This window comes from Brachypodium distachyon, chromosome 3 (assembly GCF_000005505.3).
Source record: "Brachypodium distachyon strain Bd21 chromosome 3, Brachypodium_distachyon_v3.0, whole genome shotgun sequence".
In the NCBI taxonomy this organism is placed as follows: domain Eukaryota; kingdom Viridiplantae; phylum Streptophyta; class Magnoliopsida; order Poales; family Poaceae; genus Brachypodium; species Brachypodium distachyon.
In genome coordinates, this window is record NC_016133.3 from 13,283,955 (window position 1) to 13,422,455 (window position 138,501).

Below are 138,501 nucleotides of genomic sequence, written 5' to 3' on the forward strand. Positions count from 1 at the left end.
GCTGGCCCATAAGTTTTGTTGGGCTTCTTTCCGGCCCAGCTTCAATTCCAGAGGCCTGACATCTTTGTTCACTTTTTTTTCACTTTTTTGGGGGTCTCAGGCTAAATTGTTTGTTGATACTGCTCAAAGCTTATTACTCTCTCCGGCCGGAATTACTTGTCGAAATATTACATGTATCTAAATGTATTTTACACATAAATATATCCGTATTTGGGCAAATTTGAGACAAGTAATACCGATCGGAGGAAGTATTATTTTTTTGCAAAGACTGAAAGCTTATTAGATTAGGTGTCAGGAATCGTCCCAGAATGTGAGTAGAAATGCAAAGCTTGACTAGCTATTTCTTTTCTTTTTTTTGCGACGACTACTAGCTATTTCTCGTGCAACTAGATCATAGAATACAAAAAATTATGCTTGGAATAGAGTTGCACTTGATATACAACTACGATGCTTATGATCGGAGGAATGTGTTCCCCCCTTAACAGTTGGTACACCAGTTCCCTTTTACATTATTTTTCAGAAAAGTGAGAGCTTTATTGATTAGTAATAATGCGTTTACAAAACAATCATCCTCGAGGATCTCAGAAACGCAAGCGGGGTTGACTAATCAAACGCCAGACGGCCGAATGGACGGTCCTGAGTTTGGTCATCGCCCACTTCAGTCGATGCTCAACACTATTTTTAGACAGTAAACAGTCCATGTAAACAAAATAGCCTTAGACATCTGTTTTAAATTTTACTAACCAGTAAACATTCAGAATACTTTCTGTCTCGGTAGTATAGTACTAAACATCAAATTAACTAAGGATTATTAATTTGGCAAGAAGCCTTGCAGTTTCTGAAAATATCATGCTTGTCTTCTTTCACATTATGGCAGAACCAAGAACCACTTTATTATCTTTCACAATAACAAGGATAGATCTACATTTATTCGACGTTACATTACTCCTGCAGCCCTGCTCCAACATGAACATCTCTCTTTGGCACTCACTTCCTGGCAATACTAGACACTTAGACAGAGCAAACTAGTAAAAGCTACTGTACCAAAACCGAAAACACTCTCGTTGAAGTTCAGCTGTGCTAGCTACTATCTGCTCTGCCCACACCAAAAATAGAGAGCAAGACCAACTAGCTAACAAACTCCACAGCTCCTATCCTTCGTCAACTGTCGAGCTAGGCTTTGATCTTCGGGCACCCGGCAACATTCTTGCTCGAGGCAAGGAATAGCGTGCACTTGTCGGCCTCCTTGCTGAAGCTTGCACCGTGAGCATGTGCCCTCGGCGATGGCAACTCCACGGCCTCCTTGTCTTCTTCCGCGATCGTGTCGAGCTTCCTCGGGAGCCTGGCGCGCCGAATGATCGACGCCAGCTTCGACGGCGTGACCTCCATCGTGATTCGGGCCACAGATTGTGCCATTGATAGCTGATGATGCTAGCAGCAGAGCTAAAACTATTCAAGCTAGCTAGATAGCTGAGATGGGCATAGACAAGGAGGAGGGGAGCGAGAGTAGAATGAGAAGAGAGGAAGCTCAAAGGGGTGCTTTATATAGACTGTGTTATCTGGTAACTTCTGTGTTCCTTCCTCTGGGAGTGTGTTTTGCACATGAGAGAATTTCAGGACTGGGCTGCGTCTGGAAAGTTTCTTTCGGAGGAATGAATGAGCTGAAAGTGAAGTAAACGGTGAGCATCAATCAGTCAGAGATCCAAGAGGGCAGGATATCCAACTGATGTGGTTATGCCACGTGTGACGTTTTGGCAGTACATACTGATATTATGCCGAATGAACTGTTGCAGCCGTACAAGTGTCCGATCCTAGAAAAAGATGGGGTTGATACTTTTTCAGGTACTTTTCGACATACATGGAATGGGAGAAGAATAATCGCAAAAATGCTTCTATATTTTTTTGTCAGAAACATAGCTACTTGAATTGTTGTGTAGAGTAATTAAATTCAGAGAAAGTAAATTTGAATTACATCTCTTTGGCTTATTTTTATTTTTATATAATAAGACCTGAAGAACATCTCACTGGTATAGTTGTATTCCTCTCAAAATATTTTGCTTGCATTATTAACAAAATAAAACATTTCCCTCTCTAAAAAGGAAGAGGAGATAACCAATAAAGAAAGAAAATATCCTCCAAAACAAATTCAAATTCAAAGTGCTTGATAACCATGTCATGTTTATTTACTCATAATAAGAAAACTTAATTTTCCTCGCAGAAAACTCGCTTTATAACCATGCCAAATTTATTGACCCATCTTAATTTGATCCTTTTTTTCAAATCACTACACTGTTTTAGAACTTCAGAAAGCATGTTGCATGCTTGCACCACCAATATTTACACAAGATATAATTTGACAGGTCGCTAATTTGTCCACAACACATATGAATATACGTCCCGTGAAAAATACCAACTGCACACACAACCGTTACATTATTATTGTTGTTTTTCACAATATTAATTTATTTCCAGGGGCTAGAGAATGTACTAGGAAGTGTACGGACGGTGCTGCCAAGGTATCCTGGCGGCGAGGGCAGCCGCACGGCGACACAAGAGGTTGTTATCTTCAGCTTTTGGTGATGAATGAGCAGACCAAGACAGATTTGCAAAAGGTGTTTTTTCGAACTTCCTATCCACCGGTGCCAGAGGTTGCCACGTCCATTCATATGGCCATCTGTGTGTTTGTTCTGGCTTTTGTGCATCACCAAGAGACTATATGTACATGATACATTTTTATGAAGAAGTTGTATGCATGATCAGAGTGGCTAGTGTTCAAAGCATTTCAGAGCTTTTTCTTGAGCAAATCCTGAGTTCATAAATCTAGGTCGAAAGTTGAAAGAAATATCTCGATAAAATAAGCGAAGGTTATATATAGCGGGTGACAGTCTTAGGGTGTTGCTTTGGCACTGTTTCTTGCTTTCTCGTGTTTTTTTTATAGCAGATCATAAAATGATTCAACAAGACATAACATGGTTCACCAACCGTAAGCATACATTCATGCAGTGGCGGATCCACCAATATGACTAGTGCCAAACCTAAACTTATACATTCTTCCAAAGTATATATGTGTATTTGTGTATGAATTAATCAAATTTTGAATACGGAGTATTACCCATTGGTTCTGCTGCCACACCTAATTTTCTAATTTTGTTTTACAGGTCTTCTACTGCATTCATGAAGGCTTGAACGAGAAAGAAGAAGATAGAAAACCATTTGACCTTGGGCACATGGTACAGTGACTGATCACCATTGGCAGCATTATGTGTATGTGCCACCATTGATGTGGCATTCCAACCCCTGCCGTTAAATAGGCAGATCAGCATCAATCATCTATCATCGATGGCTCAACGCACGTTCGACAGCGGGACAGCCCGGGCAAGCTACAGCGGCACAAAATAGCCACCAAATGCTTGACGATGGCCGTGCCCGACAATTGCTAAAGGAAAAGATAATACTACTTCCTTCCAAATATATAAGGTTAAAAAATATAAGGCTGATACAGAATCTTAATCAAATTTTGAGAAGCAATTATACCAGCTATATGAGGTCATTGGATCAGTAAAAAAAATTCTAATGATATTCTACAAATGTTTTGAATATTATTATTGGCGGCGTATCCGGTGAAAATCTTCATTCGGTGCAAACCGTGCAAACTTCATAAAAACCATGTTTAAAAGTTTCAAAAAAATTCTACAAAAATACCATATGTTGGGAGTGTGATGTTCTACAAACCTGCAAAATTTCAAGTTCAAAGTCAAAATCATTTGGAAGGGATTAAAAAGAAAAATTTACAATGAATAGTGTCAGACAAAAGATCACTATTCATGCAGAATTTGTTTTTTCGCTGCTACCAAATGCCATTGAGTTTGGACTTGAAAATTTTCACATATATAAAACATCACTTTTCTAACATATGTAATTTTGTCGAGAATTTTTTGAACCTTTTTCGATGTAGTTTTCACAGTTTGCACCGTAGAGTTGGTTTTCACCGGATATTTTGCCATTATTATTTATCAAAATTTGACATAAAATTTCATACCGGCCTTGTATATTTAGAAGGAGGGAATACAATCTGGTGGCACATCAGCCGCCACACAGATTCAACGGTTGCAATGAATTCACGCGTAAACAAAACAATTTACAAGTAGCAAAACTGTAAAGTCATACTATATGTTTTCAAAATCCAAACTAATTAGGCCAGGTTTGGTATTGAATTGGATTATTTCAACCAGCTTTTGCCCTCTCTTTGCTAACCAATTTTTTAATATTCATTTTTCCACAACAGATTATAAAATAATTTTAATAGATCACAGTTCAGTAACCACAAACAGAACTCAAGTGCTTAAGATGGAAAATGACTGATCATCAGTAACAAAAGGGGAAACGATATTTTGATATGAAAACAGTGATACTATGAAACGGTTCATGGCCCAAAAAGATTCGAAGAGGCAGCAATTAAGACAGGGCGCTGCAGCATGTTGTTGTCAAGCAGGATTAGCAGGATCTAGCACATGATTTAGCCGGTGATGTGAGCTTGACAGATCTTTGTTCTTCAGGGTGTCAGAAAATTTATTCAGGCTAAGCATTTATAAAGAAGCTGAAAGATTAGTTTTAAGATATACTATATGGCAGTGTATCAGAATAAGCATGGAATAATCATCCAAGGAGAATAAAACTTGGAAGATATTCCTTGTTCATGCACATGCTTCACCATAAAATTCTGAATTAACACATGCGTTCAGTTGCTGTGGCTAAAATTTATGATGAAGATGAACCAGAATACTTTGTTGATTTATCATGTTAACATATGTTGTTGATGAACCACATCAACATATTCTCATCTTAGCTGTTCATTTGAAATGGTCAAGCAAAATCTGGAGGCAGCTCCAGATTGGACGTCAGAAATTCCAGTAGAAGGATTTTTTAGGTCTGACATTTCCTTTTCACCGTGACTTTTAACAATTTGCCCTAGAGAGTAAGGAGAGAACAGTAACATCAAACAGTATATATCAATTTCATGAATATCTGTCGCAACAGTGTATCTCGATTTGAAGAACAGTATATCAGAATTCAGAGAAACACTAGAACGATCATATAAAATGTCAGCACCTAGACTTGTGGAATTAATAACAGTCATATCTTAATTTCAATGCAGATAATAAGCTAACTTGTGATATACCTATAATAATTATCATGAATAGTCAATGGCAGTATGTACTCAAGAGAAAAGGTATACTTGGACAAAATTCAATACTGGTTAAAAACTGTTATTGCTGGAGTTGCAACTCAAAGAGATAGAAGTTTCAGCATAGTCAAATAAAATCAGAATATCCATTACAACTCTTAAGTAAGAAAAGGGGTTAAAAAAAGTACTGATATGAAAGTCTGATTTTTTTTCCCTCTTTTGAATTTGATAATCGATAAGATATGATAGATATCTGCGAAACCTCATATTTGATAAACACAAATTGCTGTAATCCTCGCAGAGCATTTTAAATTGGTTGCACATGTGGTTAGTATTTGTCTGTACCAGATGCAGCTGCAATCAACCGAAGATATAAGCATAACTTACCCGACAAACCATCGGCAGTTATGTCACTGGAATCCACCATTGACTTTTGTTCTTAACTCATTTCCCACTTAACAGGCAAGGCTAGACAGAAACATCATTCAGGGGAGTTGTATTGGCATTTAGAGAATACTACAAGTCCTTTCGTATAGGAAACACCATCATAAGTTTTACTAGAAGAAAATATACACCAACAATCAGAAATGTCAAGTTGCAAAATTTAGTTCTCGCTTATCTTTAAAAGAAACAAAATTTAAATCTCCATCATCCTCTTCCTCGTAATCATCTTCATCTTCATCCTCCTCATCAAAATGACTGCTCCCAGCTCCATTGCTACCATTTAGATCATATGCTGTGCATGCACCATTCAATGAAACGTGATGCCCAGCATCAGTTCGTCCACCTTCATGCTCATCAGCACCATCCTTATCTAAACCAGAGGTCATTCCACTGGGTTTTACTTCAAGCTGAATTGCACCATTCCCCGTCAACTCATTAGCTTCTTGTTGTTCTTCAGGTGTTTTGGCAAGCGAAAGTAGGATGTTTTTTGCTTTCTTGTCTGGCGGGTATCCACGCGTTTCCATTTCATTGAACCAAATGACAGCATTTCCAAAATCGGAGTTCCTGCCATGTACATCCATGATGGTAGTAAAGATGGTTTGGTTGGGTTCAACACCCTGCATCCGCATTCTCTCGTACACTCGCATTACTTTCTCAACATTATCTAACTTCGAGTAGCCTTTCATCAGAGTTCCATAAACAACAACATTTGGCCTCAAACCATCCTCTTTAATCCGACGGAAAAATTTCTCAGCACCATCCATGTCAGAAGCATTTACATAAGCTAAGAGCATTGTTGTGTAAGAGCAGAGATCAGGTTCAACCCTGCAAAATCAAACATTGTGATCAGATAAGAAACCATCAGTTACACTTCTTTCTGAAATTTAAATTGAACAATAGAAGTTGTACCTGTGTCTTCTCATAGTCTTGAAAACTGTTTGAGCCTCTTCTACCAATCCAGATATCGCAAATGCATCAAGCAGAATATTATATGATTTGCGTGTTGGCCTGGAAAAATAGCACCGATGAAAATCGTCATAGCAAATATTAATATACCTCTTGTGAGAAAACATTGATCTCAAGACTTAGGACACCTCTTTAATGTGTTTACATTGCAAAGTACAAAATATATTTTCAGGGGTGTATCAAGTTCTCATGAACCAAGTTTTGTCAAAAGCGTGTTTAGGAAGCCCAACCGCTAAAGAACAAGATCTCTCTGGTATTTAGGGAAGGGTGTAACTTAGAAATATAGTTTAGTCAAACGAGATTGCTGGATGAGTAAATCATGTTAATTTTGTGAGAAGAGGAGAGGATTGAGCTTTGTTTTCGATTAATGTTGCTGGCTGAGGCAACTCATATTGCTTTTCCTTTACCATCACCCACTAGCGTGTCCCATATGTTGGGATGGTGGCTACATGGATTGGGGAGAGAGCTATTGCTATTTGTTAGATTATTTGGCTATGCTGTAAAAATGTAACTTTTGACAAGCAAGTCTTCTGTCCCCCAAATCAGGCGGTCTTCAGTTTACTGTGGTATGGGTGCCCTTGCAGAACTTGGAGTTCAAGAATGTATGGTCGAGGGGAATAAACAGTTGGAGGTCGTGGTGATGGTGCTGCTATCCTGCTAGTGCAGCAGATCTAGTGATTATAACAGCTCATGAGCTTAAACAGATAGGCTCATGGGTTTGACGAACGAAACTTGCCAAAAACTACAATCATTATTACACAAGTTCCGCAATGACCGGGTTTCAAGTCTAAACATATTGAAAGGAAAATGAACCTGATTCCAGCATCAAGCATCTCCTCAAACACTGCTGATGCTTCTTCTTCCCTCCTAGCTTTCCCATAAGCTTTGATGAGCAGGGAATAACTTACAACATCTGGTTTTAGTCCGGCTCTTTGCATCTATTATGGTTTTTGTTAGCGAAGACAACAAAATAAGAAACAAGTATATATCTTCAACTCTGTAGCAGGAAACCATGCACTGATTGTGCAGTTAAGCTGGGGAAGTACCTGGTCATAAATACTAGAAACTTCCTTGTAGTCTCCTTCAAACGACATCAAACTATTAAAAGTAACTGTAGACTGTGGGATTCCTCTCTCGGACATCTGTGCGAATAGCTTACGTGCCTGGGCATAGTCCCCAGATTTCTTGTACATATAAATCATCATGTGAAACATCTTCTGGTCTGGCTTAAAAAAGGTTCTTTTCTCACTAAGAAGGTCCTCAAATATAGCTTCGGCTTCCTTATATTTATCCCCCTGTCAGCAACCACCAATATATTTGTTATGGGCGAAGGTACAGTAGTTCAAGGAACTGCTATAATTATGAGAAATTATTGAAAGTGATGTTACTAAATTACAAAGAGTTGTACAAGAGATGGGATCATGGGAACTTTGTATAACAGGCTGTGCAGAGCTATGTAGCAGAATGGCCAAAGTATCAACAACTAAGGGGTAACAAAGAGAAGAGTTCAATAAGACTATATATGATTTGAAATCTTGTATAAGCAAGACCACTAATACACACAAATAAACAAATATCTACCAGACCTATAAATCTGGTCTTTGCTCGTTAGGGGATCAAGCTCCCACATTGATTAAAAAACATCAAGTCACAGGCATTTTTTCATGTCAACAATTGCAAGTTTGAAACCAACAAATCCCAAGCCCAACTTGCACCAGAATGTGTGTCATTCTCTCTAGCCCAAGGGTGTCAACAGGACTCTGATGATTGGTCCCAAACCCATTCAAACTAGGGTGTCACAGCTACTGCATTGCAACCTTGATCTTGCCTGTTTGGTCTTAGAAAATAGTAAAAGGGTTCCATGTGACAGCAAAAACCAGCTCGACATGCTTGATATGATGATATCTTTGTTAACAAAAAAGACTGTACTGAAGAGGCCATTGATGCCTGGAGGCACTTCGAAGACTTAAAGTGCAAAAATGCCAGGTGATGGCCACAGGTGACGTCAGCATCATATGCCATTTATGCTTGAGCTATTACAGCATGTTACAGACCAAACTAATTTAAATGATGTACAAGGGTTCCATTCAATTGGTAATCTTTTAGTTGGAAGCATCTTGTGACTCTCAACAGCATGTAATATTGAGAGAACAAGTACAACAGCACCAAGACCCATGGATTTTTTGCAAGGCAAAACAAGCATGTGCTCTGCGTAGGTAATGACAATGCCAACAATACTATCATACCATGTTAGAAACATAATTTTATTCTGCAAAGCCTTCTGCTGAAGGATTGACTTTTGAGCACTTATTTACATAAGTAGAATATTTTGGCTAATTATACAAAAATGGGTTCACAACAAAATATTCACAGAATCATGGTATATCAGAATACTAGATAAAAGTAGTAGAACAATTTGTGACCAGTAAATTTGAAAAAGGAGTAACCATTAAATATGGGGTTACTTCCTCATAGATTCAAGTAGCTGAAGCAAAAAAAATCCGAAAAAGAGGATAACCCCCGGCTTCAGTAGCCGGAGCATTGGACTATATAGAACTTATGAGGCCAATCAAATGCTCACCTCAACGAGAGATTTCAAAATGATTTGATATGTAATAGGTGATGGTTCAGGGCCTGATGTCTGCATCCTATGAAATACTGCCTCAGCCTTCCGGTACTGCTTGGCTCTTCCATAGGCTTCCATCAGAGCAGTCTGAGATATGACAGTCGGACGGTAACCTTTCTTGTTCATGTACTTTAGGACCCTTTCTGCCCTACTAAAATCTCCCAACTTACCGTAAGCCGTGACAAGCATCAAGAAGTCCATCTCACTAAAGTCCCACCAATGTTGTGTTCGAAGCCATTCGAGAATCTGAAGAAAAGAAAACATAGAAATTAATATTTTTTTTTGCCAAAATTTGTCAGAGCATGTTGCTCTATCGATTAAGGAGTCGCAGGTAGAGTTTCATATTCGGTAATATGCTGCAAGTGAACATACCTCGCTGACCAGATTCCATTTCTTAAGCTGTTTGAAGCGCACAAGAGTCCCAAGAACAGCATCCCTTGGCAGTGGCTCCTTCGTGCTTCGTTGAGTCTTCAGGATTGATACAGCTGATCCTGACTCCTCTATCTCGTTCATCATTCTCCTCCAATTCTTTTGTTTTGCCTCATCAGCAGCATCTGTGAAGACCTCTTCTTTCTTCTTCCGCACAAACTTTCTCGTTGCAAACATTCCTTGGCAAACAACCTCAAGCCTTCGATTGCTCTTGATCTTCACATTGTAAACAAGCGAACCACAGGATACTTTTGCATTGCTGACACCAAAAAACAGGTTCCACATAGATTAAAACAAGGAAACAACCACCAGGTCAGAAAAACAGAAAAGTGCAATATCGGTGCATCAGGTACAATGAGGTAGAAGCAGATTATTGTTCACCAAGAATCATATAGAAATAATACTTGTAAATATGACATGAGATTCTCTAATGCAGCTTGTACATATGCACCCTCTGGCTCTGCAGTTCACATGCCCGAAGGCTGCAGGTAGCAATGCATTTCCCATACTTTTTTTTCTTTCACGCAAAATGCAAATGACATCACCAGACGTTTGACTCAAGAATGGGCACTTTCCTACTTCCCCAAAACTTAGAAATAACTGCAACGTTCACTGCTGAAAGTTTCGCCTGAACCGGGCCTCTATTCCCAAAATTGGAGCATAAATTACATGTTGCTAGGAGAACAACGCTCCATAAAACCACCCGCAGAGCCAAAACCACAGATTAGGCACGCATTAGGAGCAGAATTAACAAGCCCGATTAACAACGGATTCGCAGACAAGCACAAGGAACCCCCTCTAAGCTAAACTAACCGCCAAATCCTTCAGAGACCACAGGCGGGAAGCCGCAGAGGGGAGCAAGCAAGCAACCAGCTCTCCGAGCACTCGACGGCAGACGCAGTTGTTGGTACTACACTACTACCGACCGGCGAGGCTTTTGGGGAGCAAATGATTATTAGCCGAGGAGGAAGAGGGAGCGCGGGCTAGTGGTAGTACGTACCAGAGGCCGGAGGAGAAGGAGAGCGGGGACTGCGAGCCGAGCGTACCCATGGCCGCCTCCATGGCCCGCGCGCGCGCGAGCTCGAAGCAGCGGGGGCGGGAGCCTTATCGGCAGAGGAGAACCTCTCCTTGCTGCTTAAACCCCTCTCCTCTCTCTGTCCATCTCTCTCACTCCCTCTGTCTCCGGATGAGGAGGAGGAAGAGATCTTTTTGAGGAGCGCATTCTTGGGCCCGTCTAGGTTCCGTCCGGCCCATTTGGATATTTACGACGCAGGCCAGGCCCACCGGACCGTGCGGCAGCCCATTTGGACGCTGTTTCTGATGGGTGACTGGTGACCCTCTGGGAGTCTGGGTGCAGCGTCGTCTGATTAATATTCTCAAAAAAGTGCCCTAAAAAAATATTCTCAAAAAAGAAAAGACAATGAAGAATGATCTTCATCTGACACCGTGGATATCGATACTTTTTGGTAGTATAATAAAGTTAATCAAACTGAGTAATATCCGGAACTGGAATAGGAGTGCTCAAGAGGATGATCGGTTCGACGAGATATGTTGATACAGACCGTGTGATACGCCTTGCCTTATTAAAGAAAACCGTGATTATGCCACTACAAAAATTAAATTAAATAAATGAGATTTTTACTGTGCCTCCGTACTCAATTATTTTTTTAAAAGAGATCGGAAGCCGCATATATTTCGGCGTTTTCCCGGAGGACACGTGCGTGCAGCACGAGATCCGCTCCGCTACCTACCACACCGCTGCCCCGTCTCTATAGTCTATCCTCACTCCCTTGGCGAAGCTGCTGGAAGTGGGAGAAGAAGCCTCCAGAGCGTGAGCGGCGTGGAAGCGGATCGAACCCGAATCGAATCAAGGAGTCGCGTCGCGGCCGGCGGCCGAGTTTCCGAGGTGAAGGTCTCCAAAACCCGTCCACCCCCCTCGTGATTTCACGCGCGGGGATTCATGGCCGCATAGCATGGTCTCTGATTTCTTCGGGGGGGGGGGGGGGGGGGGGGTTTGTGTGTGGCGAATTTCGGATTAATCTGTTCGTTGTTCATCCCCTTTGATCATCCTGTTCCTCGCTGGATGTATGGGAAGTAATTTGATTCGATCGATCTGTTCCAACTTCCAACTCGCTGTTTTGTGCCTTGACATGAGGCGCGCGAAAAAAAGTAAGAAAGTATAAACGCGGTTTACCGGGGAGGGGAACGAGCGCCGGAGAAGGGTGACTTCGGGAGATCGAGCGGTTCCCAAACCCTAGCGGGCCTGCCGGGGCCGGCGGCGGCGGTTGGAGGCAGGGCGAGTAGAGTAGTGCTCTCCCTCTCCCGTGCCGTGCATCTAGTCCCCTCCCAAACGTAGCACGGAGTGGTGTGTTACCGCCGGCGTGCTCGCGAGGCTGGTCGGTGCGGGATCTGGTGGCTCGCTCCGACGGCGAACGGCATGGCGCTCTTGGTGCCTGGGCTACAGAGCGAGGTGGTATGGAGAGCCCAGCCAGCAGTCAGTGTTTCTCCCGGCGTCCTTTTTGTTGGCAGTGAGGCTACCACGCCCTTGAGCCCTGCTGTTTACTCGTGAGGAAAACAGCGATTTGTTTTGTAGGAGTAATGTTTCTGATAAGCAGTGTCGGTGTTAGACTAAATTTTTGTTTTCGAAACAACAGAATTGACTCGCTGAATAGTCAACAGAGACATGCCTTCTTGACTGACATGCTTCTGAAGTATTCTGATTTTCTTTCTTTTTCTCATGATTAACCCTGTTACATGTTTCCTTGCTCTGATCATCAAACACACAACTTTGACGGCAGGGATGGCGACCGGTAGTGAAGCCGCAAAGTCGGCAGAGGCTGTGCTGGAGTGGCCTAAGCAGGACAAGAAGAGGATGTTGCATGCTGTTTACCGCGTCGGGGATTTGGAGAGCACCATTAAGTATGTTGTTGTGCTTTCGTGAACGGTCATACTTGCAGTATCGATACTTAGTATGTCTCTGCTGATGCGAACGAGATGATTCTTGCAGGTGTTACACGGAATGCTTTGGGATGAAATTGTTGAGGAAAAGAGATGTTCCTGAAGAGAAGTACACCAATGCATTTCTTGGGTTTGGACCTGAGGACACCAACTTTGCATTGGAACTGACATACAGTATGTACTACATTGTTCCACTTATATTTTGATTTTGACATATTCGGTTCAGTACTTGTAGTTGATGTATGTTTAACAGATTAACCTTGATAAGAAAATTGAGGGGAAGTTATATAAGCTACCCTTTACATACAAACCGATTAACTTTCTAGTAGGATTATATTGTCATTTTATTTTTACTTCTTGGCATGCTAATATGTGCATTATTGTTTAACGTAGATTATGGTGTTGACAAGTATGACATTGGAGAAGGCTTTGGGCATTTTGCCATAGCAAACGAGGATGTATGTATTAGTTATGAGCATTATCTTATTATTCATGTTGCATATTCGTGCCTATATGACATCATGGATGCAAATGTAGGTGTACAAGTTGGCTGAAACAATTAAGTCCAAGTCTTGTTGCACGATCACCCGTGAACCTGGTCCTGTGAAAGGAGGATCCACTGTGATTGCTTTTGCAAAGGACCCAGATGGTTACATGTTTGAGCTTATCCAGAGGGGTCCGACACCTGAGCCTCTCTGCCAAGTTATGCTTCGTGTTGGCGACCTTGATCGTTCTATCAAGTTTTATGAGAAGGTATTTTATCCAGTGGATGGCTTGAAGTTATCCCAGAAGTTAGAATTGCTCAAGTTTTTTATTGTCTGTATTCAATGGAATAGTAGTTTCCAATTTATTAATTTTTGGTGCAGGCCCTTGGGATGAAGCTCCTAAGGAAGAAAGATGTACCTGACTATAAGGTATGTACACTTGTTTGGAGCTAGACATAGTTTGTTAGATCGGAAGTGCCAAGACACATGGCCATCATTGCTTAGATGTTATTTGTTCTTTGAATTTCATAGACTAAACAGATTGTGACTCGTGCAGTATACCATTGCCATGCTGGGTTATGATGAGGAAGATAAGACAACTGTTATAGAGTTGACATACAATTATGGTGTAACAGAATATAACAAGGGCAATGCATACGCTCAGGTTTTGTCAAACTTACTTGTGGCAGTAGTTCTCTCTGTTACATTTAGCATTTCTAATGAGTGTGCTATCTAACTGCAGGTTGCTATTGGCACCGATGATGTGTACAAGAGTGCTGAGGCTGTTGAACTGGTAACCAAAGAACTAGGAGGAAAGATCCTGCGGCAGCCAGGTCCACTGCCAGGGCTCAACACGAAAATTACCTCTTTCCTTGACCCAGATGGCTGGAAAGTGGTATGTCTTCTTTCTACTTTGCCTGCATATATATATATATATATATTTAAGTATAATACTTCTTACGGATGCTGCTTGGTTGAATATTTTTTGTTCCTAACTAAATGACTTAATTAAAGAAAAAAAGGAGATGTAGTCAATTGACTTACATAGTCATAGAGGATGATGTCGATTAGTTGTTTCCTTTTTAGAAGCTACTCACTGCCAGTTACTACTCTTGATAGCATTAGCACCCATGAAGCCAGTTTGTAAGATAGATCGTCTTTAAATGCTTGTATTGGGAGTTTGAAACTATAGTTCTTCTACTTGTGTCCCTTTCCTCGTCATATATTGTTTAGATACTATGGACTATAAGCTTGTCCCTTTTGAGGCACCTCCTACTTAATTGCGAGAACACAATGAAAGAGAGTTGTCATCCTAGGTGTGAGTAAAGTAAAACTCACTCCGATCCATAGTAAGTGTTGGTGCATTGGATTTAGTACAAAGTTGTACTAACTTTGTACTAAATCCAAGACACTTATTATGGATCAGAGGGAGTAATAGATGGAACCCCAACTCAAACCTTGTGTGGGGCATCGATGTCATGCTGCGCATGATTGTGTAACGGTCGTATACCGCATTGCATGCATCATTACCAACTGATCCCATGTTGCTGGTGAGAATGAATTATCTTCCTTGGTAGCCAGCAAACGACGCCACAGCAGTATCAGCGTGCTACTGATGTTCTTCTTCTTGTGTTGTATAGGTTCTGGTTGATCATGCCGACTTCCTCAAGGAACTCCACTGAAGATCAGCAGTTTCGCCGGGGCTCTAATGTCACGAGGAGGCATGCCTTGTGTAGCAATACAGGTCTGCGTTGTAATAAACTTGGGTACACTAGTTTCCCCGGGTCGACGAACAAACAGGAAATAAACGCCGGTTACCGATACCGTGCTTCTCCCTAGTTAGGTTTAGGTCTGGCTGCTTGGAACTTGCTCTGTGTGCTATATATGGTCGTTGGATATGAGTGCTGAATGCTGAGATTGACCAGTTTACGCAGAGTTCCGTGTTCTTTCTGATCTGTTCTTCGTGTTGAGAAGCGTTGCCCCCTGATTTTGTTTTATTAGCATACACCTACGTCGTGAGCCGACTCATGGTGCTGATCGCTGCGGTAATTTATAGCCACCGTTGTGCTCAGGTGTAGACTACACAGTGTAGTAGTCTTGACTTTTTTTTTGACCAAATGTAGTACTAGTCTGACTTGTTTATACACGAACTTGTCCACTGGGCCATTGGAAGTACGACACGGTTCATGCTGACGGCGTAAAATTCAGATGCTGGCAAGCAGAAAACTGCTAGGGTGAGTGAAAACTAGAAAACCACCCCTTATCATGCTTGTTCTGTATACTTCTGTATTAGTGTGACAAGTTGAACTTTTGGATTTGCGCCCTCTATTCGCCCAGTTTTTATATACGGCTCGGTTACAGCAAAACACCAACACCAGTCACAACAATACAACACCAATCTGCACCCTCTTCATATATCTCCAAGAGGCCAAGGGGCTCGTCTGTCTGTGCGCTCATCAGAGGAAGTAGCCCGCTTCCAATTTTTTTTTCCCAAATATGAATGTATCTACGTAATAGAGTAATTTGCACACAGCTTTCAGTTACACAATCTGACTGACGAATCACACAATCCACAAGTAACTCGATCCACCGCTCGAGCAGCAGAAAAACATCAAAAGGATATGGTTTCGGATATTTCGAGCCCGAATTACTGATACACACGGGCCTTTCTCCGGGCTCCGGCGCCGCGCGGGCCTCACTCCTCGGCGTCGCCGTGCGCGCCCTCCGTCGGCGGACTCTTGTCCGTCCCTCCGCCGGAGCCGGCGCCGCCGCGGTGGTCCTTGGCGTTGTCCCTTAGGGCTCGCTGCTTCTCCTCCTCGGCGGCGCGCACCCGCTGCTGCTTCTTCACCTCGGCCGCCTCCCAGTTGACCTCGGCGGCTTCCCGGTGGCCCGACGTGTACGCCGCCGCCTTGTCCACCTGCCCCTGCACCGCCGCCCGCGCCTTCTCCACCCGCGCGCGCGCCGAAGCCCCCGCGTTCGCCGCCGCCTCCTTCCCCGACTCCATCTGATCTTCTCTTCAGACTTGATTTTTATTGGCTATCTGCCGGGACGATCCAGACCAAGTTTAATTGCTGCTGCTGCTGCCTTGTGGGCTTTGGATCAGGGAGCTTTTATAGAGAGCGGCGGCGCCATGGATCCATCCACTGGGCAGGGTTGCCTGCCTGTGGCCATGACGCGTGCGGATGCGGACGTGGGAGGGCGCCTAGAGGAGTAGAGGGTGGCCACGGACCACGGTGAGGTGTCCGGACACGTGCCCAATAGCTAGCAGTTGTCGCTATTCAATTACTGTATCTCTCAGGATCCGTGTCTTGACAGTAACGTGGATCCACAGCTGGTTAGTTGCGGCCGTGTCATCTTACATCATCTCGTTCGGTTATATATACATGCCTCAGGCATATATGTTGGTTAATTTGCACATTGACATATACAAAAAGTTGGTTTATATACTCCTTCCGTTTCATATCAAGTGTAGAAATATTACATGTACCTAGATGTATTATAAACGAATTTTAATATATAGATACGTCCAGTTTTGAGTCACTCGGCCGGTATGGAACCGAGGGAGTATTAGGCTCTCATTCTACTCTCTTAAGCCCATTCTTGCTCGCCCCTGCCGCGCTAGCCACCGACCATTGCCTCTTCTTTGCTGACCCTCGATATTGAACCAAGTACCAACTAATATAACTATGCACTTCTTGGAAAATTTTGAGTCACACTGTATGGGACGGAGGAGGGAGTATATGTAATGCATCGCGTTCTTAATTCTATGTCACACTAGCTAACCAAGGGACACCACATCAAACAGTATGCAATGATCGGACCTTGCATTATTTCACGTATAACAGTACAGCCTTGTACATATTCATGGCACACGCAGCTCCACATGCACATCAGGGCCTAATAGACATCCTTTGCTAGGGATTTCTATGCCCAAGCCCAAGCCAGGACTCCATATCCTCAAACCTGTGCTGTTTTATTTTGACGTAGTGGTACATAATTCGTGCAAGGCCCGATGCTTTAGTTTTAGTTAAACTGTGAAGCTGTAGCTTACGGGTCCTCCGCGGGCACCCATGTGAGAGTTATTTCGGCCCTACATGTGTCAAGAAAGAAAATGGTTAGCCAGTAATTATTTTCATACTAGTGAAAGAAAATAAAAAACAGGTTCAGCTTGTACGAATTATAAACTGAAAAAGGGAAGAGCAAGTCATAAAACCGTTACTAGTACCTTATACAATAATGTGTTCGGATTCAAACAAGTCCCAATATAGCTGCAGTGCAGTAACTGTACATTTGATCAAATATGTTCAAAAAGGCGATTCTCACATTCAAGGAATAAGCGGCCATCATGAAGAAGTTTTTTTTTTCTCCAGACGAATTCAGGGTACTCTAAGAATATTATTTGAAGTCTGAGATTGGGTGCAACCAAACCATTTTTGTTTTTACCAAATAAATGTTCCACATTACTTTTATAAAATAAATGTTCCGTAACAACCATACTATGATTGAGTACGTAGTTTGGAAATGCGAAAATTATACACCCTCCGCTGGATCTGAGGGAGTAGTAGTATGATTGTGGAGCAATACTTTCACACAATTAATTAAATTTTTATTAAGAAAATCTGATACTGAAATATATAGTGGCCGGTTATGCATATATATCGTTAATTTAAAATAAATAAATTGAAACATCACAAGACATATTGTTTGTTTTACAGGATAATTAACGGGAAAAAAGGTTTACTACTTTCATTTCACCTGCGGCACTTGTGGTCCGTTAACACGGTTTCCGCTGAAAAAAGAGCCACCGCCAAATCTTGCGCCGGTTATACCAGCGTTCGGAGTGTTGCCCACACCACCATGATTCTGTAATATTGGAATTAAGGCCAGATCTGTGAGCAAATCTCATAGAACAACCAACCAAATATATAGTTACCAGCTTTACCTGCGTGTTCATGACACCCTGCTGGTTCTTGCCTTGCATCATGTAACTCATCCGAGCACTGTTCCCGTTGGCAGCCATCTTGGTGTTATGTGTATGATCCTTGGGTTGAAGGCCTCTGGTTGTTGCCTGGTGCACTAGCTGGCTCTTGAGTTCATGGTGGCAGAATTGATGTGCTTTTATAGGGTGAAAATGAATCTACCTCCTGCGGGGTGGAGCATGCGATTCACCTTAGTGGCTTCTGCCTGAAAATGCACTGAGCATCCAAGATGCTTGTATACAGATCGACTTCTACCTATACTTTCAACTGCAGGCAAACATAGATCGTCTCGTCAGCAGGATAGAAAAAGGAGCCCTAGCCGCCACCCACCGCCGCTTCGATCAGATCGATCTCGTCTCCGGCCGGCTGGCCGGCCCGGCCGAGGAACGAGGTCCCTACTTTTTTTATGTTTAGTGTTTTAGTATGTCTTCAAAAATTAGGGTTTGGTTAATCGGCAGCCGAACTATGGTGGTGATGGCAGCACTGTGCGGGTCAATAATAAGGTTTTTCCGATTCCTCATCCACCTCGTCGACGGCGATCCTGCCGGTGGCGGTGAGGAGCGCGGGATGGTTGGTCGCTACTCTTCTGGAGTGGTGGATCTGGTTTTGTGTTTGTGCTTTGCAGGTCGTCTACGTGTATCGCTTTATTGGTTTTCTTTTTTTCGATCCATGAGACTCTGTCAGCTTCGACCTCACCGTGGAGTTAGTGCGTTCAGGTCTTCTTGGATCCGTCTGGCCGGATCTAGGATGGTCATCCAACCCTCTTTGTCTTCTTCTTCTCTGGGACGGTGGTCTGTTTCTCAGATCACTGTCGCCGGCGTCTTCTGGCTCCGACTGACGACTTCCCGGCTGCTACTTCAACAACAGTTTCCTGGCTCCGACATGGTTCGAAGGTCCAAAGGCAGCATCGAGTTTCGCTCACGGCGCGCCACTGTGTGTGAAGGGAGCCTACAGTTATTCTCAAGCCCTGATGTTTGCCCTTGATTGATCCTTAATACTTTTGGAAAACAACTTACTATTATCATTAGCTCAGTCAAATGAGGAATAAGCAAATAAGCTTCTTCTTTCCTGATTGCCGAAAAAAGAAGCTTACTCCTAGGACCATCAGATTCATTTGATTCTGATCACCAGCATTCGAAATTTAAGCATCCGCAAAATCTAGACTATACGTATGGGCCTTCTAATGGATGTCTCCTGTCTTCCCTCTTCGAGAGGTTCCCCGAACTCTATAAATTAAGGACACATCAGACTTGAATTTGCATATCACTTGGAGTAAATAAAAATGATATGTAAATTTATCCCAAAAATCTCAAATTTGACATGGAATCATATTATGGCTTACTATCATAAATTTTTTAATATGATTGCAGAAAATTCTAAGTACACAATGTTCACAAGTGGAGAGATATGTTGAGGAGTTTCATAACTCTCAATTTTGCACTCCATGGAAAGAAATATTTATTATTTTCGGTTGATTTTTTTTACTAAACCATCCTTTCATCTTTATATTCCAAATGCGAACTCACATAGCCAGTTGCTATTCAAAAATATATTTTTTGTTCTATTTATTATTGTCTGCATAAGGCAACCTTATGAAGTAGTATGCACAAAATTATCTTAATTACCCCGGTAACTTTGGCACATGCAGAATACTATAGTAAAAATATGTTAAAAAAATGGAATACTTCCTTACCTCATTTGGTATTACTTATATTTTAACTGTTTTTTTTCGCAAACTTCAAGCACTCTATAAGATACAGAACCTCATTCTTACATGATATGATAGGTTCCAGATTAATGCAGAAAAATAATTTCTAAGAGATCAACCTCAATCACATCAATAAGAATGAATATGACTGCGTGGTGACTACCACGTAGGATTCAATTAAGAGCAGGAACTAGTCACAGGACGTGTTGCAGATGGACGCATAGCCGGACAGTGCCAACGGCAGAGATGCAAACGGAATTCTACTTGTATTCTGCTTATAAGTCGTTCTCTATAAAATTCACAAATCAAATCTTAGCGTTATATTTGATTTGTGGATATGGAGATTAACTTAGAAGTGGGGATATATGGAGATTAACTTAGCGTTATTATTGTTATTTATTTGTATTTTCCATTTCATTTTCCTTTTAACAATTTTGTTTGATTTATCCATTCTGTTTAGTTTTTCTACTAATATATTATTTTAAATTTTACTTTAGCAAAAATGTGTAATATAAAGTCACTAGTAACATTTTTCCTTAATAGTATTTAGTTGTTTTGATTAAAAAAATATAAGACAGATGTTATCTCGAAACAAATGAATAATTTTCACCAAACACATGAATAATTTCCATCATTACTCTTTTATTTAATTCTACAAACATATGTAAGAACATTTAATCTTTATTCCAGTACAGATAGCCATCATGATTTGTGATTACATGAATGATAATTGTATTCACCATGTACTGATCGCTCAAAAGCACATTGCAGGCATCCTTTCAGCCCTTAATTCTTAAAGCAACAACACTCCGGGTACGGGTCGTGCTTGCAGTAGCTTATTGTTGGGTCGTAGCCTAGGCCGTTGGAGTAATCCTTGCAGTATTGCTGCTGCTTGGGTCTCACCGGCTTCATGCAGTCGCCCATCGGTGAGCAAAATCTCTCTGTGGACGCACAAGATTTCGAATTGTAAGCACAATGGCAAACAATTATCATCTATATGTTCCATGCCAAAGGAGCTAGTATATAGGAAGATATATATGATCTTACCGCGTTGCAGGACAAGAAAACGGTAGACATGACCAGAAGGGCTACCAACAAGTACGAGAACTGTGTGTTTTTCCTTGCTCCTGCCATGATGATTGAGTAGTTATTAGCTATTCTAGGGAGTGCTGTTGTCTTTATGGATCTATGGATAATGCTACTCTACGGTGTTCATATATATTTGATTGAGCATTTAGATCGCCATACCCAGACACTTATCCCAGTCAACGGCCGTGTAGAACAAGTATGAGTATGATAAGTTTTACCATTTTATCCTTTCATTGTATATTAATGCGCAAGTTTTGAAGAATCAGTTATTGTTGTCATTAATCATGGCCGTTCAAAGGCACGAGATGATAAGCCATGTGATTAATTCATGCCATTTTATCATCGGAGTAATGCTTGCTTTAGAGCCATTGGTTTTGCTTTCTATCAGGTTCACCCTCAGGGCAGCATAATAAACCGAGGACCGAAAAACCGATAATTGCGGTTATGGGGTATAATATTAATACTCCCTCCATTTTAAAATACATCTCATATAGATTTGTGAACTCGGACCAAGGCAGCTCTCGATTCTAGTGTCTTATTGAGTTAATAATAAATGGATGCGAGTACTTATTGGGGTGAAGGTATCAAGAGAAAAATGAGATACATTGTGAAATAAATAAGAAAAATCTATTCGCGTTGTATCATGGAACGAAGGAAGTACGACGTGTATGTAAATCGTTCAACGGAATGGCCAACATAACAGCAGTGGGGAAAACAACCCGCACAATAGGCTATCTGATCTGGTCTTGCTAAAACCTGCAACTCAAGGGCCAATATCTGGTCCGGTTTGAAGGAGACGTTTATTTCCTCCGTCTTAGAATTAAAAAAGTACGATCCGAGTTTTAACCCCTGCTTATAAGATACTCAGCGTTTGCTGGCTTGCACCCGGCAATCATCCACCAGACTAATAACATCAAAACGCAAACTTTTCTTTAATGGGGGCAGGAGAAAGACTTTAGTCTTTGATTCCAGTTTGTTAGAATAGCAAGTTCACAGATCAGATTAAACCATGCAAGTTTTACAGAAGGACCAGACAACTACTTAAACGTATCAAGCATCATATGCTTCTACTGTCGAACCGATTTTTGACATTAAAATGCAAGGACTTACGACGACTAGGTAGACCAGGTGTTATATACACAGGTTGTTTCTTCATCGGACACCTATTTACAGGAGGAGGCATTGTTGTTCAATGGTGTTATTGTTCTGCCCGCTTAGAACAGACCGAAGGTGTTCTCGCCACTGTATGTCATGTAGAGGAAGCCATCCTCATCCTTGTTCTCCTCATAGATTGCAGACATCAGAGCAGCTGCAGGACCAAAGTAACAAAGATGTTTAGGGAGAATATGCAAGGATTTTAAGATTCTGTGTTAAGGATTTTAAGATTAGTTTGTTCCATACCTGTTGGTGGGAGTGTGTTCTTCACAAAGATGAAGATTGCCTTCTCGGCACTGAGCTTGATCCGCTTCCGTACAACGTATACGAACTGTCCGACAGTGAGATCAGCAGGGACGAGGTATCTGTAGAGTTAAATATTAGAAACCACACAACCTAATGAGGACATACTGTGGACAGTACCATAGTATGCACACAGCTGGTGTTATATCATGCAATAGAAGACAAAAAAAAAAGGATACAGCACGACTACAACTATGATAGATAAACTTCATCCTCATTCTGCAAGATATTATTGGCAGGTACAAGCAAGAATAATATCAGGTGGAGTAAGTAATCAATTTCCAATGGCAACTTGCAGAAAATACAAATTCTTGATCAGGACATCTGAGACCATGGACCAATGGGAATAAACTTAAATGATTAGCAGAGGGATAATGCTCAAAGCAAGACCAACCACGTTGCTAGTCTGACAAACTCAACGGCGCTTTAAGCAAATGTGAGAGGCACAAAAGGCCAAATCTGAGAAACAACTAGTGAAACAATTAACTAAATGGCATTGAAAATATGAACAAAAGATCAGAACTGACTTCTTCTTGTCAATGTCTGGGATATCACTCCTCTCAGCCTTCTCAACAATGACCTGTTCACATGGAAGTTTCTTTGAATGAGGACATCATCAAAAGGAAGCAAACTATATGAACCCAATAATAATCTCTCTTTTAACAAAAACGAAAATAATCTTACAGGAATTCTATCAGGATACTTCTCTCTGATGCGGTTGGCCTCAGCCTGCCTCCTCTCTGCAACACAGCATAACATAAATGGAATGAGATTAAAATTATACTACACTGGCAGTTAATTCTGTCAAAAGAAACAGAACATGCTAAAACATTAAGCACAAAGAACAAACAGTATAATCTTAGAGGTTACGGGAACAAACAAACCACATAATCTGGTTATCAAACATGTCATGTCTATGCACAAATCAACCACAGAAGAAGGGTCACATAACTAGGATCAACATTCTGGACAACGAAAGTAAAACCAAAGTCTAATCTATTAAGTAAACTATATAGATCAACAGAACTGGAGAGTTAGAAACATAACGACCAACTGACAGTTCAAGTTCATAACAACATAATATATTAAGTAATACACAGCCTGCTGCTTTCTCTGTTGACAACAAGGTAAGTAGTCCCAACCAATCCATAATCCTTTTAACCACTTCAGCCATGAGGTCCCATCAACCAACTTAGTACTACATGCCAGCAACCAATGAAGTACATGGAGAGACTTGCAGTCTAGCAAAATTACCAATTCTCGTGTAATCATAGAGAAACAGCAAGCTCGGTGAAACTACATGACATGTTGAGGACATGAACTCTAATGTCATGCCCATGGCTACTATTTTGCACTAACATCATCAAGCTCGGTCAGCGCCTATGCATTTGATGACCAGAGATTCAGAGGGACAGCTACAGCCTACAGGATTAACTATAGCCAGTCAATCAATACCAGTAACGCAACTAGAAACTACGATCAAGTTGCTGGTTCAAAGTAAAGGGACGTCTAGTTAGTAGCTATGAACAGATTACCCCCAACAAATTGCACGACAATATCTAAACCTAAGCATCGATCAACAGAGATGCGCCGTGCATCCATCACCACCGAAACCCTCCTAAACACCGATCGGATCACAACTAGCACAACAACAAACACCACATCGAGACGGGGGAATAGTGGGGGGAGAGACAGAGACGAACCGAGCGGATGCTCCAGCTTGAACGAGCTCCTCGCCATCACGCGCCTCGAGACGGTCCTGCGAGCAAACACAACCAAATCAGCCCCAAAACCCACAGATCGGGAACCAAACCGGGCGAAACAACCACGGAAAACTCTGGGAAACGAATCCTCACGGACCGGATCAAAGAGCTGCTAGGGTTCCTGGTCGAAAAAACACCAACAAAAACGCACGAACATCGGCCAAAACCCCGCACGAACTGGGGAAAATCGGGGGAGGGATCGGCCGAGAGCAGGGCGGGCACTTACAGGGTCGGATTGGATTGGGGATTCGGCGTGTTCCGGTGAGAGACGATGAGCGCGGGCGGCGTTGTCGAGGGCAAGGAAGGTGAAGAGATAGGGACGAGGAGCAGGAGGAAGGGTGGGGATTGGGGGTTGGTTAAACTGCTAGGCGCACGAAACGTATTGCTCGGGGAGACTTAACTTGGGGAACCCGCCTTCTCCGTGTCGGTTGCGGCAAGGGAGACCTTAACTTAACTTGTCGTCTCCATCTCCTATTGGTTGGTTCATGATTAGTAGCTTGATTGATTGAATCTCTGACTGGCTTTTTCTTCTGGAAGAAAAAAAAAACACAGAGAGAGAGGGGGCAAATTACTAATTTGATAAGGTATAGTGTGCGCTATGTACAGATGCGTAAGATTGTATGCTTCACCCTTCAAGGTTTGACCAAGTATTAACGCAAGGCAATAAAAAATAAAAAATGATGGCTGCGTGTTGGAGGTGTCGAGGCTAGCGGATGGAGAAAACGTCTAGCTATGATAGGTTTTCAATTTGGCATTCTATTATCCATTATTATGTCAAAATTGAACGGATCGATATTTCATCCGTCTTGCATTAAGTGTCGCGATTTTGTTTAGATATGCATGCTACACATTAAAACACGTCGTAACTAAACGAAGTTGCGACATTTAATATGAGACAGAAAGACTGATACGGAGTACGAGATAAATGTCGTCGTAATCTAGACGTAGACATAAACTTTAGAATAGATACGGCCATAATTTACAAGTAAGTGATACAAAGTAGGGAGCAGAAAATTCACTCAGAAATACAAGGACGTTTCGACAGTTGGTTTCCCACGAGCTGCCTTTTTGGCACACTGAATTTGGTTCCTTTTACGGGGAAGGTGCGAGGATCGAACGAGCAGGGAAACCGAGCACACACACAAGACAAATTCTGCATCTTTTTCTTTCCCTTTTTCGTAGTGCGTCCAACAGTATCTTGTACTGTTGTAGCATTAGCCGAAAAAGAAAAGACAGCCAGGCCGAAACAACATGTCCACTTCGACCTTTAATTCTGACACGTCCGATTTATTAGAGATGCAGCATGTTGTTGTTCATTCATACTTGGCTCTTTCCAGAGCGCTAGCTGCTAGAGTTTTCGTTGGAAGAACGCTCGAAATATTTTCAAACTGTATTAAATTTTGATTTTCAATCCGTGCATTCAAAAATACGGTGCGGGGGCAACCATGGTCCATGGAGCATCTCTTATTTTACCAAACACACACACACACACACACACCGACGTGCATCTCAGGCAGCTAATTCTATACGGAGTAGTACTTATAGTATTATTTGAGGAGCTCGACGCGTACGCCGTCGACGACGACCATCTCGCCGGCGACGGGGACGAGCGTGACGTCCAGCGTCGCATCCCCGCCGCACCGTAGATCCTCTATCAGCTCCCTTAACGCGAATCTGTACGCCAGCTTCAGCCTCCCCATCCCGACCTTCATCCCACCATCGCCGCCGCCGTGCGGCAGGTTGACGAAGCTCCCGGCGAACTCGCTGTTCTGCGGGCTCACTTTCCCTTCCTGTCCTCTCGGCACGTTGACCAGCACGTCAAACTTGGCGTACTCACAGGGGTCAATATCCACGTCAATCACCAGCACCTCCGGCGCCTTCTTGCTTCCGCCGTTCTTCTCCGGCCTCTTCACCGTCAGGTACTCCTTCCGGCCGTTCTTCAGAGCCAGAGGGAAGGAAACGACGTCGCTGGGCTTTACCGTGGGCCGATCTATCCCGGTGGCCGGTTTGGGCCGCTTGTCGAGCCACTCGAGCCGCTCCCGGGCCTCGTACGCGTACCCGAGGTTGCCGGGCTCGAGCACGTCGCGGACCCTGATCCGCACGGGCCGCCGCTTCTCATCGTAGAACACGAAGCTTGTCTGAAGCCAGTCCTCGTCCCCGACGAAGTCGGCATGGCCGGGGTCAGTAGACCGCCAGAGGTGCCAGAGGCGGTCGACGTTGGAGTGGTGGGAGTAGAACACGGGGTCCCTGGCCGCGGTGCCCAGCACGCCCATGTCCTCGCCAGCATTCGCCGACAGCGGGTCCCCCGTCCAGATGTGGACGGCCGTGTGCGCCGCGTTCTCCAGCGATCCGGGGGCTTTGACCCCGGCGGCGCAGAAGCGGTCCCCGTGGAACTGCGCCGCCGTGTCCACCGCCATCTGCCGGTACACGGTACACAGGTTCGCCGCCTTCACGCAGGAATCGCCGTCCTCCGTGCTGCTGCAGAGCGGGAGGTCGTTCTGCTTCCCCGGGCCTAGGTTGAGATCGATGGTCGATTTCACGTTCTCCTGGTTGCGTTTCGCGTCGTAGAGCGGCGAGGCCGGGTTCGCGAAGATTGCCGGGAGCGACATCCCGTCCGGGGAATCCCAGTTCCAGTAGGGGAGAGCGAAGGCCGGGTCGTTGGTGAGCTCGCCGATGATGCGCTCGTAGAAGTAGATGTACATCCGGTGCCAGGGCGCGAACACCGAGGAGAAGTGCACGTCGAAGTCCACCGGCGGCGTCGTTGTGAGGAACTTGTAGTGGAAGTTGCAGTAGGCCTCGTGGATGGTCGCCTGGCTCTTGAAGCTGCGGGGGTCGTCGTCCGGCAGCGCCTTCATCATGCGGACCCCGGCCTCGTATTTCTTGACGTAGGCCGCGTCGAGGAGGTGGGCCGGCCGGCGCACGCGAAGTGGGCCGCCGGTTGGGGGTGGGCCGGGGAGGGAGGCCAAGTCGATGACGTCTTCCGGAAGGTACGCGACGGGGCATCGGAAGCCGTCGGATGAGGAGACGCACTTGATGAGCTTGTCCGTGATCGGCGCGGTTATACACGTGGCTGCAGGCTCGGTGTCGTCGCCGGCCAGCGCGGGCATGAGGCCGAGGTTAGCGGCGGCGGCTCCGGTGAGGCCGCCGACGAGCACTACTTCTCGGCGGTCCAGCCGCCGTGGCTGCATGTCTTCTTCTCCATCGCCGGTGGGGGTGCTGCTTCTGCTACTCGGCGTGGCGTTGCACGAAACACGGCGAGGCCGGCGCTTGTTGGTACAAGAGGTGGCTGAGGCAGAGGCGGCCAAGGGCTGCAATAAGAGGAAGCAGGGGCTCGCCATGTCGGCCAATTGAACGTGCTTGCTTTGGAAATGCGACCAACGATTCGATTTATACATCGATCGATCGATCGATCTCTTCTTCCTCCACCACACGCGTGAAAGAACCTCGTGCAGCCCATAAACGTGCCAAAGTGCAAGCAACAAGTAAGGTCGGTGTCAAATGCATGCATGAATGTACAAAAGTACAACTGCATATGCCACTAGCTAGCCTGAAGATGAGTCACGTGCTAGCTACAGCTCTGTATGCGGACACGATCTTTCCTTCCAACAAAGTAAGGCATGGTACTCCCTCCGGATGTTTAAAACTTGGACGTATCTAGACATGATTTTAGTATATAAATGCATTTAAATTTAGTTAAAGTTGAAACATTGTTTGTTGATGAAAAGAGTATTTCTTTTTCTCTGCAAATCAAGATTAATTATGTGTTTACTTCCCGCCGGTAAATCCAAGCACAAGAGTCAAATGGTATCCACGTACACATGTACAAGGGGCCACGTGTATGGCCCCATTTTTCTTGGGATGATCCACGTCTGTATGCAGAGGTGTTTGTATGTACAAGGGGCCACGTGTAATGCCCCATTCTTCTTCTGCTTCAGTTTTTGGTGCTTCTAGCAATCTCATCGAACTCTCGAAAGCTGAAGCAGAAACCCAAACAAACAGGACCGAGGACTACATACAGAGACGTTCGTGTAATGGGAGAAGGGTCAATAAACAACAATATTGTTCAGCTAATGTGGATGGCACGCTGTAGATTTTCTACGGAAACAGAGAGATGTCGAAAATTAAAGGTCGACCTAATTCCGGTTTAGCTGTGAGCTATAGAACAGTACAAAATATTGTTCAACACGCTATAGAAAAAGAAGGCATGCAAGAGAGTTTTCTCTGCTCGGCAAGGCCGTCGCCGTGCGATTTGTGCAGCCAAAACTCTGGACACGTCGACAACGGTCTAATTGTCCATCAGCTCTTGACTCTAGCTAGCATATATAGCCAAGACAAAACGGCGTTTGTGTGTGCTTGGTTTACTATACGGAGTATCTTTTTTTCTGTGTACGAGAGGCCTAAAGATTCTGCACCTGTCTGCAAAGAGCTAAGTTTGACTTTGCTAGCACATGCAAAGGGAGGCGGAACTACTAACCGGAACATTAATCCATAAGATTTTGTTTTTTTACACCTTAGCAAAATCCAAGTTTCCGAACAATTATGGGAAATTTCATGCATGTGGAGCATCAATATATAGATGCATGACCTTGTATTCGAGGATTTGGAGCTGAACCAAGCAAAACCACCTAAAATCCAAACACTGTCATGTTCAGTCTTTTTCTTCTATTCTGTTTTCAAGCAAAGAAAAAAAAAACAGAAACAGTTACAGAGACAACATATTTCTAAAGAAACATTACAGTAGAAGTTTTATTAGCCACTTATTGGACGGACCTGTCCGTAGCTTTCGAGAGTTCGATGAATTGCTTGCTTGATGAGGTGGGTTCCAGCAGAGACATCAGTCCAATGTAAGCCAAACTTGTGCTTCAATGCCCTTTTCGCAGCACTCCTGGATTCCGAGAAGTGCAAGAGACCTGCAGTAGCTTGATACCTGAAATACAGAGTTGAGGATAACACTGTCTGTGGCTTTGGTATCTATTTTTATCTGAAAATACCGGTACCAGGATATAGTAGTGCAATGCATACGGACCCCAGATATCACAGTTCTGTAAAAGGGGAGAAACAACAAGTAACGGACCCCTTGGAAATGGAGTACACAGCAGCTTTCAGTTAACTGAGTAGCAAAGGAAATGCTAACGCTACAGCAACATTGCAATACAAGCACATCACATCTAATAATCAAGCCAATGGTCACTGAACTATTACTCAGAATGTACAACACAAACATGAATTCACAGCAGCCAAATGAAATAAAGCAAGACGTGGGGAGATATATATTTAGGCACCATTGAATTGAACTCCATTCCTTACAACTTATCGGATTAACCAAAACTGTGGCAAAATCCATGCAGTGAAAAATCTCTACAAAGCACAATAGCGCATGGAGCGCTTGCATAACATAAACTGAAAAATAATAACGCGTCTTCAAGATTCATCCAAGTGTTAAGCAGTCCCCTCACGAAAAATGTACACCGGCTTTGTTGAACAGAGATAGCAAGTACAAGAAATCAACTTGGCTCAGCTTGGAAGATCTCTTCTCTGCAAAATCTCCCTGCTGCAATATCCCCATAATCTTTTCTTTGAAGCTAGCTCGGTCATCTCCTACCATGTCAGCATCATCCATTTCCATTTCATCATCTTCTTTCTCATCGCAGGTCTCCATGCTCAGGTCCTCAACCATATTAGCTAGCACCGCGACGTCACCCGGTGACATCTTTTCCTCACCCATTTCTGAATCTTGAGCAAGTTGGAGAGACTGCATTGTCTTGTAATTCTTCTCTAGCAACTCAAGAACACGCTTCTGCTTGAAAATGGCGCCCAGGGTTTTGTTTTTCCGGTTAAAACAAACCCTCACAAGTCCATCCCACTCTTTGAAGCTGACAGGAGGGAGGGGCTTCCTAGGCTCGATACGCACAACTGAAGAATCCACCTTGGGTGGAGGCCTGAAGTTGTTCCGCCCAACCTTCAGCAGATGTGACACACGTGATAGGAGCTGCACGTTCACTGACAGACGGCAGTAGAGAGTGTCTCCAGGCTGTGCTACAAGTCTCATGGCAAATTCACGTTGAAACATGATCACAGCACACCTAAAGATTGGACGGTGTGACAGAAGCTTGAATGTAAGGGGAGATGAAATCTGGTATGGGATGTTTGCCACACAGATATCAAAATATGGAAGGTCACATTTAAGAACATCTCCTTGGATGACCTGCATTATAACAAGAATACTCATTTTTATTAACATAATTTTGGTTCACATCAGAACTGTTGATACATGAAAGAGTGGACTGGATAAGCATAACGGTTTCTCTTTCCATCTCCTTTCTTCCCAAAAGTCTGGCGCTAACAAATCAATTCATCACTATGCACTGCAGTCCTACTTTGCTCATCTTAACCATTCTGCTTATCTCAAGACACAAATGCCACCCCATATTACTGTTAGTCTATTACATGATCAGCCATGCAGTATTTCACTACAATCACCCAGGACAATATGCAACAGCGCTTAGTAACGGCAAGAATCATCAATAAAAAAATCAGCTACTCCGTACTAAAATAGCCCTACCAAAACACCTTGTAGCATTTAATAGTTCTGCTCAATGAGCACAAACATCACACCATCCTGCATCCCCTATTTGCCACCAAAATAAAACCATTCTTCACTCTACTGAATTTACATACCAATTACAGTAAAGCCCACTTGAAATAATTTCCACTGCAGAATATCGAACGCCAAATCAGACTAGCTCTACTACCACAATCCAATAAAAAAAGGCAACCATTTTCCAGAGCAAGCACATTAGAAATTAGAGTACAGCAGCAGAACCTAGCACTCACTGAACTATTTGCTAAAAAAAAGCATTAGGGGCCAAGAAGGATAGCGCTTGTACCTTGAGGCGTGAGGAGAGGGGATGGCCCTGGAACCGGCGGCTGAGCTCGAGAACCATCCGCGGGTCGAGCTCGACGGCGACGACAGCCTTGACGCCGGCCTCGAGCAGGCGCTTGGTGAGGTTCCCCGTGCCCGGCCCGATCTCGAGGACGGTGTCGGTGGGCTTGAGGCCGGCCTTGGCGATGATGGAGTCCACCAGCGCCGGGTTTTTCAGGATATGCTGGCCCTTGGACTTCTCGAACGGGATACCGCCCTGCAGCCGCGCACCGCCGCCCCCACCTTGCCGCTTCTTCTGGATCTTCCCGCCCGCCATGGTATCGATCTCTGGTTCCGGCCGCCGCTGCCGGGGGAGGAGGATGTCGTGAGTAGGGAGAACAAAGAGAGAACAAACGGCTAGGGTTTTGCTTTTTTATTTATTTAGAAACGGCTCCTATTGGGCTATCGTGGGAAGCGAAAGCTTACTCCGCGTGGGCCAGCCCATCAGTGAAGTCCGAAAACTCTTAAATATTTGGGCCGCTCCAATCTGCGTCGCCATGGTGATTGCACTCTCAATTAATCGCCATTGCTAATTTAAAAACAAAAATCGTCATTGCTTTTCAGACATGTTTCAAGCAGATACACACATATTCAGACAAAATTGCGACGGTTATTTTGGATACGAGAGAGCAGTATACCTTTCAACTCCCATTCTCCTGATGTGAACAACTTTTTTTTTTATGTGAACAACTTAACTGTCACTTCCGCTCAAGATTCTTCCCGCTGAATAAAACACGTGCCTTGTACTGTTGTTAATTTAATTAACTGATCGAGATTGCGATGATCTACATATTCGGCATTGATTGAACTGCCGTACTAGGGTGCTTCAATTATATTTCCTAGGGATTGCAATGCAATTGCCCATGAACTCGCTACTTTGCTAGGTCTGCTAGACGCACAGAGCTCAGCTCATAGAGATGCTGGATGCCCTGTGCTTAGTTCCCTCTCAAACCTCAATATTTTCTAAGGGAATATAAACAGTCTGTTCTTTTAAAAAAGGTGCTAACTGGACGTCTGGACTTAAAAGCGTTCTTCTCGGGATGTTTTCCAATTGAGGCCATATGCGGTTTGGAGGATTTACAAAACATGGGAATAGGAAAAATGCAGAAATAAGATGCCCAGACCATTCAAATCCTTTGGAAAGCAAAACCTCATGATTTCTGAATAACTAGCATTCGGTTGCACCATTTTGTAACATAGGAAAGGTACAGGAATACACTAGCCGTTAGCGCACAATTAATTGACTCAACTAGCCGTTAGTTTTCAACTAGTACTAGTACGTGTATAAATAGCCTCACTGGTTCTCTTCAGTTCTTCCTTTTTCCAGCTGCTCCTCGCACGCTATGTTCTGTTTTATTCTCTTCAATCTCAGCTTTGCTCCTGGACAAGCCAACACAACAAGGCATAGCTGGCTGGAGAAATAAGGTCAGTACATGTCGAGCTTCTGCAAAAAAAAACTTATTTTCTCCCAAGCAAAAGTAATGATTTTCTTTACTCTCTTCCATTGATTTTTCAGCATCATCTGCACAACATCATTTCACAACATGTACTCAAGCTACCAGCGTAGACAGCAACTGATGATGAGTTCATTAATTTTGTTCTTCCTACTTTAGAAGAGTCATCACCATCAACTTCTAGTAGGAGACCAATGCACACATCAAAGCTTAGAGGTGCTTGTCGTGTTCATGAGATTCTGACTGGACATGAAAGCTTATGCAAAAGGAACTTTCGCATGGAGGTTCCCATTTTTCTTGCACTAGTCAATAAGTTGTGTGAGAAAAAATATCTAGCTGATACAACATATGTTTCAGTAGAAGAACAAGTTGCTATATTTTTGTATGCAGTAGCAAAAAATGCAACCAATGAAACACTTCAAGATTGGTTTCAACATAGCCCAGATACAATACATCGACATTTCAAAAGAGTTCTTGAAGCAATCACAAATCTCACACCTATCTACATACGTCCACCTTCTCTACACCCGCATTCAATATTGAGAAAACCAAAATTTTACCCCTTCTCGAAGGTACGACTACATCTTGAATTGTTTTGGTTTAACATTGGAATAAAATAATTTTAAATATCTAACTTTGACTTGTCTTGTGTGCAGAATTGTATTGGTGCCGTAGATGGTACTCATATCCCTATGAAACTTTCATTGGATCAACAAGAACCATATAGAAATAGGAAGCAAACAATCTCACAGAATGCGATGGTTGCTTCTGATTTTGATTTGAGGTTTGTACATATAAATCCTGGTTGGGAGGGATCAGCTTCGGATGCAAGAGTTCTACAAGATGCACTTAACCATGGTTTTGAAGTTCTTGATGGCAAATTTTATCTAGTAGATGCTGGTTATGCAAATACACCTCAATTTCTTGCTCCCTATCGTGGTACTAGGTATCACTTAAATGAACAAGGAAGAGCACGTCACAAGCCATAGAATCACAAGGAATATTCAATCTCCGACATGCTCAACCTCGGAATCATATTGAGAGAATTATTGGCATATGGAAAATGAGATTTCCTATACTGAAAGTTGCTTCGCATTTCCCAAAAGAAAAACAGATTGACATATCTGTGGCTTGTGCAGTTCTACATAACTTCATACGCATACACAATGGAGATATGACTTGGCCTAGTGATGCTACCATGGATATTGATCCTGACCAGATTGTTGATGTACCAAATGGAGACCATAGCTATCATGCTGACATCCATGCATTCAACAACTTCAGGCTTGCGGCACATCAAATGCGAGATACCATAGCACAACAAATGTGGAAGCAGTATGTATCACATAGAAATTCAAGATAAAGATAGTGAGAAGGCTCCTAAGTTGTATTACCACTGATGTAACTTGGAATATTAAAGTTCTAATCCATAATATAGTAGTCTTAATATATTTTTCCTTGTTCCTTACCATGGCTGCAACAGAGATAAGCTTATACAAAATATTACCATTGATGTTAGTTGGACCTCTCGGCCTACCAAAATATATTAACCACCAAATGGCCAAAATATATGCTAACCACCACATGACACCATGAGATATGCAGGTTCTACTACTGACCTCACGGCATACCAAAATATACTAACCACCAAATGACCAAACTATATGCTAATTACCACATGACACCATGAGATGCAGGTTCTAGCACTGATAATTTGTGTTGCTACGTGTAATCTCCCTTTTAATCCAAGCCAACCGTAGTTCATCACTAGAAAATGATAAGAAAACTTCCCTGTGATCTTTTGCTTGGAAGATATCTGACGCCAACAAAATGTCACTCACTTGTAGACCATCTAACCCTTCAAGAGTTATAATACACTTGTTAATGTTGTAGGGATCCTCTGCTTTCTTCTCCTCAATAGAAGCTTTCTTCTCCTCGATACCTGCAAATCGGTCTATTTCTTCCTGCTTCAGCTTTAGGTATCTCTCATGAAATCCCTCGGGAGGTTCAACAGTACTTCTCTTTTGTTTTTTTGCACGTCTGCTGCTAGACTTCTCAGTACGTGCTTGTGCAGAGCTTGGTGTGGATTTCATTTGTTGAAAAGGTGTTGATGAACACTGGGCAGCATCCGCAATGAAATCCTCGGTCTCTTCCTCAATAGAGAAATGCATACCATATTCTCTGGCACCTTGTAAAGTAGGTGATGGAGACTGATAAACATCAGGCTGTTCATCAACAGAAATCACCACATTATTTGCCCAGCTTGCATAATAGTCCATACCACGACGAGTCCTTCCTTCAGCATGACGGCCTACATATATGTTCAATAAAAATTAGATTGGCATCAAGAAAAACATGACTAAAGCATGCTGAAAAAACACAAAGCTATAAGGATATTTCGCTAACCGTCATAGAGTGGAACCAATTCATCATAGTATGGGAAAGACTTGTCTCGCCATTGGAGGGCATCCTTGCTGTTCTTGCGAGCAGCAAATGTGGCCCAAATATCTGCTGGTGCATCTACCATCATTCTCACGCTATCCCATCCAAAACCACTTTCAGCTAACAAGTCTTTTACACTTCGATAATCTTTTTTTAAATCCTGCTCTTTTTGCTTGACTTGGTTAACAGTGAATGACACAACAAACTTGGTATTCAATTGAGAAGTAATACTTGTCCATGCTTCCTTACTCCATGCATTTTGGTTTCGAAAACCAGGCACATCATGATCTTTTAAGAGTTGAATAATAAATAGCTTCATTTGGTGACTCCATTTAGCTCTAGGACAAGGCCTTACGGTACCTAAAGCAGGTAGAAACTTGCTCAATTTCAACTATATTAGTCCTTCTAAGGAAGTAGGAGAACACGCTAATCCAATTTATTTAAAACTGGAGCAATATCTATATATTAGGCGCTTCGTCTGCAGTACCAAATTACTAATGCAAGAAATTTAACCCTTCAAGAGTAATACCTATTTGTTGAGAAGACTGAGAAGTCACACGATCAGTTTCAAAATCGCTTAGTCCCTGCGATTGTGAACGATGGCCTTGTTGCTCATAGCTCCGGTGATTACCATTCTGTAATAAGACAACAGTATTATTGCAACCAAAATAATCACCACAACTGATTGCTAATATTCTTCATCTGCACCTAAGCATCACACATTGGTGCTGCAGATTAATTACTGCTACGTAGGAGTACGTTAGTACACTGGCTAGATTAATCTCATTCAGTCATTCAGAGATGACTAGGACACATAGTAGATGGAGATTGATTGGTTCCGGCTTGAGAAAGATTACTTGGTGTACTAGTTCTACCTTCGGAATTGTCATCTGGTTGTATTTAACATCTCCTAATTATTGTCCAAAGCCAACTAATCATCTGGTTGTATTTAACAAAAAAAAACTCTGCTATTAATCTCCTAAGGGGACTGAAACCACAAAATTGATGAATCAGATCGACTGATCTCTGAACACCTGACATACCTGCAAAGAGGAACAAATGGCCATGCTGTAGGGACGACTTGGAGCAGCCGGAGAAGACGAGATGGCCGAGCCTCGCCGTAGTGACGCAGGCGGAGAATACGAGATGAGCGAGGGGAGAAACCAGCAGACAGGATTTGGTGGCTATCGTCGGTCGCTGCTCCCCTTCTAGACGAGGCAGAGTGCCTCCTTTTTTCCCCCCTTTTTTTTGCCCTCGCGAAAGATCCAGATATATTACTTTTGCCGCGAGAGTTGGCGCGAGAGTAGCGCGCGCGGGGCACTTCGCGCAGTCGTTCCGCGCCAGGAATTTTTACATGCGGTCTGACTTCATGTTGAGATTCCGCTGGAAATAGGCTCAGGAATCGGTTTTCCTAAGGAACTCGGTATCACCGATCCTGTGAACCGAATGCCACATACAGGAAAATATCCTCTAGTTCAGAATCCCATAAGAATCCCACAGATTTCCTGCAAACCGAAGGAGGCCTGAACCCACAAACCACCGTATTTCCTGGGTATATTTTACTCAGTCCGTTTCTTATTACTCGTATATATGTAGTGTTTTTAAGATAAAATAAAATGGACAAAACAATTACTAAGCCATTCTATTCATATTCCAATGTAATTAATTAATTACACTACAATAGTGCTTTTTGTCCACTGGCCCATGAGATACCGGTAGAGTCGATGGCGTCCCGTTGTTGCCTTTCCCCTATCGGAGCCGACTCGACCTTGTTGATGACAGTTGGGAAATTCTCGTGCACGTGCTCCTGAAGACCAGCCTCTCCCAGCTGCAGTCGCCGTTGTTGAACCTCGCCACCCTGAGGGGACGTCAAGAATCTAAGCTGACGCTCCATCGATTCCGTCCAAACAGATGAAATCGAGGGAAATTAGAGCTCGGAAGACCATCTCAACGATGAAGCATCGTCATTTGCCATGCGGCGCCTCCACGAGGACCACACCATTTCCCACAAGCCTCCTGACATCGGAACAAGAGCGAAGTGAGGAGACCTTTTTTTTTCATTCCGGTCGTGCCATCATCGTTTTGCCGCCGCAGGTCATTGAGAAACGAAGACCTATCGACAACTAGATGGGAAGAACTACAGTTCCTACTTGTAGAGTCGGACCTTCTTACACACCCCCACCGGCCCCTGATCCTAGATAGACAAGCAGGGCGTAGCTAGGTATTCTTTCCATGTGCACATGCACCAGGTTCCAACTTTTTTTTACTAACAATTAGGATAAAAGTTTAAGATGTGCACCAGGTTAGATCAAGAAAAGTGCACTCCTGCCTGAAAATTTGTGTAAACTAACAACTTAACAATGCAACAAGACACAATTGTGCACCAGGACATTTTCTACTCTAGCTCCGCCCCTTTTCAAGCAAGGTCATTAGGGGAATACCCAATCAAGCCCCCCACTTGTTAGCATCGCCCAACTCCATGCACTCGCGTCATGTTCAAATGTTTGGCACATCCAGCACAGAAGCAGAGATCACTCGGGTCTAATGTAAGGATGGCTGCTCTTCCTTACAAACTGACCCTAGTCCCCTTCCACTTGCAAGGTGGAACTAAAGTGAGTGACAACGTCTAATATCCTATGACTTGTGCACCTATTAAATTTTCGAAATATATGATTGATAAACGAATCTTTCTCGACTCACACTTAAGTTTGGCAGATGGGATGCTACTATCTAGTCTACAGACATGCAAAAGGACAACCTTCATGCGCCACAACCGCCACCATCATCCTCCCTACTAATTGATTCAATTAATAAACAGAGTATGATAGGCTGAAAGTGACACTAAACGTCTAAACCTGAACATCGATGACAAGGACGACCCCTAATAAAATCAGAAAATCTTTCCCCATATATATATAGGCAAGTATACTTGCTATTTTTGGCAATCACCCGATCCAGCTTAGCAGATCATGGAGAACCTCACATACAGCTGCTACCTGTTGTTGCTAGCTCTTATTCCGCTTGTATACTTTGTTAGAATCGGTAGACCAAATTCCCTTAGAAACTCTACCGACAACCCTTGTCTGAGGCTCCCTCCTGGCCCATGGGAGCTTCCCGTCATTGGCAGCGTCCACCACCTTTTCAGTGCCCTCCCACACCGAACTCTACGTGACCTCTCACGCCGTCATGGCCCTCTCATGCTCCTCAAGCTCGGCAAGGCTCCTGTAATCGTCGTCTCCGGTGCCGATGCTGCCAAGGCGGTCATGAAGACCCATGACAATGTCTTCAGCACAAGGCCAATGAGCTCAGCTCTCAAAGTCGTCCTCAAGTATGGCAACGGGATATCGTTTTCCCCGTACGGTGAGGAATGGCGTCAACTTTGCAAGGCTTGCGTTGTCGAGCTGCTGAGCGCTGAGCGCATTCAGTCTTTTTGGCCCGTCTGTGAACGAGACCATGCGACTCATCAAGTCAGTCCTCTCATCATCATCATCATCATCATCATCATCGGAGCCGCTTGTGAATGTGAGTCTGATGATCAACCGGTACGTGTCCGATGCAACAGCGCATGCCTTCATGGGTTACCGGTTGAAGGACCAGGACACCTTCATCCATTATGTTGATGAGCTATCCGGTTTGGTAGCCGGATTCACCTTACATACTTGTTCCCATCATCGAGGCTAGCACGCGCTCTAAGCAGCACGCTGCGCAGGACTAAGGCCACCCGGGATACCGTTTTCACGTACCTGGACCATGTAGTAAGTGAGCATCACGATAGGCGGCAGTCTTCGTCTGAGAAAGACGATGGTCACCAAGACCTCATAGATGTCCTCCTGCAGATCAAAGCCGACAAAGGCGACAACCTTCAGGTCCCTCTGACCAAGGACATGATCAAAATAGTCACTTTTGTAAGTTTTGTGCTTCCCTGCTGCTGCGCGCATGCTATATATTTTGAACCACACTAGCTTGTACTTTTTTTCACCAACTGATCTAAAACAACTGAATGCAGGAACTTCTTACAGGCGGGATCGAGGGGCCATCAACGACGATGAACTGGGCCATGGCAGAGCTTATGCGGAACCCGAGTGCCATGTCCAGGGCACAAGCCGAGGTCAGGCGAGTCTTCATGGGGCAAAACAAGGTTATAACCCAGGAGGGCCTAGCCGAGCTGCCCTACCTCAATTGCGTCATCAAGGAGACCATGCGATTACACGCTCCTTCACCATTACTGCTGCCAAGGCAATGCCAGGAACAATGCAAGATACTCGGCTACGACGTGCCCAAGGGTGCTACGGTGCTGGTGAATGCTTGGGCCATCGCCAGAGACCCTGAATACTGGCCAGAACCAGAAGCGTTCATGCCGGAGAGGTTCCAAGGCAGTCTAATCGATCCCAAAGGTAACAACTTTGAGTATACGCCATTCGGTTCCGGGCGAAGGATGTGCCCCGGGATGCATTTCGGTCTCGCGCAAGTCCAGCTAGTTCTCGCAAGCCTTCTGCTTTACTTCGATTGGGCTCTCCCGGATGGCATTCTTCCCGGTGATTTAGACATGGCAGAAACCTTTGGAATCGTCGCTAAGAGGAAGGAGGATCTGCTGCTGCGTGCAACTCCCCGGGTACAGCTTCCCTGCTGATTTCCCAGATCGATCTACGCGTTATATATGTAGTTTTCTTGTCATGAATAAAGCCATCTCATTCTCATTGGCTAGCTCTTCAAGTTCAAGTTATTGCATCAACTTCTTCCATGTGTATTTGTTTCCAGTTGTGTGGCTCTTGTTTCAAACAATAAATTGCTTGTGTTCCGTTTGAATATGTAATTTGTGTTGATGTGCAAAAGCATGGATATATGGACTTGTTTTTTTTTTCAAGGGAAAAGCTTTTTTTTTAGCATATATGCATGTTCCATTGATATGAAGAAGATTAATTGTTGTTTTCAGTTAATATCGATCGCATGGACCTGTTCACTTGCTAAACATCTGTGCATGCGTACGGTCCATCCACCGGAACAATATGGTGCTTCGTGCAAGTGAGAGGACCACAAATAAATATAGCAAAAATCAATAATTAGTCGTACTCTTTTTTTTTTAGCCATTCTCAACTGAGCTTGCTTAGGACATATTCTCTCCGTCCCATAATTGTTGTCGCTATTTTAGTTCAAATTATGGAACAGAGGGAGTAGTATAGCCGTACATACTACTCCATATCAAACGACCCGGCAGGAAGTATCAATCAAAAGAGCTACACTCGAATTTGTATTAAAAAAACTTGGTATAAAAATGGTATTAAAAAATCTTAAATTTTGTTATATTTAGTTGGATTAAATGGCATTTTAATGAAGTTCATTTGGATTTTTTTTAATTTTTGGTCCAGATCTAAGCATCTAGTATTATTTTTTTTCATTTGCAACCTTAAATTTTGTTAAAATCAACCCGCAGTCCACCCCCGTTAGCAATACCAATCCAATTTACATGCCATTTTCTATTAGAAGAGCTGAAACCCAAAACAAAAGCCAAAAAACGAAGAATAAACAGCAGAGAGCTACTCCCATGCAAGGGAAAGCCAGGTAGTCCCCTTAGGGCCTTGACACTAGCAAGCATCCAAAGTTTAGCTTGTATCTCAGCGATGCATTTAAACATTTCCAGATGGGAGGGAAGAGGAAGAGAAATTGTAAATGTCGATCCATGTCTTCCCAAAGAACTTACAGAATATGTACATAAAGCAACCAAAACTAGGGAGCATAGAGAAATCCTTGAACCACTTTCATTCTGCAGCTATCCCAATTACATAACCTCTGCCGGCCACATGTGCAGACTGCACTGCGTTTTCTGTATTGCCCCAGCTAGCAGGAGGAGGCGGCACTGGATATTTAGGGCAAGGACCTGCACAGCAGTATCCAGAAACCTGGCAATGGTAAACCTGTATGACTCTATCCAATCCGACAACATGCTTGTCCTTGCGCTGGTTCTGCTGGGTATCAGAATTTGCGTGCGGAATGGTACAATTCGATGTAGTCCAACGCTGGCCGGTTCCATGACCAATCTTGCTCCATGACCCTCTTGCAAAGGGAGTGGAACCAGTCGCGGGCATCAAACCAAGCGGCGATTGCTCTGAAACGAGGTACCGAAGAGAAAGATGAATAAGAGAACATTACTGAATTCAGAGCTAAGTTTTATTTGATCGTCGAGGAGCAGCACTTGCCTGTTCAGGGCATAATCCACACCGTTGCTGTCAGCTCCGTTGAAACTGAATCCGTTTGGCTCGAGACCAAGAGATCGAGCCCGCTCTCTATCATTATCTACGTCAAAGACCGTATCATAGAGCCCTGCAATGAGAAAGGATATATCTCGTTTCATGTCCAGCTCAATAGATGCCAAAGCAGTGCGCCATAATGGCAACAAACAGTTTAGCAACTAAGTTGTATATATGCACACCTCCAGTTTTCCGAACTATGGGGACTGATCCATAACGCATAGCAACAAGTTGAGTTAAGCCACAGGGTTCAAAGATAGATGGAACAAGGATGAAGTCAGAGCCGGCATATATCTGTTGAAGGGAAAATGAATTTAAATTACTCCTATATGATAACTGCAAAAAAATATTTATATGATAAATCTTCAACTCCTTTAATTGAGGGCTGGATGGTGTAGGATGATGAGCTCACCAGACGCGAAAGAGGTTCATCATATGTTAGAGCAAGCTTCACCCGACCGTGGTAAACACCATGAAGAGAATCAGCCAATCTGCAAAAATCACCTTGTATTCGAGGATCTGGAGCTGAACCAAGCAAAACCACCTAAAAACACATCACTGTAAATCATTTTGATTTGTTTTGCAGATTAACAAAAAATAATTACAGATAAATCAACTTCCTACAGAAGCATTAGAGGTTTATTCTACACAAGGATGAACCTGTCCGTTGCTTTCGAGAGTCCGATGAATTGCATGTTTTATGAGGTGGATTCCCTTCTGGGGTGTCAGACGGGTGATGATTCCAACAATAGGGACATCAGTTTGTTGCAGTCCAAACTTCTGCTGCAATGCCCTTTTTGCAGCACTCTTGCCTTCAACAACGTTTTCAGAAGTATAAGAGACCTGAAGTAGTTTGAATAACGGAGTTAAGCAGGAAACTAGTTGTGATTTTGGTATCTATTTTCACTTTGAAAAATCAGTACCGGGAGAAAGTCATCAGTGTATGGATCCCAGATATCTTGATCAATTCCATTGAGGATGCCGTAGAATTTTTCACGATGAGGAGCGATGGCACCATGGCCTGTCACTTCCCTCGAATACGTATGAGAAACCTGCATGGATTGGAAAAAATAGCTGAATACATACAAAACACAAGAATAAGATTCAATAATCCCGTGAATAATACTCTGTGATACAAATTGTGCCAGACACAATGATTAGCAAGTACAAGACACTGAAGTACTCACAGTTGTGGCTTTATCACAGTATGCCATTGCTTTACTAATATATTGTGCTCCGAATTCAAGATTGTGTATGGTAAATACAACCCGGGCACTTGCCAATCTGGATTGCGCATAGTGTTCCTTATATATCCAGGCAACCGGAGCACTTGACCAATCATGGCAGTGTATTATATGCTGTCAGGAGGAGACATATCTATTTTAACTGAGGTGAAAGGGGAGAAACAAGCAAGGGAATTGTTCGGAGAACACGTGTTACAAGATTAAAAAAATAATATAAGCACTACTATTGTGAACAACACTTACCGGAGAAGACCCATTCTGGAGGAGAAACTCTAGAGCAGAATGACAGAAGAAGCCAAATCTGCGGTCATCGTTCCTTCCATATACACATCCGACCTCAAACATCCTAGAAAAGTAAATGTCAAAATGGTATATGTGTGAATCCCCTTGCATGCAAAATCGCCAGCAGAGTTCTTGAGAGGATTGGGGTACACTTATAGGAAGTGGACCAAATGATACAATTATCATTAAATCTTATAAATGCATTGATGAAAAGAGTACAGCGTGTTCTGGTCTCTTAATCATCCACATGTGTTCTATTGACCATTTGACACGCCTAAAATTCACACCAATTTGGGAGTGGAGTTGTCACCACATTTTCCTAGCATTAGTGCATTACCGTGTCGATTTAATTTGATCGACTACCGGCCTTTCATGTTTGTGCAAACAGTGCTGATTGCTTATGTCGTTCCAAGCCAAGATCTGACTGTCATACTAAATTTATTTATGCTTTTCTCTTAAATGGAATTAGGTAATCCACAGAAGGAAAACAAAGTTTGTACACACTTCCTGCAATTCGACTCTACGATCTAGAGAAGCTGAAATGCGCCAGTCAAATGCACTCTCGAGAGTAAATAAGTCAAAACTTCCAAATGGTGGGATTTACTGACAAAATTTCAGCAAACTCCTCTGGCCCAAAAGAGATCAAGGAGACACTAATTTCACATACTCCCTCCGGCCGAAATTACTTGTCTCAGATTTAGTACAAAGTTGTACTAAATTAAGAAAAAGTCATTCCGGCCGGAGGGAGTATCATATCACAACTAGTTCTTAATCAGTGCATTTACCTGCCAATGCAAAAAATTCTAGTTCGTAGCCTCTGTAATCTCTAAGAGAATAGTAGTCGTAGGAACTAAATAAGGTTAGTTGCATATAGTACACTGCTAACATATATGTGTTAAGAATCAATAGAAAGATCTAGGCTCTAGCACAATGAATTTTGAGAAAAAGGGAAATTATTATGGCCTATATCACAGGTGCTATACATAAGTTGCTGCATACCCATTTTGAGGTTCCAGGAAGTAAACCAAGAGGTCTTCGACTAGTCCAGTCCATACTTTTATTTCTGTACCACCCCAAGAAAAACTTGTATACAAATGTAGATTCTTCACCTGCATTGAAATATATGAAACTTGATTGCTAGAGTGTACTATAAAACAACAGAAATCTGCATCCCCTATACCGGAGCCGCTAACGGGTTTACCGGGATCTGTACCACCCCAAAGCCCCCCCATCGCAGTGAGAGGAATGTAAAAGTTTGGGGTGTTTTGAGTTCAAATTTTGGTGACGTTTGTGACTTGAAAGGTGATATTTATATACAACTTTGGAACCACAGCAGGAGCTCTGCAATTAACTTTAGTTCTAGTGACAAAGGTTGTGTTTGGTATTGCAGTGGTTCCCGTAATCCTGTTTGCCCCTCCTGCTTTTTACCTATTTTTATTGTTTGACCAACCAACTTTTCCTGCTTTTGTATATACCTCTTCAGGAAATATTTCTTCACAGCAGATTATAAAATAACTTCAGTGCAGCACAGTTAAGCAACCACCAACTAAGCCAAAGCCTCACAGAATCAAAAGGGAAATGCATTATAAAAGACAACGCAAGATGTGGGTACTTTAACTTACGCTGCTTTGCTTTAAACAGTCATACTTTGGAAGAATAACCTCAACAGTATGGCCTAAATCTTGAACAGCACGTGAAAGACTCGTAACAACATCACCCAGACCTCCAACCTATGAGAGCATTGGCCATGCCAAAGCATCGTATTATGTTATATAAGGAAGAAAAAAAAGGAAAAAGGTGATGACATCTTGCTTACAATCACATAAATTAGCTTTAGAAATATGGATTACCTTTGCAATGGGAGCCATCTCAACAGCAATGTGGACAATATGCATGTGATCTTCTGTTCCAATTGAATCAGAAACAGGAATATGATAGTCCATGCCATTCCTATTGTCATAGATCCCACCATCTTCCGATTCGGAGAAAACAAAGTCCAACATATAGGCATCCGGTGGAACGCTAACTGGACAAGGAACATGGAGAAAGACAATTAAGGAGCAAGGATGGAACTTCTTGGTGTTGTTCTGTATTACACTGTGTAATTAAGTAATAATAACAAGGGAAGTAGGATATATAATGCCCCACTGTAGGAATATTACAACCAAGATTCCAAAACCAAGCTAAACAGTAACTAATTTAACATGAATTTGGCCACTAAATTGCCACTTGAGTGACTGTCACAACATAAAGATATCAAAGGAAGTAGGCATATAGGAATTATACCAGCTAGATTCTCCTAGTCCCGCTCTCGAGAAAAAATAGTTACAAGCTTATATGGTAGTAGCATATCTATGATGGCATTAAACTTGCAAGCTTTTCACAATAATAGAACTATATCACCTTTTGATTCAGGTCTAACTGAAGTATATATCAGATACCATATGTACATCATTAGTAACACTTGACTGTGTTTATTGTGTAAATATGTACACCAATATCCCAGAAAGTTATCTACTAAGAATAATAATGTAAGAAATCTCAAACCTGTTGCCTTCAAGAGCGAGCCATCTTGCACTTTCACCATCTTCTGGGGTGGCAATGCACCACTTGGATGCATCCAAAGGTTAAAGGAGCCTCTAAACCAAACCTCCGGCTTCCCATTCAGCACCGTGTTAGACGGATTGTATATTATCTCCACTGTAGTTCCAGCACATATTTCAAGTGGTTCAGTATAAACGATGTGTTTCTGGGAAAGCAGAAACCTTCGCATAGTTTTTGCCTTCATCTCAGCTTTCATTTTTGCACTTCTCTCAGTCTGTGTAAACAAAAAGGACAGAAATTAACAGATATTTATTGTTCAAACATCAGATGTATCCACCACAAAGAACAGTTATTCTTGTCTTTAATAATATTAAGTGGTAACCAAAGTTCTGAAAAAATAGTGCCAACTGTGTGGTCATCATGAATTAGTTATCAAACCAGTCAGCCTCCGCCTCATTTAGGGGGTTATTTGTAATTTGACGTAAGAATGGTCTAAATGGCAAGTTATTTGTAATTTGGGGCATTATAAGTGTGGCCTCTAGCCAACTGGTCGATACCAGTTCAATGTTTGCCAGCACTCAGCTGGTTAACAGCAAAAAATGACACGTTATGGTCGAAGTTTCCATTGATGAAACTGGAACTTAATTTAAATATGGCATAGGTCTTTCAACTGGTTACCCGACGAAGTATCGCCGGACCCGATCCGAGTTTATCATGTGGGGATATTTGTATTCATGAAGAAGCAAACAGGGGCTAAGAAGATGCAGTAGCTGCTGTCGTCCCTAAGCCAGACCTAGCCGTGCCCAGAACCGACTTATATTTGGTTGGGACAGAGTTGGATACCAGAATGTAGATGGTTCAGTATTACAGATTCCAAGTCCAGGTGTTGCATACATAAGCATGGCCATTGCACTGTTCTTCCCTACCAAAGCTCTACTACAGCGCCAGCTAAATCCCACAAGGGAGCTGGTCCTTGCCCGTACAACTAACGACTGCGATCAATCACTCAAAGATTCTGTTGCAACTGACCTTTCTTTTGATAGCCTCCTCCCTTTCTCTCCTTTCTTGCAGAAGCCTTGTATAGATGTTATGTTCCTCTTGCACCCAATAGCCTTCCTCAGTCCAGACGTTTGGAAGAATAGCATGGAAATCTTGTCGACCATTGTTATCATAAGTCCTTGCATTCCCAGGTGGCCCATCAGCTAAAACCCAGTCTAACACAAGTGCCTTTTCAGGTAGAATAACTGCACACAAAGAAAAGGTAGGTGTTACATATCTTCTGAGTGCTTCATGGAGCAGAAAGCATTCAGTAACTTTTAAGATAGATATTCCATTCCCCTCGTCAGATATGTACTGTAAGAAAACCAAGATCAGAAGCTAAATGCTAATGTTACCTGGCCTTCAAGTTAATATACTTTTTTACTCATGCCATTAATAAAACAAGGAAATACATGCCATGTTTATAGGACTACGCCAGCATCAAATCTATGTTATGAATATATATAATACCTAGCTAGGCAAAGTGTGGAATATCGTACCATCTGCATGCCACCAATCACCATTTTTGTCATTGCACTTGACAAGCCTTTCAACAATAGAGAGTCCATCAGTCCAATTGTTGTAACCACCATGCATCCAAATCTCAGTACTATACATAAGTGGCCTCGAGTTTCTGTTATAATACAATCTGACAGTATCCCCTCTTGTATCTGTGCTAGTGTCTGTGTACCACAAATTGTCAACACATGTTCTGGCTAAACTCAACATATTGTGCAATTTATTCTTCTTTGTCTCTACCTCGGCCTTCACTTGTGCCCAAATAGCTTCATCTGCAGCCTTTTCTTCCTTCCTTCGCCGCTGTTCCTCAGTCTGTGTTCTCCTTTCAGCTTCTTCGATGGCAAGTCTCTCAAGTTCCCTTTGCTTTTCTTTAACCAAGAAATCCTCAAATATATCTTCATCCATAGTGCTTTCTATTTCTATGAAAAAATCATTATTGCCATTATTTTCATAGACTGACCGACCGTTAAAGAACACAAAGTCCAATCTGTAGGCCTCCTTGGGTATATACAGTTTACAGGACCACCAAACCCCTCCCAGATCACTCTTGTTTAACCTTTCAGTGAAAAGCCTCCATTTCCAACCATTAAATGCTCCTTTGATGACGACGTCGGGCTCACTGGCTAAAGCTGTTAGGTCACGATTTAAATAAAGATCAATTACTGAATCGGCTTTCACTACCTCTGGAAAAACGAAAAGTTTGTTTCCCATCGAGTAATTTTTGCCAGCGAGTTCTTGAAGCATCCTCTGTAATTCGTGTGGATCCACGACATCCTGTGGCAACTCCTGGATATCTGGCTCAACGGACACAGAGGTCTCATCTACCTCATACTGTCCATCATCCTCAATTAGTCCCACTTCGTCTTCTGCCTGGGAAAGCTCTTCTTCAGAAAGTAAATGTTCAACTTTATCACCTACCCCTGTTCCAACTTCATTCATAGAAAGCCCATCCTCAGTAACTATCATCTGCTCTTTAGCAGCACCTATCTGATCTTCAGTCATGGAAATATGTTCCTCGTTAACTTTCTTGCTGGTAGTCATTCCCACTGCTTCTTCGGTTCTTTCGGTCTGATGTTTCTGCAGCAAGTTGTCAACATCAAAATTTACATGAAGCGCATGTCCACCATCTTTTTGATATGTGTAATACTCATCCTTAGCTTCCACTCCCTTCATATGTAATGCATCATGCCTATCAATAACAGCCACTTGTTTTGTTTGTTCCTCTCCCGAGGTATCAATGATTGATACGTTTTGTTTTTGGAGACCAACAATTGAAAGATCTTGTTTACGGAATGCAACTATGGACTGCTTTTGCTTGGGAACACTAACAATTGCCTGGTCTTGTTTGCGGAAAGCAACAATTGATTGGCGTTGTTTAAAAGAACCAACAATGGAATGGATCTGTTCAGAGGCATCAGCAATTGATTTATCATGTTTATGCGAACCAATGATTGATTGGTGTTGTTCTGGTAAATCAAGAATTGATCGGTCTTGTCTATAGGAAGCAACGATGGATTTCTTTTGCTCAGAAAGGGCAGCAATAGATTGGTCTTGTTTAGGGAATTTGGCAGTTGGCAGGTTTTGTTTATCAAAAGCAATAATAGTTAGCTCTTGCTCACGGAAGGGAATCGCCAGTTGATTTTGTTCATAGAAAGTAACAGTTGATTCTTCTTGCTCATGAACACTTAAATTTGATTCGCCTTGTTCATGGACCCTGACAAGTGTCAGCTCAGGCTTCAAACATACAGGTGTTTTATCCATAGCATTGCCCCCCATGGGAATTGTAGACAGTGCTGGATATAATTGTTCGTAAGCCTCTTCTTCATCATTGCCTGAAACACTGCCTGACAAATCCATCTCCAATGTTCCTTCTGCTCTAGCATCATCCATCACATCTACTTCCTCATGTGCCACACTGATTGCAATATTTCCAGACAAATTCACTTTAAACTTGTCTTGATCAGCACCAGCTTCATCAACCGCATTCACTTGGCCGGTTGCTGCACTTCTTGAAACATTTCCTGACAAATCTGTCTCAAAAATGTCACGATCAACCCCAGCTTCATCAACCACGCCCACTTCTCCCGTTGCTGCAATAGATAAATATGTCCCAAAGGTGCCATGATCAGTCCCAGCTTCATCAACCGCTTCCACTTCCCCCATTGTTGCACTGCGTGAAACATTTCCTGACAAATCTATGTTAAATATGTCATAATCAGCCCCAACCTCATCAACTGCATTCAGTCCCATCATTAGTACACTGCTTGAACCCTTTCCTGACAAATATGTCTCAGCTGAGTCATGATCAGACCCAGCTTCATCAACCGCATCCATTTCTCCCATCATTGCACTGGTTGAAACATTCCCTGACACAGTCACCTCAAATGTGTCTTGTGCAGGCCCAGCTTCATCGACCACATCCACTTCCCCAATTGTTGGACTACTTGAAACATTTCCTGACAAAACCGCCTCAAATGATTCTTGTTCTTGTACTGCCCCATCTTCATCCATCATATCCAATCCCCCAATTATTGCACTGCTCAATGCAGTTGCTGACAAATCCACCTCAAATATGTCTTGTTCAACCCCAGCTTTGCCTGCTGCATCCACTCTCCCTGCTGTTACGCTGCTCGGTGTGTCCACCTCAAATATGTCTTGATCCACCACATCCCCTTCCCCCATTATTGATCCGGTTGAAGCATTTTGTGGTGTATCCGCTTCAGCAGTTCCTGCTTCTCTACTACCTGTCCATTCTGTTGCATCAGTACTGAATAGCCTATTGTATGTGCCAACAGTCTCTTCATCTTCTCTCTTCTTGGTGCTCAATTCAACAGTGAGTCTTGGAGTATATCCTCTAGAAGAAATGACTTCGACATGAGGAGATATAGTCCTCCTTGATTTCCTATTAGGAGAATCTGCATGACCCAATTTCGACAAACATAAACTTAACAGAAAAGATAATGTGCTTAAAAATATTCGGATAAATTATTCAACAAACCTGAACTTGTTGCCATGCATCGAACAATCCTGCTTCGAGTAAATCTGCTGGTCACTAATAAAGGCTGGAAAAATAACAAAGAGGAAACATCAAGCAAGTTTTGCAGCTAAAGGTGTTGTCTGTTGTTATATAAAACCAAAACGAATTTATTTCAGGGAAAAACAGAGAGTATCCCATTATATAAATGAATCTGTTAAGTAAAGTAATACTTCAACGAATCAAAACTGAATTTAGTACATCAGATGCTAATATCACATTTCAATAAATTATATCGAATTGCCTTCAGACCTCACTTCTCGTCAAGAATATATCTCTGGTGCAACAGAGAGGACATAATCCAGTTTACCCCATTTCCATCCACAAACACATTGACACAATTCGAACTATTAATTAACTCAGTTTGCTTGGAGATCTGGAATGTTCAGAAGAAGGCTCCTGTTTCTTTTAACCTTTTCCTTAATTTTGATCTCTTCTTTTTGTTTGGTCTTTTGTTAGAAGATGGTTCTCTTACGGATGGTTTTTGTGCACGCACATGGAAATGCAGTTGTCATATTGTGGGCCCAATGGGTCGCCTTCCTGCCTGTTCAACATGTCAAGGTAGTATATGGACAATGGTGAGGTTAATTAATTATTGTTGTTTTTGTTAATGGGGGGACAATGTGAACCAGTGCCTGATGGTGTTGATTGTGCAGCTCGATTTTTCTACAATTTTTGCCTCTGTAAATTGTACTGCTAGATATTGAAATTTTGGAAAGAAGCAAAACAATTTGCCTATCATGTTAAAATAAAACCAAGGCATGGAGATAGCACATCTCCGTATCTGGACACAGATTAGATAGGTGCTCAAAACATAGAACACACGGGACATGTGCAAGGTGTTTGGCCCCAGCGATTGGCAGTGAAACACTTTCTGCTTGATTCTGGCAAAGAGGATTGGTGGCATTGAGAACGGTTCTCAGAGAAACAGCCATTCTGCTCTTTTCCATATTATCCAAGCAAACACTCTACGATGAAGGCCCCCAAGGTGGAGATGACAATCCACCAATCAGCAAAGGTTGAGGCGACAATTGGAATGCCGACAGTTTGAGCATGACAAAGTGTGTCTGCCCGAGGCCCAAATTCTTTTGGAGGCTCTTGGTTATAAAGTTATTATTTGTCGGACTATCATCATATTTCAAAACCACCAAAGTACGCTAAAACTAGGAGTTTCGAAACATGGGACTTGAATCCAGTGAACTAATGTATTCGCGCCCAAATTATTCGCATTTACAGATATCAACCGTGATGCTAACTTGCATCTCATAACGTTTGGTCATTATGACACTTTGTAACAAGGTAGTCCACTTTCCTTATAATTTTCTTGTAAAATGCTTTCTAGCATGACAGAATTGCCATCAGGAGATCAGATGAGTTCTCCACTTCTTTTCCATCCTGTATATACTTAAATCATTGCCAATCTATTCAGGCCTCTCAGATGCTCTCTAAAAGCCTTCTGACCCTCACTACTCAGCAAGAATATATTTCTCTGATGCAATGCAACATAAATGATGTCATCCATTTGACCCCTTTCTACTTCCATGAACACATTTTTGCAATGTGAACTAGAAATTCACTCACTTTGCTGGCAGCCAAAGACCGATTCATACAAAATCAGCAATGCTCGCATCATATATAGAAATAACTGCAGGTACGAACAAATATAGAAGGTGCAGTTGTTGTGAAATTTTCACTTCAACTTAACCAGCATTATCACTAGCACCAAACCTTTGGATGATCATGAAGACCGAAACACAAGAACCGGGGAAAATCAACAAATAGAGCAGAATTCACGTCCTGAACTATTTGCAAACAAATCACCTTGCTTTGACCCACTGTGCATCCCAGACACACAGACTGTACCAATATTCTTGAAATGACGCAAATCGAAATCCTCCCTAGAACCATAAGAAAACCCTGGGAAGAACCCCCCGGCGCAAAAAAATCACCTCGATTCCCGTCCCCGGATAGAATATTCTCGAGATGAAACAAATCAAAACCACTTGAAATTCCCGAATCAGATAACATTCCTGTCAACCAGCCCAATCGCACACAAACAGCAGCAGGGATCGAGGACAGCGGAGAACGTAGCCGTACCTGCGGGAGGCCGGCGCCACCGGCCGGGCGGACGACGAGCGGCTGCTGCCGGCTCCGAGGACACAGAGGGCTCTGCGGCCGGAGAGCCATCGCCATTCCCCCCAAAACCTCCTAAACCCACCAAACAGCGGCGCCTTGCCGTCCCCTCGGCCCTTTTCCCCCCGTATCTAGCTTCTAGCCTCTTTCCCCCCTCACGAGGAAAGAACTAAAAATGGTACACAGCGCGGCGCCTCCTCGCTTGCTTGGGGATCCCGCGAAATGCCCAGCAGCATCAGCACATCAAAAAGGGTTCTTTTTCTCCTTCGACATTTTTCCCGAACCAATTTTGATCCCTAGTGTTCGTCTTGGTTTCTTGTTCGGAGGTGCTTCTCGACCGATGGCTTCTGTGTGCACACATCACACATGGAAATGCAAGTGCATACTGTGGGCCCACTGAGTTGCAAAATGTGAGAGTGGTGAGTTTATTTATTTATTTAAGTACTTCCGCGATTCTAAATTCTTATCGTGATTTTAGTACGAAATTTAGAATCGGAGTGTACTAAAATCACGACAAGAATTTAAAATCGGAGAGAGTACTTTTTTCATTGATGGAAGGATAATGGTGAACCAGTTTGTGTAATGTTTAGCTTTGATTTCCCCTCTAAAACCGAATTTTCTATTATTTCAATGAAATTGAGGCAATGAGAATATCTTGTATCCGAAGGCGGGTAAGATAGAGCCATGGAGATGGTCAAAGCTTAGAACACCCAGAAAAAAAAAATGAAAACCTAAATTGTAGCATGCGGAAGACGAGGTGTTTGATTGTGGTGAGGCAGCCACTTCTCTTTGTTTCCAACAGGATGATTGGCAGGATTGAGGGATCGTTCTAATACGGTCTAGCATTCTTCTCTTTTGTAGGTTATCCAAGCTTTTCCTTTATATAGAAAACCTTTTCAAGGCAGAGATGAAAATCTACCAATCAGCAGTTGAGGTTGTGGACACGATTCAGATACCGACATTTGAACACGAGAAAGTGGTTTGTTGATCCTAAAATCATCGGTCACAATTTATGTCCTCATTGGTGCCTTTTTAAACATTCCAATTGCATGTTGGTTGAGTTGTTTGTCCACAAGCTCTCTTGGTGTCGTATTATTTGGATCATGAACATAAAATCCTTCTTCAACAATTCTCCACAACTCCGTTGAAGTGCTCTTGAAATGAGTTCTCATTCTATGAAACCAATCAACATAGTTAGTGGAGGTTAGCATGGAGGGATCTCCTTGATTGAACATAGGAGGCATTTGACCATGGTGAAACTCTAGATCTCAATCTTCTTCTCCAAATCTCAAAGTATTGGTTTGGGGGATCAACTATGGAGGGAGATTGAGGGAAATGAAGTTCTTGTGTTCTTGAAGAGAGAGAGGGGTTGTTCTTGGCTAAAGCTCGGGCAAAAGACCCGTCGGGGACGAAGGGGTATTTATATGGGGTCCCCAAAATCGAACCGTTATGCTCTGCGCAGACACAGGCCGGAACTTCCGGTCAGGAGCCGGAACTTCCGGCTACCCAGAAGTTCTGCATATTCCCGGAAGTTCCGCATTTTCCTCCCGGAGGTTGGGGCGGAAGTTCCGGCCACTGCAGGCAAAACACAACGAGCTGAATTTTGTTCTTTCTCTCTCACTTTTTGGGATAGGCTTTTTAGTGGGTGCAATTTGTGTGGTTGTGTACGTAATAGTACGAATGTCCTACGACTCAAATCAAATCAAAAAGACGCTAATACCGCTATGCTTCTTAGCATCTTGAGGGTCCACTTCATTGTCTTGTGCCAATTCTTTATAAAATCTGAATACTTGACACACAATTAGACACACAACATGTTTTCATCTCCACCAAAATCACTTAGGAGAGAAATGCCCTTTCAACGACTTGTTAACTTCCTTTGACCGTGCCTCGTTGGCAGGTTGACCAATCATAGGAAATGTTGATTTAGTGTTTGCCGCGTAAAAATTATGGCTCGGCGGCCCATATAAGGGGGGTTTATACATTTTACTATAACACTGACCACTTGTCGGCGGGTTGACTTCTCATTTTTTGTTTTAGGATTTTTCAGTGTCTTCTTCAAAATGGTGATGCGGCGGCGACATCTTGTAGCCAGAACAAGGTCCTCCCTGCACTGTTCGTGCTCGGGAAGTGCGTCTGGAGATGTGTGTCCAGCAAATCCCTTGGGACGTGGCCAGCTTTTCGGGTTTCCGGCGAATCCCTTGGTTTTCGGTCGGCTTTCGTGTTTGTTCGTGTGGTTTTAGGTCTGGCTCTTCCGCTCTAGGGTTCTCATCTTCGGCGGTGGTTGCTGCTCCGATGCGCTGGTTCTTTAGGGTCTTAGCACGACAACTACCCCACCGTCTACTACCACAAGCCCTCCTTTTGCAAGTTGATGGCCTGTCTTTTGGCATGTTCTAGTGCTTGTTGCCGTCACTAGGTGGTCCAAGGACCTATTTGTAATTTTTATTATTTAGAGGGCTTTTTGTACTGTTGTTGACAATTATTAATAATCGGTCATCCTCCTCGTAAGAAAAAAAAAACTCTGTCGTAAGGATGCAACTAATCAAGCAAGTGTGCTACTCCGTTTGATCTATATTACTTAGTTACATGTGTATGTAGACAAAATTGCGACAAGTAATATTGATCTGAGGGAGAGTGCTATTTTGCTATGTCGGAAAAAAGAGCAAGATTTGGGATTAACACTTGTTTTTCCGTTGGTTAATTCCGAGTATATTAAAAAGGGTACGTCTGCGTGTTGTGGACCAGCTTTGGAAAAGAAGGAAAGCAAAAGATTGGATCAATTCTGACCGTCCATGGGCCGGTTTGCGTGCATGTCGATGAGGTGCATGCCGTGGGTAAGTTTCGTCTGCTGGCGAGTGAAGCGGCCAAGATGAATTAACCATCATTTCTGTTAAAACCAAGTTTGATGAGAGTGTGCTAATTTCTTCACGGAAGTGTGCACGCGTCCGCGGCGCGAGCTAGCTTCAGACGGAACGCTAGCTCTCCTGGAATAGAATACGTCTAGATTTCCTTTTTCCGGACGTCGTCGGATTGTCCCCTGCAACGTCGTCTGTCCGCCCCGTCCAACGCCGAAACCCATCTCCCGCAGGATCGCGCGCGCGCTGCCACCGATCCCTCCCCAAAATCTTCCTCGGCTCGATCTACTCCCTCATCACCGTGATTCTCTCCCCAAAATCTTCCTCGGCTGGCCCCGCTCCTCTCTTCCTTCCGGGTTGAAAGAAACTCTCTGCGATATATGGGGATCGAGCTACGTCTACCTGCTCGACCTTAATTTCGGATCAAAGAAGAAGCCTGCGCGCCCTCAAGGGCCAGCGGCAGCAACAAACCTCAATCCGGCGAGGAAGCCGCCACCAATGCCCACCGTGCCCAGAAAGAAGCCCGCCTCTCCAAGGGCCAGCTGCAGGTTACGAGTAGACGCGCTCGCTTCCATCTCCTCGGCTACAGCAGCTGCTGTTCCTGGAGCTGCCTCCCTGCTGGAAGCTGCTTAATTGCTCTGCAGTAATGGCAATACTGCAGAAATCTGCATAGAAATTCCATCAGTAGTAACCGATCGATCTATACGGTCGATCTCTTTGTATGGATGGGATTTCGATTTTGGGTCATGTAAAACGGCGGCTTGTTTTATCTCAGTAATGTATGTTTGAGATGTCGAGACTGAAGAAGCAGAAATTTAATGATATCTGATCCATGATTGTTAACCATGAAAATTTGCAGCTTCTTTCTGGTGCTATGATATCTCTGATCCATTAATTTGTTGCTGGTTCTGCAGCAAAATGGTGGCCACGAAATGTAGTGCTACTACTAGCTAGTACATCTTCGTAGTAAACTTATTTGGCATCAATGCATTTTTCTATAAACGGAAAAAAAGATTTTCCAGCCTCCAGCTAACGTGTGTCACGTGCATCGACAACGAGATCTAAGCTGCCAGCTGCACTTGTTTGGGACCGGATCGAATTATACGTACGCACATGTGTACAGGACAAACTTAATTCCCAACAGTCCAATTCGAAACGTACCATCATACCCCATACGTACAACCCAGAATTATGTACGTACGTGCATGTCCGTGTTCGGCATGCATGTTTCATTCATTCAATACAGCGTGTCTCTTGTGTATTGTTTTTAATTATATGCTCCCTCCGTCCTATATGACTCAAATTTGCCCAAATATAGATGTATCTATATATACAAAAAGTGTCTTCGTACATGTAATACAATGTCACTTAATATGTGATGGAGGGAGTACATCGGATATTTGGTTGCCACACTTTTGACACTCCATCGAATGTGAGGCGTACATTACGTTGTGTAGTATGGCCACATGTAACTTATAACCACGACAAGAATTTAGAATCGGAAGAAGTATCTATACTTGCTGAGAAATCAAATCAATATGAATCGATACAACTAACCTCCTAGCTTTCAGTGTCTTTCTCAAGATGGTGAGGTGGCAGTGATATGATATCTTGTCACCCGAACAATTAAGGTCCTCCCGTTCTGTTCTCGCTCCGGCAGTGCGCCTAGCGTCAGTGAAGGGCATGTGGAGCCGTGTGTCCGACGAATCCCTAGTATTCGGCCGCCTTTTCGGACGTGAATCCCTTGGGTTTCGGTCGGCTTTCGTGTTTGTTCGTGTGATTTGAGGTCTGGCTATTTCGATTTGTGATTCTCACCTTTGGCGATGGTTGTTACTCTGTTGCACTGGTCCTTTGGGGCCTTACCACGATGACTATCCCATCATCTATTACCACAAGCTCTGCTCGGTTCCGGTGAAAATGGGGACGAGGACGGTGACCCATCTTCGACTCGTTTCAGTGCTTCTTGCCGTAGCTAGGTGGTTCAAGAACATACCTGTTATTTTTATTACTTTTAACACTCTCTGTAATGTTGTTGATGATGTGGTTCTACTGGGAAAAAAAAACGCATCTACACATAGATATGCGCACGCTAAACACGACAATGTCTGCATCAATGGTAAAAGCTTGCATCTGGATGCTATAGGCTCGCACGTTAACGTAGATCATATATATATCGCGTGGTGATCGATCCAGACGCACGCGGCCTACCGTATCGATTGGGGATTGCGCGGTGTCTGCTGGGGGTGGTCACAACATGCATGGATAGACTCGATCACTACCGTCCATATATACAGCTAGCAGCTATCAGCTATGTGTCTGTTCTCTTCGTTTCTAAGAATTTCTAAGAATTTCATATATGGCGTACAGCCGGTACGTGGTGTCTGCCGTTCACACACGCGCACGTACTATAAAAATACCCGGCCGGGGTTCATATATCCATACACACAGACACACAGACACTCATTGGAATGTCGAGCTCCGTAGTAGGCACCATGACGATGGTGCCCTTTACGTCCTCCTCCGCTTCTGCATGCCTGCTTCCTCTGACAAGCAAGCCTTCCAAACACGGCCGCCGCCGGTTGTCGTGCAAAGCGATGGCCAGCTCCGGGGACGACGACGATAGCTACCGCATCGACCGCCGGGACGTGCTCCTGGGCCTCACCGCCGCCACCACAGGCAGCACCCTGGGCCGGGCCCGCGGGCTTCTGGCCGCCGAAGGCGTGAAGCAGCCGATGCCGATCACGTCTGAGGTCCTGAAATGCGTCTCGGCAGGCGACTTCGTCTGCCCCGCCGGGTCCACCGACTACGACGACGCCACGGTGGTCAACTTCAGCGACCTCCCCGCGCCGACCGGGCCCCCGCGGGTCCGCCGGCCGGCCCACCTGTTATCGGCCCAGGAGGTCGAGAAGCTGGAGCTAGCCCTCCAGAGGATGAAGGAGCTGCCGGACGACGACCCGCGGAGCTTCAAGAACCAGGCGGCCATCCACGAGGCCTACTGCGACGGCAAATACAACGTGGTGGCGCGCTCCCCGGGGGAGCCCGACGCCACCAAGTTCGACGTCCACTTCTCCTCCATCTTCGCGCCCTGGCACCGGATGTACATCTACTTCTTCGAGGGCATCCTCGGCGAGCTCGTCGGCGACCCGGCATTCGGCCTGCCCTACTGGAACTGGGACGCCCCCGCGGGGATGATGCTGCCCGCCGCGTTCACCAATCCGGACTCGCCGCTCTACGACGCCAACCGCAAGCCGGAGAACGAACGTGGCGCCTTCATCGACCTCAGCCTCTCGCCCAAGGTCAAGTCCGATCCTAACAAGTTCAAAGACGACCTTCTCGGCCTCATCGACAGCAACCTCTGCGCCATGTACCGTCAGGTACGTCCTTGCTCGCCGCTTATTTAGTTAACTCGCTTTAATTTGCTAACAACCGTCTATCCAGTCATTGAGATTCGTGCAAAATTCTTCTTCTTCTTCTTCTTCTTTCAGATGAACGTGAAAGAGCCGGTAGATTTCCACGGCGGCTATCCGTCGAGAACGACAAAGCCCCCCGTAGGATCGCTGGAGACGGGGGCGCACACGGCGGCGCACATCTGGGTGGGGGAGCACATGGGGAATCTCAAGACGGCGGCGCGCGACCCCGTCTTCTACTCCAACCACTCCAACGTGGACCGCATGTGGCACCTCTGGAGCACCAAGCTCGGGAACCATGAGGACCTGACCAACGACCAGTGGCTCAACACCAACTTCGTCTTCTACGACGAGACCAAGCGGCCCGTGCGCATCGCCGTCCGCGACGTCCTCGATGCCGAGAAGCAGCTCGGGTACACGTACGAGGAGAAGAAGAGCCTCGAGTGGATGGAGAGGCGAATCAAGCCGGCGGCCATCAAGATCGACGACAGGACCCGCGACGCCAAGGACAACTCCTCGTTACCCTTGGTGCTCAAGAAGGGCAGGATGGAGTACCTGCCGGTGGAGAGGCCAAAGAAGGACGGCACCAAGACGGACGAGGTGTTGGTGGTTGACGTCACGCTGGACCCGTGCGAGCAAGTCAAGTTCGACGTGCTCGTCAACGTGCCCAGAGGCGAGGAAGACAAGGTGGGCCCACAGAACAGCCAGTTCGCCGGATCCTTCTCCACGGTGCCGCACGGCGGCACCATGACCGGCTCCGCCACGACGAAGCCGGTCGTGTCGTGCCGCTTCAAGCTCCAGGAGCTCATCCAAGACCTCAACTGCAACAGGAGCAAGATGCTCAACATCACCCTCGTCCCGGTCGAAGGTGACAAGACCATCGTCGACAACCTGCGCGTCGAGCTTTGCTGATCTATCGGACTAATTAAGATACATTTATAAATGCGGCGTTCATATCCCCAACATATCCAGGGCACTCGGAAATTATGTGACGACTATTGCATGTACTAGTAGAAAAATAAAAGAGTCCAATTCTTATCCTTTTAGTTCATTCGGCCAAAATATATATCCTCAAGAGAACCAATAGAAACGGGCAAATTTTCTCAAGAACAGAAAAGAAAAGTAGGCTCGTTCAGTACAATCCTTTCCGGTTCTATTTGAAGGGAATGAAAGGGAGACGGGAAGTGCCGGATTGCAGTTCATGGCTTTCATCCCTTCAAGATGGACGAGAGGTGTGGTGGCGCAGGAAGTTATCCGCTTGGCCGATCCGACCTCAGATATGATCAGATTTCCAGGCCAAAAAATCTTATGAGGGGCGAGTTGAACGAACTCTTTATTCGACAAGCCAAACATCCATCTCACTCCCTCCGTCCCGAAATAATTGACTTGAATTTGTATAAATTCTTATTTAAATCCATTTCACTTATTTCTGGACGTAGGGAGTACATTATTTATTCAGATTACACCTAAGTTTTGCTTGGTGTAAAAGCATATATGAACGCTTCGCAACATTTCTCGAGTAATTTTAGTATTTTCTTCCAACGCGATTTATACGAATAAAGCAAGAAATGATAAGACAGACAATCGAAAGATACGAGAGGTTATCTGTAGCAACAGCTTTCATGAATTCAGTAGAGACAGACATACAGTGAATTCTTCCCTAAAAAGAAGACATACAGTGAATTCTGAGCCCTCTTCTTCTCCTTTTTTTTTTTGGAAGAATGTAGTATACTCCTTTGACACCGCAATTTTACTTTGGTCGGCTTGTCGCGTGACTGCCTGGCCCGTGGGCTTAGCGCACGCAGCCTGGGCCGTTCGGTGCGGAGCGGGCAGGTCTCAGGTCGAAAGTGCAGCCTGCTTGGGTTTTCCTCGAGGCCAGACTCCACATCCGGATTTATCCGTGGAGCCCCGAAACCGCAGACACCTGCTGCATCCCTCCCTGTCGAGGTAACGAAAAGCTTGGAAAAGATATCTGTTTGGTTGAAGAAATCGGCCTGAACAAACCAAAGTGGTGACCTGGCCGGGAAGAATCTCGCACATTCCCACGGCCAAAAAGCCCAAAGGTGCCACGAAACAACCAAAGTTGGGCATGCCAACTTGCCATCGCCTCCACGTCTCACGCTTTGCCCAGTCTCTGTATGTAACTTTTCGTTGGACGAACACGTCAGCACCACGTGGACTGACACCCCCCGCGTACGAGTCCGTTGAGGATAATAACCAACGGAGATGGAGTCCTTCCGGTCGGTTTTCCGACGTCCGGCGGCCAGTCTCGTACACTACGTAGAGAGAGTGATCCGCACGTACGTCCGGCCTGGCTCCGGCGTCGGGTCCTGCGCTGCGCGAACGAACGAACGGCCTGCGTCTAATCCCGTGACGTGACGGAACGGTGTGCTCGTCGGAGGCTTTTCCACCACGCTTGCTGTTGTTGTTATCATCTCCCGCGAGTAACTAAAAACCTACTGCTGTGAAGCTTGCTCTGCAACGGCCAGTTTTATTAGCCCCGGTGAATCCAAGCGTCGGTCGGAATTTCGAGTTGAACACTAAATGATGTGTAAACTTAATAATTCTAGACTTTATTCCTCACAATCCCTCTGTGGGGTGGTTAACTTTAAAGGAATTTCGCTGTATATGTACCTGTTCTTTGGCAGATCACCGTACCATCGAAGATACACATGTTTTGGTGCCTACTTAGTAATAACAAGCTGCTCACCAAAGACAACCTGAGGAAGAGGCAGGAATTAAAAAAATAGTACTTGTTTGTTTTGTACCAAACCTGAATCTATCACTCACTTATTCTTTGACTGTGTGGTAGTTAGATTACCTTTTCAAGAGCTTGCTGATATTATTCACACAACTGGCAACCTTCTAGTTATGCAATAAACGATAATGGGACACTTAACATGATCACATCTGCTGTTGTCTGGACTGTCTGAAATTTTCGTAATGACTTACTCTTTGCTCGACACATATGGACGAATATACATGTCTTGTGGAAGAACTTATTGTGCTTGTTAAAGCGCTGGCAACCGCTGTGTCTGAAAAAGAACATCCAAATCTAGAAGACACCCAGACTGCGATGAGCAAGAAGCGAGGAACACTTCTGACGGGCCCTGGGACTTCCATCTTGGCAGAAGCAAAAAGCCACCAAAGAGCAATGGAATTGGGACTGCCTGACAATCTATAGCTTTTATGTTGATAAACGACTTAGCTGCCAATTGTTTTAAACCTCGTGCTTGTAGAGATCGATGACATCAAACCCTGACTTGAAAATCCCTGAAGTTAGCACCCTCAACTCTTTATTCCCGGTCTATAGTTGCCAAAACAAGGTATCCAAACAGGGATTCGCTGACAATGCTCACATCACGAAATTGCCTTTGGGATGGTCCGCTTGCAAACTCTGCTATTGCCTTCGTAATTAACTAATCTGCTACCAGCTATTCTTTTTTTGAACTCGCAACGCTGGATCAAAGAACTTTATTCAAAAAGCAACACCCAACAAGTACAACGACGGTATTAGAACATGGAGCGTCGTGATTTTATTTGTGCTCATGGAGCCATGGATAACCCACCCGCCTATGTAAGATTAGAACAACTTCCGATGGATACACAGAAATACTAAACACAAAGAGATATACTAATCCCACGTGAGCTTGATCTAGATTGGACCAAGATGTATACTAATCCTACGAGCTGCTGCCGCGATGGTGAGGCCACTGCACCGGCTAGCAGTTCGGCCGTCGGCGGCCATGGCTAGCCTTCGGCCGTCAGCGCCATGGCAGCCTTCCCCTTCTTGCCGGTCTGATTTGCCCGGCGGTTCGCATGTCCAGAATTTCCATCTATGATCCGAAGGAAGAAGAAGATATCGGGCCCACGAATAAAATCAGAACGGTCGGGAAAGAGGGAGTACAGACGGAAGCATAGACGGGACCCATCCAGTCCATGTGGCTTGATTTAGTCCTATTTATATCCCTGTTTTAAAAACTAAAGACCGGGATTATAAAGTTGAGGGTGCCAACCTCAGTGATTTGTAGGTCAAGGTTTGATGTAGTGTACCTCTACAAGCATAAGGTTTAAAATGGACTTGAAATTCTACGTTGTTTTCGGTGCTGCTTAGCTCCTGCTCGTTTGAGTTGTGGGCGTTGGCCTGTAAGCCCTGTTCATGACTGTGTGTTTCGTTTCTCCTGAAATGAAACATGACGATAAGCCTTTCATGTAAAAAAAAACGACAGTGGATGGATCCAGGTTTTCTTCTTCCAGAATTTCGTACGCACTCATGTCTTAAACTAAGCTGCGCTGACGTTAGCATCAAGTGGCCAAAATCAGCTAATCTCCATCTCCCATTAATGTGTTCCCCCAATTACTCCTGCACACTTCTCTCATCCAAACTGCAAAACCGCAACTGGCCTTTCCGGCTCGTGGAGGTCGGACCCAGGCCCGTCGCATCCAACTAACTGTCGACCCCACCTGGCAGCCACCCATCCAGAATCGACCCCGTGGCCGCCACGCCCCGGCTCCCCGAACCCTCCGAACCCAAACCACGGTCAATCCCGAACCGGAACCCATGGTTACCACACGCTCCGTCCCTCCTCCAAGCCCCACATCACACCACAGCTGACAGCCCACATCGGCCATCTGCACGCCCGCCCACCAACCCCTCTGTTCCTCTGCCTCCGGCTCCATCCCCCGAGTCGCCCCTCGCCCTCCGTCCATGTATAAAGCCGCCTCCTCCGCCCGCCTCCTGCTCAGATCCCTTTCCTCCTCCGCGTCGTCCCCCTCCTCGTCTTGCTCCCCCGCGTCGCGCCTCGTCGCCTCCAGGTGCCTCGCGCTCTCGCGGCCGTGCGGCGCGTGGCCGGGCCGCGGTAGGGTGCTCCCAGCCTCCTCCTCCTCCTTCACCGGGGTCCGCGCGCAGATCGGGGCCGTCGCCGCGCCTGCCGCCGGGACCTCCTTCCACCGCCGCAGGATGGCCACCTCAGGTGCGTGGGTTCGTTCGTTCGTTCCTGCTGGGCGGGCAGGGGTGATCCCGGGTGCCGAGTCCTCTGCCTCGACCTCGTCGCTGTCGTGTCGTCTAGTGGGCATCATCTCCCTCTCAAGCACGCACCCACGCACGCGCCCTGCTCGTGTGCGTGCGTGGCAACTTTGGGAATATTCGAATTGGGAATCGCGGAGGTTCCAACTTATGAGCTGGAGATGCGGATGCGGTGTTCGTTTTGCGTTGATTTGGATTCGATTATCTAGTAGCTGGGAAGGATCGGCGATTTACATGCTTTTTTTTTAGGTTCAAAGCGGGTGATGCGATGGCCGCGATGCCATGCGGATTTGTTCCATTTCTAGTTAGCATCAGCCATTCAGCCAGCAGATTCTATCGGATTCAGGTTAGCTCGCGCGGTGCTCGATGTTAGATGAAAAGACGTGTAGGATTCGGATGTGCGGGAATAGATTCCTAGTAGCACGCACTTTTTTCGAGGCATATGCCTTCCGTATCTGCTCCAGTACACTCGACGGGCCTCCCTGTTCGTCGTCATCTTTCATTTCATTCATGTGCTGCCATCTAGAAACACAGCTCTGCTTAGATTTGATCGTTTGTGATTTGAAGTTGTGAATAGTCATGCCACTGCTCACTGTTGGTTATCTGCCATGGAAGATATATACTGATTAGGTGAGGACTTTGTAGTTTGGTGGTGTGTTTTGTAAGGTGCAGGTTCGAATTGATACTTTTTTTTGTATCTCTGTTACGAGGGCCAGTGTGAGTTCAGTGTAGTAGTTGAGATTAAGTTGAGCTGTCTAGGATTCTTATATTATATGCGTCCAACGAGTATGCATTACATCTCCATTTTCTACATGCTCACGTAAAACTAACTATAGTGTCCTGTTGTCCACCTTGGTCTTCTCGGGATATGTATGTTAAGAGTCTTAAAATGTGATTAATCTTTAACAACACTCCAACCTCACAGCTTATCCAGTTGACTTTGAAGCAGCTTCTGTTTAAACATTGGTCTCCTTAACTTCACTTTTTAAGTGTCTCCCGACATGGAAAATGATAATATACAACATGAACGGTTTAAGACATGCGTCAATTTATGAAAGAATCAAGATAACTGATCGAGTATTGTTTTTCATATTTATTAGCCTTTCTTCATGGCTTCCTGCTGGTTAGGGGCGCGCAGTCTGGTCACGGGCAGGGTTGATCCCCGGTGGCGAGTCCTCCGCCTCGACCTCGTCGCTGTCGTGTCGTCTAGTGTTCATCATCTCCCTCTCACGCACGCGCTCTGCTCGTGTGCGTGGCAACTTTCGGAATATTCGAATTGGGAAATTGTGGTGCGGCTCCTGTAGGGCGGAGATTCCAACTTCTAAGCTGGAGATGCCGGTGTTCGTTTTATGTCGATTTGGATTTCACGCTAGCTGGGATCGCGAATCACATGCTTTTTTAGGTTCAAAGCGCTGATGCGATGGCCGCGATGCCATGCGGATTCGTTCCATTTCCAGTTAGCATCGGCCATCAGATTCTGTCGGATTCAAGTTAGCTCGTGCGGTGCTCGATTTTTAGATGAAAAGACGTGTTGGATTCGATGGGAATAGATTCCTTGTTAGCACGCACTTTTTTCGAGACATCTGCCTTTCGTATATACTCAGTACACTCGATGCGCTCCATTTTGGGATCTAGAAACGCAGCTCTGCTCTAGATTTGATCGTTTGTGTTTTCAAGTTATGAATAGTCATACCACTGTTCACAATTGGTTATCTGCCATGGAAGATATATATACTGATTAGATGAGGGCTTTGGAGTTTGGTGGTGTGTTTTTAAGGTGCAGATTTGAATTGATACTTTTTTTTTGTATCTCTGTTAGGAGGGCCAGTGTGAGTTCAGTGTAGTAGTTGAGAGTAAGTTGAGCGGTCTAGGATTCTTATATTATATGCGTCCAACTTGTATGCATTACATCTCCATTTTCTACATTCTCACGTAAAACTAATTATAATGTCCTGTTGTCCTTGGTCTTGTTGGGATATGTTAAGAGTCTTAAAATGTGATTAATCTTTAACAACACTCCAACCTCACAGCTTATCCAGTTGACTTTGAAGCAGCTTCTGTTTAAACATTGGTCTGCTTAACTTCACTTTTTAAGTGTCTCCCGACATGGAAAATGATAATATACAACATGAACGGTTTAAGACATGCGTCAATTTATGAAAGAATCAAGATAACTGATGGACTATTGTTTTGCATATTTATTAGCCTTTCTTCATGGCATAATGCTAATTATGTTTCTGTTGATTTCCTCTGACTGCAGCTACTGAGCATGCCTTCAAGAATATTTTGACCAGCCTCCCTAAGCCTGGGGGTGGTGAATTTGGAAAGTTTTACAGCCTTCCTGCACTAAATGATCCAAGGATCGGTAATTTCTTATCTTTCTTTTGCCTTGTCTATTACAACCTATGCTCTTATTTGGGTTCTGTCTGTTTAGTCTGATTATTGCATCCTTTTTTTTTGTGTATTTGTAGAAGATGCAATCTAAGATCTGTACTAGTAACATTATGTGTGCATGTTAATCTGCTATTATTGTTATCTGACCGACACAGACTTTCTTCTCCACCCCATCAGATAAGCTGCCCTACTCTATCCGTATTCTTCTTGAGTCAGCTATCCGCAACTGTGATGACTTCCAAGTTACCAAGAATGATGTCGAGAAAATCATTGATTGGGAGAACACATCTCCAAAGCTGGCTGAGATACCTTTCAAGCCAGCACGAGTTCTTCTTCAGGTTTTCAACTGAAACATCACACAGATTACCCTGTTTCTCCATGCCTTTTGCTTACAAGACTTTATTCTCTAGGACTTCACTGGAGTCCCAGCAGTTGTAGATCTTGCAGCTATGCGTGATGCGATGGCCAAGTTGGGCAGTGATGCCAACAAAATCAATCCACTGGTACATCTTATCTCCTTGTTATGTGAAAAGTTCCATCAGTTTGTTCTGAACCATCTCTGGTTTTCACAGCAAAATTATTTCGAGTGGCCCATAATTTAGACCATATGTTGCTGATGACATCACTATGCGATCATCTTAACATATTTATCTAAGTTTATTTGGCTGATATACATATTTTCATATGGTTTGCAGGTTCCAGTAGATCTTGTTATCGACCACTCAGTACAGGTGGATGTAGCAAGGTCGCACAATGCATTACAATCAAACATGGAGCTGGAGTTTATCCGCAATAAAGAGAGATTTGGTTTCCTTAAATGGGGCTCAACTGCTTTCCAAAATATGCTGGTTGTCCCCCCTGGCTCTGGTATTGTTCACCAGGTAGATGCTCTGGATTGAAGGAAATTTTTCTGTTGGTCTTATATCTTCCACCTGACCAACGCCCTGTTTCCATTTTTGATTTCTATGCAAATTTCAGGTCAATCTTGAGTATCTTGGAAGAGTTGTATTCAACACAGATGGCATTATGTACCCTGATAGCGTAGTTGGCACTGATTCACACACCACTATGATTGATGGTTTGGGTGTTGCTGGTTGGGGAGTTGGTGGTATTGAAGCAGAGGCTACAATGCTTGGGCAGGTAATTCTGAAGTGGACCTCTACCTACTTGATTGATATTTCTTACGATCTTGTAGTGAGAGGACAAATGCACTAACAATGATCTCTTTGGAACAAAACATTGTTTTTAATATCCCTTTGCCATACCCCCAAAAGACAGTGGCATTCCTGTAAAAGCAGCCTACATTACTGTAATATGGTAATTTGTGGAACGTCTGTTGAAGCAACTTATTGGCTGTCCTTTTGGCATATTGAGCACACTAGTAAATTTATGGGCTGTGTGGTTTTAGGAACAGATGGTGTATGTGCAAAACAAACCTAATCCACTTGTTCTGTTTGAGCTTTCAAGAAACAAAATGGGTTGTGGTTCAGTGTCCCTCATCTCTCGTAAGCATACGCATAGTGGGAAGTGAAGGATTGAGGTACCCCACCAACCCACCAAAACACATGCGATTATCCCATGAGAGACCTATCCATCCTAGGATATGGTGGTCCCTTAAACCAAAAAGCTCAAGTTTAATTTCATAGTCTGATGAGTGTTCAGTATTGTTTAGCCCCTTTTGATGTACCTCCAGTTGACCAAAATGGTATTTCCTTGTACAGCCGATGAGCATGGTTTTGCCTGGTGTGGTTGGGTTCAAGCTGACTGGAAACTTACGGAGTGGTGTCACTGCTACTGACCTTGTTCTTACTGTTACCCAAATGCTAAGGAAGCACGGTGTTGTTGGCAAATTTGTTGAATTCTATGGTAAGTATTCATGTTATTATAATATCTGGTGCATGCTTTCTTGATATAAATTTATTCATATCTTGTTGATATTTTTTCTTTCTTTCGTTCTATTCAGGTGAGGGTATGGGTAAGCTGTCTTTGGCTGACAGGGCCACAATCGCGAACATGTCACCAGAGTATGGAGCTACCATGGGCTTCTTCCCTGTAGACCATGTGACATTGGATTATCTCAAATTGACAGGCCGAAGCGATGAAACAGTAGGTTTCATTATTGAGATTTTGTTACCCTTTCCGTCTCTTTGATATTTTAGCATTCTAATCCGCCGCCCCGCTTCCCCTGCCCGCAAATGGGGTCGAGGAATAACGGAATATTGTTAATGCTAGGGCTATTGAGGTGTGAGCATGCCGTAACTCCTCATCTTCCAAAACTTTCACAGTTCTGTTGCCATCCTTGCCATGTGGCTATTGAGTTGTGGGCATGCAGTAGCTCCTGACCTGAGTTTTCAAAACTGTCATATCCTTGCCATTGTTTTTCCCTGTTGCCATCCTGGATGCTGTTTCTTTCCTGGCCATGTGATATTTCTTGAACTGGATGCCATGTGATATTTCTTGAACTGGATAACATAATCTAATGAACATGATTACCTATTTTCATTTGATAATATAGTTTATGTGAGTTCTACCTGCATCATTATGTGAACTTAGGTAGTGTTTTGTTCTAGAGCGAGGTGGAATGGAACGGAACGGTTCTATTCTTATAGGAATGGAATGTAATGGAACGGTTCTACTTTTCTATATCCTAAGAACCAAACTCTTAGTACCGTCTTGCCTTTTGTTTTAGGTGTCGATGATCGAAGCATATCTACGAGCTAACAACATGTTTGTGGACTATAACGAGGTATGCCCTTTATTGGTGTTACAGTGCTTAAATTTAGTTATTTGTTGATCAGGATGTAGACATATTTACATTCTTGATTTGCAGCCTCAATTAGAAAGAGTTTACTCTTCATATCTTGCGCTGGACCTGGATGAGGTGGAACCTTGCATTTCGGGTCCTAAGAGGTAAGCCACTAAGTATATGAGTTCCATTGTATAAATTTATTCCAAGGGGGATGCCCATAATGGTTTTGTCACATGCCATTTGATTTTTCACTCTGTAGGCCTCATGATCGTGTCACTTTGAAGGAAATGAAATCAGATTGGCACTCTTGCCTGGACAACAAAGTTGGTTTCAAGGTAAACCTGTTGGTTATGTCCGTTGTGACTTCTGCATTTCCAAATTTACAATGTTTGTGTCTTAAATTAATCGCAAATGCACAAAACATTCCAGGGTTTTGCGGTACCGAAGGAACAACAGGATAAGGTTGTGAAATTTGACTTTCATGGACAACCTGCTGAACTCAAGCATGGCAGTGTTGTCATAGCAGCAATAACTAGTTGCACAAACACATCAAATCCTAGTGTTATGCTTGGTGCTGCCCTTGTCGCAAAGAAAGCCTGTGAATTGGGTCTTGAGGTTTGTTACTCCCTAATGTGCTCACATATTGTTATATTTTTCTGTTTTTCTCTGCCTTATGTTAACTGCGGAGCAATACTTTTCGTCAGGTGAAACCATGGGTGAAGACAAGTCTTGCCCCTGGATCTGGTGTTGTCACTAAATACTTGCTTAAGAGGTATCTTGTTGTCATTACTAGTTTTAATGGAACATGGAATTTCAGTGTGTTACATGCAATGGTATATTTGAACCTAATCTGGTGATTTCTTCATGCAGCGGCCTTCAAGAATACTTCAACAAGCAAGGATTCCATCTTGTTGGATACGGATGTACCACTTGCATTGGCAACTCTGGTGACCTTGATGAATCTGTATCAGCTGCCATTACAGAAAATGGTATGTATAGGTTGTATGCACATTGAATATTTTTAGCTGCAAGGAGTTTGTATTATTAATTAACATTTTTTCTTGCACAGATGTTGTTGCTGCTGCTGTGTTGTCAGGCAATCGTAACTTTGAGGGTCGTGTGCACCCATTGACTCGGGCTAATTACCTTGCTTCACCACCTCTGGTTGTTGCATACGCACTTGCTGGCACTGTAAGTCCATGCCATATTCTCACACTTTGATCCTCACATAACTTTGGCTGAAGGACTTTCATGGTTAAAATATTTGTGTTATATTTGTGCTCTTGTTGCACATTACGACTTGTATTTATCAGGTCGACATTGACTTCGAGAAAGAACCCATTGGAGTTGGAAAGGATGGCAAGGAAGTTTACTTCAGGGATATATGGCCCACAACTGAAGAAATCGCACAGGTAACTGTACTGTAACTTTAATACTCCGTACTTTTCATCTCTTTGTACTTGTTGCCATCATGCTGTTTCCTGTTGCATCACATTGGATGTTTCTATCCCAACTTAGTTCTTCTGTTAAACCAATCATAACTTAAATGATACTCTAACAGGTTGTCCAATCAAGCGTGTTGCCTGATATGTTCAAGAGCACGTATGAGGCTATAACAAAAGGCAACCCGATGTGGAATCAGCTTCCTGTTCCAGAAGCAACCCTCTACTCATGGGATCCAAACTCCACTTACATTCATGAGCCCCCGTACTTCAAGGACATGACCATGTCCCCACCTGGCCCACATCCTGTGAAGGATGCCTACTGCTTACTGAACTTTGGTGACAGCATCACGACAGATCATATTTCACCAGCAGGCAGCATACACAAAGACAGTCCTGCTGCCAAGTTTTTACTTGAGCGCGGTGTGGACCGGAAGGACTTCAATTCGTATGGTAGCCGGCGTGGTAATGATGAAATAATGGCAAGAGGAACATTTGCAAACATCAGGATTGTGAACAAATTTTTGGGTGGAGAGGTTGGGCCCAAGACCATTCATGTTCCTAGTGGGGAGAAGCTTTCTGTTTTCGATGCGGCCACGGTATGTTACTAGTTGTGTGAATATTGTGATATCCTGTCTTCTTGTTACTATTAATATTTGCATATTAATACCCTTGGTGTTGTCTGTTGCGGTGTTACTGCAATGCAGAGATATAAGTCCGAGGGTCATGATACTATCATTCTTGCCGGTGCTGAGTACGGGAGTGGCAGCTCTCGTGATTGGGCTGCCAAGGGACCGATGCTCCTCGTAAGTTACAGATTCAGTGCTTTATTTCAATCTTCGTATTTGGGAAACGATAGCATAAAGCATGTGCTGTTTTCAGGGTGTCAAAGCAGTGATATCGAAGAGCTTTGAGCGGATCCACCGAAGCAACTTGGTCGGGATGGGAATCATCCCACTCTGCTACAAAACTGGCGAGGACGCTGATTCACTCGGCCTTACTGGACATGAGAGGTTCACCATCAACCTTCCTACCGACGTCAGCAAGATCCGTCCTGGTCAGGATGTGACCATCACTACTGACAACGGGAAATCCTTCAGTTGCACTCTTCGCTTTGACACAGAGGTATATACATTTTAGGAACTCGCTGGAACGTACTGTCAGCCCTGGTAACTATAGTTAGGAAATGACATTCTTGGTTGTGCTTGCAGGTGGAGCTGGCATACTACAACCATGGAGGCATCCTCCCTTATGTCATCCGTAGCTTGGCAGGACAACAGAACTAGACAAAAGCACACATCCTTCCAACCACGACGACAGAACTGCGGGCTCTTCAGCAAGCCAGCAGCATCGACGTCGAGACTTTTCATCATATAAATAAACTGAAAAATAAAGCCGCAGGAGACAGGAACCACAATCACATATCCACACCTGGAGCTGGTGTGCGGCACAGATCGATGAACAGTTTTGTCTGCTGTTTGGTTGTGATGATGAAAACTGTGAGCGTGTTTGGAACGATATTTAATTGTGGATTAAATCGTTTGGTTGTAGTCTCTTGTAGACTGATAGCCGGGTGTACATTTCTTTCGTGCTATAGAACTGAATTGGTGTTTAGTAGTTTCCACAATGCCTGGCCTCACATTCTTGAGTTTGCCGTACGGAGTACCAGGAAAATTGACCTTGAATAGCTTCCTCGCACAAACCATATGGTTTCAGGAAATTTTACCTTGAACAACTGGTAAATTAGTACTTCTTCCGTTCCATAAAGATTGGCACTGTTTTAAACTAGGGCTTTGAACTAGTTCTAGTTCTAATCCGTGCCAATCTTTATGTAAAGGAGGGAGCAGTGTGCCATTTTAGATTAGTTTTCTCTTGTTCTCAGCGTGTCAAAGGATGAACCGATGATGAGAACATATATCGTGGCATGAACAAGAACGTAAAATATTTTGAACAAGATTACCTGAAACCAATAATGTGAACATGTATTATGGCGCTTGGAACTTGATACCGAGCTCCTGAGCCATAGGAGCATAACAAAAAGCTAACAGATTTTTAGTTTCAAAAAAAAACATAACAAATTCGAACAAAGTTAACCAAAAGTATTACCCGTACAACATTTCAAATCCAAATGCGGTCTACAATTAAGAACCAAAAAGGGGACAGATTTCCCGCTGGCATATCATCGTCATCATGTGATCAGTCGCCATTACGGTTTGGTTCTGTTTGGCCAACCAGCTTGATCTGTTTTACCGTTTGGTTAAATCAAATTCGTCAGACTCTTTGTTCTGCTCTCATGGCTAATTGGCTACAACGATAAATCACGGTCGAAACACAAGGGCGCCTGCTAATGACTGCGGGGGTGTACAGTTCGTGAATCTAAGTAATCCATCATCATTGCATTAGATCCCCTGTTCGAAGCTTCAACCCTCAAATCCAGAATTCTAAACTTCTCTAGATTGGAAAAATTCGAACTGAAGTTGAAAAGCGGAACCCGGCTCTACTCGCGGACGGAATTGTGCGACCGGACCGACCGGAGTCGGTTCCGGTTCTGGTTCCGGTTATGGTTCCAGTTCGGTCCGACGACCGACCCGACGCTTCCTTTTCTTCTTTCCCCTTTCTCTTCGAGGCTTTTCGAGGCTTCGAGCCCAGCCCCAAACAACAACCTAAACAAGGAAGAAATCATCGGCGGCGGCGGCGATGGTGTGCACAAAGTGTAAGAACCCCTCCTCCCTCTCCCCATGTGCCCCGATTTCTCCCGGATCAACGGATCCTTCCACTCGATTTCGTCTATTTCTCCCCTCCGCCCTGAGATGCTTCAGGGTATGCGAGGGCCTCGCCTTCTAATCCGTGCGCGGTCTCCGTTTTGCAGGCGAGAAGAAGCTGGGGAAGGTGATCGTGCCGGACAAGTGGAAGGAGGGCGCCAGCAACACCTTCGAGGGCGGCGGCCGCAAGATCAACGAGAACAAGCTCCTCTCCAAGAAGAACAGGTACCCGTTCACCCCCACTCAAACGCGTTCTTGTTCCTAGGTCCGTTCAGCCCAGTTAAACACGTTGTTCCTTTGACATCGAGGGCTCTAACTGGAGCGGCATCTTGCCGGTTTGTGGAGGAAGATGGTTCCTTCCCGGTCCGTGCCGGCGATCGGAATCTGGCTGGGTGGAGGATTTTGCGGAAATCGAATTTTTTTTTGAATCCCAGCGTGTGTAGATTAGGGTAATAGGTGACCTCAGCCGTTGTGACCGATCTCGCTTGCTGCATGTTCTTGGATGGCTGGATCCGTTTAACGCTAGTTCCTTAAGCTAAACTGCAACTTGTGGAAGTAAACTTAGTCTTCAGTCAAAGTTACGTGAGGATCATGTGGAAACGGGAGCAGTGCTTTTTAAAGGGCTAGAAGCACCAAAAGCTGAAGCAGAAGCCCAAACAAACAGGGCAATCAGGCTAACAATATTACCTCTGACAGTTAAACCGTCTCCCTTACCACCATTTGGGACCACAGAGTCTTCCGCAGCAGCCTTATGTACTAGGATGATGGAACTACAGTATCCTAATGTCCGCCAACAGCATGCAAGGACTTATTGGTGTGTTGAACTTTACCACAAGATTGGCTCGTTAAGTCACGGTAGTTACAAAAGGGGCTTTAGGCAGTGTTAGAGAAAAAATGGTTATGTCGATGTTCATACTATTATTTAGGTGAACAAATCAAATGGTAACGGAGAGGGTAGGGATAGGAAAAGAAGTGCTAATTTTGTGTGTCACAAGAAGAGGTAGGTTTTATATGGATATGGAGAAGGTACCGAGGATTTCAATGGTGTCATTGGTGCCTGAACTTAATATAGGAACACTGCTTTTCTCTTCATGTTGAAGCAAGACAATCTTGAATTTTTATCGTACTATCTGATATAAATACCTGTAAGGAAGCATGGTAAATGCCTACTTGCTGCTGGCCAAACCCAACCATCTTCCATGGTGAAGAATCGGTCTTTATTAAATGCATGGTAATAATGTTGACACAGAGTGAATAAAGGACAGGGTGCATCCGCTGTAAATGAGTTGTTAGTGGGTATGTCGCAGGAGATAACATGTACCCCTCTATTCCGATATGTAAGACGTGTTGGTAGTTCAAATTGAATACCAGGATGTCTTACATATCGGAACAGCTGTAGTACTTGGAGAATAGATGTGCCTTGGGGTACCAGTGTGAGATGAAACATCAGCTAAAACTTGATTGGCTTACTTTAGGATGGTAGGTGGTTATTTCCACATGTTTTGGTAGTCTGGGTGTGTAAAGTGAACAGTCTCGGAGTTGAAGTGTGTTCTCCAGACTGGGGCAAGGGGTTATTTACACACAATTTTCTCTCTTACCTCTGTAGTTTCTGCCTGTTATTTTTTTTTCTTGTAAGATAATTTGAGAGGGGTCTAACTCTATGCCCTACTTGTCACCATATCAGGTGGTCTCCATATGGAAACACTAAATGTGTAATTTGCAAGCAACAGATGCACCAGGACGGAAAATACTGCCACACCTGTGCTTACTCAAAAGGTAAATAAATGTCTCATGTAGAAACAGCTTCTGCAGCTGCGGCTAGTTTTTCCCACTGCTTATCAGTTTTTGGCATGTACAATTTGCTTGCTAACCAGACGCCATGCTGTGAGCTAATTTACATTCTTGGTTAAATGCACATAACCCTGTAACCTTGTTATGCTAAAATAAAATCATAGTATCTCGCTTGCTATTTCCTCATTAAGGAACAGCCTGTACCTGTCCTCAGAATCATTTGGTTGCTGAACTTGATGCAAGTGCATTCATGTACTGCAAGAAAATAGTATTCTTGACTGAGCTTACCTTAAGAACTTCCTGTATTACGGTCATAGCATTTTAAATCAATATTATTATTGAAGCTTCCTAAATCCTGATTGTGCTATTGGCTTGTTCCAGGGGTGTGTGCAATGTGCGGGAAGCAAGTGCTGGACACGAAGCTGTACAAGCAGAGCAACGTGTGATGCCATGCACGCTTATAAGCCATCAATGATCCCGCTCCTAAGCCATCAAGGATAATCTTGTAGCGACCTGTCTATGTTTAACTTGTAAGATCATGTGCTCGTGATATAGCTGTGGCTGAATAGTTCTGCGTTAAGGGAAAAAACATCTACTCGTTCTAACAATTCTGTAACATTTGTCGTTGCTCTGAAATTTCAACTCCAAGCAGTTATATGCCACAGCAATGGTATTAGTTGCAATTTCAGATTTAAGGGTTCCATTTCCCCAGGTTTTCTGTGCTTGAAACTGGGCGGCACGCCAAGGAAGGCTCCTCTTCCTTGCTCCTGCCAAATTCAGTTTCTTTTTACTTGAAACTTCATGAGTAGGCAGACAGCATTACTCGGGAAAAGCATGTGTGAGGTGATTTCATTTAGTCGGACTTTGAGCCAAAAATTTTAAATAAGAAAACAATTCGAATTTTGACTGGTTCCCAATGGAAAACGGTGAGATATCAGTGCGTGAGAGAAATTACGTACGAATCAATGATTCTTGTTGATGGTACAATTTTGAACGAACAAAGCTACTACATTACATCTCAAGATATAGTATTAACTACTACAGCCTGTGAAATGTACTACAACTTGAGACAGCATCAACTACGGCTAGATCAGCCTATGAGACTACGAAGGTTACGATACCCAGGTTAAATGGACTAATAAACCATGTGATTGCCTACTTGGGCTTATTTCTTGGCATAAATTTTCAAGAGTTAACAGTGCATCTCGATATCCGGTTCTTGCGCCTTTAGGTCCTCTGGTTGAGCACGTGACGGAGCTGGATCTTCTGGCTCTCCATCCGGGCTTCTAGAAGCTTCGCCTTGAGGCTCTGCCTTTGGACCAGCTCCATGCAGCCTCTGAATCCTCGGTTGAGCTGACTGTTCATCGAGTCTGGTGAGCTCCATCGCTCCATGCTCGGGGAGCTCAGTCCCTCGCCCAGCCCAGCGCCCTCGGTAGGATAATACATGCCGCCATTCGATAGCCTTGTGTCCGACGGTCGGGAGTTTATCGGCTCCACACCGTCCTCCTCGTGGATTTCACGGTTTTTCAGAGGGGAGGATCTCCAGAGCTTTGATATGGCTGACTGTTTCTTCTTGGGTAGCTGTTTCATGTCTGACAGGTATAAGTTGCTCAGGTCAATCTGCCCGTCCTCCGAATCGTTCCCACTCGTCCAGGAAATTCTGTCACAGATCTTGTTCACTGAAGGTTCGCTTCCGTTTCCGTTCCGCGAGAAGCTTGAACCCTGCAGATCTTCATGGCTTGTAGTCTCCCAGCTGCTGCCATCTTCTGTTTCGCTGTCATCGCAGTGACTTCTACTTGAGTACAGTTTAGTTGGGTTCTCTAGGAATATATCGGCCATTGGGTTAGCTCCTTGGATTTCTGATTCGTGTACTGAAGAGCTGTGCTGCTTAAAGCATGGTTCACTCTCCTTATTCTCAGGCTCTTCGCTCGGACGTAGCTCCTCGAATATGGCTAGTATGTCCTCTGATGCTGCTGGTGGCTCATACTTAAATTCAACCTCCTGTTCCCTGACCGATCCAATTTCCCGCAAAATGATCTCTGCCTCTCGTACTATAGTGCTGTCTCCATTGGCATGACCAAAAGAGGCAACAAAGGCCTCAACATCCTGTTGCAGTTTACTCAATTGATCAAATTTGGCTTCAAGAGTAAGTCTTGCATCAACAAGTTTCATCTGCACCCGCTCTTCACGCCACACCTCAGCCATCTGTAGCAATTTTCTGTCCTCATCCACTTCCTCCCGCAGTTTCACCGAGTCCCGCTTCATGGCTTCAATCTCGGATTTGTGTTCCTCAACCTCCCTCACAAGCTTGTTGCACACCTCTTCGGTGATTTCCCGTGTCTTCCTCTCATTGTCATACTCCTGCAACAGATTATTTGCTGCCATTTTGACCTCCTTCAACTCATCAACAAGCTTCATGTTAATTGTCTCTAGTTGCCTCCGGTTCTTCTTTTCATGGTCGAGGTCTGCCTTCATATCTTCAAGAATGGATTGAACCTTCTTGTGTTCTCTCTTCCTCCAAGCTGCTTTCTCCTCCCTCAGTTTGTCAAACAAGCGTTCGAGTTGCTTCTTAGCAGAAAGCCGCTGGGCTTCTAGCTCGCCCACCCTATCTTGTGCCCGCTGAAGCTCCATCTGGAGACTATCAGTATGACTTTCCACTTGCGGTTTATCCATGAGATTAAGTTGGCCAGCAATCACATAGGTACTATCCAATTCAAGCCCCTTTCCACTCTCAGACTCCCACTTTGTTGCATTCTCTATGCTCGTAATAGGCATCACAGCTGAGGCAAGCTGAAGCTGGACATACAAAATCAAATTAAATGTACTGAATTAATTTACAGCATAGCACACATAACACCAGTTTAGGTGCACGTATGTTCTAGCTTTACCTCGTGGAGTTCTCCACTGTTACGCTCCAAGACAGAATTGGGACTCGAAGTCTCAATCTTGAGACCATGTCGGCGACCAAGATGATCCTTCCTGAGAAGCTGGACTTGTAGATGTCTTGGTATGTGCTGTCATACAAGTCAATGCGCCAACAAGTGAGTACAGGGCAGATAAGTTGCCAACAAGCAGTGAATAACCATTGTTCATCCTCATCTGCTCACAGTATCTAAACAGAATTGCTACATAAGTAACTAAGACAATGCATCATGCCAATAAACCTTCCACTGTTTTGTGTCAGTCATATTATTCACCAAACCTGAGCAAGGGCAGTTTCATACAGCATCATAGGTCGAAATAAAATCAGCACCAGCCAACAAACTGATATCCAAAAGTCAAGACAGTTCAGAATCAAAACACGCATTTGTTGCTCACTGAATCGGTTGCAGCTACTGCATGGCTGGCGACTATAACCTCTGTAGAAATGTTCTCGGAATCCAATTATAACTAGTACTAGTTTTACAGTAAAGTCTAAACCACCTAGTTAGGTGATAGCAACTCCACTAAGCACCCAATAAAGCGACGAGGCTCCCAGTAAAACACGTGGAGACAAACGGATAACTCTCCTGCATGAAGAACCTTGCAAGGACAAACGTACACTGCGATTCAATGCCGAGCCCGGGCCCCACTAGTAGATGTAGGTGCGGAGGAGGAAAGGGGGGGAGGAGATCACATGAGCAAGATTAGCTCACAAGGAACGCGCCCATGGCCGAGCGGCCAATAAATGTCCTCAGATTAGCCCCCAACGATCGATCGCAACACCAATAAATGCGGGGATCTATGCTTCGATTTGGAAGCGCCAGGACGGCGCAACGGCCGGCTGCCAATTAACTGCTGCCCGCCCGCCACGGGCGAGAGCAACGGACGGACGGACGGTGGTACGTATACTACGGTGGTGCACGAGCTAGCCGCGCTTTAATGCTGGCATTGGCGATTTGCCCCAGATTCGCGCCTCAGATTAGCATTACCGCCCGGGGGCTAAGCGAAAATTTTAGCGGTAAACCAGGTAGATTAGCGCCTAGAGTTTCAAGCATTCTGGATGTGTCCGGGGAAGGATGGTGGTTTACCTCGAGGCCGACGGGGTTGCTGGAAGCTCCGCGCTCGGCGGCGGCGGGATCCTGCTCCGGCGGCCGCAGCCGCCACACCGCGGCCGCGAGCCGCCTCACAGACGCCGCCTTGTCTTCCTCGCTGTCCCGGACGGTCCACCGAAGCTTGGGAGTGCTGGGCCCGCCGCGGCGAGCGGAGGAAGGCGCGGCGGATGCAGGGGGCGCGATGGGGGTTTTGAGGAGGCGGCGGATGCGGCGGCGGGTGGTCGCGGGGGCGCGGAGCGAGGCGGAGAGCGGCATTGCGGGGGGAGGAGGCAGGCTAGGGTTGCGGCGGTGGCGCGGGCATGGGGATCCCGGAGAGCCGTTGGCGGCGGCGGCGGCGAGAGAGGGAGAGTGAAGCGACGGGAATGGGGGAAGGGAGGGAGAGGAATTATGGAGGACGGAGAGCAGAGGCACGGATTTTTTTGGGGACTTGTAAGGAAGGTGGAATTAATGACGACAAAGGGAGGTTTTATCGCTTTACAAAAAACAACCCCACAACAAAGAGGAGGGCTGTTTTTTCCTTTTGAAGGAAAGAGAGGGGCTGTTTTGTATTGCACGTGAAGGACGCTTTTCTTTTCTTTTCTTTTTGTTGCCTTCTGAGGAGTGTGGTAAAGGAAAAGGAGCACTAATAAAACACTGAAAACAGATTTGGTAAAGAAAAACGGGAAATATACAGCCCTAACGTTCGCTCGTTGGCTGTGTTGCGCGACGGTGCTGCGCGCGTGGGCTGTGCTGCCGGTGCCGTGAGACGAGTCTTGTGGCAGTGCGTGCATGCAAAATTTGCATGCGAATCTGCTTGCTTGCATGTCCATGCATTCTTTCTTTTTTTTAAACTTGCATGTGCATGCGTTCATTTTTAATGTACTGCTCCGTCTGTTCCGATATTCTTGTCATATTCTTGTCCCAACCATTTCACAAACACAATTTTATAAAAACAACCTCCGAATTAAAATAATTACAGGTCAATTAATACAAAGTTTGAAATTCAAATCTCTGCCTGCGCACTCCAGGTCGCCCTGCGCTCTCCCCAGGTCGCCTCCTCCTTCCCCTCTGCAGGTCGCCTGCTCCTTCCCCTCTCCAGTCCTGCGTCCAACTTCCTCCAACTTCCTCTACAGCGGAACTGCGCCATCCTCCAGTCCGCTTGTGTCCAGCCTCCAGGCCTCCGCTTGTCTCTAGTCTCCATGCCCATACCAAATCTTAACTCCAGTCCACCTGAAGATGATGCTGGAGCCAATTTGGAAGATGAGGAGCTAGGTGGAGCCAATTTGGAAGATCAGGTGGAGCCAGGTACAGAGCATGAGTAACTCCCGCGTCAGAACAAAGAAAATTATCATTTGCCCATATAGATTTTGAAATTGCTCCTACTACAGCGAGTACTCCATGTATAAACATAAAAGGAACACAGATTTAACATGTTGATCAGGTATTCTGAACACAGATTTGTACAGGTGGAGGAAGATGATCAAATCAACCATTTCTCAGCTTAAATTGTTCATCATGTTGAGAACACAGCACCTTTTAATTGTTTAGCATGTTCAGAGCACAGCTCTAAATGTTCAGAATATATTAGCTTTAGATTGGAGTAGTTGTAACCATTAGAGTTCTTGTTATGAATAGTTGTAACCATACACACATCATCTTTTAATTGTTCAGCATGTTCAGAACACAACTCTAATTGTTCAAATTGCTTCTATATACTCCCATAGATTTGTGTTCTTGGTCAGCAAATTATTCAGCAGGTAACAGTACTCCAAATACAGATTGTTCTTGTTCAGATTTGTTCAAATTATCCATGCACACACATATACACATACACACAGTTTCAGGTAACAGTATATCTACACCTACCGTAATAGGAGTACAGTATATTCTGAACATTACTCCTATATACTCCTACTGTAGGAGTATATCTATAGGATATGTACTCCTATATACTGAGAGAAGAGAGAAGAGATTGAGAGAGAAGAAAAGAGAGTATATATTCCTATAGTAATCAGAAGATAGATGTGCAACAAGCATATATATTCAGCAACCACACTACTTAGAAAGCTTCATTGCACTAAAAAGACGTCATTCTTACTCAAGTTCAGGTTTAAGCAATCTTAATTAACAAGTTCAGATTTGGTTCAGGTTTAAGCAATCTTAATTAAACATGCACAGAGGCATAGCTAAACATGTCATTTGAGAGAGAAGAGAAGTTAATTCAGAAGAGAGAAGAATACACCTACAGATTTGGTTCAGGTTTAAGCAATCTTAATTAAACATGCACAGAGGCATAGCTAAACATGTCATTTGAGAGAGAAGAGAAGTTAATTCAGAAGAGAGAAGAATACACCTACAGAATACTCCTAGCAGACAGCATGCATACATGTACACAGAGAAAGGCAAAGCATATGAGAACTTATCTTAGGAGTAGGAGTAGATCTTGTAGAGCAGTACCCAATGCTCCACCTGTAGATGGTGTTGAAAAAAAAAACTTCAAGTACTCCCAATCAGAAACTTTAAGCATATATCATGGACAGCTGAAAGTAAATGCACAATCAAAGGCAAATCAACTTCTGAAAAAAAAAAGGCAAATGCAACTCACTTCTGTAGCCTCTTCTGGATCCTCACACTCCTCTGAATAAATATTATGTTTTCAGCAAGAACAGATGGAGTCGTAGCAACAACAAATGGACTATTAGCAAAACCAGCAAATCAGTAGATGGACTACTAGCAAAATCTGCACCAGATCATGGTGTACATTAACAATAATTATAAAGATCACAGAGCATAGCAAAAATAGAAACAAAAACAAGAACATATTTTTTACAAATGCTACTACTAGCAAAATCTGCACCAGATCATGGAGTACTTAGAGAGCTTTCTGAATTGATTTGTGCACTTAAACAGTACTCCTAGCTAAGCTAGATGAGTATGCTAATCTGAATTTCTGAATGAATACTGCACTTCAACTAGAACAAGAACAGAGCAACGACATCTCAGAAAAAGAAAATAACAGGACCAAAGTACTCCTACCTAAGTGCACAGTACGTGTACATCATTTGAACAAGAACAGAGTACTCATGCTAAACAAGAATAGAGCCAACGCGCAACAAAAATGAACAAGAACAGAGTACCTTGAGCCGTTGTTCCTCGTCCTGCCGTGGCCTGGAGAAGCTGCTCCTCGTCATCGTGGCCGTCTTGAGGAGCTGCTCCTCGTGGTCGCCTCCTTGAGGAGCTGCTGCTCGTCCCGCCGCCGCCTTGAGGAGCTGCTCCTTGTCGCGCCGCCGCCTCCTCATCCAGCCGTCGCCTTGAGGAGCTGCTCCTTGTCCCCTTTTCTCGTCGAGCCGCCGCCAGCGGATCCGGGCTCCTACTCCTCCTCGGGCTGCAGCGACAGCGGCCACGGCTCCGCCTCCTCCCCTTTGAGCACCGTCACGACGACGACCGGATCCGGTCTCATAGCCAACGGATCCGTTGAGATTCAACTCGTTCTTGGTCCGAGCGAGCTTCTTCGCACGCGACGACGACGAGGAAAAATCGCTGAGGAGATGAGAGGGGAAGGTGGAGGGGAGCACGACGGAGAAGAGATGGACAAGTGGAGGGGAGCGTTGCGGAGGCGACCAGAGAGGAAATGGAGAGCGGCGGCGAGGGGGAAGTGGGGAGGAGATCGGGGGAGCTGGGCTTGGGCGGAATACCTAAGAGAGAGGAGCGCGGAGCAACGCTGTACAAAACGGAGGTTTTTTTTTGCAAAAGTGCCATCGCGACAAGAATATCGGAACGGAGAGAGTAGTTGATTTCCTATATATATTTAAAATGATGTGTAGTTTTAATATTTTGTCAGATTCATGATCCGTTTTTACCATTGGAATCGTATTGACGAGAGCTTCAAAACAAGATCCTAATATATTATGTTTCGAAAAAAATCTAACCATTTTATTATAACATAATAATGCACAAATTACCATCCTAGTGTGGAATAAGTTACCACGTGACAAGTTATTTAGCACGATGATAACTCACTTTTGTATATTATTGAATGGTAACTATATATATTATTTGATGACGACTTAACAAATACACGGTTTAAGAGTTAAAACATTTTGAATTTTGAAATATGGGATGTCTTGGCGTGCGATGGTGGCACCCATCTTAACATGCGTACCACTGCGTGGGCTAAGTGCATGCCTATGCATATCTACTTGTATGCATGTAGTTTTAATTTAAAAATGAAAATGCTTTAATTCTTAAATCGTATACTTGATTTACGCTTGGTCTTCAAATTTAGATCACATATTTAATTTTACAACATTTTTATTGCTTAAAAATTACCACCCAATAATCTATTATGTTGCCATCATATTTTGTATCAAATTGCCACGCCGACAACTTTATTATGGGCTAAAAGTTACCATCCTAGTTCGTATCAAGTTACCACATCGACAATTTTTTTATGGCTTAAAATTACCATTCAATAATATATGAAGTTGTCATCCTATTTTCTATCAAATTGCAACGTCGACAACTTTTTTATGGCTTAAAAATTACCATCCAAATAAATATATGAAGTTGCCATCCTATTTTCAAATTGCCACGTCGAAAACATTTTTTTGCCTTAAAAATTACCATCCAAATAAATATATGAAGTTGCCATCCTATTTTCTATCAAATTGCCACGTCGACAACTTTTTTATGGCTTAAAAATTACCATCCAAATAAATATATGAAGTTGCCGTCCTATTATCTATCAAGTTGCCATGTCCACAACTGTTTTATGGCTTAAAAATTACCATCCAAATAATATATGAAGTTGCCATCATATTTTGTACCAAGTTACCATGCCGACAACTTTTTTATGATTTAAAAATTACTATTCAAATAATATATGAAGTTGACATCCTATTTTGTATGAAGTTACCATGTCAACTACTTTTAATGGCTAAAAAATTACCATCCAGTATGAAGTTGCCATCCTATTCACCGTGTTAGTTTAAATTTACCATATGGTAAAGAAAATATAGGATAGTAACTTGTGTACTATCATTTGGTAATAGAAGAGTTCGAAAAAAGATCCGTCAAAGTGTCTGAGTGAGATATTATTTTGAAGTTCTATCGATACGAATCCAATGATATAAATGGACCATGAATTGGATGGACGATTTAAGCTACAAAACATTTTAAATGATCAAAAATCAACTTTTTGTGTTTCTCCTTCATGTGTGCTTATAGCACACTTTGAAAGTGCACGCATGCAAATCACAGCTGCTGCATCAAAAAACAGCCCGTGATGATTGAAGGCACCGACCGGCCGGCTATCGTGCAAAGAAGCAGCAGCATGCAGTACAGAGCTTTGTTCCTTTGGTTGCATGGAGCCGTACGCGCTAGCTCACTATCGCGCGTACGCCGCGCTGTAGTGCATCTCAAAGAAAAAAGCACAAAAGCAAATGTGGTAAGGGGGCTGTTATAACTATTTTACTAACGGGATAATTAATAAAGTCATTCGTGATGGTATTTCCTAAAAACGAAAAAAAAATTAAAATTTGATTTAGGACAAAATTAGAATATCGTATAATTTGAAAAGAAGAGAGCAGTCGATTTTTTTTTGCGGGAGAAGATCTATCAACCTCCTTGAGGTGCTTTGCGCCCTTTCAATCAAAAAGGCTGCATAGGCTCCTACTATTGATTCAATCCCTTCCACACCTGTCGGATGGAACGCAGTCCCTTGATCGGTCTTTACCAACTGGAACTGGAAACCGATTAACGTCTTCTTTGTTTTGTGGGATTTAAGAAAACATAAATTGTATTTTCTCTGATCCATAATAAATATCTCAGGTTTAGTACAACTTTATACTACTCCTTCCGTTCCATATTAGCTGGCGCTGATTTAGTACAAACTAAGGAAGTAACTTTGTACTAAATCTGAGACAATCGGAGGGAGTAAGAAATTAGTACGATGCCTGCCTCCACATTCAGTCTTGACGTAATCCTCTTTCGGTTTAGGTCATCCGTATCTCTCAATGCCTGCCTGCCTCAGCCCCTTCTTCTGTGCCCTTGTTGGCCTGCGCCGACCTGGATGGAGGTTGGTCGACGCTCCCACCGTAGCGATCAACTAGTTTCGCATAACATCAGGCAGCAGAGTAGCCTTTACCTGAGCCTGGAGCATCAACGAACCCTGAGCTGCCGCCACTTCGGTTTCCATAGCGCTAAAAAAATAAATTTAAATTTGATCAAGATTATAGGAAAAATGTGTTAATACCTACTCCATTCGTTCCTAAATATAAGATGTTCTACCTTTGTCGTAAGCCAAGTTTATACAATCTTCGTACTATATTGTTGACTTAATCAGTATATATCATCGTATTATACTATACTTATTTGTCACATGGAACATAAGTGTTTCCAGAAAATAAAACAAGCCATTTGAAGTTTTGATAAATACAAAGAAATGTGGGATATCATATTGTATGAGATGTGCATCATTAAATTTTGGTAAAACGAAAATACTTCCAATCTAGATTTCTAATTGTACACCACTCTTTTTTGTGCGGTACACATATGGACATAATTTTTTACTAGAATTTGTACGTTTACACATTGTCAAACAAAATACATTTATCATTTTCCAAATAAGTGCTTGTAGGTGGGCAACCTGCACATGCACCCTGTCCTGGTCCTAGGTGCACCAACACATTTTCCTTGGCTCCAACTGAAACTGCTGGAACAGCCAGGAAAGTGGCCCAGCTCCACTGCTCCCAAACATCCAGCATTTCAGCTCAATACATTTAACATGTACACTGCAAAGTTATGGCTGAATTGAATTCGTTTCTTTCCAGGTCATGCAATAGACAATCGGCAGTGCTTAATCCAACTGTAAACTGAACGTGGAATACTGGAATCTGGTGTAGTGTGGTGAGGGCATCCTCCATTCTTCTCAACATATGTATGGTTCTGAATAGAAATGCCTGGAGAAAGAACGGCCCAAGGGTCTGAAAATCCTATGCCGGTGAAAACCGAGGGCTGACAAGAGGATACCGGAGCAGTATGTGCATACGGCTCCTGGCTCTCATAGAAACCACTGGAGCATTTGGTTCCTGAAAGAAGGGGAGATGTTACCAACATGAGTTCAAAGTATGGCTTGTCAGCACCTAGGCGGATCTCTGTGCAACGTGTAGGTATGGTGCAGTAGAGAATTCGTGTTTCAGATTATAGAAAAAATGCTATGTGCCAGTGAAATTTGGACTGGGAACACACTGTAAGTGGAAGAAAATTGTGTCGAGTACTGAGTACCATTTTCAGTCCATCCGCTGGTTAGAAGCAACTAACTGCACACAAATATGTTGTTCACATTGGGAATTCAAAAGGAATTATGAAAACTGTCCACTCCAAAGAGGTAAAAATGAGGAGCTTTCATTCTCCTTTCCTTTTTCTCTCTTTTTTTTTCTTTAGGTAGCTTAGCTTTGTTTTTCTTCTTTCTTTGGTTTGTTCAGGCTGTAAGGTTCACGTCATCTTGATGCTTTCTTCTAATACAAAATGACACTCATATGTGTGTATGTTCGGAAAAAAAAGGGTACAATTTGGGGCGATAGATACCAACTTATTAAAAAAAGCTGAGCTCGAGTGGCAAATGCATGGTTTATAAGAAATAAAATAGTACTCCTAGTAGTTTTCGAGTAGTATTTCATCATGAGAAATTATATCTCTTAATCGTCAATATAACCATTGTGTCTCACAGTTTCTTGAATACAATAATTCATCAAATACCACAGAAGAGATCAGGAAATAGAATCATATTCGCACCTGAGATTGTAGTGACAGTCTCCAATAAGGTAGAGTTGTCCTGCATAAGAACTGTTATGGAAGCAAATCAAGTAGCTGCTGTCACAAAAAAGAGCAGCTTTTATGTCACAAATCCAGCTGAAGAATCAGCACCATAGTGAATAGATATTGACCCCACCTGAAGGAACAAGAAGATATTCTTTGTGAGTTAATAGAAAAAACATGGAACTGAAGGTGAATAGGAAATAATTAGAGAAGATTTATAATGATCATTACAAATTAATTCAAGAAAGTTGGAAGATAATTTCCATTTACCCCTTGACAAGAATCCAACTCTAACCTTCTGCATTTTTGTGTGTAGTGTCCGGTGTAGCTTCCCTGAACTTCATCCAAATTGGAGACATGCGAAACAGCTTCCAACTGAAAATCTTCAAGACCTCCGACTCAGTTACATATATATTTGTGTCATCCTTTTGATGTTTCTAACCTTGTTGCATTCTTCCTTTAACTCCTCACTGCAGTCCCAGACCCAGAAATCTCTCAGGGCAGGTGGCATGCCACACTCTGGCAGTGACTTAATGCTCGGACAGGACTTGATCTCTAACTTGCTAAGAGAGCTCAAACGATGCAGATCATCCGGGAGAGACTGGAGATTCTTGCAGGAACCGATCACCATCTCTTCCAGGGAAGGTGGCAGACGCTGCTCTTGCAGTGAAAGGATGCCTGTACAACACAAGATCTCTAACTTCCTGAAGGAGTGGAGACAATTCAGGCTTGCAGGTAGAGACTGCAGACTGCCACAATCACTGATGTGCAACTCTTCCAGGGAAGCTGGTAGGGCTACTTCTTCCAGTGACTCAATGCTTTCGCATGATTTGATTGCTAGCTTCTTGAGGGAAGGAAGGAGATGCAGTGTTGCTGGTAATGAGCGGAGTTTATTGTAGGAGTTGAACTCGAGCTCTGTGAGGGAGGTAAGGAGTAGGAAAACTTCATTTGGATCCTCCATTGTGGAGTTGCTGTCTTCATCATCTTCATAAAACAGAAAGCCTAGCCTCCCAAGGGACGTGAGAAATTTACAACTGCAGCTTGTCAGCAAGGAGAGATCATCTGTCCAGATCCTTTCCAGTTGTGGGAAGAAAAGGCCATGACCTACCCTCTCCAGCTCTTGCATTGCAGGACTCCAAGCACTCCAAAAGTCAGGACTGCTGTAAACTTGAACAGATCTCAAGTTGATGCATGTTTGCAAGCCTTGTACAGAAGACAACGCTCCGCAGCAGTGGATTCTTACCTCTTCCAGTGCCGTGCACGAGTGCAGATCAAGAGATTCTAGATCTGAGCTCTCGGTTATGCCCAGGTCCTTCAAACAGGTGAGGCTTGAGAGCGACAGCAACTTCTGAGTAACACCATCAAGCACCAGTTCTTGCAATGATGGTGGAAGGAGGATGTTTCTGCTCAAGCTTCCACCGTCTTCCTCCATCTCTTCAGGCATCAAAGACGACAGGAGCTTGGGGCAGTCTCCAATCCTTAACTTCTCAAGGGAGATGAGCCCTCCAAGTCCTTCAATGTTTCCACAATAGAGTTCTACGCAATTTGTGACATATAACTCCTTTAAAGATGTCAATGAACCAGGTGAAATCAGCACCATGCACTCATCATCTGCTGCCCCTGCACATTCACCCATCTCCAGGTAGGACAGAGATGGTAAAAGTGACAACACATGACCAAACCAATTCCCTCTGATGCAGCATGACTCGATTGTAAGCGTCTCAAGAGCTAGCAATGGACGATCTCTCATGTAGTCTTGCTCTTCTTGAGTAGCAGGCATTGAGAGGAGGTTGGGGCAATCGACAAAGTTCAATTTCTTCAAAGACTTGAGTTGCCAGAATGCCCCCGCCCATGAAAACCATGTGAGGTTTGAGCAGTTTATGAGAGTGAGTTCGTATAATGTTCCTAGATTATGCATGGCTAAGACTCCATTTGGAGTTCTCAATTGGTTACTACCATGCAGGATCAGTGTCTGATAATATGACAAACTCTTAAACTGATAATATGACAAACTCTCATATAATGCTGACCCAACATTTACGGTTGTCATTTTCAATACCTTGGGTCCAAGAGGAAGGGGAGGTAACGACATTAGCAGGGGACAATCATGAATGATCAAACTGTAGAGAACAGGAAACACATGAATAGCGACAGTTTGGGAGGCAGAGTAACATGACAGTGGAAGTTCTCTTAGTTTTGGGCAACCTTTAATTTCAAGAACATGTAGCTCAGAAGCTAGTAATGGGAGATCATCCCTAACGATCCACCTTTCTAGTTCTTCCACTTCCTCAATAATCAGTTCCTCTAAAGAATGGGTTGACATGTCCGTTGTACCGCAAATTCTTACCAGATGTAGTTTCTTCAGACACTTCAGGTGCACAAAAGGTGGTAGAGTCCTCAAAAACTGGCAATCTTCTAAATAGATCGATCGCAAACGGATAAGTGGTGAAGCCTCTCCTAACCATGTTGGAGGTGTAGCACTCCTGTACCCACTGATCTGAAGATGGTTTAGGTCCGGATGTGGTTGAAGTCCCTCAAGTACCTCCTTTATGGCATCAGGATTAGCAGACACCCTACTAGCATCCCAGCTCAAGCACAAGTTTCTTAAGTGTTTTCTATCCAGAAGCCTGGCATTGTTTGCCTCTTCCTTGCTTTCTAGGTTCTCGAGGCCAAAAATGCATAGTGAGCCAAGCTCTAACAGATTCCCCAACTGTGCTATCCAAAAACCAGCTTTCTTTCTGACCATGAACTGGCGCAGCTCTTGAAGAGAAGTTAATTTGCTAACATTTGATATCTCTGAATGGCTTTCCTCATGACAAATGAAATGGCGCAGGTTGACAAGATTAGAGAAGCTTTTTGTCAAGTTAGAAAGATGGCAGTCTACTCCTACAGTCAGAAATTGCAAGCGGTAAAGTGCGCACAGCTCTTTAGGAAATTGCCGATCAAATCTTTCAAACCAAGGATTGTGTTTGTCATTCTCTTGTTTGGTTGCTCGTAAATAGCGAAGATGAATGCAATGCCCAAAGCCAGATAGAATGTCCCCATCATCTTCAAATCCTGATAGCCGCAATGTACGCAAATTCTGTGTCACATCGGTCATAAAGTGAAAGTTCTTAACAAATGTGGAACCAAAACTGCCAAAGAGCATGAAGGACACGAGCTTGTTGGATTGCAGTGAAGTCAATTGAACCATATCTTTCTCAAAGTCTGAATACTGTGATGTAGCAATTATAGACAAATGTTGAATTGTTGGTGGCATTTGTTGGCACTGAGAACCATCCATAGTAAAGCATTCTTTTGATGAAACACCCTGAGCTAGGTCATGCATCAAGTCATGCATTAGGAAGTGGATATCAGTTCGGTCTTTATCTAGTTTCTCGAAGAAGCCCAGATTCACTAAATCATCAAGGTATTCAGACCCAATTTCTTCAAGCCTTCTATTATCACTTGCAGGATATACAAACCCTTGAGAAATCCAAAGATAGACCAAGTCCTCTGCATAAATCTGATAGCTTTTGGGAAACAATGAACAATATGAGAAGCATCGCCGCAGATGGAAGGGCAGATAGTCATAACTGAACTTCAGAATTGCTATTATACCTTCAGTATCTTGATGTGATATCCACTCTTTTCTCTCTAAAATTCTTGTCCATCGCTCAACACTGATATCTTTCCGCAGTAAGCCCCCTACACTTTTAGCTGCCAGCGGATAACCCTTTAGTCTATCAGCTATTTGCCTCCCAATACGGTGCAACTTCTTATGCCCCTTTTCTTTACCAAATGCATATGCTCTGAAACAGTCCCAGAAAGCTTCACTTTCAAGACCATCCAATGCAACAGAGTCCAATGCACCAACAGACTTCGCGACAGATTGGTTTCGAGTAGTCGCTAAGATCGCATTACCTTCCCCTTGCTGGTTAGACCTCAATGGAGCCACAAGCTGGCTCCACTCGTTGCTGTCCTTGATATCCCATATGTCATCTAAAACTAGCAAAACTCTGCTGCCCTTCAATGCATCTTTAAGTGCATCCTGAAGAATATTCAAATTTGCACCGCCTCCTTGGTCCATTCCAGTGATGCACTCTAACATCTGTCTGGTAAGCCTCACAGCATCAAAATTCAGGGAGACACATATCCAAATCTTCATATCAAAATAGGTTTCTATTCTGGGATCACTGAACACATACTGTGCCAACGCAGTCTTGCCAATACCACCATTACCAACAACAGGGAGAACCGTGAGGGTTTGGTTGCGATAGGCATCACTGGTCAACAACCTTATGATTTGATCCCTCTCATGGTCCCTCCCAAATATCTTCGTTACAGTGAGATACGGGGTCGTCAAGCGCTTTGTGCTTTCAGATCCATGCTTTGCGAGTGCAATGCCATCAAGCTCCTCCAGCTTGAGTGCATCACGTATGGCGCCAGTGAAATCCCCCAATGACCTACTGATTTCACAGATCTGAGGCAACAGCTCATCGCTGTTGAGCTCAGCTCTTGCCACAGCCCGCATGATGGAACGTTCATATGCAGGAACCAACGCACTGATAGTACCTTGGTTATCCACATCAGCAGGAGAAACAAGACTAGAACCACCACAAGCATCACTGTTTCCACCGCCACTACCTCTGTTGACTTCATCATCGTCACACAGAGAGTCATCAATTTCATCTAGCATCTCCTCATCAGTGTTGAATCCTGCTTGCACACGGAAGTAGTCGATCTCATCAAGAACCTCCTCGGCATCATAGATCAAACGCTGCAGCTGCGGCAAGGACTGCACCAGAGCCTCATTCCGGATTTCAATCTCCCGGGCAGCACCCAGCACCGCACCTGCGTTTCTCAGCTTCTCCTCGAGGGCAACAACACCGTCACCGAGGCCGACACGAGCTGCAAACACCTGCAGCGCGTTGTTGCCGGCTGCAACCGATGGTACAAGGGCCATGTTGTACAGACGGTTGCAAGAATGAGGGAGAACCGGAGAAGGAAGGAGAGATGGACAAAGAGGAATGGAAAAATATAGCGAGATGCACTATCAAAAAACAATACAACATTGTTTAGGCCAGGTCGTCTGAGGCGCTCTGCAACAAAAGAACAGTTTTCTCGGAGGAAAAAAGGCGAATAAACCAAAGTGTCCACTGGGACAAGTTGGCCAATTAACAACTCGGCAGAAAATGCTTGCATATGCATAGAGACAGGGTCCATGTCAACTCCCGAACCCATCGCCATTGGTAGTGGAGTAGTACTAATTAACAATCAGGACAAGCAGAAGAAAGAAAAATGCCAAGAAACTCTACCGCTGCCAATACAAAAAAAGAAAACACACACACCAGCCGCTGCTCGCTGCTAGATCCTGTGCGCGCAACTGTTTGTTAACGGTCCAGGGAGAAGACGCTTAAGAATTGCCGGGTCGAGAGAAAATCTAACAAGAATCCTCTGAGCGCATTACGTCGAGCACGTCGTGGGCACTGGGCAGAGCACGTAACCGTCCTCGCGGCCGCCGTGAAAACCGCGCGATGAGCTGGTGTAGATTTTCGAGAAGAGATTGAATGCATGCAATGAGGACGCACCTGTAGAGGAGCGAGTCGAAAGAGCTTTTGCTTGCGCGCTTCCGACGCCATGGCCGCCGCGAACGCGCCGGGAAGAAGACGATGTGAATTCGGGCCACAGGGGAAACAGAAAATGCTCGGGCTGGGCTAGATGGGCCTCATCATTTTATAGTTGGAACAAAATGGGCCTCAACCGAAGCACTCCTACACCCCGACTCATAAAAAGTTGGACTAATAAAAGCTGCTTGATTCCTGGAGTAGAAAACAAATTGGACCGGATTTAGTTGGGCCAACAAATGCGTAAGCCTAGTTACTCTAACCTCTCGACCCAAAGTGTTATTTTTGTCATTGTTGCTGGTTTTATACCTGGGCAAAGCTCGGCCCGGCCCGAAACCCCAAAAATATGCCATTTAAACATTAAAGTAATTATTTTCGAAATAAATAAATAATTTTTTATACCTATTTTTTCTAAAAAAATCCTCGTTTTTGATCATTTCGGGCTTTCGGGTCGGGCTTGGGACTGGAAACTGAGGCCCGAGCCCGGCCTGGGACGTCGGGCTTCGGGCCGGGCCGGCCGGGCCGGGCCACCCATACCCAGGTATAGCTGGTTTTATGTCCCAGCATGACACGCCGGCTTACACGTCACCGAATCCCGATTGCGGAACCTCATCTTTTGAGTACCTTGCCCATGACCTCGCAGGCCTAGTGTCCTCTCAACTAACCACCAATGACAAGCTTTGTCGTAATGTTGTTGTCCACTATGGACCTGTGGAGCACCGGGTGCACTCTTCGCCTCCGTAGGTGTCGTACGAGAGCCGGCAGAGGGAGACCTTCGGGCTGTCCATGATGTTGGGGCCAAAGCCACCCTCGTGTTGCAATTGGGATAGGTGGCGTGGAAACCAGTGGCGTGTCAGGAAAACCAACAACATGGACAAAAATACCGCCTCGGTCCGAGGCAGGGACGGAATGTGTTCGGTTTTGAAACTTGGAGGACGAAAAAATACGGAAAAAAAATTAGGGGATGAAGCATTAAATTCACGACAGGTCGAGAAACGAAAAAAATACTTTTCTCTAGAAACAATTATCAAGACTACATATCAAGGTGAGATTAACTCGATCAGTAAAACAAGAAAGTGACAATCATAACACTTCGTCAAAAATTAAAACAAAGACTACCCGTAGATTCTGCTATGAAAGATAAACAATTAACTACCTCCTCTTCAGGTGCGTTACAGTTAAGTATGTGCGAGGGATACTAAGTAGGAGTATGACTATTGGATCCAACACAAGACCTGGGTGATCCCCTGCAAGAAGGAATGTCCAAGTTGGGCTTAGCAGCCATATGATGGACCATTTGGAAGCTGCCTAGCCGAGTCATCGGCACCTCAATTTAAGAAAATCATTCAGTAAACTACAGTAAGTCAGTAACCATGTCAACTCCCAGTGGCAAATGACAATACATACGCACATGGATAACTGAAGTTACAAATGAAATGACTAATCAATAATTGTGGTTAAATACTGAAAAATGTCAGCAGATGCATGCACAGACTGGACAACTGGAATGACTTTGAACAACTGTTAATTGGTCGAGTCCTATATACTGTATACTCTATCAGTTCCCTAGCAAAAAAGGTTACATCGTTGGTTACAAAAGCGCAGAGGAATTAAACAAATGAACAACCAAGCAAGTTGATCGTTCGGATTATATCAATATAATGGCAGTGACTTTGATCCCATGTTTTTAATTAATCAGACTTCGATAGAGTGAATTACACAAAATCACCACGCGTAGAAGACATCGTATCACATAACCATGGGTTTTTGCTAATTTTATCGCAAAGCCACCAACATTCATGCAAGTTTTTTGAGTAAATTTCATAAAACCACAGTTTTTGTGATAGTGGTCTCACAAAACCACGGTTATTTGTCATAGTCTCACAAAGCCACAACTTTTGGGACATCCGGTCTGAGAAAACCCTAATCTGAGTAATTAAGGTGCATGATGGTGTTTCCGACAACTCAGGACCACCGATCAGATGCCACGTCGCCCGCCCCGACCCGTTTTCGACATCCCTTGATTTGAGATGGAATCCGCGAGAGCCAGCGAGGTGTTGAGAAGTTAGGGTTCATGGCATGGCCCGAGTTGTCGGAAAACCGTCATGCACCTTAATTACTTAGATAGGGTTTTCTGAAACCGACTGCCCCAAAAGTTGTGACTTTGTGAGACTATTACAAACAAACTTGGTTTTGTGAGACTGCTGGCACAAAAATTGTGGTTTTGTAAATTCCCTCAAGTTTTTTCAAAATTGCACTCATTTCGTCCTAAACTGTCTGAGGGAATTTCTGACCGACGAGGCCCGCTTGTAAGGTTGACACCGTTTACGGGGAATAAGATCCTGCTCATCTTCTTCCTTGTTGGCTAAGGTAGCCTGCATATGGGAAGGGCGACTCGACTCTGGCAATGACCACGACGATTCCACCGCCGGCCCTCAACCTCACCGCCTCTTTCTCCCATCCATGCATGCATCTTCCACCGCTTCGGCTGCAGCAGCCGCTTCCTCCTCTGCCTTTGGTAATTAAGCCCACAATTTCAATCAAATTCAGGAGGGGCCGCCATCGACCGCTTCAAGGCCAAATGTAGCTTCCGCGTCTCCACTTTTACGCCCTCTTCTGGATCCGCCACTTCGTCGTCCGCGTTGTTCCCATTCTATCTAGCTTCACCTGCTTGCTTCCCCATCGCCATGGAATCGATTTTGATTCAAACCGTGAGAGAGACCGGCGTGGAAGAGATGCGGGAGATGGGCAAGGCAAGGGAGGAGCTGGCGTGGGAGCTCCACAGGGCGCCGATGTTTTTTTTTACAGCACGGAACGACTTTGTTAGTTTGACTTTTGGGCGATTAGCACGGTCGTGCTGTCAACTTAACCGTTCCATGGCACTTGATAGGTGGGGCCCGCATGCAAAGAAACCCATCAAACGAGTTTAATCTCTGTTTTGGGCCATTTGAGACCGTTAGACTTAAAATGTTTGGTTTTTCGGACAACATAGCAAAAACTGTGGCTTTGTGAGAAGACTACTCCGAAAATCATGGCTCTGTGAAATATACTCATGTTTTTTTGATCGGTTTGGTTTTCTCATGGAGCCCAACCTAGTCCTATGTTAGGAGTAACGACAATTGTCGTGCCTCTACTAGTTCTCGTGTCGTCAGTGACTTTCTGAGTCAACCTCAAGACTCCACGACACTTTGCTGTCGATCCCGGACCGTACGCAACTTCCCAGGCATCGACCGACCCTAAGATTTCTCGAGTAGAACCCAAGAGGCTTCTTCCTTAGGTCTGTTCACCTTGAATTTATTTAAGCGAAGATGGATGAGAGTACATGACAAAGACCATGACTATTTTTGGTGGAAGGAAAAGGAAAGGCATAGAGATGAGTACCAATAACGAGACGCATGTGGTGACTTCATTGACCTCAAAGTTTGCCGGCTTGGATAGAAGTGGGCTGTCCGTATGTACGTGCTTTCATAGAGGCGAGCGTACGTGTGACCGTCCGTACCATGTTTCTCAAATAAGAATGTAACACACAAAGCTTTCCACTTGGAGAAAAACAAGTCTGCTTTTGTACATCAACACAAATACATTCAAACGGATCACAATTTGAAATAAACGGCACACGTGAAAGTATATAGTTGCTGCAGTGGGAAACAAGAAATAACTTGAACCGAAGAGCCAATGAGATGTGGGTATTCACGACAACAAAGCAGCAAGAAAACCATAAAACACATAGATCCGGAAGGGAACTACGATTCAGCATGGCGGCACGTTGTGTACTCGGAGCGTTGCACGCAACACCAGATCCTCCTTCCTCTTGGCGACAATTCCAAAGGCCTCTGTCATGTCTAAATCACCAGGAATGCCGCCATAGAAAGGATGAAATTGCCAAAGTGCCTCAAAAATGTGCAAAAGTTCACGGGATGCCTAGCATCGCTGAGTCGTTTCGTTAGTTGGCTAGGTGAAAAGGCTATGTCCTTATACTAGCTGATGAAGAAAACTGACAAATTTGTGTGGACGCCACAGGTAGATATAGCTTTTCAAGAGCTGAAGAAGATGATTGCTACGGCACCGATATTAGCCTCGCCAATGGAGAAGGAGACGATGTTATTATACATAGCAGCAACCAACCGAGTCGTTAGTGCCGTCATTGTAGTGGAAAGAGATGAAGATGGCAAATCGGTCCAGAGGCCGGTATATTACTTGAGCGAGGTGTTATCGTCGTCCAAGCAGAATTATCCTCATTATTAGAAAATGGCGTACGGCGTTTATGTGGCGGCAAAGAAGCTAAAGCATTACTTTGAGGCATATCAGATCCGAGGTATATGTGAGGCGCCCGTCTCGGAAATCATGAGTAACAAAGACGCGAGCAGCCGAGTCGCAAAATGGGCTGTCGAGTTGGCACCCTATGCGCTGCAGTACGACAGACGGGATGCCGTGAAATCTCAGGCTTTGGTGGATATCTTGGTGGATTGGGCCGAGATGGAGTATGAACCACCGGCCCTGGAAACTAACTACTGGAAATTACATTTTGACGGCTCTAAGATGAAAAGTGGGCTTGGTGCCAGCATAGTTCTGACCTCGCCAAAGCGCGACCAACTTAAGTACGTATTGCAAATTCACTTCGCAACATTTAACAATGTTGCCGAGTATGAGGCACTTGTGCACGGACTAAAAATGGCGAAAGAAATTGGAGTTTGCCGGATTCAGTGCTTTGGTGATTCCGACCTGGTCGTCCAACAAGCTTCTGGTAATTAGGATGTATTGGATGCCAACAGGGCGCTATACCAGTTTCATGTTCAGAAGATCGGTGGCCACTTCGAAGGGTGTGAATTTCACCATATACCTCGGGCGGAAAATGAAGCAGCCGATACATTGTCGAAACTCGGCTCGACACGACAGGCTATTCCAGCTGGGGTGGCATTAGAGCATTTACGCAAACTATCCATCAAGCCATCACCAGAGTCGGAGTCGATATTTGTCCCGGCAGGTTCAGAGGCCGATGTTACCCCGATGGGCATTGACAGCGGGAATGGTTCCACTAACCCGGGGACTGAGCGCCTTAATTCGGCAGAAGCAATGGCAGTTGAGCCAATGAAGATAGACGAGCCGGATGAGCCAATCTTCATCACTCGTCCTGTGCCGGCTTGGGTGCAACCGATAATGTCTTACCTCAAAGATGGGAACCTCCCGGAAGAGGAAGTGTTGGCAAGGCAAATCCAGAGAAGAGCGAAGGCTTACACCATCATCAATGGTGAGCTCTACAAGAGGAGCGTCACTAACGTCCTACATCGGTGCGTCGAGCTGGAAGAAGGGCAAGAAATACTTAGGGATATTCATCAAGGAGAGTGTGGCCATCACGCGTCTTCGAGAACGCTAGTGGGCAAAGCTTTCTGACATGGTTTCAACTGGCCGAGTGCACTGCAGGAAGTGGAAGACATAGTCAGGAAGTGTAACGGCTGCCAGAGATATGCCAGCGATTCATATGCCGGTGTCTGAACTCAAAACTATTCCAATTACTTGGCCGTTTGCTGTTTGGTGTTTGGATATGGTGGGACCGTTCAAGCGGGCGCGAGGAGGCATGACGCATATACTAGGCATGGTCAACAAGTTCACCAAATGGATTGAGGTCAAGCCGATAAAAAAAATGTGACGGCAAAACCGCGGTGTCATTTCTGAAGGATATCATCTTGAGATATGGGTACCCGCACAGTATCATCACGGATAATGGAATGAACTTCGCGGAGGGACCTTTCATGAGATTCTGTGCGGAGAAGAAAATCCGGCTAGATGTTGCTTCCGTAGCACATCCTCGATCCAATGGACAAGTTGAAAGAGCAAATGGCATGGTTTTAGCCGGCATAAAACCTCGGCTAATCGAACCATTGGAGCATACTCTGGGATGCTGACTGGATGAACTCCCGGCTGTGCTGTGGAGTCTCAGAACGACTCCCAATCGCTCTACAGGCTACACGCCATTCTTCCTTGTATACGGGGCGGAAGCTGTCCTACCAGCCGACATTGAACATGACTCTCCACGAGTAACCATGTATACGGAGGCCGAGGTAAAAGAGGCCCGAGAAAATGATGTCGACCTGCTCGAAGAAGCACGGGAATTAGCTCTATCTCGGTCGGCCATCTATCAACAACACCTAAGGCGTTATCACAGCCGAAAGGTCAGCCCGCGAGTATTCCGGGAAGGAGACCTTGTCCTCTGACTTGTGCAGCGCACAGTCGGCATGCACAAACTATCACCTCCATGGGAAGAACCCTTCGTTGTAAGCAAAGCGCTCCACAATGATTCCTACTATCTTATAGATGCACAAGATCCCAAGGCGAACATGATGGACCGGTCAGGTGAGGAGACCAAGAGGCCATGGAATGTAGCTTTGTGTCGCACTAGTGGCACCCGGGTTACCACCGCTGCGCGACGCGTGGCCCCCTCCCCCGGGTTCCCGAGAAGGTCTCATCCCGGGGAGCACCAACGAGCTTCCCGGCAAGCTACCAGCCCGAAAGGGGCTAGCGGGGCTTCCGGGAGTATTCCCGATTAGGCACCTCCCGGGAAGCTGCTTCCCGGGAGGGGGTTCCCGGGCGCGCTGGGCCCGGGTGCTTCCCGGGCCGACTTGCGGGGACTGGAGGTTCCCGGACGCGTGCCCCCGCCTCGGGTCGTGGGGCCCACTGGACAGCGCCACACGGGCGCGTGGCGGGCGCGGAACGTGCGGTCCCACCAAGGCAAGGAGTAAGGCGCGCGGCTCAGTAAATGAGCCGATCGACGGGTAGTTACCCGTCGGGTCGAAGGAACAGTGGTTGTCCAATCCTACCCTAGGGTCTTAGGCCCCTAGCAGCGGAGGTGGCACCCATGCATGCCACCAGCTCACCAGGGAGAGTTGCGTGCCTCCCCGTTGGACACTTGTAGCCCATGCACCGTGGCACATGTGGCATCCCCTTGTGTATAAAAGGAGGACCCATGCCAACGGTCTAGGGGGTTAGAGAGGGTTGACGGGTCAGACAGTTGGAGAGGTTAGTCAGCTGGTCAGTTAGTTGGTTCGGACGAAGCTCGCTCGATAGACGCTTACTGGCTCCAGTAGGCAGCCAGCAGAGAGTAGTGAGGAGTGCCTAGCCACTGAGAGAAAACCTGGGAGCTTGCCCGGCAACCTGTAAACATTTGATCCGTAATCAATATCAGCTCAGACAGGCAGGACGTAGGGTTTTACACCTCCGGGTGGCCCGAACCTGGGTAAAAAACGTGCGTACGTCTGTTCTTGGACTAGCGCGTACCCTTAGCACTTTGCCTCGCCGGCCCTGTAGGGCCTCATCGGCCGTGCCGGCGATCATCTGGTCCCCACCCCAGACGCCCCTACCGAACCTAAAAGGGGGACGTGGTTGCACGCCCCCGGTGTCGGAGCACCGAGCGACGACAGTTTGCTTCGTCCGTTCTATACTTGAAAAATGAGTATTTGTATCGTTTTTTCCTTATGATGAATGTTTTAAGACAATGAAATTATCCGCCGGGTTCTTAAAAGGAACTCGGAGACTTCCATATCATTTAAGTGCTGTGTTGCAGTTATTTTTCGTATGTCGGCGTGGCTTAGTTGCGTGATCTTATGTCGATCTAGTAGTGTGTCGGTGTTGAAAATCCCTCTATGACTTCACTACTGTCCGCAACCCGACTTCATGGCAAGCTGGAGACGGGTATAAAATAACCGAACACATGAAAAACGACTGCGGAAACAAGCAATGAAGCGATCCGAGATACACGTTATTTTAACTCGGCTTTTTCCTTGTTAACTCGGTTATTGCCGAGCGAATTCATCGAGTTACTTTTTTCGAAAGAGTGGTTTTATTACTTTGCGATTCATACGTCGAACGCCGGCAAGGCAGACAAAAGAACCAAAGTTGTAAAATTTCACTAAAAAAAATGAACTCAGGGACTCGGTTGGGAATTCGATAAACAAAAAACTTAATTAAATTAAAAGCATAATACTTGGCAAACAAGAGTATTTCGGATTACATATGCACCCGGCATTCCGGGGATCTGACAATTCTAAGGTTTTTCTAACTAAGCTAAGAAGAGACGGCGAGGTTGGCGCCGGAGCTCGGCGCATCATTCGCGGTGGAGGCCGACTGCACAGCAGCTTTTTCGTCTGCCGCTTCTTCGTTGCCCCCATCGGTCATCTCGGCCTCGGTGTCGGATGTCGGGCCCTCCACAAACGTATGCACGTTGGCATACTGGATGAAGGAGTAGGCCCGCTCCTTGCGCTTCGCCACCAGCTCCGGGTTCGTGAGATAGCCGACACGCATCGACTGCAGCACGTCGAGGTTGATGCCGTCGTACCATGATAGTACGAACGACAGTGCCTCGTCGGTGCCGATGCGTGCGGCCGATTCCCGCCAGTCGCTCAGCCGGGACTACGTTTCCCGCAAACGCTTCGCCAGATCCGGGATCTCCGTCGGAACTTCTTCGCGGGGCCACAGCGCGCGGAAGGTCCGGAGGCCGGCATCCAACATGTCGACGTTGAATGACTTAAGTGGCTTGACCCGGCTCGCAGTGCTCACCAGGTAGTCCACCAAGTCGTACTCCCACGGCTCCCCCGCCGCTGCTGCCGGATCCCTTTTTTGGCGGGCGATCCTCATGGTCTCTTGGGCATACTCGAGGGATGAGGGGAAGAACTCTGGCAGAGAAAAAAGAATGGCAGTAAGTCTCGGCACATTATTGCTACTACTCAAACAAGCGATTGGATGAAGAAATTTCAACCAAGATAACTTACTCGTCAGCATGTTGTCGATCTTAATGAGTTCACGCCGGACGACCTTGAACAGCTCGGTCTTCTCGGCATCCTCCAACTCGGCCGTAGTGGCGCGGGTCTCGAGTTGAGCAACTAGGGCCTTGCACTTCTTCACCTCACTTTCCAGGCAAATTTTTTCATTCGCCTGTGAAGAGAGGGCCGAGGTGAGTTGACTCACCTCGGTTTGGTGCACCTCGGCCTGCGCCGCGATCTGCGCCTGCAGCCGGGTCACCTCTTCCCGATGCTGCTCGGCCAGCCGAGTCTTCTCATCTGTTTAACAAACATACAGAGACTGACATCTAATATGAATGGAAACCGCGATAGGGACGACGAGTTACCTTGGACCTCGGCGACACGCTTCAGCAGCTCCGCTACTTGAGCATTGTCCCCGGCTATTAACGAGAGCAAGTGTTAGTCCTTGCAGAACATTGATACTCGGACAAAGATTCTATTCCGGTAAAATATACTTACCCTGGCTTTCGCGCTCAGCTTTCAGCGCCTTGTGCTCCGCCTCCAACTTCTTGTACTTTGCTAGCAAAGTCTTGAAGGTGACGGTGCGCTTATTCATGCAGAGCTACAAAACAGTGATTCACAATTAAGTTTATTGCAGCAGGAAATTAATGGTTGAATCTCGGGGAATAAGTGTTTGAAATATTCTAAGCTTCAGGCCGACTATTCTAAAACCCGGCCTAAATCTCGGAGAATAAGTGTTTGAAGTATTCTAAGCTTCAGGCCGACTATTCTAAAACCCGGCCTGAATCTTGGGGAATAAGTGTTTGAAGTTTCTAAGCTTCAGGCCGACTATTCTAATCTCGACCTGAATCTCGGGGAATAAGAGTTTGAAGCTTCTAAGCTTTAGGCCGACTGTTCTAAAACCCGGCCTGAATCTCGGGAAATAAGGGTTTGAAGTTTCTAAGCTTCAGGCCGACTATTCTAAAACCAAGCCTGAATCTTGGGGAATAAGTGTTTGAAGTTTTATGAGATGAGCTTCAGGCCGACTAATTCTTACTCGCCCTAAACCTCGGGGACTAGGAGTATGGATACTATGCTGAATTTAGAAGTTAAAGTTTTCTAAGGAATTCCTCGTACCTCGGTGGCTCGGCCGGTCTCGAACAAAGCCACCCGGGCTTGGTACATCCGGGCCGAAACCGACTCCGGAGTCGCTGCCGGTGGTGGTCCCACCAAGGGGCTCTGCCATGCCGACTGCAAGGTGCTGGAGGTCACCTCGTAGTGATCGGCGTTGTTCCAGTCCATGACGAACTGGCTCAACGACTCCCAGCTGTGCCCGCTGGTCGTCCGAAGGGGAACCTCCTGCTGCCTGCCGGAAGGCCGCGGGCTAGCGGAACCCGGAGCCGCCGACCCTGCTGCGGTAGCGGGGCCTTTAGCCTTCTTGGCCCATGTGGCAGCAAGTTGGGCGTCCTCCGGCCGCGACGGAGACGAAGGCGGCTGCGGCCCTTGGGGTTCCTGAGGACCCGTCGCCGACTGTTGCGGCGTCTCCGAGGCTGGTGGCTCCGTCGATGTCTTGACTGCGGCCGAGGAAGGGGCAGCCTCGGTTGTCGAGACCTCGGCCGCAGGAGTCTTGGTCTGGCCGACGATCGTGGTGTCGGCGCTTGGGCCGACATCCCGGGTGGGGGATGTCGGATCCGTGGCGGTCTCAGTCTCGCCCGTGGCCGGGTTTGAAGCCTCGGCATGAGAAGAGGGAGCCGCCGGGATCTTAGACGCAATGCACGTTTGAGATTGCGTGGCTGTCAGAGCCTCCCTGCAGAAGTAAAAGTTGGTTGTTTAACAACAAAGAAGAAAACCGATATCAGCGGTTGAAGCAAGATTGGTCTTACCCAACGATCAGGGGCTTAGGCTTGGGGCCACGCGCCGCAGTCTTCTTCCGCTTCACGTTCTGGAGAAGATCCTTCTCGGCGGCACGTTTCTTCGCGATCGCGCGTCGTTCTTGGGCCAGCGCCGTGGCGGCGGCTGCACCCGATGCCTCAGCGGCAGGCTCGCCCAGATCGGCTAATTCCGGGATAGAGCAAAAATAAGTACTTTGCTAACAGATGGTGAAGAAATTACGAGAGAATAACAGAGACCCTTACATTCGGTACGACGAGGGCCGGCATGGGGGATCGGCATGAAATCCTCCGAATCCGGGACCTCAGGGTCAATGGACCTGCACGGGGCCGCGAAGCGCTTGTCCGAAGAACCCCCATCTTCCTGTCGCTGAAGGGAGAATCTCTGCACAAAGAAGTCAGATTGAGCCGGGATAAGTGTACATCAGACAAGTGCCAGCATAACTATATATCGGATATGAACACGAGATAGGTAAGGGCTAAGGCTTACCGGAGGAGCGCGACGGTCCCGGGCGTATGCCGGCACACCCCACGACCATCACTCCGACATGTTCGTCTTGGCGATCGCCTTGACCCGACGCCGAACTTCAGCGTGAGAAAACTTGAAGGTTGACACCGTATCCGGGTCAAACTGGCCGCTGTAGAAACACATCTTGTGAATCCGGCACTGGAGCGGGCACAGTCACCGGTATACGAAAGTGGCCAGCAGATCGTCGGTCGTCATCCCTTTGTCCTTGAACTGGAGGATAGCAGCGTGGATCTCGGTGACCTCCGGGAAGGTATCCTTCGGGTCGTAAGACCAGTTTCTCTTTTCCTCCGGGGGGCCGAGTTCGAATCCCGGCAGATTGATCTTGTCGGCCTCCGAGATGTTTTTGATATAGAAAAAGGTTTTGAGCCATTTTTTGCATGACTCAAGACTCTGAATCCTCGGGAAAGCCGAGTTTCGGTGAGGAACGATGGTGGCGGCACCGCATTGAGTCATCGGTTTTGCGGCGCCGGGATTGTCCTTGTCCGGGAGAACCTGTGGCCGGAACATGAAGTACCGGGACCACAGGTCGATGGAGGCCAAAGGCCGAGGTAGCCTTCGCAACAAGTGACAAATGCCGAAAGAGTGAGGATGGCATTCGCCGGAAGGTGGTGCGGCCGGAGGCCAAAGAAATCAATGAAATTCCTAAGGAAATCGCTGGCAGGAAGAGCGAAGCCGCGTTCAAAGTGCAAAAGAAAAACTACGCACTCACCAGCCTCCGGAGTTTGCATGATTTCTCCGCCGGGAACCCGGCACTCGACCTCCTCCGGGATCCGTCGGGAGCGGCGGAGCCACGCAATGTCCACCGGAGTCACATCAGAGCCCTCCCAGGCGGCATGCTCGGAGCTGGCCCTCTCCTCCGCCTGTTGAGCAATAGGGTCGACAACGGGGTTGCGGGAAGAAGACGCCATTGTTGGAGAACAGATCTAGGGTTTGGAGATTTGGAGAAAATGGTGCTTGCGCGAGGCTCGGGCTAGCAAGCTGATGCGGCGGAGACCCAGATGGGTGCGAGCGAACCGGCGGCGGCGAGCTTGGAGGCGAGAAACCACGGCGGCGGGCGAGCTCAGTGCTAGCAGTGGCGGCGGAGTGCGCGAGAAGCGAGAAGACAGAGGAAGGAGAAGAGTGCAAGGAGTGCGAAGGGTTTTCTGCCTACGCCCTCCTCCTGTTTTTATAGCCGTGGCACAGTAATGGGGTGCGGGTTTCCCGTGCCCACCACCTTAGTGGCTAACGGGAAGATTGTGCACGATTTGGGGCAGTTACTCCCATCAAAGCGCATGCTTGGTTACTGCGTGGCGTGCTGCCGAGAATCCCGCAAGATCCGGGAGGATAAGTTTCTGCAGGTGTTCCCGCAAGTCCGGCGTAACTCAAGCCTTATCCTCCCGTTGGTGTAAAGAGTCTAAGTCACAGGTGGCGTCTGTATCGCAGGAGTAAGTTTTCAACTGTCGGTCAGGGAGAAGAAAGAATCCCGGCTAAGGGCTGGATAAGCGCGCCAACCCGGAATGTCGGAATAATTTGATCTCGGCTAGGAAAACCTGGGGTTGTCTCGGCATCCCTCTCGGCTGAACCCAAGTAGGCGTTGGTGGTCTGTCTATGGAAAACTGTCGCGACCCGACATTCTTCTTCGCCGAACCACAACAGCTTCGGGGACTAGTGTCGGGGGAGTGACCCCGAGTAGGGTCATGGCGACACAACTCTAGCCGAGATGACGGAGGTAAAGCCGGCATAGTTATGTATGCCGGCATCGTAAAGCTAAACTAACGCTAAGCCGGCATCCCGGGTGTATGCCGGCATGGCTATTTTGTCTTATGAGTTTGCAGGATAAGGACGAGCACCTTGATCTCGGTGATAGCCGAGATCTTCCAACGGTCCTATCCTGACCACGCGGTGCAAAGTAAAGCAAAGTCATCATCATCTCAGAAAAGCAGTCAGCGCCTTCGTACCGACGCCAGACGACTGCAGAGAGGAAGCACCGAAAGAGAATCTCTGACGGAAGCCGGCAGAGGATAGCGGTACTTTCTGCGGGGTGACAGGGAAAAGTAAAGTTGTCTTGTCCCCTATGGTGCTACCGAGAGGGAACCAAGCCGTCAGTGTGACATGGCTGGCCTATAAATAGAACCTCACCCCTCTGTAGAAGGGAGGAGAGAGCACTTAGGCATTTAGGGTTTTCCCTTTTTCTTCTTCTTTCTCAAGAATACAGCTCAAGAAGCGCCATGGTAGGAGCTTGTCTATCTCGGCTAATACAACAAAACAGGAGTATGCGTCTTACCTCGGAAGGAGGGCTCCGTACCTAGGTAAATCGGTGTGTGTTTGTGAGTTTGTGCATGTTTCCTTTCACGTCCTCCCTCCTCCACGACAAGAAACGTGGTAACACTCTGTATCTTCTTTCGATTCATGTAAGAGTTCATATTTCTTCATATGCCCTTTTGTGCCTGCCAGGTCGGGCTGCTGAAGTAAGAGAGGTTGGGAAAAAAAATCAAGTTTGCCATAGGGGCTTGAAGGTCATTTCACATGGCATTATTGGGCTCAGAAATTGGATAATGCTTTAAGTAAAAGAAAAGGGCGTAGTAAAGAGGTGGCATATGATATATGGTGGCGTAAAGATGGGCACACCATTAAGCTGAAGTAAAAGAGGGCATATGATCAAACCCCCCTGTCGGCTCTACCAGTGCTGCTGCCTTAGCTAGTTCCAGCCTTTTGCGTTCAATTCTTCGAGATAACCTGGCACCCAGACAGGGCTTGGGCTCCAGTTTTCTGCCCAAAAGCCCGAAATAATATTTTTAAGAAAATAGGTATAATAAATCATTTTATGCCCCCTAAAATGATTAATTGAATAGGTTTTAATGCCAGAAGGATGTTTTATCAGGGTCTCGGACTGGGCTGGGCCAGGCTGGGCATTTTGGTGCCGGGCTTTGTGAAGCCCAGCCCTGCCAGGGGTTTATCCAGGTATACTTTTTGTCTCGATGCTTATTTGATAAAGTGCCATGTATGCGATGCATACTGTTGGTAAATTTGAACTTGCATTATTTCTGCTTGATGATTCACCATGATGTGTTATGCATATCCAGCTTGAGATGCATTGTGATTAGTACTGCACAGCTCATTCTAAATATGTCCATTGGTTTGGTAAATTGAGGAAAATGATGGTTCCATATGTTTTGAGCAAACATAAACTACCAGTAGCATGTGCCATGTTCATGGTCCCATGGCGATGGAAGTCAGAATGATTGTCAATTGTGATATAAACTTTATATGATAATGCAGTTCTGTTATCATCAAAATATCCTTAAATAGACATGGGAATGACGTGAGTTATTTGAGCTTGGTGCTTTTTGCAGTTTATTTCTTCTCAATAGTGTGCTCAGAATTCTGCATTACATATAAAGAATATTGCAGAGTTCTAGCAGGAATTGCTACAGGCAAGAAAATGATTAATGAAGCACAACACACTTATACTCTTGTCTCATTAGATTCATGATGGCAAACATGAAATATTTCCGTACAATAAAAGTTTCATCAAATAATAACTATACCTATAAGCAGCTGGATCTTGTCCTCTTTTCTCAATTCTTTATATGAGATAGATAACTCGTGACTCCAGTATCAGCTTGAATTTCACTTCCATATTAAGTGTCTCTCTCTCTCTATAAGGATTGGCTCTGATGGAATTATCTGTTTGTTCCTGTCCTGTATATGTTCACCCCGTCTGAATCAATGCTTCGGAATCATGGGGTGCAAATGACGGTGGGTGCAACTTTTGGAGAAATAATGCACAACCTGCTCGGCCCTTGCATCGGGGTCCTCCTCCTTGGGGGTAACATTGCTGATATCTTTCTTTGGTATGTTTTATCTTCTTTTCTACATTCACTAATGCTCGCTCCACGGTGCGTGTCTAATAGGTATCCTCCTATTGTTTTGCAATTGCTGTGAAGCAACTATCTGCTGAACTGTGATGTGCAACTTGATACAGTATTGTCCCTGTCCTTAATAAATTAAGTGCCAAGCAAGATTGATCTGGACAGCATATTATTGCCCTCACAAATATGTCTCCGCAGTAAGGCTGCTACTGTAGAAAGATGGACGCAGAACACACATTCCTTTTATGGTGGGATTTGGCGACACGCGCCTGGGGGCTGGGGCGCTCTTCATCCATCAGAGTCTGTGGACACAACACAAGCCTGACAGTTTCGAAGTGGCACTCGCTGGAAGCGAAGAAGCCCATGCAGGTCTCATCTCCATACTGAATGGTGGTGGCAGGGGATTATGCAGGGAAAGCGCCTCATACAGGCATGGTTACCTTCTCATATCCTCTTGCATTATTATTTCAATAAATACCTGATCAACATGGCATTATTTTGCACATAGTTAGTTAATGGCAACATGACGCTTTAGTTTTGGAGCAAACAACCACATGAGCTCTGTCATAACTCAAAAGAACATCTTTGGTACATTGGATAGGAGAATCAGAGATGAGAGAACTAATGAAAGCCACATGTATGTTTGTGTCTTGCTATTATAATATATTTTCTTGCCCCAAAGCTGATCACTGAAATTCTAACCTGTTTTAGGCAACCTTATTTACCATTTTGCAAATATTTTCTTGATTTGCTTGTTTGAATAAGAATTGATGTAACTTTGAACATCCCGGTTCGTAAAACAAGATTGCATTGATCTGACAAGCATATTTGAGAAAAGGCAGCAAAAACATCAGTAAGATATGAAATTAGTTAGCCTAGAGGGAAGGATGAGGGGGTCCATTCTAACTATTGTATCATCCAAGTAGACAAATCAATGAAGTGAGTAATTTGTAACAAACAAACAAGATCATATGAAAATTGAGATGTTAGCTATCTACGACCAAACTGTTTTTTAGGCAATCACCTGAATTCATTACTTCAAAGAGAGAGTTTACAAGAGTGAGGAGAGGCAGTCACGATCATGCCACAGACCGGTGGCTATCTTTTGATCCGTTCATGCCACAGACCGGTGGCTATCTTTTGATCCGTTGATAAAGACTTTGGCGATTTTTCCAAATATTCCATACCACTAAAAAGAATAGCACCGGTTAAATCCTGAAATAATCCAAGAAATGTGACACCCATATGTCAAGTCCAAGAAATGTGACACCCATCATATGTCAAGTCTAGGACTTGAACCTGGGTGGGCTGATTCCACCACAATGAACCAAGCCACCTGAGCTAGGCTCAGTTCACATCTTTGTATTGATTCTGTTTTGGCAATGTAGCATCCAAAGATTTCCACCCGGTTTGGCACCCTAGAGGACCATACATGAAGGGTGTGAAGGTCGTCCGGAGCATGCAACAAAGCCTCGTAAGCTCCTTTATTGGTGACTGAGAAGCCGTCCAACAGCGATGGTTTGTCCGGCGGAGGCAGAAGCTGTACCTGCTGCAACAAAGATCACAAAGAAAATAGGTCGGCCCATCCGCTGAGGTTACTCTGTTTCGGAAGCCGAAATCCAGTCCATCTTGCATGATCTCAGCAACTAGGGCATGTTGGCAGGGAATTTATGGCAAATTGACCAAATGATTTTTTCAAGGTGAAAGCTCTGGTTTATTAGGAAAGCAAGCGGAGTACAGTAAACCTGCTACTGGACTCTGGCTACCACAAATAGCATGCAGCACCTCTGCCAGCTAGAGATGATTATTCAGTTACGCACCTGAAGTCACTCCTTGTCTATGCCATAATATGTTCCTAGACTTGGTGCTGCAATCTGCAATAATCTTGAGAATATGAAGAAATTGCATGAATATGAAAATTACATCTCTTTGAAAAGCTGGAATGATGAACATAGTTGTACAGGGTCCTCAAAGAAACATAGTTGTATATGTCAAGTACCTAACTAACTAATGGATTTCAATTTAACTCGTGTTCTAGTCACCTGCATAACCTGTACTTTGTCAGCTGTGGAAGAACTAAGACTCCTAGCTCTAGTCCTGTCCGGGGGATAAGCTTGTGACAGCTCGTGTACCCAGTCCATACTATGTCTCTGAGATGACTACTTCGTTAAAAGTTTGCACATGCAGTCAGGCCCCAAGAGGCACATGCAGGGTGCCACAGTTTGATGATTGGGTTCTCTCCCAATCATTCACTACATGTTGCGATTAGTAAAACTGATCTTTGCTTAGCATGAGATAGCCACAAGGGTGGTATCAGTGAAAGCATTTACTTCAGTCTAATCAGGCCAAGCCAGAAGCAACCAAAAGTCCATTCTCTTGTCTCCTGGAACATTCAATTGTTGGACTAGTATATTTATATAAGGCCATGCCTTGCATTTGAGGATCTGAACTACTGTCCAGCTTTCACTTCTGACTCCGGATTGGTTCTAGAGAGATGGGTCTAAAGGTATACAGTTCGCTCATGCGGGTATACAATTTGTCAGTGTATACTTTATGCTGCAAAGTACAGGTCTTTTGCAGTTTATGCTTCTCTCAAAACCATGTGTAAGATTCAAATCACTGTTCTTTTATACTTCTAATGTTGAGTACATGTTCTTGTGGCACAACCAGGTATTCTGTTGGCTGAATCGGAAGATACATTCTAATGTTGAGTACTGCACCATTGATGAAAACAAAGGTAAGAATGTCAGGAGACCTAGCTTTTATGTGATCATATGTTTCTTTGTCATCAGCCTTTTCTTTTCTTCTTTTTTAAACGGAACAGCCGTGGAGAAGGAAGACTCTGTGCGTGGGTGTGTGACTGAGCAAGACACTGAAGCCCTGTTGCTCCGTGATGTACTTCTTGACGGCATACTTGCGATTGGCACGCTTGGTTACAATGTTAATTCCCTTTATACTGAGGCCTTCCCTGAACAAGATGAGTTCGCCATCGTGGATAGGGAGGAAGTGGAGGAAGAGAAGCATGAAGAGGAACAGAGTGGTGCCATCGAAGACACATTGGCTACAGCTACAAGCGAACCAGCACCTGCTGTTGAACTTGCTAGGATGCACTCGTCGTTGATGATGAAAGAATGCAACTTCACGTGTTCTGTTAAGGAAGGAATACTGGTGCGTGAAGTTGAAGTGGAGGATGTCACTGAGATCCAGGAACGACCCCTTCTGATGGTAGAGAAGGTAGAGAAAGTGAGAACTACACTTGCTGATCTATTTGCTGCAGAATCACTCTCATCAAGTGATACTCCTGGGGAGAAGAATTACCAGAAGGTCGTCGCTGTTGCTGGGGCATTCACTTCAAGGCCTACATCCTGCATGGAAAATATGCATCAAAACAAGCGAACAAAGCCAAAACCAAAGCGACTGGATGCTACAAGAAAATTAAGTCGAGTATGTTTTCTTTGTCTCTATCTTATATGTGTTGCAATTATGCTTGCTTTATACAAAGTTACAAACATTGACAATAGTTTTCTGCTCCAACCACCACCTTTATATTCACTGACTTGGCATCAATCCACATTACTTAAAGTTCAACATACATAAGAGTGAGAAACCCTTAAATAGTGTTTCATTTCATATAATTATACTGTCAGAGCCTTTACTAACTTTGTAGTTTGTACTAAATCCAAGACACTTATTATGGATCAGAGGGAGTTTTTTCTGTAGACATCAGTAAGTCCCCCCACAGTACAGCAGTTTGTGAGAACTGTGTTGCCTTATATGTGTCATAATAAGTCCTGACCTTGTAAATTCATGTTGGCTTGTCATGTTTTACTATCTCTTACTAGCCTAAAAGTGGTTAAGGCTTACCCTCACTTTACTCCATGGACAGTCTTTTACCAGATGGTTACAATTAGATTAAGCATTATTTATGCATCTAACTTGATAATAAATGATCGCTTACCTGCCATCATTTGTTGGTATTGGCTGTCTTTCAAAATAAGTAGGTCATGAGAAAGATGTTGGGGAAGAAGATCCACCCAGATCAGCTCAATGGATGCAGCGATGCAGAGGGTTCTCTGATCACTGCATGACGCCTAGGCTCGCGGACAAATTTGATTCTCTCTGGTAATTTACTGCCTGGAGTTTACCTTTTCATCTGCCCTTTGAATTATATAGAAACTCTAAACCGAGCTCAAGGGTTATCAAATCAACATGCCTAGGTGTCTTGAACGGTTATGTACCGTTTCAAGGTTTCTTGGATTTTCTTCCTTGGATCCAGTTTATTTATTGTATATTGATTTATGCTATTTCACTGGGAATAGAACATGTGCATTTTGTCAACTTCAGTAAGGTGATTGAAATAGACGTAGGGACTAGGGAGTACACAGAAGTCATTGCCTATATCAGGTTGTTCCAGTGTCAGTGAAAAGAAGCAATACTGTGGGAAAAACATATCTTGACAAAAATAATCCTGCCATTAAACTGATGATAGTTTAGGTAGAAAGACCGATGTAATTAAGTTTGAGTGCTTTCTATTGTTTTTGAAACAGAGGCAAAAGCTTTGCCTCGTCTCATTGATTAAGAAGTTCTGACGTCCGGTTAGTTAACTGAAAACAGTCAAAAACTGATACAGCACTCCTATGAGCCATCATGTTCCACGACAGCAATGGTGATGTCCTTGATATAAATTACTTTTTCTATGTATCATTGTATCTCTGAATCCTATGGTGGAACGTACTGCCTTTGGTGGGAAGAATGACACGAGTTGAAGTGTTGAACACACCTGGGAACACAAGTGATAATACGAATGAATTTCTGCTGCTAGAAACTAGAGATCGTGGGGTCGGACCAACAGGGATTTCCCTACGCCATGCTGCCATATCATGAAGCTTCGTTGGACCGAAATGAGCACATAGTCACGGGCCCATGCGCAAAGCATTAATCAATGCGATTGCAACAGCGCAGGCATGTGCTGAAAAACGCTAGCAGACAATTAAGGCTACAATTAAGCAACTAAAATCACCTGTTTGATGAGTCTGTCCTGCAACAGTTAATTTCCTGAAATCTTAACAAGCTGATGGATTCGTTCCCAACCGTGTGGGCTGCTATATGATGGCCAAATTAGCAAACTTTTTCACCATGTATAAACTTCTTGAGCATGTTCTCTATCCATCTAGTTGAAGTTTTATAGAGTTTGAAGTTAACACAAAAGCTTTGTCCTTTTTTGTTAAGTTATACAAAATTTAATTAATTGTATGTATTTTATGCATCATGGGCATTTATCTAAGGGGAGCAACATGCTAAGTTGTATAAATGTTGAAGTTAAACACAATAGCTTTGCCTTTTTTTTTGTTAACTTGTACTACATAATTAATTAATTGTATGTATTTTGTGCATGCATCAGGGGCATCTATCTAAAAGGGGAGCAACATGCTAAGTTGCACACCAAAGCCATGCATGCTGCCCATTCTTGAGCACAAAACGTGCAACACAGTGTTAGTCGGCATTACGTCCCCATCCCATAGGCTTAACAGAAATGATTTTGCCTTTGCAGGATCCCTATACATGCTTCGGATTCCTTTGCTTGAGAGAAAGATCCAACAGCCTCCATGCTTCTTGTCTGCTGGCCAGCGATGAAGATAATATGTATGTTGAGTTGCATGCCCCGTCAGATGTACTCTACAGTTGGTGTATCGATCCTGCAATATGTTATGTAGTCAAGGTGTCCTGCAACATGTCCCCGTACTGTTTTGGCCAGTGTTGTATCATTTGCCGACTGTGTTTAATAATAAAACAAAACTTACGCTTTGCTTTTGTCCACTCGTATGCATTGCACCGCGGTGTAACTGTCCCATTGCGATAGGTCGGCACCACCAGGCTTCGCTGCTCTGTATTGTTTTATGCTTGATATTGTAAACATTGGCAGATTTTTTTTATAAAATTGATGAGACTTTATATCTTTCTGATTTAGGAAAAAGATACTCTTTCTGTACCGAAATAAGTGTTGTGGATTTCGGACGGAGGAAGTAGAACATTTTATATCTAGGAACGGCGATAGCAGACTTGATTGAAGTTTCAGGACTAGTTCATTTTATAAACACAATGGTAAAATAAAAGTTTAAATTGTACTCCTAGTTTGAACCAAAGCAAAAAATTAAATTCCAAACTTGATCACTTTGGTGAGGTTACCGAGGCCGCCTTCTTTTCAGCTTTTGGATAGCTTCGAAGTCTCAGGAAGCCACCGGCTGAAAAGAAGGCAAAACTTTTTGGACGCTTAATCCCTAGCTGCTGCAGCTTCTCGCAGTACAAAATGAGAAGACCAGCTTCTCGGGTTTCTCCACATTCCAAAGGAAAAAAAAACCGCACCCGCACCCTAGCCTCGAGCCCTCAACCGCCGTGACCCGCACCCATCTCTCCCTCTGATTTTCCCTCCCGCTAGGGTTCTCGGGCGATGAGGGGCGCGTGGCCGCTCCCTCCCATCGCTCACGGGAACCTGCCATCGCCGCGGGTTCCTGTCGCCGTCGTCGCCCAACGGTGATGCACGATGACAACTTGGTCGAGGAACTCGTTAGGTTATATCCGAGTCAACAAAATTGCTTTAAAAAAAGTAGAGTAATTCATTAGGTAGCTTAGCTACGTGCTAACCCTCTTGTCTAGTTCCATCCTTTTTAGCATCTTCCAAAATCCAACTCAAAAAGATCAGAGCTAGAATCAGTAGTGTCCGAACCACGATCATGGCCGCCTCCCACCTGATGACAATCACTTGACGACGACGATGCTGCTGCATCATCTTCAAAAATCTTGCAGTCATGGAGAAAGAGACGGCGCTCCTCCTCCTCCTCCCAAGCACCACCGCACCTCACCACCCACCTCTCCTCGACGTCGCCATTGACGACCCGAACACCCCGCAGCCTCCTATCGCCCACCACCACGCCCAAATCATGTACTCCTACTCCGGCGAAAGCATGATCAGCCGTTGGAACAACAACATCACTGCAGATGCTATTGCTCCCACGCGAGGCGCTCGTCGACGATGAGGCGGCCGGCTGCAGATTCTTCTTGCGAAAGCTCACCGCCGGCGACACAAAGAAGGCGGCGGCGAGGTTGCTCTTATTAGGCCGAGCTTGAGCTTCTAGCTCCTGCTGTAATGTGCCGCGGTGGCCTTTTTTCTCCCTTCTCGCGGCGACCGGGCCGGCGAAGTAGCGCGTAGCACCGAACACGTCGAGCTCGCCGGACCTTGCGCGGCGCTGCATTATGAATTGAGATGTTTGAGAGCCAAGAAGAAGAAGAAGTAGTTCGTGACTTCGTGTTTGGGTGTTACTACGTACTAGGTGCAGGGGTAAATATATATCCGGATATCGATGTACTATGTTGGTGGATTAATTAATCCCATGGCTCAGAGAGGGAAAATTAAGGAGTTAGCTTAATGCGGCACAGGAGGCGACACGCTTCAGCTACTACATCCATTCCAGCCGTGTCATTTGGCAAGAAAGGAATATATGCATGGGTCTATAGTGATGAATGAAAGTGGAGTTCTTCCAATTATCTCATCAATGTTGTAGGGGGAATAACTATGTTGGAGTCGATATCTAATATGAATACGGATGTTGATCGGTGTGGGTGACAGGGACGAAGCGAATAAAGTGCTAGCAGTTAACGGATTTTCGGTGGATGTATATCTCTTGAGAAACTGAATTTGTTTACGACCAACATATATAATTAACACGGATCAGCTGATTTCATTCCGGCTGTCAGGCACACGTACTCTTCGTGTGAGTGTGCCTCGCTGTCGGGCGCGTGCATGCCGAACGACACCACAGCTTTTAAAAAAAAACATATGGCTTTATTCAACAAACAAAGTACGAGTGCCGTGAAACTGCAAGTGCCGTCGTCGGGGAAGTCGAAAGCATATATTAGGCTAATGGGCCGGGTCATGTCGGGTCTGAAGAAAATATGGAAGTGAACCTGGCATTTTTGTCACGTCGCATCTGACATGCAGGTCCGCATGTTTGGATTCTATGTGAAACGTTCTAAACCGGTAGGTTTGATTTATTTGAGAACACCTGCCTCAAGAGTGGTGGTTACGTGGAAATATTAGGGTCGAGTGCGGCTCTGTAAAACATCAACAACAAAATGTGCGCCATTGCCCCGTCCTTTCTTACTGTCGGTAGACTCTCTTCTTTCCCTGTGGGACACACCAATGTGTCAGTGTCATCAGGGATGCAGTAAACGACATCTTCCCCGTTTCTTAATTACCATGGTGGGACCCACCACTTGCCATGTCAGCAACTCCACGGGAATAAACTTTCTATTCCAATTTTGGTAAATCCCCTTCTCATCCGGCTACCACCGCCATCCTCGATCTCCACCTCCCTCGCTCACCTCATTAGCGCGTGCGTATTTCGCCCCTATCTTGCCCGATCACTTCTTAAAAAAAAAGCAGACAAGTCTTGTTGAGCACATTAGGCACCCACCTTTGCCCCAATCTGGTAAGCAGAGGCAGATTTCTCTCCGGGAGGGTGATCCGAATGGAGTTACGGCGAAGACTAGTACTCCCTCCGTCCTACAAAAGATGTCTCAATTTTGACTAAATTTGAATGCATCTATACACTAAGTCATGTCTAGATACATCCAAAATTTGACAAACTTGAGATATCTTTTATTGAACGGAGGAATACGTAGAATTCTACCCACATCGGCTTTATCCCTCGGATAGATGGACGCCACTATTTATCCGCATTCATCTTATGCCAACTTGTGTATTCTTCCTTTGCAATCTTTATTTGTATTCGGCGGTCTATACCTTTTTATTTGTATGTCACATCAGTGTTGTAATAATTAATTAATTTGTTGTACCTTATGTATATGTATGTAAGTTTGTGATGTGATACTTGAACGTATATGTATGCATCCGATCCTTGCTACATTTCTGAAAAAGTTTGAGTTTACTTACTGCCCATCATACTTTGACATGAATATATAGCAAGTATGCATAAGTCTGTATATCACGTACGTATGCTCATGCCAAACTGTCATGTGCTGAATCAAAAATGCATGCACATTTATACACATCCTCCCTCTCTGAATGAATTCACAATTAAGCTGGCCTGGCTATATATGTAGCTAGCTAGAAGCCGAGGATGTGCTACACATGAGCTGCTCGGAGATCCTGAGGAGCTCCTCCAGGTACTCGGTGCCAAGGTCCTCCAGCTCCAGGATGAACCGCTTCTGCTCTCCGTTCTTCCCAGCCGCTGCCATGTTGTTACAATTGCTCTTCTTCTTCTTCCTGCCGGACACCGCAGACAGTATGTCAGCTTTCTTGCGCCTGGTTCTCCTGGAGTGCCGCTGCTTGAGCGCCAGCACGGGCGAGCCGCTGCCGGCGCCGGCGCCGAGCGCGAGCACGCGGAGCGAGTCCTGGACGCGGGCGAGCGGGAAGTTGAGCGGCGTGGCCGCGCCCCGCGAGGAGAGCGCCGCCTGGTCGTAGGCCATGGCGGCCGCCTCGGCGGTGCCGAAGGTGCCGAGCCACACGCGCGCGCCGTTCCGCGTCGAGTCCCGGATCTCCGCCGCGTACCTCCCCCACGGCCGCGCCCGCACCCCGATGAACGCCATTGCTGGCTTGATCCTGCTGCTCAATTCGGATGGAAATGATGAGTCCGAGGAGGAAGAAGAAGAGGAAGAGTACATGGCGCCGTGGCTGTGTGCTGCTGCTGCTCGATCCAGCTGATTTGTGTTGTTGATTTGGGTGGAAATTGTGGTGGTTTGACTTTCCTTTGTCGATCGATCTCACTTGGGCTTTGGGTTCTTTCTTATAGAGAGCTGTCCTGTCATGATCCTTGGGGTTTGACTTTGACAAATTTTACACTGATGCAGAGAGATCTAGCGAGGTGCTATATGGAAGGGGCTTACGTAGGGCGGCTGAATAGGACAAACCTCGTGGGCGTCACTAAGGCAGCTTCAGGGGCCGGAAGCGGAAGCTGCGTCTTGCCAATATCCTACTGGGCGTGCACAGCATGTACTAGTAGTATAAGATTCCAGCAATCTTAGAAGTTCTATTTTCTATAATATACTTCCTACGCATGGACGGAGCCAGCAAGAAAACGTGAAAGGGAACACTTAAACATTCTTAAGAGGATATAATTAAATTAGAAGGGGCATCAATGGTGAAAATTTAAAATTTGTAATGTTATATCAAAATTGAGTGGGGGCATTGGCCCCCACCGGCTACATGCTGGATCCGCCCATATTCCTACGTCCGGAAATAACTGACGTGAATTTACACACATTTTTATACAAATTCACGTTACTTATTTCAAGACCGATAGAGTATTTGGTTTATATTTCATATAGTAGTATATGACAGTTCATTATATCATCGATTCAAATTGACCAATGAAAATTAAAGATGTCTGCCACAACAATCAAAACCAGCTACAGGCCGGAGCTAACAAACAGAACTGAAAGATGAAAGAAAACCTACAGCTATATAGCCTCAGAGGAAGTATACTGCTCTAGTGATTTTGTTAATTTTAACATGGCAAAAGTCTAGCACATATTTTCCAACCTTAAGACACTTAATTGCTTGAGCTAGCATTTCAATCTTAAACTGCAAAATGGTTTGATTTTTACAAATCAAACAATTAGTAGTGCGAATGGATCGATCTGGGGTCACAGGCGGCCGCGAAGAGAAATTTCGGAGATGGCTCCTGAATGATGTGACCAGCAGCGGCAGCCAGCCACCCCTACTTTTCTTCCTCAAGATAAATTAGTGGCACTTGCTATATATTTCCAGACTAATAATTCTACGAGCCGCCTCGGTCCAAACTATCGAGTTAATTCAGTCCCCGTATCTAGCCAGAACAAATGATATCTCCTGGGTTCATCCGGACAATGTTATCCCTGAAGCAGCACGCTAAACTAGTACTCCCTCCGTCTAACAAAAAATGTATTGTCAAAATTTGGATGTATTTAGATGTGACTTACTAATATTGTATAGATGCGTTCAAATTTAGTCAAAGTTAAGACATTTTTTGTTAGACGGAGAGAATACTGGTGTTAGTGTTAGTTTAGTTTAACGCCAATTAATGATTGATTCCGGTCAACTAGAACAACATCCAGTAGAACAAAAGGTAAGACCTAAAAATAGGTCTAGTCGCATCGCAAGAACTTAATTCTATGGGGCCGGCCTATAGCTAGCTCCCATTGCATTATTTAGGCATTTACCAGATTAGAACAACTTATCAAGTGTGATGCAACTCCAGGCGTTTTTTTATAAAGACGTGCTCTTTGTTGGTTGTGTCTGATATACTTCATCAATTTCATAATTCTTGTCAAAATCTTACATGTATCTAGACACTTTTTAAAAATAAATACATTTATTTTTAAGCAAATTTGAAACAAAAATTATGAAACGGAGGGAGTAATTATATAATGGTAATTAATGAAACCTGAAGGCACCTGTCTAGTACGGACTACTATGTATTATTATGTTTTTGGAGGCAAAAGCTTACTTGACGAAGGAGAAAAGGTCAGCACGTATTGTTGCTCATATATTGACTTTGTTGTTCTTGAGCTCAACGTTCTTGGTCCGACAAAGAAGAAATTCCCCTTCGTCTTGGACTTCTTGTTAATTTTGAGACGAAGAAACTTGACCAACAAATTTAATAGCTCTAACGAATTCTCTAGTTAGGAGGGTTAGGACATTGACTCTCAATCCAGTAACCCGAGTGGCTGTAAAAAGACAAATTAGCTAGGGACCCATACCTGATTTCTGGAAGAAGCCATATAGTGCATCCCATCCGACGTTGATGCTTCATTTTTACTTCCTCCCTTTCTAACTTCTTGTCATGATTTTAATTCAAATTTAAACTAAAATCACGACAAAAATTTAGAAATTTAGGAAAGGAGAGAGTAGTATTCCCTCCGTCTCATATTAAGTGATCCAAATTTGTCCAAACACGTATGTATCTATGCTTAAAAAGCGTTTAGATACATATAATAGAAAGTCACTTAATATGGGACGGAGGGAGTATATTTAGAATGTGTTGTGCTAACTATTCCTTCGCTCCATAATTCTTGTCGAAATATTACATGTATCTAGACACTTCTTGTGAATAGATATGTCCATTTTTAAGCAAATTTGATACCAGAATTACAAAATGCCCAGCAAGCAAGACCAGAAAAATATGAGCGCGCAAACAAGTGCAATTCCCGGAGGTATTCTGCACACGCACAAAAATGAGTGACGACTCCAGTAGTAAAAAGGTTCACCGATCTCCCGCGAGAAGAAAAATACCGAACGATATGCAAAGAAAAAAAAGGCTCAGAGGCCCAAGTCCCCAAACCCGATGCCCAAGGCCTCACAGCCGGACCGACCCACGGCTCTGTTCGAGCAAAGGCCCTGCTGGAAAAGAGGCCCAAGGTATAGCCAGGCGGACCGGCGGCCCGGCGCAACAGGCGCAAGCAAGCAGCGAGGGAGCCCAAAGCCTATGACTGCGAACGCAGCCTACTGGCCCGCTCGCCCTAGAACCGCTGGCCGGCAAAAGAAACGGAAAGAGAGAGAAGTCCATATTTCACTTTCAAATGTGTTGTTTGCCGGACGTATAACCCCCGAAGTTCAAAATCGGTTATTTTGATTTCCAAAATTTTTAATACTATTGAAATCACCTCTAAGCGGTTTTAGATCCTACGTGGTTAGGATGGTTTAAGAGCTGATTAGGCAATTTGATTTTTTTTTGACTCGATGACGTTGCGCTGGCTCCGTGTCTTCTTCCGGTAGCTCCTGAAATCCCTAAATCCCCAATTTCTACTCTCCTGCTAACCCTATAAATGGAGAGCCCCCAATCCTCATTCGCGGCAATCCCATCCCGATGGAGCATGGTTCCGGGTCGTGGGCTCGTGGCACTTGGGTGGAGCAGCAGCGTATGGCTCTCGGGCTGATGGATAGATGCATTCTTCTCACTGTGGGCAGAAACACATGCTGCATCAATTCGATCGAAATTGTTGTTTCTCAATTACCTGATGGATAGATGCATTCTTATCACCGTGCACTTACGCATGCAAGAACACGGAGCCGACGGTGGAAGCAGATAATGCAGACGACGCACTGAGCAGGCTGCAGCAGCCCCATCACCGAGCAAGAATGGGGCAGGGGGACGAGGGTGGGTCGGCGAACAATCGGGCCAAGAACTCCGTCCATCGCCTCGATGGACCGAGGCGCGCGTCGAGCGCTTCCGACTCAGGCATTTTGCGCCGAGGCGACTTCTCCATCTCGGATCCTGAACCGCCCCTGACGAACCCGCATCGCCCACGTCCCCCCGGCCGAGGTCGAGTTCGAGCCCAACTCCATGGCCGCCGCCGCCTCCATGGGGTCGCTCCTGCTGGCCGCCGGCGCGTGCAGGGAGACGAGGGCGCTGCTCTGCTGCCCAACGGTCACGGTTTTCTGATCCACTGTAACGTACCAGTCACCAGGCGTGACCGAGTCAACAAAAAAAAAATCAGCCCCTAAACCGTCCTAAACGGTATTAAGTATTTCAGGAGTTAAAATAACCGGTTTTGAACTTGTCCGACAAGTGAACATTTGATGGACGGTGAAATATGGCCTTCTTTCCAAACGGAAAAGAAAAGGAGAAGGACCTCCACCTTCCAGCCCAACTAATCGACGAAAAGCTGAAGTGGGCTGACTTCAGATGCAGACCGGGCTTAGGAAATGAGAAGCTCAATTAACAGTCACAGCCCAATAAGCCTCCAAAGCCATCGCCTGACGCCTGCTGCTCGCTCGCCGGAAGAGAGGCGGACGGCGGACCCTGCTGGGTGGGCGGCGCTGGCAACGGCGGAGGATGGCCGCCGGGCTGAGCCCGCGACCTACAGACGGCTTGCATCCCCGTCGACGTCTCGTCCCCTCCCTCCGCCGTGAGCAGGTAAGATTGCTAACTGATTTGGGGAGTGGTCGACTCATGGGCCATGGATTTTGGATTGAGCTTTCAAGGTCTCTGAATTCCACAAAAGAATTGAGGGGGAGCGTGTGGGCTCCTGGGGAATTGGGGATTTGTTCTAATCAGGCAGTTGTTACTTCTTGGTTAGAGTATCGTTTTAGATACAGACTCCGTACTAGTTAATGTTGCTTGTGAATTTGATCCAAATGATGACCATGGATTTCTATGTTAAAGACTTGAAATTTTATATATGTACAGAATTTCACTTTATTATTGATGTGGATTTTGGTCCACAAGTTTGGTACTATTCTAAATACCCAATTTTGGTTGTCAGATTAGACTGAGTCTCAAGCTTGCCCAGGCTCCGCAACATTTTATTTGAGGCATCATGCACCAGGAGAGGAGAGAGAATTCTCATCTGAATATATTACTTCAGAGTGAGAGAGTTTTGCATCAGTGAGGATAGATAGTCACGCCACAAGTCGGCAGCTATCCTCTTTACATTGCATTTCAATCTAAAAGTCTGAAACGTTAAGCTATCGATGATGACAAGTAAAGATTGGGGAAGATGTACACCCTTTCATTGGAGAATACCTTGATGTTCCTTGCGGTCCAATCTCCACAGGATATGGTGAGCAGACGATTGAGGGTAGACGAGCCGGTAGGGGAATCATCCAAAGCAACTGGAATTAGGAGGAGCCACATCATGATGAATGTTTAAAGCATCCAACAGCACATCCTGCAACAATGTTAGAAGAAGATGAAGCTCGCCTACATACGTGTATCAACACCTTCCCTTGCCAGCTCTGAGTGCCGCAAACACGGATTGCTGCGCTGTCCATAGGAAGAGAAACACGGCTGCCATGACCATGAGCGCCATCAAGCAGTTGCTGCGCTTGCCGTGTCGCCGGAGCCGTGCCATGGAGTACTTCCTCCGGCCTCCGCCACTGCCGTCGCCGGAGATGAGCCTCTCCAGTGCCTCGTACTTGGGCCTGAGGTAATTACCGTCTGGGTCATAGGCATCGATGACGACGCCGTCGCAGAGGCCGGCGAGGCCCGCCGCGACGTCATCGTCGCTGTGGAGCAGGTGCACGATGACGCCATTGGAGACGAGCAGCGCCACGTCCTCCTCCGTGGTCGCCAGCTGCGAGATGAAGAGGCAGTAGGCGGTGACGTGGGAGGTCCGCCTGTCCTTCTGCAGGCTCTTCTGCTCCATGGCCACCATGTTCCGCAGCATCCTCAAGGTGTTGCTGTCCACCGTCAGGCAAGGGACCTGGAGCGTGTCTTCTCCGGTGAGCTCCACGTCCAGGATGGACCGCGCCTTCTCGCCGTCGAGGTTCCGCTTCACGAGCCTCACCCCGGCGGCGGCGTACTGCGTCGCCGTGCGCCAACGGACCTGCGGCACTGGGACTCTGATCCTGTACTCCCCATTGTTATGCTGCACTTGAGGAAGCTCGATCCTTTTCGGCGCACATGTAGTAGGACTCAAGTGCATGTAGAGAAGATGAAGGAGGTGGCACGGAGGAGTTGGAGACGACGATGACGTTGCGGCGCTGTTGCTGTAGCCATTGCGGCGGAGCAGCTGTTCCACACGGCCGGCCACCTTATCAAGTACTACAACAGCCAGCAGAACCTTCTCTGATCTTCTACGTCTTGTTAGCAGCCTGTGGATCTCCTCGAGGACGAAGAAAGGAATCTGGTTCTCGAGGAGGAAGACGACATCGCGGTCAACAGCAATGTCGTCGTCTCCGGCTCCGGCAACGACAAAGCGCGAGTAGAGGAAGAACCCGTCCAGGAGCAGCATGCGAGCGAACTCCTTGCTGCTCATCCAGCTGAAGGTCCTGTTGTAGCACCGCCGCGCGTCGGGCTCGACCCGCTCCATGGCTTCCAGGTAGCTCCGCAGCTCCTCTCGGCGCCCTGCTTCGTCTTCCTCGCGGCTCACCAGCAGGCCCCGGAGGACCTGCTTCTTCTGCTGCTCCATCCAGTCGGCTGATTGTTGAGTTGGGTCTTGGCGGTGGAATGGGCCGATGCGGACCAGGCCTGGCTCGTAATCGCCGCGGTCGATGTCATCGCCGGCCCATGAGATCAGGCAGGGGACGCTGGTGTCCACCGGCTTTGGAAGAGGAATTGTGAGTATCTCTGTTATCAGGGACTCGTTCTCGTCATCCAGTGCTGCTTCTGCTTCTGCACCACACCTCTGCCCTGCAACGATGGACACATGGAACATGAGATTAATTAGCGAACACATTTTAAATTCCTTATATATTACGAGAAAAGCATTAACACTTGGCTATAGTTCACCTTTAATTTCTTATATATTATGTAAAAGGCATTAACGCCTTGCTTTAAATTTATCATATTGCCCGTCAAATTTTTTTTATCATATTGCTGATCTGGTAACACTATTTATTTTGGTGGGCTATAGTTCACCTTTTCGGATTTTTGGCTGATTTTCATATATGTTATGTACTCCATTGTTTGGTGAAAAGCTACCACGAGATAGTTACCAATGTGGTTATTGTTGTTGTTCTCGACAACAATTAGAATAAGGGGTGCCAATGCTCGATGGCACAAGTACGGGAATAAAGGTAGGGCGTGTACGCCGGCCTTATAGCGAAGGTCGCCGTACACTTGGACAAGTTGACACGTCGATATTTTTTGAATAGGTTCGGTCGACCCTGCGTGCGTGACTTAATCCTATGTTAGGAAAGGCTTCGAGGGGGTTGTTAGCCTAGGGCTTGGACCGAGCGGATCTTTCCAAGACACCTTTCGGCGAGAGGTTCGTCGGGGCCGCCTCGTATTTGGACCGAACGCGTTTTTCCAAGTATCGAGATTAGGATACCCTCGGAACTCTAACACAACCCCTTCTCCTTCGAGTCCGGGCCGAATGCGTCTTTCCGGATCTCGAAACTAGAGTTCTTTGCAAGAGGCTCTAGCCCTCTCCCCTTGAGTTTATTCAAGTTGAGAGTGAATGATACATGACCCCATGGAAGGTATTTATAGCGTAGGGGTCCATGACAAATGACCATGGCTACCTTTGAGGGAGAGAGAAAAGTGGGGGCAAAAGGGTAAGAGTAGTTCCTTTGGTCCATAGCTTTTGTGTGCACCATGTGAGAAAAGTAGGCCTTGGTCCATGGTCCACCATGGACCAAGGGCCCCTTCCTCTCACTTTTCTTGCCCCCCACTCTAGCTTATTTGACCCCTTGACCATGGCATGAGAGGCTTGACTCGTTGACTAGTCTTCTTCTGCCACGTAGGATTGACCGCGCCACGTAGGTGTCTTTGACTCGTGTTTGCGGAATGTTGACTTGGTCGTCGCCACGTAGGATTTACGGCCCGGCCCATTTAAGGGTTTTATTTTACTACAACAGTAGCCCCCTTGAGCTGTAGGCATTGAGAATGCCTTCGGGTCAACTTCTGAGGCGAGACTCTTCAGTCATGTCCTTGTATTTGCGATGGTGTCCCTTGACGGATACTCCGATGGGTTCCGTTGTGAGAAACGAAGGTACTTGGTGTTTTTCCTGCAAAGGATGGGATCCTTGGAGGCGTTGCGGAGAAGTTCCATGCTCATGGCGAAATTCTCTGTGAGAAATCGATTTTCGGGGGGTATGTTTGCCAAAACCGAGACCCTAGGGGCCTCTCTGCGAGAAATCCGGTGCCCCGAAGGGCTTTTTTGCAAAAATTAGGGGCCCTGCGGGCCTCCCCGAAAATTCCGGGGGCATATTTGCAATTCCTCCAAAAACTTGGGCTTTTCTGCAAGATTTTCAAACTTAGTCGGCCGCCTGGGTCAGCTGGACCGCCTCGGGCTGACCTCGCGCGCGAGCTGGGCCGCACTCGGGCGCGCTTCCTCTTCTTTTTTTTATGCCGGCCTTTCTGGGCTGTTACTCGGCCGAGGCCCAGCCAGGCCCGATACCGGTTCGGGGCTTTAGTGAGGGATCCGACGGCGAGGGGCTGGGGGGCGCCCTAGATCGGACGGCCAAGAGGCGTCGTCTTCCTCAGTACGGGAGGGGACCGCCCGGTCTTCTTTTCCACGCTTTGCAGGCCTCGGCGTCACCGGCCATGACGCCGGCGAGGCGAGGACGCGGGGTCCTGGGCGCTGGACGCCCTCTTTCGGCCACGCCGCCCTCCTTTAGGAAAAAGAGAAAGCTTTCCCTTCCATTCTTCCCTTCCCTTGTCTTGTTCTTTGAGATGAAGGACGGCGAGGTGTCGCTATGCCATTGGCCCAGCCCGAACGCCTAGGAGCTCCGGCGGCCTATAAAATGGAGCCTTTGTGCACGGTGGAGCTTCACACCATACTCGTTTGGCTTGCCCGGTGCCGAAGACGCGCTCGGCGGCATCCGGCATTCCTTCGAGAGCTTGGTGTAGTAGGGAGCTCCGCAGGGGCAGTAGCCATCTTCTTGTAACGACGGCGGTTGTGTTGGTGGCCGAGAATCCGCAGCGGAGGCTCCTCCTTGTCGAGTCCGCGTGGGGGCGTGGAGCACGGCGAGGCCACTCGGAGCTCGGTGCCGGTCGTGTCTCCAAGTGCTTCCAGGCGATCCTCATTGTTGGCCGCGTCTTCCCTACTCGTGCAAGGGTGAGCGGAGTTCCATGGCGTGAGCTTCGGTGTCCTTTGGTCGCCGGCGGGGCTTGCGGGCGTTTCGTCGAGCACCTTGGGTGCGTTTCGGGAATCATGGAGCGGCGGGCGTCCGCCGTGGCTTGGCGCGAGCAGGGCGCGGCGCGGCGAGTGCGCGAGCAGCTGGGCAAGGGCGTGGTGCGCGCAAGGTCGCGGCGCGGGCGCGGCTTGGACGCGGCTCGACATGTGCACCGGCGTAGGACGACTTGGTGAGGGCGCGGCGCGGGCGCGGCTTGGACGCGGTTCAGGATGGCGCGGGGGCACGGCGCGGGCGCAGCTAGGACAGCGCATGGCGTGGGCGCGGCGCGGGCGCAGCTAAGACGGCGCATGGGCGAGGCGCTGGCATGCGCACGGCATTGCGCCGAATACCTTGCGCGCGTGAGGAGGTGGCCTCCTCCCTTTTCTTCCCGCGCTGGGGCTGGCCGGGCGCTTGCGGGGCCTGCGGCCCGTGGGACGGCTCAATCGGCCCGGGCCTCCCCTCTCTTCCTCTCTCTCCTTTTTTTGGGGGGGGGATTATTCTCAGAAATTTTTGGCACCTCGCTAACTCTTGGTGAACCTTTTCGCAGGTGAGATGGCGGGGCCCGATGTCGAGTGTTCGGCGGGCGAGCCAGCGAGGGGGTCTTCGGCGGCGCAGCTTGCGGCGAACCGACCGTCGTGGAAGAAGAAGGTTTCCTTCCGCCCCCGCGGTGGCCCTCCCTTGGTTCCGACAGCGCCCGTGGACGGCGGAGGTTGGGCGCACGACCACCTTCTCCCTTCGTTGATGGGCCTCGAGGATCTTGCCCAGCTGGAGGAGGCGGGATACTTCCCCAAGGGGGATGGTATCCTGCCCGATGGCGAGGAGGTGAGGCTCGACCAGCGACGGCGCCCGGGATGCATCGTGGCATTCTCGGTCTGGTTTCATGCTGGCCTGTGCGTGCCTGTTCACCCCTTCTTGCTGGAGTTCCTGAAGACGTATGGCATCGAGTTGGCCCAGCTTCACCCGTCGACGATCGTGAGGTTGAACGTTTTCAGGTGGCTGTGCGAGACGGCGCTTCACGAGGAGCCCTCGATGAAGCTTCTGCTGTTCTACTTCACCGTGGAGGTGAGGGAGTCACTCACCCCGAATGGCTTCGCCTTGAGCGCCTTTGGTTCGGTGAACCTGAGGCTCCGCTCCGGTTTTGGGGACGACTTCCTGCTCATGCCGGGGAAGAGCGCGAAGAAGTTGTTCGTCAAGTGAGAGTCCCAGTGGTTTCTTCTTCGGGCTCCGAAGACCCATCTTCCGCACACGAGTGACCTCCCCCGGCACTCTGGGGCCGGAGGTTTGAGGGAGGTGTCCCACCCCGACGATCCTCGGTCGGCCGACCTCTGGAAGGTGGCCAAGATCAAGGAAGTGTCGGCCGAGAGGAGCTTTCGTGACCTCATGGAGGAGATGGTGATGGCGGGATGCTTCATGATGAGGAGTCGTCCGAGGTCTGAGATTGGGATCCCTCGATCTTTCCGTCCTCCTCAGCTTGTCACCGCATGTGAGTAGCTCTCCTCTCCCCTCCGCGCCTTGACTGTTTTCCCTTGTGAAGGTACTTAACAATTTTGGGGTTGTCTTTTTCAGCAACATTTTCCGAGGAGAGGGCGGCGTTGTGGGCCATGCAGCTGATAGGTCCGTACAGCGGGCCAGAGCACCGTGACTACGAGGCCAAGATCAGCGAGGGGGATGTCACGACATCATCGCGAGGTGCTTCGGGAAGATGGTTCCTATGCGACAGGATCCGAAGTTCGGTCGCCTTCTTCGAGGGGGCGATCGCTACTCCCGCTTGGGTACGCCGTCGATGTTGGCAGTGGGGTCCAAGCTGCAGGATTCCTGTGGGAAGGCGAAGGCGAAGGCGGGAGCGGCGGTGCTGGGCCTAACGGTGCCTGTCGCGCCGATCCCCAAGATACCTCGCCCGTCGAGTGGATGCAAGAGGAAAGCTCCCCCGACTCCTTCTCCTTCTCTTGACTATGCCCCGGCGGATTCGGCTGATCCTGTCGTGGGCGAGTCGAGGTCCCCCATGAGGGTGACCTTGGATCTGCACATGAAGGGGAAGATTGGACTCGAGCAAGTTCTTCCTCCTTTGAGTCACGAGGTTGAGGCTTTCACTCGTGAGACAGTGGTGGAGTTGTCGACCGGAGCCAGCGGTGTGGGCGTCCAGGTGTTCTCCATTGGTCGCGAGAGCCCTGACGAGGATGCTCCTACCTCGGGTGAGTGCCCTTCTCTTTTGTTCGCGTCATTCTTTTTAAGAATGATTTTGATGTGATCTTCTTGGCTTGTTTTTAGGTGCGAGGGCCGCGGAGCCTGGGGCTCTTGAGGGTGAGCCCCCGACTCAGGTGAGGGACGGAGTGCTTCCGGCATCCGAGGACGGAGCGAGAGACCCTTTCGTGACACTGGAGCTGGTGAGCATCCGTGACGTATCTCCTTTGCCCTTTGGGTTAGCTTTGTGCTAACTTCCTCTTTGCAGGTAAGAGGCTTGGTTGAGGCCGTGGGTGCCCTTCCTGCCCTGAAGACTCAGGTGGGGGCGCTTTCCGCTGCTTGGACGTGGAGATGTCCAAGTCTACCCTTGCCTTGAGTGAGTTGGCTTCGGAGAGGGTGCGGCGCGAGGCCGTGGAGGCTGAGCTCTCCCGTGTTTCGGCGGAGCTCGCGGCCGTGGAGACCAGGGCTTGACTCGCCGAGGAGCGCCAGAAGGACGAGATCGCGAGGACCCGTCGAGCTGAGGAGGACTTGGTGGCGGCCAACCTTGATAGGGAGCACGCCCGCGCGGAGGCAGCTTCCCTCAAGGTGGAGTTAGCGGGTGACGGCCCGATGCTTGCTTCTCGTGCTCGTCCTCCACCGGATCGTCGTCCCGAGGTGGTTTCGCTTTTGCTTGCCCAGGCCACCGAGATTCGGGAGACGATGACTTGCTTGAGGAGTGTTCCCCAGCCGGATCTTCCTCCGTGTCGCACGGTGGATGAGGCGAGCAGGGTGCTTACTTCCCAGGTGGAGCTCATTGAGCTTACCGTGAAGAAGTGCCTCCTGAGTTATGCACTTAAGCAATGCGGCCGCCCCTTTCTTGTACAGGACGCCGTCGAGGAGGACGTACATCTTGGCTTTCGCGAGTAGAGTTTTGGCGCTTGGGCCTTCTGCTTCTTCGTCCACCTCGCCTTTCAAGGCGCGGATAATCGGTGTCATCCAAGAGGGTGGAGCGTTGATGACCATGCTGGTCTTTGAAGCTTCGGCTTCTTCCTTTACGGATGGGGTGCGAATCACTTCGAAGAATGCGTCGGGTGGCAGCGGTTCTTTGGAACCGGCTGTTCGGGCTAACCTGTCGGCCAGGTGATTTTCTCCTCGTGGAATGCGTCTCGCCTCCATGCCCAGGAAGTACCGTTCCATCTTGAGAACTTCTTCGATATATTTCTTCATCCTCTCATCAAGGCATTGATACGACTTGTCCATTTGGTTTATCACCAGTTGGGAGTCTCCTTGGATGAGAAGGCGTCGGACTCCCATGGCCTTGGCCAGCCGAAGCCCGAGAAGTAGCGCCTCATACTCCGCCATATTGTTGGTGGCGTTGAAGTCCAGGTGAGCGGCGTACTCCAAGATTTTCCCTTCGGGGCTGATGAGTATAACTCCGGCCCCGGCGCCGTTGAGGCGCTTGGAGCCATCGAACCTCATTATCCAATGTGGTTCGGGGGGCTCGGTTTTGGACGTGACTTCTTCGGGCGGGGCTAATGGAGCATGCCACTCGGCCACAAAGTCAGCCAGGACTTGGGATTTTATGGCCGTCCTCGCCATGAGCTCTAGCGAGAAAGGGGCCAATTCCGTTGCCCATTTGGCGATTCTTCCGGTGGCTTCCTTATTGCCGAAGTCTTCCTTGAGTGGAAAAGTGGTTGGCACCATGATGGTGTGGCCCATGAAGTAATGATGGAGTTTTCGAGAGGCCATGAGGAGGGCGTAAGCGATCTTCTCGATCTGGGTGTATCGACCATTTGCTCCTCCCATGGCTTTGCTCACGTAATATACCGGGCGTTGTGACCCGTCTTCCTCCTTCACGAGTGCTGCGCTCACGGCGACCGGGGTCGCGGCAAGGTACAGGAGCAAGGGCTCCCCCTGCTTTGGGCTCGTGAGAAGCGGAGGGGTCGACAAATAGGTCTTGAGTTCTTCGAAGGCCCTTTGAGCTTCGTCGGTCCACTCAAAGTTGTCAAACCTTCTCAAGGCTTTGAATAAAGGAAGACCCTTCTCGGCTGATCGGGCGACGAATCGTCCCAAGGCCGCCATTCTTCCCGCTAGGCGCTGCACATCTTTGACGGAGCGAGGAGGCTCCATTTTCATGATGGCCCGGATTTTCTCCGGGTTAGCCTCGATCCCTCGTTGAGAGACGAGGAAGCCCAGGAGTTTTCCTCCTCGAACTCCGAATGCGCACTTCTCCGGATTGAACTTTACGCCGTACTTGCGGAGATTGTCGAAGGTTTCCTATAGGTCCTTGGGATGAGTTCCTGTAATTTGACTTTTGATGACGGCGTCATCCATGTATACTTCGGCGTTTCTCCCCAATTGTTCTTTGAGGATGAGGCTGACGAGGCATTGGAAGGTCGCGCCGGCGTTCCTCAATCCAAAGGGCATTCTGCGATAGCAGAAGGTGCCGACGGGAGTGATGAAGCTGGTTTTTTCCTCGTCTTCCTTGGCCATGTGGACTTGGTGATATCCCGAATAGGCGTCCAAGAAGCTCAACCTCTCGCATCCCGCCGTGGAGTCGACCAGTTGGTCGATCCGAGAGAGCGGGTAGTCGTCCTTGGGGCATGCCTTGTTCAGGTCGGTGAAGTCGACACACATTCGCCACTTGCCGTTGGCCTTTTTCACCAAGACAGGATTGGCTAGCCACTCGGGATGCCAAACTTCTCGGATAAGCCCGGCGTTGGAGAGTTTAGCGATTTCTTGTTTGATGACTTCGCTTCGCTCGGTGGACAGTTTTCGAAACTTCTGCTTCACGGGAGCTTTGTCGGGTCTCACGGCGAGGCGATGTTCCATGACGTCACGCGGGACTCCTCCCATGCCGGAAGGTGACCAAGCGAACAGGTCGGAATTCTTCCGGAGCAGGCCGACAAGTTCTTCCTCGAGTTTACTCGGGAGGTCGGCTCCAATCTTCACCGTGCGCGTGGCGTCATCTTGGGAGATGCGTACTTCCTTGAGTTCTCCCTCGGGAAGAGGCTTGGGGATGTAGCGCTCCTGAGAATTGGTTTCGGATGCTCCCGTGCTCGAAAGCAAGTTAATACTCTTGGATGATTCTCCCTTTTCGGCGCACTTGGTTTCGTGGCGGTAAAGTGTCTTCCTGTCGGAAGATTGCTCGCCGCGGACCGTTATCACGCCCTTCGGGCCTGGGATCTTCATGCACAAGAAATTGTGGTGGATGGCGGCGCAAAGACGGTTTAGCGTCGTCCTTCCAAGGATGGCATTGAAGGAGGCCTCCATATCCACCACGTCGAAGCGTACGAGCTCGGTTCGATGATTTGTGGCGTCCTCGAAGGTCGTGAGGAGCTCAATTTGTCCGAGCGGCTGAATGGACTTCCCTGGTACGAAACCTGTGAGTGGATAAAGGGATGGCTGAAGCGAGTCGTTCTTATATCCTCCCTGTGGCTCCATCAGCTTCTTTAACGTGCTCAGATATAGGATGTCCGCGGAGCTTCCGCCGTCCACAAGAATCTTCTTGAGCTCACAATTGGCGACGATCGCCATCACAAAGGGGGCGTCGTCATGTGGGAAGCGTATCCCGTTAGCGTCTTCTTCGGGAAGGCAATTGGCACGCTCGCCCACTTAGGTGGTGGTGTCGGGGTGAAGATTCCCACGACATTGACTTCACGAGCGTACTCCTTGCGTTGTCGCTTTGATCCTCGTCCCGTTGCGGAGCCCCCGAGTATCACTCCTACGCGATGTGCTGGTTCCTGGAACGGGAGGTTGTCTTCCTTGGGTGTTGGGTCAGCGACAAGGATGTTTGCGGGGCGCGGAGCCTCGGCTGTCTTCTCATCCTTGCGTCAGGCTTGCATTCGCGCCTGGAACTCTTTGCGGGCTGCGATGAGCGTGTTGCACTCTTCGGTGCTATGACTTGCCGAGTTGTGGATGAGGCACTTTCCAGCCACTCCCTCGGTCAGATGAGGTAGCTTCTTGGCTTGCCAAGTCTTTTGAGGTGGTGCTTGACCTTTGACGGCGAAGATTTTCCGGGCTTGGTCACCGGCGCCCTTTTTCCCACACCTCCTCTTCTTCTTGGAAGACGAAGCAGGCGCAGGCGGTTTGTCGGACGAGGGAGTTCCTTCGGGAGCGGCGCGTGGCGCGTCCTTCTTGGCGATGTTCCCGTCTTCGCTCCGAGCGTATTCTTGCAAGATTCGGTAAAGCTCTTCGGTCGTCTTTGGCAGGTTACGACTTAGGGCCCGATTCACTTCTCCTTGGAGAAGACCTTGCATGCATGCGTCGATCACGGTGGTCGACGGCGGGTTGGCGATTTGGCTTCGCACCTTCGCAAAGCGATGGAAGAAGCTTCAGAGGGATTCCCCCGGCTTTTGTTTCACGGCGTATAGCTCGTGAGCCTACACGGGCTCCTTAAAGTTTCCTTGAAAGTTGGCGATGAAGACCTCTTGGAGGCGTTCCCATGAGTGCACGGAGTTCCTCCGCAGGTTGTAAAACCAAGTTTGCGCCATTCCGGTGAGCGCGAGCGGAAAGAGGTTGCACATCTCGACGGGACTTCCCCCGGCGGCCCGTATGGCGGTGGAGTAGACATCCAAGAATTGGAGAGGATTTGACTCCCCATCGTACGGCGGTATCGTGGGCGGCTTAAACCTTGGCGGAAAAGGCGCGTCTTGGATCTCTCGAGTGAGCGGGTTACAAGTCGACCGATTCTTTTGGTTCCTTCGATGGCGAGGTCCTCCCTCGTCGCTCTTGTCGCTAGAGGGGTTGCTTGGAGAATGATCTTGACGTTTTCTTGGGGGGTCGGAGCGTCGACGGGAATTCCTTTCGCCGTCGACACGGGCTCCGGATTCCGCCACTTGCTCGTTTCCATGCACGCTAGGGTCTCGTTCCTCGCGAGGCGCAGATTGAGGTGGTACCTGGTGGGCGCCTTGTTCGACCCTGGCGGGGGGAGCAAGGGGCGCTTGCGGGGCACTCGCAAAGCGAGGTTGATGTTGAGGGTGTGCGATTTGGAGAGCACCTTGCGGCGGAAGCCCCCAATAAGGATGATACCAAGGAGTTCCTTGGGCGATCGCGGCGAGCGCCAGTGGAAGTAATCCTGGGTTGGAGGGGTTGTAGGCCGGGACTCCTTGGTTTTCCGGCGCGGATCCTCCCGACGCCACATGGTTTCCTCTTGTAGGTTCCGAGGGCAGGGTTACCACCGGTTGTAGGGAAGGTGGCGCGAAGCCCATCGAGCGAGGCATGCCGAGTTCCGTATCCCCTGTGGGGGCGGCAACTATAGGCAGCTCGCCGATCCTTGCCACTACGTTGGTAAGTGTCGAGGGACCGCCTACGACGGTTTCGAGCACCTCGGTTCCTTCTGGGACGGCCGGTAGCGGAGGTGCTCTCCAAATGTTTCCGTCGTGGCGACCATGCTTGCAGCGGCATCCGGATTGGTGATGTTTCCTTCTTCCTCGAGAGCCCCCGAGGCACTTGCTTTCTTCGTTTGCAACCGTGTAGACTTCGCGGCAAGTTGGGGACCCGATGAAATAGGCTTTGTCGGGGCCATTAGATCTTCAATTGCGGCGAGGGTGCCCCACGATCGGCGCCACTGTTGTTGTTCTCGACAACAATTAGAGTAAGGGGTGCCAATGCTCGATGGCACAAGTACGGGGATAAAGGTAGGGCGTGTACGCCGGACTTATAGCGAATGTCGCCGTACACTTGGACAAGTTGACACGTCGATATTTTTTGAATATGTTCGGTCGACCTTGCGGGCGTGACTTAATCCTATGTTAGGAAAGGCTTCGAGGGGGTTGTTAGCCTAGGGCTTGGGCAGAGCGGATCTTCCCAAGACACCTTTAGGCGAGAGGTTCGTCGGGGCCGCCTCGTACTTGGACCGAACGCGTCTTTCCAAGTATCGAGGTTAGGATACCCTCGGAACTCTAACCCAACCCCTTCTCCTTCGAGTCCGGGCCGAACGCGTCTTCCCGGATCTCGAAACTAGAGCTCTTTGCAAGAGACTTTAGCCCTCTTCCCTTGAGTTTATTCAAGTTGAGAGTGAATGATACATGCCCCCATGGGAGGTATTTATAGCCTAGGGGTCCATGACAAATGACCATGGCTACCCTTGAGAGAGAGGGAAGAGTGGGGGCAAAAGGGTAAGAGTAGCTCCTTTGCTCCATAACTTTTGTGTGCACCATGTGAGAAAAGTAGGGCTTGGTCCATGGTCCAACATGAACCAAGGGCTCCCTCCTCTCACTTTTCTTGCCCCCCCCCCCCCCGCTCTAGCTTATTTGACCCCTTGACCATGGCATGAGAGGCTTGACTCGTTGACTAGTCTTCTTCTGCCACGTAGGATTGACCGCGCCACGTAGGTGTCTTTGACTCGTGCTTGCGGAATGTTGACTTGGTCGTCGCCACGTAAAATTTACGGCCCGACTCATATAACGGTTTATTTTACTACAACAGTTATCATTTTAGAGTATTCTTAACGAGGGTTGTTAGGACAGTCCCGGTATTCCACCTTGTACTGTTTCTAATCATACTAATTAATCAAAAATCTGGCATGGCACCTTATTAAATAAAGAAAGGGAGATATTGTATCTTACTCCAGTTTGTATACTGCTCTTGGCGTTGAACCTCAAAAACTCATAACTCCCCCTTTCAAAATGCATTGAATGTGAGTGCACTGAGTGTAGTTCTTATCTCTCTCCTTGGTTGCCGTGAAAGAGAGAACGGCCTGGTAGAATTATTTTTTTAATATCGTCTTTCAAGGTTTTTGGGTCTGGACCCACATGGTATACTCTCTTCTCCATTCATCTCTCTGCTCACATTCTCGGTTCTCATGTAAAGCTGTTACTTATTCAAATAACCATCGTCTCTTTAGTTCTTTGCTCCTCCTAGGTCCAAACAATAAAAGAGAAAATATAAGCTAGTAACGTTTTAACGGGCATGTTTGATCCTGTAACACGAGTAGCCTCTTTTGCTGTAGTGTGTTTTTGCCTCTGTAAGGTTGTAGGGGCAAAGTCTTTTCTCGGTATTCCTTTTGGTGGTCAAGACTTCTATGTTACAACACACTTTGGTTTTCTTAATGAAACCGGGAGCAATGCTCCTTTTACTCGAAAAAACGTTGACGGTACGTCGTTGAAGATGCCCTTACTTTTTTTTCTTTTGAGGGAAGATGCCCTTACTTAGTTACTTAGCACATGGTCTCCATGCAATTATTGTCAGACTACCTGGAGCATGTGTATCATGCCTGCTAAAATATATGGTATGATTTTATTTTTTCAAAACATAGCAAACCGAAATCTAGTTTTAAACCCGTTGCTGATCCGAAAAACCAGCAGTGAGATGGGCGGATTTCACATGAGGCAAACAGTTTGTGTTACAAAATATTTTGAGTTTCTGACATCAAACATCAAAGACACTGACGTCATCATCTTTACTTTTTCATCACGTGTGCATCTCACAATATTTGGTCTAGCCTCCAATTAATTAATTATTGGGTCACACAAAAGTAAAGCCCGTTAAAAAAAACCCATCCATTCTCTTTTTCCATGGCCTAGCTAGCTCACCTCAGCGAGTTAAGGGCCATGAATGGCGGCCAGGACGGAATACTCACCGCCGGTGCCATACTCTACCAGTAAAATTAAGCGGTAGTAGCACTTACCTTGAGCATCCATCAGACGGTTTTCGCCGGCCGGCGGCGACGACCGTCTTCAGCACTGGACTATATTTGCTCTCGCGCTCTTAGTTTCTTTCCTGCTTATCCTGTGCTTCTGCGTTATTCCAGGCACAGCGCTCTCGCTCTCAGCTCGATCTTCCTAGTTCCTACTTGAGCACACTTGCGTTTCTCGCTTCGATTATTGGATAATCGCCGAGATCCCTGCTTGCCCTTGCACACTGGGGTACTCATATATAGTATAGGCCCAACGTACATGTCGAGGTCCCGACCAAAGACAGATATATATATGCTTGATGCATGTGAAACCATGTGATCATTAACGCCGACGATGTGCCACCCCAACTATCTGCCCCCCGTCTTTCTAGCCACATGTTTGGATTTCCCTCCTCCTTTCTCTCTTAATTAATTTCTTATACTTTAAATTATGGGGTTTAATACTTTGACCACTGACAACTTTTGCTCTTCTCTTTCTCTCTCCTCCCTCACTTTTAAGTATATTTTGGTACATGAAATATTTTTAGGTACATATTTATTACATTATGATATATGAAATGTACCGTATCAGTTTTTAAATATCGCGTGTACATGAACTTATGATACAAGTACATCATATGGTACATCACATGTATCTTAACAGTTTTTAAGTACCTCATGCACATGACAGATATATTAAAGTATATGACAAATACATGAAGGTACATCACAGAACATCAAGGTACATGATTGTTCCTCAGCTCGTACAATTAATAAGTAGCTCATCAACGATAAATTACATCACGGTACATGATAAATACCTCCTCAATTCTCAACGGAGATAGAAAAAAAGAAGAAGAAATAATCGAAGTACCTCGTCATATGAAGACTTTGTACATCAATTCATAGCACTACATTGTGTACTAGAACAAAATCACAGTACAAATAATCAACAAAACACGGTACCAATCATCTAACATGGAAAAAAAGAATCGACGCGGGGTATATCATGTACCAAGACAAAATCACAGTACGAACAATCATCAAAACACAGTACCTCATGGATCTAACATAGAAAAAAGGAATTGAAACGGGGTACATCATGTACCAGGACAAAATCACAACACAAACATTCATAAATACCAATACCTCGTCATGTACCATGGGTACATGATGGTACTCGAAAATCACAATGGCACATCATCATGTAGACATGAAAAAAGTAGCTCAATCCTCAATACCAATAATCAACGGGGTGAGTGAAGGCGTCCCAGATGCAAGAGATTTGGCCCAACCCCAAAATAGTTTGAAAACCCAACGCATCGGGAGCTCAGGGCGGCGCCCATGCGCTGGAGGAGGGGTGGCCAGATCCGGCGCCCGTGGTGGAGGCCGGGATTGCTGCGGATGCAGGTGCGGGGGCGCCTGGGATGGGGGCCGGCGCGGGCAGGGGCGTCGGCGGAGCCCGAGACGGGGGGCCAGGGCGTTGGCGGAGCCCGGGACGGGGGCCGGCACGGGCCGGGGCGTTGGCGGAGCCCGGGATAGCGACCGGCACGGGCTGGGGCGGTGGGGGAGGTCGACGGCCGGGACGGGGGCACTGGATCCGCCCTGCGGGAGGAGAAGAGGATGGCCTCGCGGAGAGACAGAGAGTCGTGAGACAGAGAGAGGGGGTGAGAGAGAGAGACACGTGAGAGATTCCCTGCTAATTAGTATACTGCCAGATGATTAAGTGGAGGTGAAGGACAGGTGTGTGGCCACGAAGGTGGGGGTAGATAGTTGGGGTGACACCGTGTGGTTTGGCATGTGATCATCCAGAGTTTCGATGCGTGTGTTCGTGTCGTTACTGTTTTCAACGACTTGTATTTTCCTTCCGCACTCTGTCTTTTCAACTAGACAAGACTTGCTCTTTTTTTCTTTTTAAGATACCCCAATTCAACCATCTCACCTAAAAGACCGATCTGATAGGAAGAGTGCATACACTGGTACCATGTTAAGATACTCCATTCAATCATCTCATCTAAAAGATCGATCTGATAGTAAGAAAAGATATGATACATTTAACACCTCCCTTCACATCCGACGTGGATGCAGGAAGAAAGAAACTCCCTCGTCAGGCGTGGATAATTAAAAAATACACCTGTTATTGTTGGACGAAGCTGAAAGAAATGCAATGCAGGACCCTTGACCAGGCGCTCCTATGTTCACTCTGATATATTGTTGGAAATACCAACCTGACGTACTCGCGCGGTCCTACTGTCCGGTCTAACAACGACTCCGCAAGCATTTAAAGCTATTCGATGCACTCTTCCCTCTGCTCCAATTCAAATTTTGTTTCTGCTCGTCGACGTTATCACTAGCAACAACTTATACTCTACTTAAATATTTCAACGCATTACTGTAAAGGACAACCAGAATAACAATTTAGCACATATTAAGAAACTGGTCCAAGATCACATTTACCACGGCAGCTCATGTTTTTATAAATTATGGATCAATCAAACTTAAGCTAATCCTAAAAGACCAATAAGCATACAAAATTCCATTTGCTTTTATGGATATTAAAATCCATATCGTTATGAATTTAAAAAGATTCCACAAACTCAACCTTAATGATTTTTATAAATTCAAATATTTAAAATTTCATATATTCCACAATTCTGGACAAGATTTGTTGCTGCAGAAATTTCACCTTTTGAGATACAAATCCCGAGTTTCCATATATGAACGTTCTTCAAGTTATTTCAAACATTTCATTTATATGGTATTTCAAAATTGTACATGGTCAATTTTTTATATTTAAAAGTTCCGAAATCCATGATATATTTTCAAACTCCTAGCGATTCAATTTTCTTACTTTGAATTCACGTGAATTTATATTTATGAGTAATAATTTGTACATTGTCATGAATCAGAGAGATACCTAAAATTAAAGGCAATAAACTACAACCAATTTAGACCAGGCCACTAGTAAATAATAAATTTCATTAAAGTCCAAAATTTCCCTTTTTTTTCTTCTATTTGCACTATTTTGAAACTCAATTATTCCATATACACAATTTCTTTCCCCGGATGTTTTCATAATTCTGATACACATTTTTTTTAGTTAACTAAATATAATACGAGGCACGCATGCATTCTTAATTGACAATTTAGTTAACTAAATATGAATTAAAAAATTATATCATTAGAAAGTTTTTTCGATAACGAATCTAACAGTGTATTTTTGTTAAGAAAAATACATATTTAATCAAATTGATGGTTTAAGAATACGCGTGTGCGTCATATTATGGGACGAGTGTATTTTTGTTAAAAAAAATTCATATTTAATCAAATTGATGATTTAGAAATATGTGCAT

The 138,501-nt window shown here is 45.8% G+C and overlaps 17 protein-coding genes across 25 annotated transcripts; 6 read left to right on the forward strand and 11 right to left on the reverse strand.

Annotated features, from left to right (window-relative positions):
• Positions 1-5,654: 5,654 nt before the first annotated feature.
• Positions 5,655-10,839, reverse strand: LOC100837703 (pentatricopeptide repeat-containing protein At3g59040). Its single transcript, XM_003573335.3, has 7 exons — positions 10,651-10,839; positions 9,594-9,909; positions 9,177-9,467; positions 7,642-7,890; positions 7,409-7,533; positions 6,539-6,637; positions 5,655-6,454 (listed from the first exon to the last, which is right to left on the reverse strand). Exons 1-7 carry the CDS (start codon positions 10,710-10,712, stop codon positions 5,776-5,778), a joined length of 1,821 nt encoding a protein of 606 aa, XP_003573383.1. The 5' UTR covers positions 10,713-10,839; the 3' UTR covers positions 5,655-5,775.
• A 513-nt stretch (positions 10,840-11,352) lies between these two features.
• On the forward strand, positions 11,353-15,046 carry LOC100838011 (lactoylglutathione lyase). The gene is made up of 9 exons (XM_003573336.4): positions 11,353-11,556; positions 12,449-12,569; positions 12,658-12,782; positions 13,002-13,066; positions 13,146-13,361; positions 13,475-13,522; positions 13,650-13,757; positions 13,836-13,988; positions 14,734-15,046. Exons 2-9 carry the CDS (start codon positions 12,451-12,453, stop codon positions 14,773-14,775), a joined length of 876 nt encoding a protein of 291 aa, XP_003573384.1. The 5' UTR covers positions 11,353-11,556; positions 12,449-12,450; the 3' UTR covers positions 14,776-15,046.
• A 355-nt stretch (positions 15,047-15,401) lies between these two features.
• LOC100845700 lies at positions 15,402-16,425 on the reverse strand. The gene has a single exon (XM_010236004.3). The coding sequence runs from the start codon at positions 16,095-16,097 to the stop codon at positions 15,789-15,791; it is 309 nt and encodes a 102-aa protein (XP_010234306.1). The 5' UTR covers positions 16,098-16,425; the 3' UTR covers positions 15,402-15,788.
• Positions 16,426-21,777: 5,352 nt separating this feature from the next.
• Positions 21,778-24,478, reverse strand: LOC100846310 (autophagy-related protein 8C). Of its 2 annotated transcripts, none has more exons than XM_010236005.3 (6): positions 24,317-24,478; positions 24,031-24,086; positions 23,012-23,067; positions 22,855-22,907; positions 22,271-22,389; positions 21,778-22,178 (listed from the first exon to the last, which is right to left on the reverse strand). In XM_010236005.3, the coding sequence occupies exons 2-6, from the start codon at positions 24,065-24,067 to the stop codon at positions 22,084-22,086; spliced, it is 360 nt and encodes a 119-aa protein (XP_010234307.1). In that variant the 5' UTR covers positions 24,068-24,086; positions 24,317-24,478; the 3' UTR covers positions 21,778-22,083. The 2 variants fall into 2 exon arrangements, with proteins under 2 accessions (XP_010234307.1, XP_014757206.1); XM_014901720.2 differs by lacking the exon at positions 24,317-24,478 and adding an exon at positions 24,188-24,231.
• A 990-nt stretch (positions 24,479-25,468) lies between these two features.
• On the reverse strand, positions 25,469-27,472 carry LOC100846615 (polyphenol oxidase I, chloroplastic). Its single transcript, XM_003571336.4, has one exon. It carries the CDS (start codon positions 27,426-27,428, stop codon positions 25,638-25,640), a length of 1,791 nt encoding a protein of 596 aa, XP_003571384.1. The 5' UTR covers positions 27,429-27,472; the 3' UTR covers positions 25,469-25,637.
• A 1,860-nt stretch (positions 27,473-29,332) lies between these two features.
• Positions 29,333-31,368, reverse strand: LOC100838309 (ribosomal RNA small subunit methyltransferase). The gene is made up of 2 exons (XM_003573337.4): positions 30,978-31,368; positions 29,333-30,295 (listed from the first exon to the last, which is right to left on the reverse strand). The coding sequence occupies exons 1-2, from the start codon at positions 31,287-31,289 to the stop codon at positions 29,543-29,545; spliced, it is 1,065 nt and encodes a 354-aa protein (XP_003573385.1). The 5' UTR covers positions 31,290-31,368; the 3' UTR covers positions 29,333-29,542.
• A 2,798-nt stretch (positions 31,369-34,166) lies between these two features.
• On the reverse strand, positions 34,167-36,802 carry LOC100821113 (uncharacterized protein At2g29880). The gene is made up of 3 exons (XM_003571338.1): positions 36,622-36,802; positions 34,873-35,268; positions 34,167-34,777 (listed from the first exon to the last, which is right to left on the reverse strand). The coding sequence occupies exons 1-3, from the start codon at positions 36,800-36,802 to the stop codon at positions 34,167-34,169; spliced, it is 1,188 nt and encodes a 395-aa protein (XP_003571386.1).
• A 1,061-nt stretch (positions 36,803-37,863) lies between these two features.
• On the forward strand, positions 37,864-39,692 carry LOC100821412 (5-epiaristolochene 1,3-dihydroxylase). The gene is given in 4 exon segments (XM_014900753.2): positions 37,864-38,353; positions 38,355-38,563; positions 38,566-38,813; positions 38,915-39,692. Coding segments are annotated over 4 exon segments (1,557 nt in total). The 5' UTR covers positions 37,864-37,877; the 3' UTR covers positions 39,539-39,692.
• Positions 39,693-40,409: 717 nt separating this feature from the next.
• LOC100821718 (starch synthase 3, chloroplastic/amyloplastic) lies at positions 40,410-52,303 on the reverse strand. The gene is made up of 16 exons (XM_010236006.3): positions 51,912-52,303; positions 49,779-49,842; positions 46,762-49,695; positions 46,253-46,467; positions 45,227-45,497; positions 44,530-44,705; positions 44,302-44,409; positions 43,679-43,788; positions 42,641-42,743; positions 42,341-42,511; positions 42,077-42,205; positions 41,814-41,996; positions 41,566-41,697; positions 41,336-41,447; positions 41,103-41,226; positions 40,410-41,011 (listed from the first exon to the last, which is right to left on the reverse strand). Exons 1-16 carry the CDS (start codon positions 52,005-52,007, stop codon positions 40,879-40,881), a joined length of 5,061 nt encoding a protein of 1,686 aa, XP_010234308.1. The 5' UTR covers positions 52,008-52,303; the 3' UTR covers positions 40,410-40,878.
• A 4,910-nt stretch (positions 52,304-57,213) lies between these two features.
• On the forward strand, positions 57,214-59,316 carry LOC100822036 (polyphenol oxidase, chloroplastic). The gene is made up of 2 exons (XM_003571341.4): positions 57,214-58,176; positions 58,288-59,316. Exons 1-2 carry the CDS (start codon positions 57,271-57,273, stop codon positions 59,119-59,121), a joined length of 1,740 nt encoding a protein of 579 aa, XP_003571389.2. The 5' UTR covers positions 57,214-57,270; the 3' UTR covers positions 59,122-59,316.
• Positions 59,317-62,833: 3,517 nt separating this feature from the next.
• On the forward strand, positions 62,834-71,522 carry LOC100838918 (putative aconitate hydratase, cytoplasmic). Its single transcript, XM_003573339.4, has 20 exons — positions 62,834-63,182; positions 65,496-65,600; positions 65,807-65,967; positions 66,040-66,132; positions 66,325-66,510; positions 66,608-66,769; positions 67,351-67,495; positions 67,593-67,735; positions 68,319-68,375; positions 68,460-68,539; positions 68,638-68,713; positions 68,808-68,993; positions 69,083-69,150; positions 69,249-69,367; positions 69,448-69,569; positions 69,692-69,790; positions 69,940-70,419; positions 70,528-70,626; positions 70,703-70,945; positions 71,032-71,522. The coding sequence occupies exons 1-20, from the start codon at positions 62,918-62,920 to the stop codon at positions 71,104-71,106; spliced, it is 2,964 nt and encodes a 987-aa protein (XP_003573387.2). The 5' UTR covers positions 62,834-62,917; the 3' UTR covers positions 71,107-71,522.
• Positions 71,523-72,371: 849 nt separating this feature from the next.
• LOC100839223 (cysteine-rich PDZ-binding protein) lies at positions 72,372-75,073 on the forward strand. Its single transcript, XM_003573340.4, has 4 exons — positions 72,372-72,533; positions 72,690-72,807; positions 74,267-74,358; positions 74,755-75,073. The coding sequence occupies exons 1-4, from the start codon at positions 72,518-72,520 to the stop codon at positions 74,817-74,819; spliced, it is 291 nt and encodes a 96-aa protein (XP_003573388.1). The 5' UTR covers positions 72,372-72,517; the 3' UTR covers positions 74,820-75,073.
• Positions 75,074-75,307: 234 nt separating this feature from the next.
• LOC100822340 (cingulin) lies at positions 75,308-78,795 on the reverse strand. Of its 2 annotated transcripts, none has more exons than XM_003571342.4 (3): positions 78,384-78,795; positions 77,262-77,387; positions 75,308-77,169 (listed from the first exon to the last, which is right to left on the reverse strand). In XM_003571342.4, exons 1-3 carry the CDS (start codon positions 78,660-78,662, stop codon positions 75,601-75,603), a joined length of 1,974 nt encoding a protein of 657 aa, XP_003571390.1. In that variant the 5' UTR covers positions 78,663-78,795; the 3' UTR covers positions 75,308-75,600. The 2 variants fall into 2 exon arrangements, with proteins under 2 accessions (XP_003571390.1, XP_024318402.1); XM_024462634.1 differs by lacking the exon at positions 78,384-78,795 and adding an exon at positions 77,576-77,620.
• Positions 78,796-84,170: 5,375 nt separating this feature from the next.
• Positions 84,171-91,878, reverse strand: LOC100822648 (putative disease resistance protein RGA3). 6 transcript variants are annotated; one of them, XM_024460407.1, is made up of 4 exons: positions 86,500-91,761; positions 86,181-86,337; positions 85,033-85,474; positions 84,171-84,586 (listed from the first exon to the last, which is right to left on the reverse strand). In XM_024460407.1, the coding sequence occupies exon 1, from the start codon at positions 91,147-91,149 to the stop codon at positions 86,608-86,610; it is 4,542 nt and encodes a 1,513-aa protein (XP_024316175.1). In that variant the 5' UTR covers positions 91,150-91,761; the 3' UTR covers positions 84,171-84,586; positions 85,033-85,474; positions 86,181-86,337; positions 86,500-86,607. The 6 variants fall into 6 exon arrangements, 5 of the variants coding, with proteins under 5 accessions (XP_024316175.1, XP_024316178.1, XP_024316179.1 ...); XM_024460410.1 differs by lacking the exon at positions 85,033-85,474; XR_002964291.1 differs by lacking the exons at positions 84,171-84,586; positions 86,500-91,761 and adding an exon at positions 91,775-91,878 and having other exon boundaries at positions 84,820-85,474.
• Positions 91,879-109,196: 17,318 nt separating this feature from the next.
• Positions 109,197-112,616, forward strand: LOC100839531. Its single transcript, XM_003573341.3, has 5 exons — positions 109,197-109,317; positions 109,482-109,548; positions 109,636-110,255; positions 110,813-110,933; positions 112,363-112,616. The coding sequence occupies exons 1-4, from the start codon at positions 109,306-109,308 to the stop codon at positions 110,897-110,899; spliced, it is 786 nt and encodes a 261-aa protein (XP_003573389.1). The 5' UTR covers positions 109,197-109,305; the 3' UTR covers positions 110,900-110,933; positions 112,363-112,616.
• Positions 112,617-115,778: 3,162 nt separating this feature from the next.
• Positions 115,779-116,687, reverse strand: LOC100822963 (ethylene-responsive transcription factor 15). Its single transcript, XM_003571344.3, has one exon. The coding sequence runs from the start codon at positions 116,490-116,492 to the stop codon at positions 115,932-115,934; it is 561 nt and encodes a 186-aa protein (XP_003571392.2). The 5' UTR covers positions 116,493-116,687; the 3' UTR covers positions 115,779-115,931.
• Positions 116,688-121,141: 4,454 nt separating this feature from the next.
• Positions 121,142-135,444, reverse strand: LOC104583542 (UPF0481 protein At3g47200). 2 transcript variants are annotated; one of them, XM_010236008.3, is made up of 3 exons: positions 135,161-135,444; positions 121,519-122,941; positions 121,142-121,422 (listed from the first exon to the last, which is right to left on the reverse strand). In XM_010236008.3, the coding sequence occupies exons 1-2, from the start codon at positions 135,171-135,173 to the stop codon at positions 121,524-121,526; spliced, it is 1,431 nt and encodes a 476-aa protein (XP_010234310.1). In that variant the 5' UTR covers positions 135,174-135,444; the 3' UTR covers positions 121,142-121,422; positions 121,519-121,523. The 2 variants fall into 2 exon arrangements, with proteins under 2 accessions (XP_010234310.1, XP_010234309.1); XM_010236007.3 differs by having other exon boundaries at positions 121,142-122,941.
• Positions 135,445-138,501: the final 3,057 nt, after the last annotated feature.

Coding starts and splice junctions, on each gene's coding strand:
- LOC100837703 (XM_003573335.3), bottom strand. CDS start 10,712: ATGGAGGCGGCCATGGGTACGCTCGGCTCGCAGTCCCCGCTCTCCTTC. Junction 6,638..7,408: donor ATGCTTGATGCTGGAATCAG/GTTCATTTTCCT, acceptor CTATTTTTCCAG/GCCAACACGCAAATCATATA. Junction 6,455..6,538: donor AAGACTATGAGAAGACACAG/GTACAACTTCTA, acceptor TTGATTTTGCAG/GGTTGAACCTGATCTCTGCT.
- LOC100838011 (XM_003573336.4), top strand. CDS start 12,451: ATGGCGACCGGTAGTGAAGCCGCAAAGTCGGCAGAGGCTGTGCTGGAG. Junction 12,783..13,001: donor TGCATTGGAACTGACATACA/GTATGTACTACA, acceptor TGTTTAACGTAG/ATTATGGTGTTGACAAGTAT. Junction 13,758..13,835: donor AGGGCAATGCATACGCTCAG/GTTTTGTCAAAC, acceptor ATCTAACTGCAG/GTTGCTATTGGCACCGATGA.
- LOC100845700 (XM_010236004.3), bottom strand. CDS start 16,097: ATGGAGTCGGGGAAGGAGGCGGCGGCGAACGCGGGGGCTTCGGCGCGC.
- LOC100846310 (XM_010236005.3), bottom strand. CDS start 24,067: ATGGCGAGGAGCTCGTTCAAGCTGGAGCATCCGCTCG. Junction 22,908..23,011: donor AGTATCCTGATAGAATTCCT/GTAAGATTATTT, acceptor CCATGTGAACAG/GTCATTGTTGAGAAGGCTGA. Junction 22,390..22,854: donor CCAGACATTGACAAGAAGAA/GTCAGTTCTGAT, acceptor TTAACTCTACAG/ATACCTCGTCCCTGCTGATC.
- LOC100846615 (XM_003571336.4), bottom strand. CDS start 27,428: ATGGCGAGCCCCTGCTTCCTCTTATTGCAGCCCTTGGCCGCCTCTGCC.
- LOC100838309 (XM_003573337.4), bottom strand. CDS start 31,289: ATGGCGGGCGGGAAGATCCAGAAGAAGCGGCAAGGTGGGGGCGGCGGT. Junction 30,296..30,977: donor CCCTCTCCTCACGCCTCAAG/GTACAAGCGCTA, acceptor GTTATAATGCAG/GTCATCCAAGGAGATGTTCT.
- LOC100821113 (XM_003571338.1), bottom strand. CDS start 36,802: ATGGAGCGTCAGCTTAGATTCTTGACGTCCCCTCAGGGTGGCGAGGTT. Junction 35,269..36,621: donor GGACGCCATCGACTCTACCG/GTATCTCATGGG, acceptor TACCTGCTTTAG/GTACCGTAAGGCCTTGTCCT. Junction 34,778..34,872: donor ATTGGTTCCACTCTATGACG/GTTAGCGAAATA, acceptor ACATATATGTAG/GCCGTCATGCTGAAGGAAGG.
- LOC100821718 (XM_010236006.3), bottom strand. CDS start 52,007: ATGGCGATGGCTCTCCGGCCGCAGAGCCCTCTGTGTCCTCGGAGCCGG. Junction 49,843..51,911: donor GTGGCGCCGGCCTCCCGCAG/GTACGGCTACGT, acceptor TTATTTTTCCAG/CCTTTATTAGTGACCAGCAG. Junction 44,410..44,529: donor AGATGGCTCCCATTGCAAAG/GTAATCCATATT, acceptor ATGCTCTCATAG/GTTGGAGGTCTGGGTGATGT.
- LOC100822036 (XM_003571341.4), top strand. CDS start 57,271: ATGTCGAGCTCCGTAGTAGGCACCATGACGATGGTGCCCTTTACGTCC. Junction 58,177..58,287: donor TCTGCGCCATGTACCGTCAG/GTACGTCCTTGC, acceptor TTCTTCTTTCAG/ATGAACGTGAAAGAGCCGGT.
- LOC100838918 (XM_003573339.4), top strand. CDS start 62,918: ATGTATAAAGCCGCCTCCTCCGCCCGCCTCCTGCTCAGATCCCTTTCC. Junction 69,368..69,447: donor AGCTGCCATTACAGAAAATG/GTATGTATAGGT, acceptor TTTCTTGCACAG/ATGTTGTTGCTGCTGCTGTG. Junction 70,420..70,527: donor CTGTTTTCGATGCGGCCACG/GTATGTTACTAG, acceptor ACTGCAATGCAG/AGATATAAGTCCGAGGGTCA.
- LOC100839223 (XM_003573340.4), top strand. Junction 72,808..74,266: donor CTCCTCTCCAAGAAGAACAG/GTACCCGTTCAC, acceptor TCACCATATCAG/GTGGTCTCCATATGGAAACA. Junction 74,359..74,754: donor CACCTGTGCTTACTCAAAAG/GTAAATAAATGT, acceptor GGCTTGTTCCAG/GGGTGTGTGCAATGTGCGGG.
- LOC100822340 (XM_003571342.4), bottom strand. CDS start 78,662: ATGCCGCTCTCCGCCTCGCTCCGCGCCCCCGCGACCACCCGCCGCCGC. Junction 77,388..78,383: donor GCAACCCCGTCGGCCTCGAG/GTAAACCACCAT, acceptor CTTGTATGACAG/CACATACCAAGACATCTACA. Junction 77,170..77,261: donor ACAGTGGAGAACTCCACGAG/GTAAAGCTAGAA, acceptor TTGTATGTCCAG/CTTCAGCTTGCCTCAGCTGT.
- LOC100822648 (XM_024460410.1), bottom strand. CDS start 91,149: ATGGCCCTTGTACCATCGGTTGCAGCCGGCAACAACGCGCTGCAGGTG.
- LOC100839531 (XM_003573341.3), top strand. Junction 109,549..109,635: donor CACCATTGATGAAAACAAAG/GTAAGAATGTCA, acceptor TAAACGGAACAG/CCGTGGAGAAGGAAGACTCT. Junction 110,256..110,812: donor CTACAAGAAAATTAAGTCGA/GTATGTTTTCTT, acceptor CAAAATAAGTAG/GTCATGAGAAAGATGTTGGG.
- LOC100822963 (XM_003571344.3), bottom strand. CDS start 116,492: ATGTACTCTTCCTCTTCTTCTTCCTCCTCGGACTCATCATTTCCATCC.